This window comes from Hyaena hyaena, unplaced genomic scaffold, assembly GCF_003009895.1.
Source record: "Hyaena hyaena isolate Hyena2069 unplaced genomic scaffold, ASM300989v1 scaffold_704, whole genome shotgun sequence".
Classification (NCBI taxonomy): domain Eukaryota; kingdom Metazoa; phylum Chordata; class Mammalia; order Carnivora; family Hyaenidae; genus Hyaena; species Hyaena hyaena.
This window is the reverse complement of record NW_024081336.1, coordinates 581,184-725,362: the sequence shown is the minus strand read 5'-3', so window position 1 is coordinate 725,362 and position 144,179 is coordinate 581,184. Positions and strand designations below refer to the sequence as shown.

General features: G+C 36.7%; 2 protein-coding genes, 1 non-coding gene and 2 pseudogenes across 4 annotated transcripts in view; 4 read left to right on the top strand and 1 right to left on the bottom strand.

Annotated features, from left to right (window-relative positions):
• The window catches only part of SLC2A13 (solute carrier family 2 member 13), a gene marked incomplete at its 5' end in the record, with an annotated part of 304,099 nt that extends 292,777 nt beyond the window's left edge, over nucleotides 1-11,322 (top strand). The window contains 3 exons of the mRNA XM_039217667.1: nucleotides 4,173-4,294; nucleotides 4,402-4,554; nucleotides 10,479-11,322. Coding sequence (XP_039073598.1) covers nucleotides 4,173-4,294; nucleotides 4,402-4,554; nucleotides 10,479-10,705 — 502 coding nt within the window. The remainder of the gene's footprint in view (nucleotides 1-4,172; nucleotides 4,295-4,401; nucleotides 4,555-10,478) is intronic.
• Nucleotides 11,323-41,888: 30,566 nt separating this feature from the next.
• CUNH12orf40 (chromosome unknown C12orf40 homolog) lies at nucleotides 41,889-141,216 on the bottom strand. 2 transcript variants are annotated; one of them, XM_039217651.1, is made up of 13 exons: nucleotides 141,095-141,216; nucleotides 103,484-103,523; nucleotides 99,693-99,831; nucleotides 93,852-93,984; nucleotides 93,414-93,462; nucleotides 92,335-92,523; nucleotides 89,516-89,631; nucleotides 77,151-77,677; nucleotides 76,845-76,914; nucleotides 75,721-75,781; nucleotides 60,607-60,670; nucleotides 48,111-48,193; nucleotides 41,889-43,739 (listed from the first exon to the last, which is right to left on the bottom strand). In XM_039217651.1, the coding sequence occupies exons 1-13, from the start codon at nucleotides 141,115-141,117 to the stop codon at nucleotides 43,272-43,274; spliced, it is 1,962 nt and encodes a 653-aa protein (XP_039073582.1). In that variant the 5' UTR covers nucleotides 141,118-141,216; the 3' UTR covers nucleotides 41,889-43,271. The 2 variants fall into 2 exon arrangements, with proteins under 2 accessions (XP_039073582.1, XP_039073583.1); XM_039217652.1 differs by lacking the exon at nucleotides 60,607-60,670 and having other exon boundaries at nucleotides 43,553-43,739.
• On the top strand, nucleotides 42,734-42,836 carry LOC120220534. The gene has a single exon (XR_005525603.1). It is a non-coding gene; the product is annotated as a U6 spliceosomal RNA (small nuclear RNA).
• On the top strand, nucleotides 98,300-98,411 carry LOC120220533 (annotated as a pseudogene).
• LOC120220525 lies at nucleotides 101,575-101,813 on the top strand (annotated as a pseudogene).
• Nucleotides 141,217-144,179: the final 2,963 nt, after the last annotated feature.

Sequence of the window (144,179 nt, the reverse complement as noted above, 5' to 3'; positions counted from 1 at the left end):
GAGTTTAACCCATTTCGAGGGATGGTGATATTATTAAAAACAGGCACGTCATAAGAGGCACTAGTGTACACTGCCTGCCATTCAGTGTGCTAAGCACTCGGTATGCATTATCACATTGAATGTTCCAACAGCCTGCGATAATGGTGGCTATTCAGCAGATATCCAAATTCCATCAGTGGAGACAAAAGTCATTGCTAGAATAACTTACCAGGGAGCATCCATGTAGAGATTATAAATCTCTAAAATTAGAGTGTGAGGGTGATCTGGCAGTGACATCTGTCACCCCACTGGTCGCCAGGGTTGATTTGGCTGATCTGCCTGGCTAAATGGATGTCCCCTTCCTCCCTCACTGCTCCATGTGCGTCTCTCCTGTAGCTGTGCACTCAAAGAGGATGACCTTCCTGGATAGAGGAGGGCTGATCTTCCATCAAGGGTATGTGAGAATTGCACACCTATTAGAACCCCCAAACAAGCTGTCAGGATCCGTTTGTAGGAGAACATAGTGTGGTCTAGATTCTAAGACTCCACACACATCCAAGTGAGATACTGCATGTGGCAATCTGTGTTTCTTTTAAAACATAATTAAAATTAGATGAGATGTTTAAGAGACAAACGACAGGCCCCACAAGAGAACCTTTTCTAAGGTTCTAACCTATATTTAGAGGTTGAGAGGAGAAAGATACACTTAAAAAGCAATGAAGACCTATACATCGGAGAGATCAGATGGAGATATAACTGTAAAAGCAAAGGGTAAGGAGAAGAAAAAGGTTGTCATCAATATTAACCACCAGAGAGTAATCAAAGAACCTCATAATCAAGGCAAGTTCAATGAATTTGGAGGTTAGGAGGTCTGACTTTTGGGTGAGCAGATTCAGGAAAACAGAGCCCTGCAAGAGTCCACTGCACAGAGGTAGACAGGCAAGCTGGGCTGTGAATATAAGAGTGGGTAGTGAGGATGTAGAGTTCACCAGTATAAACTTCTCTGTACTTGCAAATGAACTGGTATTAGTAATATGAGAGCATTTGAACAGCTGAGTAGCAGTGATCTTGTGTGTTATAAACAGAAGGGAAGGTTCAAGTCAGAAGCAACTGTAAATGGCAGAAAAAGACAGACTGATGGAATGTGACCTGAGAGGAGACAGAAGGCAAAGGAGAAGGAGGTGCAGGTCCTTAGAAAAGGCAAGAGACCTGTTTACAATGGAGGTAGGAGAAGAACTGAAAGAAACTAAAAGAAAATCTCGAAAAACGGAGGTTCAGTAGGTTCGTTTTTCTTCTTAAAGAAGGACCCAAATTCATCATAGTGAGAAAGCAGAGGAAAAGATGTCAGTACTAGAAGATAGTAATAAATATTTTAATTAATGGAAGGAACAGTTGACCAAAGTTTATTGAATGCCTACTCTGAAATAAGCAGAGAATTCAGTAGAAAAGACCTTACAAGATTGTTTTTTTAAAAAAAATGTTTAACATTTATTTTTGAGAGACAGAGAAAGACAAGGAGACACAGAATCCAAAGCAGGCTCCTGGTCCGAGCTGTCAGCACAGAGCCCAATATGGGGCTTGAACCCACGCACCACGAGATCATGTTCTGAGCCAGTCAGATGCTTAACAGAATGAGCCTCCCAGGTGCCCCTGAAAGAGTTTTAAAAGCACAATTCGGGACCCAATGAGAAGATATGGCATGAACTTTTAATAGAACCAAGCAGCATGGTTCCATAATTTTGCCCGGTGGTGATTGAAGGCAGTTAAATTCCCACTGCACAGGGCTGGAAACTGAAACAGAATGGCAGATAAGCATGGATGAAAGAAAGTTGGATTTTAGAGGCCAACAAAGAGTTTTGGCATGGTCTACACCCACCAATTGATGAAGGTAAATGAATACTGAGAAGAGTTTAAAGTCTAAGGATTGTGACTTAGGTGTGGGGGAAATTACAGGAAATGAGGAAACAAAATGCTTGTTATCAGAAAAGGAATGCTCTAAGTCTGAGACTTTAAAATAGTTCCAAATCAAGCAAACTACAGAGTGCCCTCTCTGCACTTTCAGAGGCTAAATAAAGAACTATGAAGCCAAAGTATTATATGGGCCAGAAGTTAAAAATAAATGATTGTGGCAGAGGATGTGAGGGGTGGAGAATACGACTGACCGTGTCAAATGGTGACGACAAGGTGGAGTGTTTATGGTAGAGGTCATAAACAGCAGCAAGGACAGGGCTTCCATGTTAAGGTTCAAACACAGCGGTCGATAGAAGTAGAATATGAGTCTAAAAATGACAATGGGGGCAAGAATGTTTTGGGGACGGGTTATGGCTTTATGGGCAATTGCAGTTTTAATTAAGGTAAAGAATTGAAAGGTCAACTTGAGAGTCAATCTAAGACCAGAGGACACTTTGCTTTACAATAGAACTAAGAGGCAAAGTTATCAGGGAGTGACTGAGACATAAGTAAGGGCACACAGCAGGAAGGGAAGGTGTTAGTTGGAATCAGATATAGGCATTGTTCCCTGCTTACATCTATGCTATCACGTCTTTACAAATGACCCTTCTAATTCTTAAAATTATCTGTAAGGCATTATCCCCATTTTATTTAAAAAAAAAAAAAAATCTGGTTGGCTTAGTCAGTTAAACATCGACTCTTGATCCTGGCTGAGGTCCTGACCTCATCATCTTGGGATTGAGCCCCACATTGGGCTTTTCCCTGGCAACATGGAACCTGTTTGGGATTCTCCCTCTCTCTCCTCTCCCCCACTCTAACTTATTCTCTCTCTCTCTCTCAAAATAAATAAATAACCACTTAAAAAATAAATATCTAGTTTTAAGATTTGAATCTTGTCCTGACTACAGATTCTAAGGTCTTCCTACCACAACTTAGTGACACTCAATAGTCTCAAAAGTGTTACTATAGCTTTCAAGAACTAACTAGAAATCTTGTCTTCTATGAGGTGGGTATAAAATACAATGTGTTTTTTTAATTGAGGTATAATTGACCTATAACATTAGTTTCAGGTATACAACATGATTTGGTATTAAATATCGTCACCATATATTATTTGCAAATGTCTGTTGTCAAGAGAACCTTTAAGACCTACTCTCTTAGCTTTCACACATGTGATACAGTAATAACTATGTTCACCGTGCTGTACAGTACATCTGATGACTTATTTTGTTACTGTAAATGTGTACCTTTTGACCCATTTCAATCCCCCATACTCTGTGCCCAGCAAGCACAAATCTGTTCTCTGTATCTATGAGCTCTGTTTTTTTGTTTTGATTGCACATATAAGGTCATATGGTATTTGTCTTTCTCTGACTTACTTAGCATAATGCCCTCAAGGTCCATCTGTATGATAACAAATGACAAAAATCCCTTCTTTTTTAAGGCTGAGTCCTGTTCCTCTGTGTATGTGTGGTGTGTTTGCACACACCATGTTTTCTTTATCCATTCATCCATCAGTAGGCGCTTAGGTTGCTTTTGTGTCCTGACTGTTGTAAGTAATGCTGCAGTGAACATGCAGGTGCATGTATCTTTACAAGTTAATGTTTTTGTTTTCTTTAGATAAATACCCAGAAGTTGGATTACCAAATCATATGATAGTTTGGGTTTTAATTTTTTGAGGAACTTCCATCCTGTTGTCCAAAGTGGCTTTGCCAATTTACACCCCCACCAGCAGTACCCAAGTGTTCTCTTTTTTCTCCACATCCCCACCAGCCCTCATTATTTCTTATCTTTTTGATGGTAGCCATTCCGACAGGTGGGAGTTGATATCTCATTATGGCTTCAATTTCCTTGATTATGGATTCGTATTTCCCTGATGATTAGCGATGTTGAACACCTGTTCATGTACCTGTCAGCCATCTATGTGTCTCCCTTAGGGAAATGTCTGTTTAGATCCTCTGACCATTTTTTAATTAGACAATTTTTTTTTTGTTGTTGTTGTTGACCTGTACACACAGCTCTCTTGAATTATATTCAGACCTAAAATATTCTATGTGAGCTTCACAGCTAATCCTGTATATTTAAATCTTAATTTTTTTTCAAGAAAAACATCATGGCTCCTTTTCCTTCATGACATTAAGGAGCTTCCAAATAGCTCCTTAATGCTTCAAGATGAGCACATTGAATTTCTGCGACTCTACCCTAAAACATTAAGTTAATACTTATATTGCATTATTTTTCAGGTGTGAGAATGAAACCAAATTCAAAACAGAAGAAGTATTTTGGGCTTACAATTTCTGCCCTACGCCATACTCCTGGACTGCACTTCTGGGCCTTATTTTATATCTTGTTTTCTTCGCACCTGGTAAACAAAGGCTTTGTGTTTTTGTGTTAAAGTATCTCTTTTTAGAGGACACAAACTACTTTTTTTCAGATTCTTTGTAAAGTACTGAAACTTCCAATTTTTCTCAGGAATGGGACCAATGCCTTGGACTGTGAATTCTGAAATATATCCCCTTTGGGCAAGAAGTACAGGAAATGCATGTTCATCTGGAATAAACTGGATGTTCAACGTGTTGGTTTCACTGACGTTTTTACACACAGCAGAGTATCTTACATATTATGGTAAGAGAATATTTTTTCCATCTATAGTTTCATTTTTATTTTTCCTACTTTTTTAATATGTATTATCATTTGTGTTTGAAAGAGTAGATGGTTATATTTTTGCTATTCTAAGTATCTCTCTGTGGCTTTGTCATTCCCCAAAGGCCTTGAAAATGCATCTGGGGAAAGAGAAGAGGAATTTCTTACTTAGAAAGAAAGCTTGTCTTACTTAGAAAGAAAGCTGCTTGTCTCTCAGTGCTTTATAGCCTTCACCCTGTCCAATCCACACATCTCTTAGCTGTCACCCCAGTGGGAAATCTTCACCAAGGAAGAGACATAACGTAAGATGGTAGAAGAGATGCAGGCAGGGAATCTAAGGGCCAGTGTTGAAGATATCTCATGATGGAGATGGAGTCGTGTCCAAGTAGCTCCCCCAAGTCATGCTGTGATGTATGCCTTCCACTAGATCACCTATGCTGTTCAGGCCACGGCATGGTAATTGCAGTGTCCACCCAGACCAGCACTTGCCAGTGCCAAAAGCATAAACCTGACGGAGGTGTTTATGTGAAAATGTGTGGACCATATTCAAAACAATATTAGGAAGTGGCTTTCAGGAAAAAACTTTAAGAAGCTACTTCAAGTCCATTTTTACTAAAATGAAAAGTTTTTCTCTTTAGCAAGAGAATTTCTTCATTGTCCATGAGCCAGTAGTTTGTAATTGGATTTTAAATGATGGAATATCACAAGATATTCCCATAAGTCGCTGTATGTATATGGAGTGTCTGTTGCTTAGACCATTCTCTGATCCCCTCCCCATCATTCATCCCACCCCATCCCATGCTTTGGGCACTACATTCCTTTTTGCAAGAACACACACCCCATGGTTGGACCATAAATCGATGGAGCTTAGGCCTGGGTTGCCATTGTATTCCCAGTGCCTTCCAGGGCCTCGTCTTCACTTGATACGCACTCAGAAGTGTTTGTCAAATGAATAAATTCACGGATGAATTTTGAATATGAGGAAACATACTAATCTATTCTTCCTTTCTCCTGAACATGATGTATTAGTACTAACTTCTGTTATCTTTATAAAACTCTGGTCTCTCCCAGGGAACATTTAGAAATTTAGAGGTTGCAGGGTTGGTTCAATATTTGCAGATCAATCAATGTGATATATTGCATTAACAGAAATTTAGAAACATTTTATTAAAAAAGGAAATGCACCAGCACTTTAAAATGGATACATATTTAGTATATTCAGTTTTAGCCCATTGGCAATTAAAGTTTGTTATGTAAATTCAGAAACTTCTCTTTTTGATACTGTAAATATTTGTACAATAAGTATTTACCCACATATGCTAGTTCTTGACAATGCTTAATTTTTTGTTTGTTTTAGAGAAATCCCAAGGAAGTATTTTTGTTTGTTTGTTTATTTTTTATTATTTTGAGGGGGTGAGGACAGAATCCGAAGTGGGCTCTGTGTTGACAGCAGAGAGCCCGACCTGGGGCTCAAGCTCACGAGCCTGCAAGATTATGACCTGAGCCAAAGTTGGTCGCTTAACCAGCTGAGCCACCCAGGGAGGTACTCCAAGGTAGTATTTTTTGTTAAGTTGTAGAACAAATGCTAAGAGTCTAGCTGGCAAGACTTTTGTTAGCAAAGCTCCTGTCTTGACTTTATGCTGCCCAGACAACAAGAGGCAACAAAAATAAAATTTAAATCAGGCATAGCGGGGCTTCTTTCAGAAATATTCATTTAGAACAAATTGGCAGCTGCCTGAGGGAAGGAGGGCTTCCCGTTATGGAATGAGTGAGCCACGGGGATGAAACGTACCGCCCAGGGCCCACGGTCAGTGGTTTTGTGATCGTGATACGTGGTGACAGATGGTAGCAACATGTGTGAGCCTGGCAGAACGTACAGAGTTACCACATCACTGTGTCGTGCACTAGAAATGAACGTGAACTGTGTCAGCTGTACTTCCATGTATGTATATATCCAATTAGAAGTCTTGCTTTGCATTAAGGCAGGTTTCTATTATGTCAGCACATTGGTCCATTAGGTCTGCTGCTTGCTAAGTTTTTTCTCTGTTTTTGGATCTAAATTTTAATCACCGTGTTACTGATTTATGTAAGACACATGTTTCTATTCATGATTTAACAAACATACTCCATAACAATGTATTTCTCTTGAAATATCCATGTCTTATTTCCTCCTTTCTTATTTCATAAAACCTCAAATTTTGTTTCCTTCCTAAACTATATTGCTTAGACAAGTCTGCCTAGGACCCCATTCAGTAATGTTTATTACTAAAAATTGTCATTAAAATGTCACTACACATTGTTTGTGGAGCGCTTGTGACTACTAAATACTAAATAGATCCCTTGAAAAGCATTGTGTCAAAGTTCCTATACTGAGGTCCTGAAATTCAGTCAGGCATGGTCTTTGATTCTAATTCAATTAAATATTTGTTTAAATCTGAAACTTGACACAGGATTCTTACTAAGATTTATTTCCTTCAGAATAAAGCTGAGGAGTATCTGCGCTTAACCAATTCTGACAGACTCACTACAGACATTTTTTTTTTCCACTTGCATTCTAAGGAGAAATAAGAAAATGAGTCAAATAATGGACTTGCCCATTATTTGGAGGGCGTCACAGCCTTCCTGGCTGGCCCGTGCCTCCGTGGCTTAATGCAGTTAAGTAGAGCCCTCTTAGTCAGTTTTGGTATTTGCCTGCTTTAGATTTCTTCAGATCCTTATTTTATTTTTTTGATGTTTGTTTATTTTCAAGAAAGAGAGGGAGACTGAGGATCTGAAGCAGGCTTCAGGCTCTGAGCTAGCTGTCAGCACAGTCCGGCCTAGGTCTCGAACCCACAAACTGTGAGATCATGGCCTGAGCCAAAGTCAGACGCTCAACCAACTAAGCCACCCCAAGTGCCCCAAGAGTCATGTATTTTAACAGAATTTCCTTGATGTTATTTGGATGAGGAATCTGGGTCACAAGCAAGAAGCTATACGGCCTTTAAGAATCTTCCTGTTCCACCTCGTTGTTTTTAACCATAAGGGCAGAGCACTGACAGATTTGATTTCTTTCTATTCATGCCACTGTTCCTAAATTGTGAAACATGATGAATGTTTCCTCAACATTATATTTTATAAAGCCAAACCTAGTTTGCTCTGTTAGAGATTTTGGAGTTTAGCAGCCTGATTCAGTCTAAACTGTTTTACCATCTGCACTTATTTTTTCTGTATTGTCATCCTGATTGCCATTCTTTCTCTGTTCCTCCCTGCTAAAGATTCCATTTCTCTTCCACCACAAGCTTTACTTTTCTGTAATCAAACACAGGACCTCATCTGTTTGCATTTTCTTCCCTAAACCCCCATGTTATCCAAGAGCTAGCTTTCCCGTATCAGCCTTTGCATGAAAACATTCCCAGTTTTTCAGTCCTGCTAATCCTGTTCTGTTCTATCTGTAATAGCAACCCTTCTTCCGTAGTCATTTAGCTGCATTTGACAATGCTACCACTTTTTTCTGCAGCTAACCTCCAGAATTCTAATCGGCATATAGCATACATTTCGTTCTATTCTTTGCAGTTGGGCAGGGCAGCAGTTATTTTTTTCCCCATTAGACAGATGAGGAAAATTCTCTTAAATTCAAGAGAATTTAAGAAACTGCCTCAGGAGTTTGCCTGTGTCGCTTTGTAGATCCACATGCCTTCCTCTCACTGTAACGCTCAGCCATGCATCCCAGATGACCTAGTAGTATTTTCTGGTTATTTACCAAGTATAAGACGTAAAAAAATACATATAAGCTGGAGTATTTAACATGATCCAAACAAATGAAATAAAGGGCCCCGGTGTTTGTAAATGGAGCTGTGTTTTTCAACAGAGAACTTGACTGACATAAGTCCAGCTCCTGAGAGTTGTATGGCTTTCAGTGACTTAATCTAGCAAACTAGTCCATGATTTAGTCACCCTTGCGTATTTTTCCTGAATCTGGTACTGTACCTCTTTCCGGGCAGTTCTCCCACGTTTCCTCATTCCACAGAGCACGTTCTTACAGGTGGTCAGCTCAGCACTTTCCCTCCCGTTTTCCTTGTGCCTTGCCAAGAAGTGTTGCCGTGGGTATTCCAGAAACGGTTACATGTAGGCATGTCTTTTCAAAAGTAGTCTTCCTAATGTCTTTCCCGTTCTGTAATGATTCCTCAGAATGGGAAAAGGTTATTCAGTTCTTTAACTGCTTGCTATGCTGTTTTGCTTAAAGCTTGATTTTGAAATATGCCTTTGTCTAGTTTAGCCCTTTATTTCAGATCTGCTTGCAGATTTATTTCTAAATGCTCCAGTGTGTCGGGCACCGTACTAGGCATTGGGAACCCAGATACAAACAAGCCACAGACTCAGCCCTCGGGGAGACCAGTTTTGACATTGAAACAGAAGCGCACATCTCCCTCTCAGGCATCTCATAACCATCTCTCCTATGTCTGCTCCCAATCGGGGTTGTGAAATTGATAGAATTATAAACTAAAACAGGAGCTGCGTGGAGCCTGGATGGCTCAGGTGGTTGAGCTTCTGACTTTGGTTCAGGTAATGATCTCACGGTTTGTGAGTTCAAGCCCCGCTGCTGTCAAGTGCAGAGCCCACTTCGGATCCTCTGTCCCTCTCTCCCATTCATTCTCTCTCTGAAAAATAAATATATAAAATAGGAGCTGAGATACCATCTTTTTTTTACTTGATATGGAAACTGAGGCACAAAGAGGAGGTTAAATCACTGGAAGTCACACAACAAAATTTAAATCTAGATTTTCCAACTCCCAGTCTGGTATCCTTTCTGTCATTTGTCACATTAGTTTGTTATCTTCCTTCACCAGGTTGATCTCTATTAAACACCTTAAACTAGGCAGGAACTACACTATGGTTAGGTTCTTATATTTAAATTGAGAATTATATAAGAAAGGCCATCTTAGAAATATATAGAGAATATACACAAGGCATATATGGCTCATCCATCTAGGCTTGCTGTATTGACACTTAGAATTCTAACACAACCAGGTACTACTTAGGTCTTTGTGTTTACGCTGCATTGGCATGCATAGTCTTAGGGGAAGGCAGAATTCTCTGATCTCATGGAACTTACATTCTAGTCGAGGAACAAAACAAGTTAGTAAGCTTTATAGTATGTCAGATGGTGAGTGCTATGGACCCAAACTAGTAGACCTTGGGGGCCTAAGAGATGGAACAAAGGGACTAGTTAAGAGACTGCTGTAATAGTGCAGGTGAGAAGATTGCCTTTAGACCACAGATACCAGTGGAATGGTAAGAAGTGGTCATATTTGGATGATATTTTGAAGGTAGATCCAACAGAATTTCCTAACAGATTGGATATTGGGTGGGAGGGTAAAGGAGAAGTCAAGGTTGATCTTCTCAACTTTGGGCATGAGACATTGGAAAGCAAAGTTGCCATGTACTCCACTGAGTCAGGAATTCAGAAGCAGCGCCATTGTACGTGGTTCTAGAAATACAGGATAAGTGAGAAAGAAATTTCTCCCTCATAGTGCCTCCATTCTCGTAGACAAGACAGACACAAATGCATGCACATAATACTTCTTGGTTATTATGATGGTGGCTTCAGCAAAGTGCTGTAAAAGTACAAAGGAGAGAAAACCGTGATCTCTAGTCAATGAAGTACGGGAAAACTTCAAAGTGGAAGTTACATCTGAACCCAGTTTATCATTATTCTTGAGTTGGGCATTATATAGCTTGAGTTTAGAAAGGTAAATTGTATTATGTTCATAGAGCTAGAATAGTAGGAGTAAAGCAACCCGGTAGGGTTTTTTTGGCTCCATGTAAGACCACAGTTATGTATGATTGACCAGAAATAAAAGTCACAATCAAGTATACTTTCGAACCCAGGACTATACATATACATACATAATTATTTTCCATTGCAGGGGCCTTCTTTCTGTATGCTGGATTCGCTGCTGTGGGACTCCTTTTCATCTATGGCTGTCTTCCTGAGACCAAAGGGAAGAAATTAGAGGAAATTGAATCACTCTTTGACAACAGGTTATGTACATGTGGCGCCTCAGATTCTGATGAAGGGAGATACATTGAATATATTCGGGTGAAGGGAAGTAACTATCATCTTTCTGACAACGATGCTTCTGATGTGGAATAATTTTCAGCTGCTAATATATTTAGGTATTTAAACAAACTTGGGGAACAAAAACAGCAATTGGTGACCTCACTGCCCTGCTTTTAATCTGGTTCTTTCCACAGTCTAGTTTTGAATGACCTCATATTCTAGAATGTTTGATTAGGAGGAAGATACAACCATGATGACATTTTTTTTTCACAAACAGAAATGTGAAACAATATTTAGAGATTTTAAATTAATAATTATTGAACAAATGTATGTAACTCCTTCCTGAGATAATCTAAAATGAACATTGTATCCAGTGACTTCAGTGGTATCCTTTTTTTCCTAAGACCATATATAATTATTAGTGGCAGTAGAATCAGTGCTAAACTAGCTGAGCCGGATATGTACGATATACTTATGAAGAAGGATTCTGGGACATGATCCAAGGTGTTTTCTGTCAAAACATGGCCTGTTGGCCCTAAATTTTCCTAAGGACAAGTAGCTTATCTGTGATCAGCTGTTAGAAAGTAAATTCCATTTAAGCTTTCAGCAAATTCAAAAGTACCTCTGCAGAGGTACAGTTGTCCTGATCTCCTCTGGACTCCCCATTATTTCTCTCTCCAAGTCACATCGTGAGAGCTCTTCAGAAACTGACTCTGGTCTACGGCCATACCACCCTGAACGCACCCGATCTCGTCTGATCTCGGAAGCTAAGCAGGGTCGGGCCTGGTTAGTACTTGGATGGCAGAAACTGACTCTGCACTGGACCTTTGGAACATTATGAAAAGCAGGTCTTTAAGGCTTTATTTTCATACGTAGTTTTTGCATCAGTGATAAGTATACATTTGCACAGATAAGCTAGCAAGTTTTGATAAGTATATTTTATTGCTAGAAAGAAAGAAAACATTTTTATGGATCCCCGATTGAGTTATTAGGTATGCATCTATAAACACAAAACAGCGCCAGATCTTCAAGTGTATTTCAGGGTTTCTGTTCATGCCAAAATCACCTGATATTCACCACGCCTTCACTCATTGACCCTAGGGCCCTACTATTTGTGCCTTCATTTGTGTTCTATAAATAGCTGCTAGCAGACTATTTTCCCCTTCTTTTAATCAAATAATTTCTGAAACAAAAAAGAAAGGAAGAAAATGACAGAGAATCCTGCTGTTATATTGATGTAAGTAAATAGTGGGACTTATGTTTTCCTTAACTTTTTATTAACTCTTCATAAGGAAATCGTGACATTTCGTTACTTAATAGTACTTGTCTTTTTTTACTTTAAGAGCATAAACTTGTTTTTATTTTGCACACCCTTTTCTCATTTTCCCAGTTTACCCAAAAAAAAAAAAAAATACATAGATTTGTCCCTGGGTGTTTCCTTTTTCTCATACTTGGCTTGGATTTTTTCCTTCTTGTCTAAAAATTGAGATTTTCTATTGGAACAGATTGATGTTTCTAATATAGCCTGCATTTCTGCAGTGTCTCTGCAAAGTGTTCATTGGTTCTTATGCTCATTCATCAATGAAATCTATTTTTGTTCTTAAGAACTTCACAGGATATACAAAATTATTTGCTAGTTCCAGTGAAAATATGAATGAATCTTCTGTAGCCAGTTCAGCATATATAAATTTGATACATTTTAATATGGCTCTAAACATTTAATAAAGACTCTTTGGAGCGAAAAGACGGCTATCTCTAAATTCAGTGTGTTTCTGCCAGTCTCCAAGATGTTTTGTTCTTCGCTCAAAGTCTGGCAAGGAGGTTAATTCTCTTAGCCACCAGGGGTATGATAAGTGCTTTTAAACTGTCACTTTACTGGTCTAAAACTCCTTCAGCCAAAAAAAAAATTTTTTTTAAACACTCTTTGATCATTTCATACAATAAAAAAAATTTTGATTTTTTTTCCCCTGAATTAGGTGCTTTGACAATTGATTTAAGGCATTACTGATGTTGATTTTCCCCCAGAAAAGCAATGTGATTTAATAGAGAAAATTATTGATATTTCTTATCCAACAAGAAATTTCTTATCTGCGTAATACTTCACACAGGTAGTGAAATGGAAAATGAGCTGTTAATGTGGCAAAATCAGAATATGACGAGAAGAAAAAGTGCTCTCTAAAAATGTATTTTTCTGAGTTATCCAAATAGTTGCCTCAATTCTTTATTGTATACTTAGCCTTAACTATATGCTTATATTACTCAGCTGGGCTGAATGCACAGTAACCTTATTATTAGAAGAGCGACTGGACTTTTATTATCTCCTAACACAGAACATGGCCTGTTCTCCCTGACGTGAGCAAATGGCATTTTCAACTTTATATCCATAAATGCACATAATAACAGGGAAAATTAGCCACAGTTCTCCTCCCCTAGTCTCCTCAAACTCTCCTTTAAAGAACTACTTGTTATTTATATAGTGACAAAGACAATATTCCGTATCTTTGAAGTATAAGACAGAATGGCATAGAATAAAGATTATTTCTAATTTTTTTTAAAACAACTACTTAAAAAGAAACCTTATACAATTAGGGTGTTATTTTTAGATTCAGTGAACATTTATAGTATATTAAAAATTAAGTATTTGAATTTTGCAGGTTTTTTTATATTATGTACCTTTTAAGTTCCCAGCATCTTTGGCTACCACTATTAACTTGAAAACATTCCATTTGAAATATCATCAAATATGTATTTTTAGGACAATTTATATATGGTATAATTTGACCTACCATATTAAAACAGATTGAGCATCATGCTTTTAACTGAAATTCTAGGTCTCATTCTAAGCATGTTTCAAATTCAATAGAGATCTGTTCTACGAATACTTGCAAAGAAAGTCATAACTCCTATTTGAGGCTTAGCTTGGTGGCTGGTGAGATCTGCTCTAAAGAGAAGATAATCCTTCATCTGCATCTGAACTCATAGAGCTGAATGTGAAGTCAGATAAATTTTAAAGATCTGGCATTAATAATTTCCTTCAATACAAACATTCTTAACAATTTTGACTGTCACACCTTAGTACTTACCCAAAACATGATTTTTAATGTATTTGTAAAAGATCCGAATTAAAACTAAATTTTAAAGCTAATATTTCCATTTGAAATTTTGTTCCCAGCCATATGCAGCAGTTAGTTCCCTGATGGAAAATACTACAATGGCAATGTTATCAAGTGCTTTTTCATAATTTTATTTTACCAGTGAGCTACATTTTAGTGTAGAAGAATCTAAATATTATTTTTTAGGTTACTCACTCTAAAATGAGAATTCCATTAAAGCAAAGAATTTAGAAGTTGTTTACTGTTATTTCAAAATCCATTATCCAGAGGAAGAATGAACAGGAAAAATGTAATTGACAACCTACCTTTTGCTTTTATATTGGAAAGTAAAATTGAAATGTATTATAATCCTAGATCCTAGGGGAGAATATTCTACAAAATACTACCCATGTGTTCTCGAAGCCTCACAACTTAATGACACTAATATAACTTAGAAGTACTGTAATACAGTAAGGGGGAGTATAATTGCTTTATCTCATCAGCATAGTTGTTCAGAACAATAAAACTAATGAGATGTCTTGTAATCATCAGACTTTTTTTTAACCATTCTCCTGGTTCTCAAATCTCAAAGTAGACTAAGCACCTAACAACCTACATTTACACAGTTGTTGCAACAAGTTTTCAGTTACCAAATTTAGATCTTTTACTAACTAACTACAAATCAGGCCAGTAGCAAAGAATTCATGACAACATGCTTAATTGAAAAATGTATTAAATAGTGAATAAAATTTATAGCTATGCGTAGCTGCCGACAACGAAGAGACTCAGAATTATTCTCTAGATCAATTTTAATGTCCTGTTTTCTGTCACTGTCAGTTTTTTTTAGCCTCACATACAGTAATGTTAAGCTAATTTGATGAAGTGATCAAATGGTAGCAGTATATCAGTTATCAGTACATTCCCGTTCTCTGGGTGAGAAATATTGCTATTTTCTGGAAATAGCAATCACTTTAAAAACAGCTAACCACTACCAACTCTTTTACATTATCTTTTAGAGAAGGAAATATCTGTGTGCCAATAATCGTCAAAGAGATATTTTGTAAGAGTGTTACATGCTGTTCAGAAATACATGAGAGAATTTTATCCTCATAACTTGCTTGTGAGTGTAAAACAATATAATTCCTATAAATCTTTACTTTGGATGTATAAAACAGTCTGTTGCACTGAGTGATTTGGTCTATGGAATGTTCAATAACTACCTTCAGTTAGCAGTAATATTCAGATTTTTATTTCACACAGTTAAGTCCATGTGTTTGATTTTGTCATATCAGTATGAGAAAAAGGAATGCAACTTACAAGTACTTAAAGTTAAAAACCAACTTTTGTAAAGTTTTAAAATTTTAGTAAATTTAACATCATTCCATCTCATTTGAATGTTAAAAAAGATGAGACTTAACTCTAGCCAAAGTAGAAATTTATATTCTACATGTCCAAACTGGTTCCTAGCAGCTTTTGGACTATATCTTATCTGATGTTATAGTATCTTTATTTGTAATAAATGTTCAAATTTCTATTTAGAAGCTCTAATGTACATCTAGATTAAATCAAAAGTTTTATGCTTTTAAAAATATGTATTTCAAAATGTATATTTTAATTTGAGTGCATGTTATATAGTATTTAATACTTCACGTCTTAGAAAATTCAATATAAATATTTATTCTTACATATGTGACATATGAGATATCTCTTAAAAATTATGAATATGTATCATTTCTTTCAAAGTCATTCTAGCCTATAGCTGTATCAAAAGTATTGTATATTTTATGGAAATTTAGTGATGTATATGTAAATTTTTTAAGTTATTTTACTGAAGTTCAATCTTTACATAAAATTAAAATCTTTTTTTAAAAAAAGTGTCAGTGCCAGAACTGTAAATGAATGAAAATAATCAAATAAAAGTTAAGACAATTCATTACTCATTTATCTCCCTTGTACTTTTGTATTTTCTTTAATTATCTTCCTTGGATTTTAGGATCTATACAGGGTAAAGGCATCTACATAGATTACCTACCTCTGCATTTTACTGATTTTTTTAATCTCTTTTGATCATGGGTAAACTCCACAATCTTAAAAAAAAATATTTTATAATACCTAAAATTTGTTCCAAGCAATTATTCTAAGTACTGAATATAAAATGTAAAACGAGTGCATAGGGACCCTTGAAGTATTATTTCCGTTTGTTGCTAAAACCAGTTGTAACATAAACCATTATGGCAGGTTGACAAAAATTGTATTTACTTTGTAAATAAAAACAAAACACCTGCTGGGTGGCCAGATCACAGTTCCTTTTGGAACTGTATTGCTCTCCATTGCCATTCTTTCCCAAAGTGTAGCTTTTAATTTAAAAAAAAAAAAATAGCCAGGATTATCTGTTGTTTGATCTGGGCAGCTGTTAGAATTACCTCCATGGTGAGGGTATGCCATCCTGAGCCCAACTGTAGAAAGAGCCTGAGGAGATGCCCTGAAAACCCTAGATCCACCTATCAATCCAGAGGTTTACAGTGGAGGGTAATCTCATGTCTGTGTGGCTTCTCTACGCACACAAAATTAAATTTGATTTTCTCCTGTTTAAAAAAAGAAAGAAAAAAAGGCTTACAGTGGACTTGCATTTAACCAAGGATTCTGATATCCACAGGTAAGGTAAAAACCCTGCAGTCAAGATGACAAGAAAATCCCCTAAATTATGCATAAAGGGTCTGCTTACCAGAACACCTAAATACGTATCTGTATCCATGGTCCAAGTCCTCATTTAATTGTCCAGTCCTGTGGGGTAAACATTATAGTACTTTTATGGGCAGTAAACATTAAATTCAGAACATTTTGATGACTTAACCCAAGATCACACAGTAAAAAGTGATACCAAACCTCTCTGCATGGATGACACCAGTAGTCTTCCTCTCTTGGTCATTCATCATTTGGAATGTCTTCTAGGCAGACCCAGGCAGAAAGGTTTCCTGTGTCGCAACTTAAAAGGTATGCAGAGAAAGAATCAGATACCTCATTTTCACCTGGACTATAGACACAAATTCTGAAGACCTTTGATTTGGGGATTTTTCTCCCAAACATGAAGCACTATATACTACATTAGTTCAGGAGTCAGAATGAACACAAATTCTCCAGTTTTGAATCCCAGCCTTTTCTACTTACTGCCTGGTAACCTAAATTACTGAGCCACTCTTTGCTTCACTTCTTGACTGTAAGGTGGAGATGTGACTGACTACCTCATATATGTGCTCTGAGGGTTACATGTAGACCCATAGCACACAGAAAGCGCTGGGTAACCACTGGCTGTTCTAATGTCTTCATCCACATGCTATCCCTGATGCTACTGACACCACACTGTCCAAAGCACAAGCAGTATGCATATAATTCCCTTCCGGGGAACTGCTAAGAACAGGGACACGTGAGCTTCTTTGACTTGCATCATAGAGGCTGTGTGGCTGCAGCAACCAAGCTCCTGCCAACCAGAATGGTTTGAGCAGATATGGCTGATTAGCCTGAGGGCCTTCTTTCCTTCTCTGAATGGCACACTTGAAAAACACAACATTCTCATAGTCTCCAGATTAACAGGACTTAATACACAATTTCTATATATGTGATCTCTGAATCAGGAAACAATAATTTTAGAATATCTCTCAGTAACCTATCGTTTAAACCCAGCATTTAAAAAGTAATTTTTGCCCTCAAAATTTTTTTGCCCTGGGTGGTTTAGCCAGTTAAGTGTCCAACTCTTGATCTCATTTCAGTTCTTGATCACCGGGTCATTAGTTCGGGGCCACATTGGGCTCCACGCCGAGACTTAAAACTAATAATTGTTGTTGTTAAGCTTCTCTCCAAATGAGAAATGACATTAAATAATAATAATTTTTTTAAATCCCCTGCAAATGAAAAATGATATTAACCCTATATTGAAATATTGGCTATATTGAAATTAAGCTGTTATACTAAATGCTATGAATTCAATCAAAACATTGATAGTGTTTTTCTACCATTAATATTTCATGCACTTTTCCACTACATTTACAAAAACTAATTTCAGATGATCAGATACAGAGTAATTTTTTACATGAAAGAAAATATTGGCATGCTTTACTTTTAGCAATGGATATTAATGTTTCTTTTGGACAGAGAGACAGACAAGAGCATGACTGGGAAAGGGGCAGAGAGAGAGGGAGACACAGAATCCAACTCAGGCTCCAGGGTCTGAGCTGTCAGCACAGTGTCCGACGTAGGACTCGAACTCACAAACCCCAAGGTCATGAACTGAGCCAAAGTCGGACACTTAACTGACTCAAAGTGTGGCCCTCAAACCAGAAGCACTGGCCTCACCTATGACTTTGTTATAAATGCAAATCTGTGGGCTTCACCTGACATACTGAATCAGAATATCTAGGGATATACATAGTCCAGGAAACTATATATTGTTTAATTGAAATATAATTGATGTAGTACACTGTATAAGGTATACAATGTGTGTGTTGATTTGATGTTCATATTCCTATATGATTACCACCATCGTGTTAACTAACTCCTCTCCCATGTCACATAATTATCATCTCTTTTTTGTGGTGAACAATTAATCCCATCTTCTAGTTACTCTGAAGATTATTAATGCAGTATTGTCTATAATCACTATGCTGTACATTAGCTCTCCAGAACTTGTCTTCTAGTTCCAAGTCTGTACCCTTAAACAACATCCCCTTCTCCAGCCTCTGGTAATCACCGTTCTAGTCTTCACAAGTTCAGCTTTTGATCTAGGAACTCTGTCTTAACCAACTCCCAGATCATTCTTAAGCACAGAATGGTGTGGGAACCACTGCAATAGATTTTTTAAATCATCACTTTAAAAAGGACTCAGCTACTCTTGAATGCTGAGAACAAACTGAGGACTGACGGGTGTGGTGGGGGAGGGGGAAGATGGGCATGAAGGAGGACACTTGTGGGGATGAGCACTGGGTGTTACATGGAAACCAACTTGACAATAAACTATTTGTAAAAAAATAAAAAAGTGAAAAAAAGGAATCAGCTAATAAAAAAATAAATATATAAATAGGAATCAGCTGCATGTTCTTTCAAATGGAAAGCTAATCTAGTGAATAATAAACTGAGTGGATTTGTATGCAAGTTATTTAGGAATTCATCAAACTAAATCATTTCCATCCCAGGGGCTTTGCATGTAGCGTTACCTCTGCCTAGTATGCTTGTTGCCTTATTCTTTGTGTCTGGTTCCTTCTGGCCATTCAGCTTTCCGCTCAAAATCATCTCCTCTGAGAGCTTGTCCTTTCCTCCCTATTACATCATGTAACCTTCCTTTATTTTCTTCCTAGTATATATCACTATTGGAAAAGTATTTTTCCTATTTCTTGTCTGCTTCTCTTACAAGAATATAAACTGCATGAGAGGAGAGCATTTTCACTATTCACTAATGACTCTCCAGCACCTCATACAGTGCCTACCTAGCATATAGTATGTGCTGGGTAAATATTTAAAGAATAAATGGATGCATGCATCTCAGGTGCTCCTGTGGCCCGCAGAGGAGCAGTGGGAAATTTTAACTGGGCTGGAAAAAAATAAAATGATACCAAGGCACCGGGCCAAAATCGAAGAACATGTTTTATAGATCGATCTCTATAGCAATGCTGTTTCAATCCAACAGCAAATTCCATATGGTATGTGAATGCATGTATATTCACATAAACACATTTAGATGATACATTTGGTTTCTTACGATTCCTGTTAAAGGAGGGGGAAATCTGGAGTGCCTGGGTGGCTCAATCAGTTAAGTGTCCAACTCTTGATTTCAGCTCAGGTCATGATCTCACAGTCATAGGATTCAGCCCCACGTCTGGTTACAACTGAGTATGGCGCCTGCTTGTGATTCTCTCTCTGTCCCTCCCTTGCTTATGTGCCCGCTCACTCACTCGCTTGCTCTCTCTTAAAAATAAATAAATATTAAAAACAGAAAAATCTAAAAACAAAAATCATTCATACTAACATAGCAAGATTGGTGAGGGAGTTGCATGTTTTATAATCTGTTCTTATGGTCCCTTTATATAATAGTAACACATGCTATATACTTTATATATATTATTTTATCCCATCCTCACAAAATCCTATGTAAAAAGTACATTACCCTTATTGTTTGGATGAGGAAATAATGGAGTCACAGGAAGTAAAGTGATTTCTATTAAGTAGAACAGACAGGTCAGTTTGTGCCAAGGTCCTTTTTAACAACTTTTTTTTTTTTTTACAATGAACTTTATCATGGAAAATTTTATAACAGCCTCTACCTGAAAATTTTTGTACTTTTTTTTTTCCCCTGCAGGGTCACTGGTTATGGACTTAGAAACTAAAACATAACTACTGGATAAAACTGACAATAACTTGTAGAGGTAAATGTGAAAGGGTTGGAATTTAAAGTCTAAAATGATCAGTAATTTCCGAAAACATGCCCAAATTTACATTTACGAGTTAATCCACAGAATCTTAATAAGCTTCCTTGCTCTGAGGTCTGCTCTGTCTGAAATTAATAGAACTGCTCCAACCTTCTTTTGATTAATATCAGCATGGTACATCTTTCTCCATCCCTTTACTTTTAATCTGCATGTGCCTTTATATTTAAAGCGGTTTTCTTGAAGACAACATATAGTTGGGTCTTCTCTTTGACCCAATGACAACCATGTTTTCATTTGTGCGTTTTGGCCACTAATATTTAAGATGATGAAATATCTACCATATTTGTTACTGTTTTCTATTTGTTGCCTTTGTTCTCCATTCCTATCTTTGGTTTCTACTTTTGCCACCTTTTGTGGTTTTCACTGAGCATATTATATGATTCCATTCCTTTCTTTTCCTTTCTTTTCGTACCGTATCAGTTATACTTTTTTCACCATTTTTAGTGGTTGCCCTAGAGTTTGCAATGTACATATACAACTAATTGAAGTCCACTTTCAATTTTTTTCATGTTTATTTTTGAGAGACAGAGACAAAGCGCAAGCAGGTAATGGGCAGACAGAGATGGAGAATCTGAAACAGGCTCCAGGCTCTGAGCTGTCAGCACAGAGCCCGACGCTGGGCTCGAACCCACGAACTGTGAGATCATGATCTGGGCCAAAGTCAGATGCTTAACAGAATGAGCCACCCAGGCGCCCCAAGTCCACTTTCAAATAAAACTACTCCTTCAAATAAAACTGCAAGTACCATAGAACAGTCAAATATTCCCAATTCTTTCTTCCTGTCCCTGTGTCACTTGTACATAAGCCATACATTGAGTACATTGTTGGTTTTGCTATTATTATTTTGAACAAACTGTTATCTGTTCAATCAGTTAAGAATTGGAAAAATAAGTTTTTCCTATACACTCATTCCTTCTCTACTGCTCTTCTTTTCCTTATGCACATCCAACTTTCTCACCCGTATCCCATTATCTCTGAAAAACTTTTTTTCTTTTAACATTGCTTGCAAAAGGCAGATCTAACTGGCAACAAATTCCCTTAATTTTTGTCTGAGAAGAGTCTTTATTTTTTTTTTATTTAATATGTTTTATTTATTTCTAGGAGAGAGAGAGTGACAGCGTGAGCAGGGGAGGGTCAGAGAGAGAGGGAGTCACAGACTCTGAAACAGGCTCCAGGCTCTGAGCTGGCAGTCAGCACAGAGCCCGACGCGGGGCTCGAACCCACGAACTGCGAGATCATGACCTAAGCAAAAGTCGGACACTTAACCGACTAAACCACCCAGGCGCCCCGAGTCTTTATTTCTCCTTCACTTTAAAAGGATAATTTTGTAGCATCCAGAATTCAAGGTCGGTGGGTTGTTTTTTTTTTTCTTTCAACATTTTAAATATTTCACTCCACTCTTGTCTTGCTTACTTGGCTTCTGAGAAGTTTGATGCAATGCTCATCTTTGCTCTTTTTCTGGGTAAGGTGTTTTTTTCTTCCAGCTTACTACAAGATTTTTCAGCTTTCATTTTCCCCAGTTTGAAAATGACATGCCTGGGTGTATTTTTTTTTTTTTTTACTTTATCTGAGCTTCCTAGATCCTTAGTTTGTTATCTGACATTAATTGGTGAAATTTTCTGTCCTTATGACTTCCAACATTTCCTCTGTTCCTTTCTCTTTCTTATCCTAATATTTCCCTTATCTATTATTCCATTATACAAAAGTGTTTAATTTTGTAGTCGTCCCTCAGTTCCTGGATACTCTTCCATTTCTTATTCTTTTTTCTCCTTCTCAGTTTTGAAAGTTTCTGCTAACATATCGTCAGGTTCAGAGATTATTTCCTGAGCTGTGTCCAGTCTACTAATGAACCCATCAAAGGCACATTTTGTTACTGTTACAATGTTTCTTATCTCTAGCAATTTTAAATTCTTTCATAGAATTTCCATCTCTCTGCTTAATTACCCATCTGTTCTAGCATGTTGTCTACCTTTTCCATTAGAGCCTTTAATATATTAGTCATAGTTGCTTAAAGTCTCAGTCTGAATATTTCAACATTCTTACTATACCTGAGTCTGATTTTGATTCTCCTGTTCTTCAAACTGTTTTTTGCCTTTTAGTATGCTTTGCACTTTTTGTTGAAACCTGGACATGATGTACAGGGAAGAGAAACTCTAGTAAATAGGCCTTCAGTGATGTAGTGGTAAGGTGTGGGAGGAGGGGAATTGTTCCATACTCTTATCAGTAGGTCTCAGTCTGTTAGAGAGTCTGCCCCTGGGATATAATCTCACAAGTGCTTTTCAGTTTTTACTTCCTCTTAGGTGAGACAGGATGACTAGAGAGAGCTGGAGTTGGGTAGTTCCCCTTACCCAGGTATTTTAGGCTCTGATAAAGCCCAGATCAGATTAGGGTCTGGTGACAGTTTCTCTTGAGGGCAGGCCTTGATAAAAAGAACAACCTGCAAGGGGAGCCTGGGAGGCTCAGTTGCTTAAGCAGCCAACTTTCAGGTCATGATCTCTTGGTTCATGAGTTTGAGCCCCTCATGGGGCTCTGTGGTGACAGCTCAGAGTCTGGAGCCTGCTTTGGATCCTGTGTCTCCCTCTCTTTCTCTTCTCTGTCCCTTCCCTGCTCGTGCTCGGTCTCTCTCAAAAATAAAAGCATTAAAAAAAAAAAAAAAAAAAACTTTAAAAGAACAACTTGCTCTGGCCTATTTAGAATTAATTCCTTTTCCCCCCTCCTCCTGCCAGAAGCCTGAGAGGATCTTTCTCCAACCTTCACTGTTGGAAGCTGGTAGAGCTCCTAGAACTAAAACTCAAAAGGGCATAAGGGGATCTCATTATGTCTGCACCCTTCTGGAATTTTCAGCTCTCAGACTTGTCCACATGGAGCCTCTAGCACTCCATCCATTAGTTTAGGTTTCCTACCCTGGCACTGGTTCCCATGGAAGTTTCTAATCTTCACTTCCTGTTTAGCTAAGTTGTGATTCTCTTTGTCTTCCTCTCTGTGTCCAATTTTAGGGGCAGTGATTTGTCCTATGACCTCACTTCTCATGTGGAAGAGTTGTTAGATTTCAGTTTGTTCACCTTTTCACTTGATGTTAGCATAGAGCCCCTTACATACCGAGTGGAAACCTAGTAGGCTTCCTCAACCGTGTAAAATACAATTTTAAAAACTCCAGGTGAGGCAGACACAATACCTTTTTATGTGCTTTCAGAAGTCTTTCTTCCTACCAGAAGGAACAACTGGGAAAGTGACCGGAAGACACTGAAGTCTTGTCAGAAGTCTTGTCTTGACACTGAAGACTGGTTCACCACAGGCGTGAAAATCCTGGAGCTCCAAGACAGCTGTACCCCTAGGAACCAAAAACGAAAGAAAACAAAATAAATTACCTTTATTTCTAAGGTTTACTCAGAAATCTCAGGGAACCTGCAGGAGCCAATAGGAAGCCCTCAAGTATCAACACACTTAAACATATGTACGACTGGCGCTTACCGGACTTCTTCCTCCATCCAAAAAAAAAAAGAAAGAAAGAGAAAAAAAAAAAGATGTTTAACTGGAGAGGAACCTGACAAACTGGCCTTTTTAAAAAAGCCATCCACACTTCAGGAGAAGACAGCAGAGCAGGAAGATCCTGAACTCCCCTCATCCCACAGACACAACTAGATAACACTCACATCAGTGTAAATAACCCAGAAAACCACCTGAAGAATACTGATATAACAAACCCTCCATAGCTAAATGTAGAGAAGGTGCCGCCTCAAAGGCTGTAGGAAGGGCAGAGACATAGCCCAGAGCTAACGGGAAGCACCAGACTCTCTGCTGGAGGGAGGAACACCACAGGCACACAGAGGGGATCCCACAGGGGAACAAAGAATCCCCATAACGTTTGGCTTTGAAAACCAGAGGGACTAAACTGTGTGAGTTCTTAGAACCAAGCAGGACTGAAAACCTAGAATTTTAAAAATTAGTGGGCTCAGGTCAAGGAGAGCTGGGAGGGCCAGAGGAAACTAAGTCCCTGCCCTAAGAGAGACAGCACACAAAACATCCCCAAAGAAAGCACAGAAGCAGCAGTTTGAAAACCCCCAGGGGTCTATAGGAAGGCTATTTGTTTACTGATCTCAGAGCTTGTGCCATAGAGGCAGGGATCCTTGGGTGACTTCTCCAAAAACAAATGAGCCATTTCTGTCCCCCGCTCCCTAACAATCTAGCAACACTCCCTGCCTAACTTGATAACACTGCGCCCCACCCCTGCATTCTCCCGCAGACGTGCTCCCTCCAGCCAGTCCTCTGCTTCAGACCTCCTCCTATAACACACCCACAGAAGCCTTGCTGCCAGCTCGTGTGGGTCTGCCCCCTCCAATACACTCTTGTCCTGATCCATCTAAAGCAGTGCCCCACGCCTGGCAGTGTGCAAGCAGCCCCAACAGGAGTCCGTGCCTTCCCAAAGTGACTCCTGCCCCAGGGAGAGGGAAGGATATCCCCACACACCTGTCAGACTGTGGCTCCAGCAAAGAGCTGGGGACAAATAGCTGGTCTGATGGCAGGCTCAGCTCACTGATGAAAGCCTCTCCGTGGACAAAAAAGGAAGAGCCCTGCAGCTCAGTGCTACTGCATCCCTGGCAAATGCCTGACCTGACAGCTCAAGCACAAGGGGGCCCAGACCGGCCCACGGACAGCACAGCAACCACACACTGCCCACAGCAAGCAAAGAGAGCCATTGCTCATGACTCAACTGAAGGCCACATCAGCTCCGCAACAACAGTGGGACACACACAACACATACGGGAGACACCCCTGAAATGCCAGGCACTGGTGAGCAGGAGACGCTGCACTGCAGGGCACTATGGGACCTCTTCTTCATAAGGCCACTATTGCCAAGAGCAGGAGAGGTAGCTGACTTTCTTAACACAGAGAAAAAAACAAGGAGAGTTAGATAAAATGAGGAGACAGAGGCATATGTCCCAAAGGAAAGAACAGGACAAAACCATGGCAAGAAGCCTAAGCAAAATGTAAATAAATAACATGCCTGATAGAAAATTTAAAATAATGATCATAGAGATACTCACTGGACCCGAGAAAAGAGTGGAGGACCTCAGTGAGACTCTTTACAATGAGACAGAAAATATAACCTATCAGAGATGAAGAAATCAATAACAAATTAAAAGTACACTAAAGGGAATAAACAGAGGAAGCAGAAAGAGATCAACTGACAGCAATGGAAAGCAATCGAGAATGGGAAAAATGACACAAAATGAAAACACGAACTCAGAGATACCATTAAGTGTAATATTCTCATTACAGGGATCTCAGAAGAAGAGGAAGTAAAGGGGGCAGAAAATTTATTTGAAGAAATAATAGTGGAAAACTTTATTTCCTTCCTTCTGGGATGGAAACAGAAATCCAGATCCAGGAAGCACAGAGAGTCCCCAAAAAATCAACCCAAGGAGGTCCACACCAAGATACACAGTAATTAAAATGGCAAAAAGGAGTGATAAGAAGAGAACTTTTAAAAAATTGACATTTATTTATTATTGAGAGACAGAGAGCTAGCATGAGCAGGGGAGGGGCAGAGAGAGGGGTAGACACAGAATCCAAAGCAGGCTCCAGGCTCTGAGCTGTTAGCAAACAGCCCGACATGGGGCTCAAACTCACAAACCGCAAGATCATGACCTGAGCCAAAGTCAGACACTTGAGTCACCCAGGTCCCCAACAGAATTTTAAAAGCAACAAGAGGATGCCTGGGTGGCTCAGTAAGTTAGGCATACTAATCTTGATTTTAGCTCAGGTCATGGTCTCATGCTTCATGAGATGATACCACAGGTCAGGGTCTGAGCTGACAGTGTGGAGCCTGCTTTGGATTCTCTCCCTCTCTTTCTCTGCCCATTCCCCTCCCCAACTCAAAGCAAACTTTTTTTTTTTAATTAAAAAAAATAATAAAGGCAACGAAAGAAAAATGTTGTGTACAAGGAAAATCTCATAAGTTTATCAGCTAATTTTTCAGCAGAAACTTCACAGGCCTGAAGGGAGTAGCATGATGTATTCAAAGTGCTGGAATTAAAAATGCTACAATCAAAAGACATGACGACGGAATGGATGAAAGAGCAAGACCCTTCCATATGCTGCCTTCAAGAGACAGCTAAAATGGCTCAGACCTAAAGACACATGCAGATTGAAAATGAAGGGATGGAGAAGCATTTAACATGAAAATAGATTTGAAGGAAAAAAAGCCATCGTAGCAATACTTATAGCAGATAAAACAGACTTTAAATGAAAGACTGTAACAACAAGACACAAAGAAGGGCACCATACAACCATTCAGGGGACAATCCAATAAGATACAACAATTGTAAATATTCATTCACCAAACTTGGGAGCACCCAAATACATGAAGCAGTTAATAATAAACATAAAGGAAGTAACTGACAGTAAAACAATGCTAGGAAAGGACATTAACACCCCAGTCACATCACTGGAAAAATCATCCAAACAGAAATACAAGGAAACCGTGGCTTTGAATGACACACTAGAGCAGATGTATCTAATATACAAATTCAGAACATTCCATCCTAAAAACAGAGGAATACATATTCTTTTAGACTGCACATGAAACAGTCTCCAAAAGAGATCCCATGTTGGGCCACAAATCAAGTCTTAACAAATTCAAAAAGATCAAAGTCATACTGTGCATCTTATCCAACCACAACAGAATGAAAATAGAAATCAGCCACAAGAAAAAATCTAGAAATGACACAAACACATGGAGGTTAAATAGCAAGTTAGTAAACAATGAATGGGTCAACTAAGAAATCAAAAAGGAAATAAAAAATATACATGGAGACAAATGAAAATGAAAAAGCAATGGTCCAAAATCTTTGGGATGCAGCAAAAGCTATTCTCTGGAAGAGAAGTTTATAACAATACAGGCCTTCAAGAGGAAATATCTCAAATAAAGAATCTAAACAGATACTTTCTTTTCTAGAAAAAGAAGAACAAACAAAACCCAAAAGCAGTAGAAGGAAGGAAATAATATAAAGATTAGATCAGAAATAAACAAAATAAATACTTAAAAAACAGTAAAACACATCAATGAAACCAGGAGCTGGTTCTTTGAGAAGATCAACAAAACTGATAAACCTTTTAGCCAGACTCATCAAAAAATAATTTTTCAACAATGAATTTTTTTTATTTTTTTTAATGTTTACATATTTGTGAGAGAGAGAGAGCACAAGTAGGGGAGGGTCAGAGAAAGGTGGGCAGAGGATCCTAAGCCAGCTCTATGCTGACAGCAGAGAACCTAATGTGGGCCTCAAACTCACAAACCGCAAGATCATGACCCAAACTGAAGTCAGACACTTAACCAACTGAGACCCGCAAGTGCCCCCCAAAATAAAAAAAAAAAAATTTTAAGGAAGAGAAGCTTCAAATAAAATCAGAAATGAAAGAGAAGAAATAAAAACCAACACCACAGAAGTACAAAGATTATAAGAGAATATTTGGAAAAGTTATATGCCAACAAATTGGACAACCTAGACAAAATGAATAAATTTCTAGAAACAAATTACCTCCAACAACTGAGTCAGGAACAAATAGAAACTTTGAATAGACCAGTTACCAGCAATGAAATTGAATCAAATATCACAAAACTCTCAACAAACTATAGTCCAGAACCAGATGGCTTCACAGGTCAAGTCTATCAAACCTTTAAAGAGTTAATACCTATTCTTCTCAAACTATTCCAAAAAATAGAAGAAGGAAAGCTTTCAACTCCATTCTATGACTCCAACATCACCTGTACCAAAACCAGATAAAGACACTACCAAAAAAAGAGAACTATAGGCCAATATCTCTGATGAATTGCAAAAATCCTCAACAAAATATTAGCAAACTGAATCCAACAACACACACACACACACACACACACACACACACACACACACAATCACCTCAACCAAGAGAGATTTATTCCTGGGATGCAAGGGAGGTTCAGTATTCACAAATCAATCAATGTGATAAATCACATCAATAAATGAAAGGACAAAAACCATATGATCATTTCAATAGATGCACAAGAAACATCTATTCAAGTACATAAAGTACAACATCTATTCAAGATAAAAACCCTCAACAAAATGGGTTTAGAGGGGACATATCTCAACATAATAATGTCCATATATAAGAAACTTACAGCTATCATCATACTTCAATGGTGATAAACAGAGCTTTTCCCTAAGGTCAGGAACAAGACCAGGATGTCCACTCTCACCACTTTCATTCAACACAAACTGGAAGCCCAGCCAGCAATCAAAGAAAAGGAATAAAATGTATCCAACCTGGTAAGGATGAAGTAAACCTTCCCCTATTTGCAGATGACATGATACCACGTATAGAAAACCTAAAGACTCCATCAAAAAAGTACTAGAACTGATATGTGAATTCAGTAAGGTCACAGGATACAAAATCAATATACAGGTATCTGTTGCATTTCTACACACTAATAATGAAGCAGAGAAAGAGAAATTATGAAAACAACCACAGTTACACCTGCACCAAAAATAAATAAAATATCTATGAATAAACTTAACCAAGAAGGTGAAAGGCCTGTACTCTGAAAACTATAAAACACTAATAAAATTGAAGATGACACAAACATATGGAAAGATATTCCATATTGATGGATTAGACAAACAAATATTTTATTTTTGTAATTTTTTTTGAGAGAGAGAGAGAGAGACAAATTATGAGCAGGGTAGGAGCAGAGAGGGAGACACAGAATCTAACGCAGGCCTATCTAGGCTCCAACCTGTCAACACAGAGCCTGATGCAAGGCTTGAACCCACAAACCGCAAGATCATGACCTGAGCTGAAGCCGGACGCTTAATTGACTGAGCCACCCAGGTACTCTGAATAAACATTTTTTTACACGTCCATACTACCCAAAGCAATCTATACATTTAATGTAATCCCACCAAAATACCACCAGCATTTTCCCCAGAACTAGAATAATTCTAAAATTTGTATGGAACCACAAAAAAACCCTTAATAGTCAAAGAAATCTTGAAAAAGAAAAATCAAACTGGGGGTATCACAATTCCAGATTTGAAGTTATGCTACAAAACTGTAGTAATCAAAAGAGTATGGTACTGGCACACAGATCAATGAAACAGCCCAGAAATAAATGCCACACTGATAAGGTCGATTAATCTTCGACAAAGGAAGGAAGAATATTCAATGGAGAAAAGAAAGTTTCTTAAAAAATTGTTGGTTAAACTGGACAGCTAGATGCAAAAGAATGAAACTGACCCTTATACCATATGCAAAAATAAATTCAAAATGGATTAAAGACCTGAATGTGAGACCTGAAACCATAAAAACCCTCCCTATAAGAGAGCACAGGCAGTAATCTCTCTGGCCAAAGCAATGTTTTTCTAGATATGTCTCCTAAAACAAGGGAAACAAAAGCAAAATAAACTAGTGGACCTTGTTCCACTTGATCAAAATAAAAAGCTTCTGCACAACAAAGGAATCAATCAACAAACCAAAAGACAACCTACTGAATGGAAGAAGACATTTGCAATGACATATCTGATAAAGAGTTAGTATGCAAATATATAAAGAACTTACACAACTGAACTCCAGAAAAAATAAATAATTCAATTAAAAGTAGGCAGAAGACAGGGGCGCCTGGTGGCTCAGTCAGTTAAGTGTCTGATTTCGGCTCAGGTCATGGTCTCACAGTTTGTGAGTTTGAACTCCATGTCAGGCCCTGTGCTTACAGTGCAGAGACTGGAGCCTGCTTCGGATTCTGTGTCTCCCTCTCTCTCTCTGCCCCTCCCCAGCTCACAATCTGTCTCTCTCTCTCAAAAATAAATAAACGTTAAAAAAATTTTTTTAATGCTCAGAAGACATAAACAGGCATTTCTCCAAAGAATACATAAAGATGCCCAACAGACACATTATATTTTCTGTTGACAGAAAATAATGTCAACATCACACGTCATCAAGGAAATGCAAATCAAAACCACAATAAGGTACCACCTCACACCTATCAGAATGTCTAAAATCAAAAACACAAGACACAACTAGTGTTGGTATGGAGGTTCCTCAAAAAATTAAAATAGAATTCCATATGATCCAGCTATTGCAACACTAGGTATTTACCCCAAAAATACAATAACACTACTTCAAAAAGATGTATACAATCAAATGTTTATTGCAGCATTACTTACAATAGCCAAATTATGGAAGCAACCCAAGTGTCCATAGATGAATGGATAAAGAAGTGGTATATACATACAATGGAATATTATTCAGCCATAAAAAAGAATGAAATCTTGCCATTTGCAACATGGATGGACCTAAAGGGTATAAAGCTAAGTGCAAAAAGTCAGCCAGATAAAGCCAAATACAACAGATGTCACTCATATGTGAAATTTAGGAAACAAAAACAAATGACGACAAGAGAAACCAAAAAAGACTCTTAACTATAGAGAATAAACTGATGGTTACCAGAGAAGAGGTGGAAAGGGAGATAGGTGAAGGGGATTAAATGTATATTTATCTTGATGAACACTGAGTAATGTACAGAATTATTGAATTACTCTATTGTCCTCCTGAAACGTATGTTAACTATATTGACATAAAAAAATTTTTAAGTAAAAATGTGTAAAGCAATATGTCACATCTCAAAAATAGTTTACAGTAATAGAAACTTGCTATCATCATTAATAAGCAATTATAGAATGTGCACTGATACATATAAATTATTAATTAACAATTAAATTATTTTAAACATTTTTTTAATGTTTTATTTATTTCTAGGAGAGAGAGAGAGAGAGAGAGACAGCGTGAGCAGGGGAGGGTCAGAGAGAGAGGGAGATACAGACTCTGAAATTGGCTCCAGGCTCTGAGCTGGCAGTCAGCACAGAGCCCGACGCGGGGCTCGAACCCACGAACCGCGAGATCATGACCTAAGCGAAAGTCGGACGCTTAACCGACTAAGCCACCCAGGCGCCCCAACAATTAAATTATTTTAAAATCCTTTTTAAAAAGCCATCCATCTAGCTCAAGTCAGGAAACATTAATAGTCACTGTCCCGTCGGCCACCTCTACATCCAGCCATACCCAAAGCCCTGTGAAATTAACCATGTAGTGAAAGTCTTCTGTCCTCAGTAATACTGATCTCCTCAGCAAGAAACATTCTCATCATATTCTAAGATGATGACCAGGCTACCTGAATTCTACTGATAGGCTTGCATGTCCCCAGGATTATGGTCGGCCTTATCTAAACTAATTTTTAAAAGGGAAGGTCATTTGACCCATGACAAGTTCAAAGTCCATTTGGAATGACAGAATAAGATTTAAATTTAATAAAAATTCTAAAGGCATAAGAAAATAATTTTTCTAAAGACAAATATATCTCAGTTTTCGGGAAAGCAAGAAATAAGTTGAGATGAAAAACTATAACCTCCTAAAAAAAAATCAAGCAAATTATATTTCCTGAGCAGATATAGTTGTTTGGACTCCAAAGCTCACATTCTTTCTTCCTCACTATATTATTTCTTCAACTACAGGAAAGCAAGGGCCTCACTGATTACCTCTGGTGATTCATATTTCTGACCACATTGTAAGTAATTCCAAGATGTAAACTGAAGAAAATCTTAATATCAGTTTTACTTACCAAAAGAGCCCTCCCCAAATCAGATTACACAAGCAAAGACATTTAAAAAATTATGCCACATTGTTTTAGTGAAAATGTATACCCATTTCCTAGTTATTTGATACAAACTTTTTGGAAAGTAATATAATCCATGCTTACTGTAAATCCTAAATCCATGTCTGCCACAAGATATCTGCCATAGGAGTTCACCACAAAAGTAAAATTGGCTTGCTAAAAAGAATTTCCAAAAGTATGAACACCATATAAATGGTATGAAGGGCTTGGTAATTAAAACATTCTTGCCTACATTCATTTTCACTTACTATATGCTACATCAGTTAATTTTTGCTATGTCAAAACGAAACAAAAACAAAAAAGAAAAAAACACCCAAAATGCAGGAGCTTTAAATCCACAAGTATTTATTTAGCTCACAGGTTGGTGGGCTGACAATTCAGACTGTACTCAGGTGAGTTGTTCCTGGGGTTACTGCTAAGCTCACTAATGCATGAGGTCAGCTGCTGGGTAGGCGGGGTGATAGCTGTTCAAGATGGCCTCCACTGGGAAGGCTCCTCTCTCTTCATGTGGTCTCTTGTTCTTCAGCTGGCTTGTCCAGAATTTTTCATCACAGCTGAGCATCCTTTAAGAAAGAAAGCGTAAGTATGCAGCCCTCCTGAGGCCTAAGGTCAGAACTGACACAAAGTCACATGTGCTAGATTTTATAGGCAAAATCAATTCATGCGCCTACCCAAATTTCAGGGGTAGAGAAATAGATTCCATCTCTTAATTGAAGAACATACAACATCGTATTATGCCAGTTGTGAAGATAGGGAGGGATAAAGAATCATGACCATTTTAGCAATCTTCAATACTACATTTTGTTTTTTCTCCTCTTATACCCATTCTGTTCAAAAATTAAGGTGCTCAGCCTCAGCATGGATTTCATATAGTGACTTGTAATATTAGGAAGTAGGTCTTCCAGAAAGCCTCATCTGAACACCCTAGCCAAAAGTGATATATTTTAACTCTATTTCCATAAATAATTCAGTCATGATATTCTTTATTTTCTTTCATGTAGCTCCCATTAAACCAAGAGTTTTATGTGACTAAGGATCAATCTATTTTGTTTTCTTCTACTGATAGTCATTGCTTTTACAGTGTCTGCACTGAGTAGGTATGAATGAATACAGGTATTAATCCATTATTATATAAAAACTCACTAAGAAAGGGCCTATCTTAATTAATTTGTATCTTCCATAACCTCTCGGTTTTTGCACGTACATATTTAAGTCCTCTAAAAATAACTGTTAACTAGATTTTTATAGGAAGAGCAAAGGGAGGACTTATAGGTTAAAAATTCTGGAAAATATGTATGCTTTCTTTATCCTGCAGGATTTTTTAATGTGTTCAGGCTGCATGTTTAAAAATATGTGTAGCCATTCCAGTGACATTTGAAATTTAACTAGCTGTCTGCAGATGCATCGAACAGGCTGTAAACACTGACCTCACCACCTTGCAGGGGAGAGAAAAAAAGATAAATATGACCTCATAGCTTTAAATACAACATCTTATATATAGTGATTCTGCAATCACCCTGACCCCGACCCCACAGTTAGTTGTAAACAGTGCTGCAACTCTGGGTCTCAGTTCAATACCATTTCATCTGCCATTTTATTTACAATAGTCATCTTTTTATTTCTTGTTATAAAAATATGATGGTTAATGCCCCCAAAGAACCTTTAATAATGGATCTGTTATAGTTTAAAAGGATCTGTTAACTTTAAACAAGCCTAGTTTCTTTATGCTACATTGTGGGTTCCAGTATCATACAATTTAGAGGAATTCAATATTATCTCTCTTAGGCTACAAATACTCACTTCAATCAATAATATTATGGGATGATTAGCCAAAGATGACATGCTGTGTAGAACATACGTGGCTTATTGCTCTTAATGGTAATAAGCTGAGAAGGAAGTAGGCTTGGTGTGATAGCAAAGAAGGAACTGTTGGTGACATGAGGCATTGAATGTTAGATGGCTTGTGAAACTCTAAAAAGCCTAATTCCTGTTCAAGCCAGGCCAAATGGTAAATAAAAACAAGTGAAGCCCATCTGAAAAATATCTCTATTTCTATGTCATTCCAGTGACTGCAGAGTGACCAAATGTACCCTAAAAGAGTATTTCTTCCTTCAACAAAAATTTAACAAGTATCTATTCTAGGCATTGTAAACAACACTATTCTAGGCATTGTAAACAACATGGCAAAAACTATCCTACATATTGCAGTGAAATTCAGAAAAGATTTATATATTAAGATATATACTGAAATATGTTACCTTCGCAGGTATTGAACAAAGAACTTGGAGCCAATATGAAGTAACTTAGAAAATGCCAATTAGCAATTTTGGGAAGAGGGAGGTCGTAGTATAAAAGTCAGATGAAGTTATTTCTAAGTAAAAGCAGATGTGGAAAATACTGACCTTTAGATCTGATCTTATATATATCTTTTTTATTATTTGATCTTATATATATCTTTTTTTATTATTTGAAAGAGAGAGAGAGAAAGCAGGCAAGGAAGGGGCAGAGAGAAAGGAGGACAGAGGTTTCAAAGCAGACTCTGTGCTTGAACTGACGAACTGTGAGATCAAGACCTGAGCTGAAGTCAAGTGTTTAACTGACTAAGCCACCCAGGCTCCCACTTCCTTAGAATTTTCTTAATAACACTTTCTTCTCTAGCTTACTTAAGAACACAGTATATAATGCATATAAATACAAAATATGTTAATTGTTTACATTATTGGTAAGGCTTCCAATCAATAATAGGTTATTAGTAGCTAAGATTTTAAGGAATCAAAAGTTATCTATGGCTTTTCAACTACAAAAGGATTGACACCACTAACACCAGTGTTGTTCAAGAGTCAACTGTAATTAAGTTATGATAGGAAAAGGATATCTTTGCACTTCCTTGTACTTTGATTTTTCAAATGTTGCTAAATATTCTTTTGGTCTACCTTGTTAGTCACTCTCAATCTTTATACTTGACCTTTTCTCTAACTCATAAATAACATTTCAATAAAAATCCTTAAAACAAATAAGTCATATATTGTTCACGTACAACATGTTCATGACACCAAAAGTATTATTGAGAACCAAATAATTTGGCTGAGAACTCAATGGTCAATAGCAGGCAAAAGAATGAACTATTATGCCAATATGCAACACAAAAAATAGACTTTGGAATGTGAGTAAATGTTTTTACATTAATGGAAAAAAAGTCCTGGTATATGAATAAGACTTAAAATGTCTAATTCTACAACCGAAATCTAACATCAGAACTGCCATAAGTCTTACCCCTTCATTCTTAGAAGTCTTATTTTTTTTAAGCATGGAGACAGTTCAATGGCTCCATTTAATATAATGTCTTATGTATCTTCCATGAAAAAAAAAGTTATTTCCCCTATTACTGAAATAGTCTTAGTTCTGATTTTTTGTGTATGTATAATTACATTTTTAATGGTAGATCTTTTCCATGGATCCCCAAATTTGAGCAATAGGATAGACTGTAGCAACATACAAATCAGAGGCAAATGAGACAACTGCAAATCAAATAAAGGGTGTGAGCAAAGTCAATGGTCAACAACTAGAAATCTATGTTAACATCAAAATGAGGTAAAGCACAGTCATTAAAAGCATGGCTTTAGAGTGAGAAAAGTCTTTGAATCTTGTCTCTACTACTGACTGGATGACTTGGGAAAGTCACTTCACCAATTTAAAGTTTAATTTCCTTATCTACAAAATGGAGATAATACTCATAATGTTGTGAGGATTATAAGAGGTAGTCGTGGAAGTCATGCAGCATCACTTCTACCTCATTCTGTTTATTAGACCTAAGTAATCAAGGCTCACCCATATCAAGAAAAAAGCAATTAGGCACCACTGTTTGTGGAAAGAGAAACTGCAAATGTATCCTTTGGCCTCAAATTATTTATAACCTTTCTGCATGTAAAATATACTCCCCACTTCCCAAGACTACCCAACCTCTGCAAAAGTCTCACCTATTATGGCACCAGGCATAGGTTCCAAGTCCAGAATCTCATCCAAATGTGTATGAGACTCTTCAGATGCTATTTATCAAACACAGCTCCTCAAGTGTAGCTATTCTCAATCTGAAGACCTGGTAAACTACAGAGACAAGTTATATGTCCTCTATATACCAACATATAATGGTGTAAAAGCATAAGATAACCAGTATAGATTTTTCCATTGAAAAGGGTGTGAAACAAAGGCAAGCAAGAGTCATCAGTCAAGAACAATTCTGAAATCCAGTTAGGCACATACTGATGGTTCCCTGCTGCCTGGGAATGCAGCACTTCATGTCTATATATCTTAACTCTACCCTTTGGGTTCAACCCCCTTCATCATCCTTTTCCATAAAGAACTGCTTTTGAAGTTTGCAGCTCAGTAATTTTGTCTGCTTCCTGAAAGTAGTACATCAGAAGTCCAAAAGTCTCTTTTTATGTTTTACTGTCTCTGTCCCTTTTAGTTCAAGCCAGCAGTGCTTCTGCAAGTACACTTCTCTTAAAATTTTGTAGATCTCTTATGAATAATACTGGGGTTTACCCCATTAGACAAAAGCTACACCCACAAAATTCATCAAGTCATTCTCTATCTTTGCCTTGCTGTCCTCGATACTTTTTTTTTTCAATATTTTTTATTTATTTTTAGGAGAGAGAGAGAGAGAGAGACAGCGTGAGCAGGGGAGGGTCAGAGAGAGAGGGAGATACAGACTCCGAAACAGGCTCCAGGCTCTGAGCTGGCAGTCAGCACAGACCCCGATGCGGGGCTCAAACCCACGAACCTCGAGATCATGACCTAAGTGAAAGTCAGACGCTTAACCGACTAAGCCACCCAGGCGCCCCGCTGTCCTCAATACTCTTGAAAGCCCTATTGTTGAATAGAGACAGTTTGGAGTTCATGTCCTTTAAGATCCTTACAGATATTTATGTTTGAGATACCACCTCTGACGTCTTTGCAAAGAGTTTTAGAATAACACCTTTCACATCACCTTTATTTCCTATTTCCTGACACTGTCCTGCAACTGACCTTGTTCAAAAGCTTTTTCATATTTTACCATTGTTTGCCATCTGAAGAAACTGGAATGAGAAAGTTTCATTTTTGATTTCAGCAACTCCAAGCTTTATTACATATAAAAGTATTTCTTTTGCTTAATACTCTCGTCTTGCATTTTACTACAGACAGCTAGAAGCCACTTCAGTAATTTGAAATCTCCTTAATTGTGTAGCTCTATTTTCTTGTTAGCTCTATTTTCTGCATTACTGCAGGTTACAGTGTTGCTTAACTTTTTGCCATTACATAATAAATGTCCCCATTCTTCCAACTTTTGATACCATTATCCTCAATTTCCTTTCAATTCTCACTCAGTGGTCACCTTGAGGACTCCAAGGCTCCCACTAACCATCTCTTCAAGGGCTACTATACTTGAATAATTTTCTCAAGGTTCTTCCAGCTTTAGCCTGCCATTCCATCCAAAGCCACGTTTTAGGTTTTTGTTCTGGCAGCACCTCACTTACAGGTACTAAAATGTGTTCCAATTGTCTACTATTGGGTAACAAACCCCAAAACTCAGTGGCTTAAAACAGCAATATATATTTGCTCATGAAGAAGTCTATACAAAAGATGGGTATAAGAAATTAAAAATAAGTGGATGTAAATATTCATTGATTGTAAAACTCAAGATTATTAAGATGTTAATCATCCCCAAATCACTATATACAGATTCAACACAATCCCTATCAAAATCTAACTAGATTTTTTTTTTTGAGGAATTGACAGGCTGAGACCAAATCTTATATGTAAATTCATATGAAGCCAAAGTAATTATTTTAAAAAACAGGTAGTAATACTGATTTCAAAACCTGCTTATTGTGAAGCTACATTAATCAAGACAATGTGTTCTTCACACAAGGAGAGACAGATCAATAGAACATTAATAAAGAGTTCAAAGTCATAGATAATGCTCAAATGGTTTTTGACAAAGGCATAAAGTTAATTCACTGGGTGCAAGAATTGGCTTTTCAACAAATGCTGCTGGAGCAATTAGATATCTATGTTAAAATAATTTTTTTTTACCTTACATGGTACAAAATAAATATAAACTGGGAATAAATCAAAGGCCTAAATGTAACAACTAATAATATAAAACTTCTAGAAGGAAACACAGAAGAGAATTGTAAGCATGTTCGTTAATTTTTCTGAAAAGATAAATTCAATTTTATCAAATTTAGAACTTTTGCTTTTCAAAGACACATTAAAAAACTGAAAAGACACTATGGTCTGGTAAAAAAAAAAAAAACGTTAAGTTTTGCTGTAACAACTGTTAAGGGAAGGCAAATTTAGGGAACAATTTAAGTACAATGTAATTTACAAAGTAAATTTCACAGACTGATATGCAATTGCATTTACAAGAAACCCTAGGTAAATGGACAAAACTGCACCCATTTGAACTGAGTCACATAGGTATACACAGAATGAACACGCACATATTCAAAAACCTACCAGTTATCTAGATGCATTATATTATCATTTATGTTTTGCTATTCTTTCACATTTGTGGAAATTATACATATATAATAAATATATGTGTGTGTGTGTGTGTATTCAACATCTCAAAAAAGTCTGAGCATCCTGATTCAAAAATGCCAAGCAGTGCACATAAAAGGAAAGCTTTACGTATTAAAGAAGCTTGAAATGAAAGAGCATTTAAAATAAATGAGAATGATATCTCCTCAGTGACAGGCATAAAGGAATACATACTGCAGACCAGCAGAGATAACACTGAAAAAGTAAAAGAAATTCCTGTCTTTGAGCCAATGTTGCAAAGGCAGTAAGAAGGCAGCCTAAAGAAATAGAAGCAATGAAAAAATTACTAAGCATATGGGTTGAAGACCAAACAGTGAAAAAAAAATGAGAAACTTTCCCTTAAAGAAAAAGCACTATCTACATACAAAAGCCTTAAGTATAAATCACGAAATCCTGCAGAAATTATTTCTTAATGCTAGTATTGACTAGTTTGGTGGTTTCAAACAGTGCTAGAGCTATAGGGAAAGAAACACAAGTCTAGAATGATAGCTTTTCCCTGTCATGATTTGGAAGGTATAATTACACTATATTTTGTCTTCCATTATTGCTACTAAAAAGTCATCAGTGTAGCTGTTCTTCTAGAAGGTAATCTTTTTCTCTTCAGCTGCTTTCAAGATCTTCTGTCAGGCTCTGCCATTTTATGATCCTGGATCTAGACATGGATTTCATATTATTTTTCCTACTTGGAAATTCTTGGACTTCTTGAATTTGCGAATTAGTAGGACTGATCAATTTTGAAAAATTCTCAGGCATTATTGCTTTAAATTATGCCTCTATCCCATTCTTTCCTCTACTGTTGATACTTCAACCATACTTATACTTCAGTAAGTATATTTTGGAGCTCCTTTATCTTCCTCATCGTTTCACTCATTTTCTTTTTCTCTTGTGCATTTTGGACAATTTATTCTGATGTATATTTCACTTCAAAAATTCTCTCTTCACTTGTGTCTAATATGCTGTTAGATGCACTTATTGAATTTTCAGCAGGTGGCAAAAATGGAAAACTGGAACTGGAACTGTAACACTAGAAAAAGTAGCAGTGTCAATTTGAATCACGCTTTCAAAGAAAATTCAGTCATCAATTTGTCATGGTCTCTGTCAATACGGATACTCCCAGAAGCAAACTAGAAGGTAAAACTCAAAGCAACAATTAAGTGCATGTATTTTTTTTTCTTTCTGTGATTTCAAGAAAAACTAGTAGGGGAGTAGGAAAATGAGATAGGAAAGGAAGGAAGCCAATACAGGGTTTATTATTGGCTACAAGAGTAAGTTACTCTTGTAGGCAACTTAACCCTTCTGAGGAATTCTTGAAGGATAGTGTTTCTCCAACTTCAGGGTACATAAATATCACCTATTTAAGCATATATTCTTGATCCCCACCCCCCAGAGATTCTAATTCACTAATTTGGGGGTGGGTGGTAAGAATTTGCACCTCTAACTCCTGCACAGTGGTAATGTTAATGTTACAGGTCCGTGGATCACACTTTGAGTGGTGCAGAAAATGGTTCTGAGGGAGTTATCCTGCCCAAAAGGAAAGTGAGCTGGAGTATTTACCCACCAACTTCCATCAGTCATTGTTTTAAAAGACTTCTCTCAACCAGCATTAATCCCCTGGCACCTCCTGCCTGCCTGCACATAGTCAACACAGGGGTCTGCAGCCAAGAGAATCCTCGCAGGAAAAAAGTCACAGGTGCTGTCAGTTGGAAATCAGGTTGGCATGTATTTAAATTGAAAGAGCCAAGGAAATATGAGCAAAGAAATGGCAGCATTTGCTACACTGCTATGTGTGGTGTCATGGGGAAAATAAACATTAACCAAGAAATTATACAAATAAATTTAAATTATGATAAGCACTAAAAACAAAATTACATGAGACTATCCCTAAAGATAGCCTCATATTATTACAGATTGCACTTACTAGAGTAGTTAATGCTGACCAAAATAAAGCACTGTTTCATAAATATGTTAGGCTCTAACTCCAGATCATATCCTATACATCAGCCATTACTGACTGTACATTATCTTATTTGGAGTCACTGTGATTGGTAGTTTACATTACAAATGTGTGCACAATCACTGATCTTTCCATTTTGTCTCATTTGGATAAACCTTAGTTAGGATTTGTTTTATAAATCTTAAATTGTGAATATGGAAAGAAAGCTGTTCACTTCTGTTCATTGTTTTTTCATTAAATGGTTTCTTTCACCAAAGGAAAGCCTAAACCATATTGGATTTTGAGAAGTATGCTACAATCTATTCTACTGTGTAAGTTGTGTCTTTTTGATTTTGTAAATCCATATTCACTTTTCTTTCCAAATAGATTTATCTTCTTAAAGCACCAAACCACAAAACTACCCTTACATTAGGAGTTTCAAGAGCACCCTCAAATTTGATAACTTGCTTTACAAAGACTCAGAATTCATTGAAAGATGTTATACTCAGAATTACAGTTTATTAGAGGAAAAGAATATGCATTAAAATCAGCCTAGGGAAGAAACACACAGGACAGACTCTAGAAAACCAATGGAAAGAAAGTAATAGACGAAGACCTTCTAGTAGACCTCTTCTGTGGAGACAGAGACTTTCCTGGGATCACTGAGTGATAGCATATACAATACTACCAACCAGGTAAGCTCAATCAAACCTTAGTATCCAGAGTCTCTCCTGAGGTTACAGCAGAGTGGCATGGTGACCTCAGTTTCTAACCTTAAGAAGTTGAGCTGAGGGGTGGGTGCCTCAGTCAGTTAAGCGGCTGACTTCAGCTCAGGTCATGATCTCACGGTTCATGGGTTCGAGCCCCACATTGGGCTCTGTGCTGACAGCCAGCTCAGAGCCTGGAGCCTGTTTCAGATTCTGTGTCTCCCTCTCTCTCTGACCCTCCCCTGCTCATCATGCTCTCTCTCTCTCTTTCTCTCTCTCTCTCAGAAATAAATAAAAAACATTAAAAGATTAAAAAAAAAAAAAAAAAGAACTTGAGCTGAGACTGCTTGATACAAGGCCTCATTCTAAATCACAGTTACTATATAGCTTGGTCCAAGGTCCCCAGGCTAACAAAGACATTTCTACCAGGCATGCATGACACTCCAAGGGTATAGAGATTACATCCCCAAACCTAAGAGCAAAGGGAAGACCTTCTTTTGGGCAAGTTTACATTCTTTACTACACTGTACCTTACGTCTAGGTGTGGTCACTGCACTAAAAAGCCCTGACATTCCTTTTTACCTTACTGAGCTTAATTGCCACATTATGATATTGTTAAAAATATAATTACATGTAGATTTTTGTAATAAATATGCTTTCAATACTCCTAGACTTTGATTAGCACAGTATTTGGGAAAAAATCCATTTATTTGATATTTGAAACCAACTCAAGAATCGCAGCTCAATCTTATTCTAGTATCACAGGTAGAGGGTCTTCTTTTTCTATATTGGTCTTCATTGCCATGTCATATTTTGCAGAATAATGCTCAGAATAACCAATCCATGATGGAGTACTTTTGTTAATATAACAATGAAAATCTGGCCTTTTGAAATACTATCAATGTGTATCAGATAATTATATTCCCCTTTCATAAGATGATTACTATACCTTAAGAAAATTACTCAGGAGCTCTTTGAGCTTCCTGAGCCTGGAAAAATAACTTTTTAAAACTAGCTGAAAACTGAATATTGCTATATCAGCCATTGGTGTTTCTAAATCATTATACTTTAGATCACCCCTTCAGCACAAAATACTGATTTGATATGTGCACATGTAACAATGGAATATCTCATCATCCTTTTCTTTAAAGCCACAGAAACTCCTATTTTATTTTTGGTTCAGTTACATATCATAATGTCCTGTGCTGTATAAAATGGTTGATTTCAGAGTACAGACATGTAAAATCTTGACACAAAAAATAAATGTTATGTTGGAAACATGACTATACTTTATATATGAGAAATTCTGATATAATATTTTGAAAAGAACCTTAGCAATATTAAAATTAGTAAACATAAATCATTTCTTCTAATGTTGAACACTTCTTTTATAAAAGCAATGACATATTTTTTATCTTGAAAAGAAAAACATTAATACAAGCACCTTTGGATTAATACAAGCACCGAAAACTGTTATCCAAACAAAAATATTTTATCTAAAAATTAATGCCAGAATTTTTAAATTAGGGTATAATTTAATATCAGTAGCTAGAAAATATATTTCATCTAAAAATTAATGTCAGAATTTTTAATAAGGGTATAATAGTATAAGTAGCTAACAGTGCTTGCTTTGGTAGCATATATACTAAAATCAGAACAATACAGAGAAAATTAGCACAGCCCCTACACAAGGATGACACACAAATTTGTAATATAAAACTCTTGAGATTATAAAACATATGTAATTATTTAGCATTATTTTTCAGTCTTAAAATCTTAGAAGAGATTTTTGCTAACAGATGCAACTGCACTAAATTTTAAAATAAAGAAAACATAATAGGAGGCAATTAAACATACTTTATCCATAAATAGCAGTATATAATAATTACCATGAGAATTATAGACAGTAAATTTACATACACATTTTTTCAAAAACTGAAGATATGTATATCTTGAAGATATAGCTACATATATGTTTAAAGAAATATCTACATAAAATTAATGTATACATTACTATTAAAATGTTTTAAAACAAGCCATTAATACATCCTATAAATACTTTTACCTTCTGCCTAGCTACATATTCTCATTCCCTATTATATTAATGAAATTCTGAACATTAAGCAAAATGCTAACTCTCAGGGTGAGATTTTAGATTATTAGTTGTTCTTAAGGATTTCCTGCCCTCCAGTGGTATCTGCCTTAATATTTTCACTGCATCTTTCAACATTACAAAGAGAAGACACATTGCTTCTACATTTACATTCTGAAATTAAATCACACTGTATGGCAACATCTAATTTTTCTTCTATTATAGGTTCACTGTTTGTTTGTACCCATGCATCACATCTTGCAACCTGCAGAATGCAGTTATTATTGGTTTTATTCTGCGAATTGTGTGCTGAATTACACTGAGACTCTGGAAATTGATCTGTATTATTTTTCATTGAGAGGTGGTGAAGCTTCTCATTTTGTTCATAAATTTTGGCACTGTTTTTAATAATCCTATCATATGATAGTCTTGGCATCCTTTCTAGATAAAAATTGCTAGTTGTGTCTTTGATTCTGATGGATCTCCTACTTGATTCTTCAACATGCTGCAATATTTGATCTTCATCTTCAGATGGCTAAAAGAAATTTAGTAATTTTGCTGTAAATTTGTGCTTAAATTTACAAAAATCATTCAATCACTTCAAAGCATTCTAAAATTCACACTATAGAAAATTTAAAATATGTTATTGGTAGTTGCAATTCAAAGTTGGTATATCAACAAATAGTCTTCAAACAATAATACTGCTTCCAGAGATTTCTCCAAAAATTAAAACTAGAACTACCATAGGATTCAGTAGTTGTACTACTGGGCATCTAACCAAACAATATAAAAACACTAATTCAGAAAGATATGTGCACCCCTGTTTACTGCAGCACTACTTACAATAGCCAAATTATGGAAGCAGCCCAAGTGTCCATCAAAAGATGAACAGATAAAGAAGATGTGGTGTACACACACACACACACACACACACAAATATTATTCCACCTTGAAAAAGAACAAAACCTTGCTATTTGCAACAACATGGAGGGACCTAGAGACTATAGAGCTAAGTGAAATAAAGCAACCAGAGAAAGTCAAATGCTGTATGATTTCACTCACATGTGGAATTTAAGAAACAAAACAAATGAACAAAGAAAAAGGAGACAAACCAAAAAAACAGAGTCTTAACTATAAAGATCTGATGGTTATTAGAGGGGAGGTGGGTGGAGGGAATGGGTGAAATAGATGAAGGAGATTAAGAGCACATTTGTCATGGTGAGCACTTAGTACTGTAGAGAACTGTTGAATCACTATTATATACCTGAAACTAATATAACACTACACATTAATTATACTAGTATTAAAAGTTGAAAAAAAATAATAGCGTACTGCTTCCCAGGAGGTTATGGACTTTTAAATTAGCAAGAACAATAATAATAATCCTTGTATTAAAAAATGCAAAAGAGCTAAGAAGGAAAAAGGGAATTTTGTCTGTTCTCAGTCCTCATAATAATAGGCTACATCATCCCCCTACCATTTCACACAAAATAATTGATGAATAAGCAATTCACTCTTTTTTTTAATGCTTTTTTAAATTTATTTCTAGGAGAGAGAGAGACAGCGTGAGCAGGGGAGGGTCAGAGAGGGAGGGAGTCACAGACTCTGAAACAGGCTCCAGGCTCTGAGCTGGCAGTCAGCACAGAGCCCGACGCGGGGCTGGAACCCATGAACCGCGAGATCATGACCTAAGCGAAAGTTGGACGCTCAACCGACTAAGCCACCCAGGCGCCCCATAAGCAATTCACTCTTGATTTATTAAGTTAAAAAATATCTATGTTGTATTGTTTATGGCCCCAGTCTCATGAAAAGTATAATTTAAGGAGAGTATCAGCTGATGGAAAATCAAAAACACAAAACAGAAGTTAAATAAGTACCTGAACTATTATCTAAAAAAGTCAAATTTTAAAAACTTTTAACAGGTTTAGATTTCAATTTGCTAGTTTGAATGTTTCAACTTCGTGAAAAATTTATCTTTTCTTTGACAATGTGTCGCAAGCAGGGGAGGGGCAGAGAGAGAGAGGGAGGCAGAGGATCTGAAGCAGGCTCTGTGCTGACATCATAGAGCGCAATGCAGGGTTCAAATCATGAACCATGAGATCATGACCTGAGCTGAGGTCAGATGTTCAACCATCTGAGCCACCCAAGTGCCCACTGTTTTTGGTTTTGGTTTTGTTTTTAGAAAAATTTATCTTTTAGTTACTGAACCAACAAAAATACTTTTTATTAAAAATCCAATATAAAAGTACTAATTATTCCAGCTTAAAAACAAAAAAGCAGAGTTAACACAGAAACCCTGAAATGAGGTAGAGACCACAGCAGATAGGCACTAAAATAGAAAAAACAAGCCCAAGAAATAACACTGACACTGGCTGGGCACAAATAGAGAAAACGAGCTCAATACATTTATTCAAGAAAATAAATATTCATTTAGCAGCTGCAGTGTGAGTGAAGTAGACATGGTTGCTGCCCTCTTAAAGCATACATTCTCATGTGTGGAAATAATACTAATCAAATAATCATATATATGTACATATAACTATGAATCGAGAAAAGCATTATGAAGAACAAGTATGAAGCACTTTGAAAGCCTAACTGAGGGGCTAATTTAGATTAAGGAGCCAACAAGAGGCTTTCAGAAGAAGTAACATATTTGAACTGAGACTTACAAGATGAATAAGAGTAAGACAAAATCAGTACATGTGAAGTGTGGTATAAAAGTGAGAATATGAGAAGTTGGAGATGGAGCCAGAGGCCAGCTTACACCGTGGCCACTCTAAGTAGTTTAAATTCTGAAGTAAAATATAAGTCCACTGAAGAGTTAAACACATAAATAACAATTCGATTTAGGTTTTCAAAAGATCATGACGACTGCTAATGGAAGAAGGCGAGACAAGAGTGTAAGTAGAGAGAACTCGCAGGAGACTACCCCCATAGTGCAAGAACAATATATTGATATTTACTGGTACCTTAGACTAGCATACTGAAAGCAAAAGTTGAGAGAAATAGGTAAATATGCAATTTACTTTGAACATAGAACTGACTGAAGTGACGGAATCAATGTGGTTAAAAAAAACAAAACTGATGAGTCAGAAAGAAATGGCAAAGGTAACTAAGTTTCTGACATCAGCAACTGAGTACAGAAAAAGTATCTACTAATATGGGAATTATCAAAAAAACTGATCTGGGGCAAAGACCTGGGGGTATTCAGTTTAAGAGAAAGAGAATAAAAGGAGGGTGCCTGGGTGGCTCAGTTGTTTGAACATCTGACTCTCGATTTCAGCTCAGGTCATGATCCCAGGGTTGTGGGACTGAGCCTCACATCAGGCTCCACACCTCTCTCAACCTCCCCTCCCCTCCCCTCCCCTCCCCTCCCCCCTCCCTCCCTCTCTCTCAAATAAAAATCAATCTTTTAAAAAGAAAGGATTTTTGTGAAATATCCAAGAAGCTATATCAAAACAGGAAAATGGACATCTAAATAAGGATCTGGGCTAACATGACAAAGATGAAAACTATCATGAGCCACATATTATATGTTGATGGAATATAGAGCATCATCTAGAGTTTAGAAAATAGGTTAAGAGAATAAAAGTGTCCTGTAGCAAACCTTAAACATAACATTTAGGGGCGCCTGGGTGGCTCAGTCAGTTAAGCGTCCGACTTCAACTCAGGTCATGATCTCACGGTTCGTGGGTTTGAGCTCCACGTCGGGCTCTGTGCTGACAGCTCAGAGCCTGGAGCTGCTTTGGATTCTGTGTCTCGCTCTCTCTCTGCTCTTCCTCCGCTCATGCTCTGTCTCTGTCTCTCAAAAATGAATAAACGTTAAGAATTTAAAAAAAAAAAAACACATAACATTTATATAGGGAGAAGGGTGGAAAAGAAGTCAGCAAAGGCATAAAGTAGAATTCAGAGAGGTTGGAAGGAAACCAAGACATTGTGTTATCACAAAAGCTAAGAGAAGAAAATTTTTCAAAAAAAAAATTTCTACTAATAATTAGTTCCCATAAAATGAAAACTGAAAAGTGCCCAATAAATTTGGCAAGATAGAGGTCATTGGTGCCCAACCATAGAAAAGAGTAGTATGGACAGTAAGCCAGAGAGAAAACAAAAAACAAAAACAAAAACAAACAAAAACCCAGGAGATGAAATGAACATATGAACATGGAAGAATGAGTGAAGTAGAACTCCATTTAACCTGTAATTTGTGAGAAATGCAGCATTCCCACTAAGGACATAACATGAGGACATAACACTCCAATTATTCAGATTACATTCTTCAACATTTTATAGTTTTCTTCATCTAAGCCTTTGGACTTTTTCTATGTATTCTTAGTTGTTTTAGGTTTTCAATTATTGTGAGTGGGTTCTTTTAAAATGTATTAAAATTTTTTTTAATGTTTTTTTGGGGGGGTGGGGGGTGGGAGGAGCAAAGAGAGAGGGAGACACAGAATCTGAAGCAGAGTCCAGAATCTGAACTGTCAGCACAGAGCCTGACATGGGGCTCGAACTCACAGACCACGCACAAGACCATGATCTGATCCAAAGTCAGATGCTCAACTGACTGAGCCACCCAGGTGTCCCTCCTTTAAAAAGCATTTTAAAAGAAATCTAACTTTATCATACACACACACACACACACACACATATCTTGGTAGGAGTGGCTTTTATAAATAACATTGAACACATCATTTTTATAAATGTGAATGAATGGTGTTCACCTATAGTTCAATTTTACATTTCTGTTTATATTTTTCTTACATATGAAATATTTTTAAATTGTTTAAATTTATTTTCACTATTTATTGACAATTATTGTTTTAGAATGTAAAGGTAACCTATGAGAAATACAAGTAATTCTCAATTAGTAGAGCATAAATTAATAAGCAAAAAAAAAAAAGTAACTTACCATCTCTGAACTAGAACTGAAGCAACTATCTGTTGGCCTTGGAGAACAACTGGTAGACTGACTACTCTGTGAAGAATCAAGATCTGAAAACAAAGATTTAATTAATGAGGAATGGTATTTATTAATGCTCTACAAAATATATACACAGACAAAACTATTCACTGGTAAAATAAATTTAGCTAACATTCTATAGTGTGTGTGAAAACCAGTTAAAATTCTGTATACTTGAGCAGCTTGGATTTCTGACAGGGTATTATGGGTTTATTCTACATTTAAAATATTTGTATCTATAAGTAAGAGTATATAGCATAAGGTAAGGAAGGAAAATAAAGAAAATTGGATTGACTTTTTCCCAATATATGAACCTTTTACTATAAACAAATAATTTAAAGTGTCAATTGCAAGAAGGAGGAATAAGTCAAGTTTATTAAGTCCCAAGATGCTAGATATATGCTAATCCAGTAAATGGAGATTATACAATCAAAACTGTAAGAAAAAAATCAATTCAAAGCATCCAGTATGATATTCCTTCATTATCTGCTTCATGCGTTCTCTTATGATTGCAAGTAAAGTTTAAAAATGCACGTAAGAAGAAGGTCATGACTCCCTACAATGCATAAATACTATGGATCAACGGTAGCTGCAACCAGTCCCATCCTTTTGTCTATGAAACTGGGTTTTCCTCAAGAAAAGCCCAAGGCAAGGCGCCAGGGTGGCTCAGTTGGTTATGCATCCAACTCTTGGTTTCAGCTCAGGTCATGATCTCACGGTTTGTGAGTTCGAGCCTCATGTTGGACTCTGTGCTAACCCCTAGCCAGAGTTTTCAAAAAGAAAAGAGGACTGAAGTACATAAAATCAGGAATGAAAATGGATTTATCACAAATGATCCCTCAGAAATACAAGCAATTATCAGAGAATACTATGAAAAATTATATGCCAACAAACTGAACAACCTGGAAGAAATGGACAAATTCCTAGAGACCCACACACTACCAAAACTCAAATGGGGAGAAATAGAAAATTTGAACAGACCCAAAAACTTGTGAAGAAATTGAATCAGGTATCAAAAACCTCCCAACTAAGTCCTGGACCAGATGGCTTCCCTGGGGAATTCTACCAGACATTTAAAGCAGAGTTAATACCTATCCTTCTCAAGCTGTTCCAAAAAATAGAAATTGAAGGAAAACTTATGGACTAATTCTATGAAACCAGCATTACCTTGATTCCCAAACCAGACAGAGACCCCACAAAAAAAGAGAACTATAGGCCAATGCTCCTGATGAACATGGATGCAAAGATTCTCCACAAGACACTAGCAAATAAAATTCAACAACATATAAAAATTCATTCCTGGGGTGCAGGGCTGGTTCAATATTTGCAAATCAATGAGATACACCACAATAATAAAAAAGGATAAGAACCATATGATCCTGTTAACAGATGCAGAAAAAGCATTTGACAAAATACAACATCCTTTCTTAATAAAAACCCTCAAGAAAGTTGGGATAGAAGGAACATAGTTAAACATCATAAAAGCCATATTTGAAAAGCCTACAACTAACATCATCCTCAATGGGGAAAAATTGAGAGCTTTCCCCCTGAGGTCAGGAAAATGACAAGGATGTCCACTCTCACCACTGTTGTTTAACATAGTGCTGGAAGTCCTAGGATCTGCAATCAGACAACAAAATGAAATAAAAGGCATCAAAATTGGCAAAGAAGTAGTCAAATTTTTGCTTTTCAAAGAGTCAAGATACTCTACAGGGAAAACCTGAAAGACTCCATTAAAATCTTCTAGAACTGATACATGGATTCAGCAATGCCACAGAGTACAAAATCGATGTACAGAAATAGGTTGCATTTTTATACACCAATAGTGAAGCAACAGAAAGAGATAAGGAAATTGATCCCATTTATGACTGCATTAAGGACCATAAAATACCTAGGAATAAATCTAACCAAAGATTTTTAAAAGACCTGTGTGCTAAAAACTATAGAAAGCTTATGAAGGAAATTGAAGAAGACACAAAGAAATGGAAAAACATTCCATGCTCATGGATTGGCAGAATAAATAATGTTAAAATATCAATACCACCCAAAGTAATCAATACATTCAATGCAATCCCAATCAAAATTACACCAGCATTCTTCTCAAAGAGAGAACAAACAACTCTACAATTTGTATGAAACCAAAAAAGACCCCGAATAGCCAAAGTAACATTGAAGAAGAAAACCAAAACGGGAGGCATCACTAGCCCAGACTTTAACCTCTCCTACAGAACTGTAATCATCAAGACAGTATGGTATTGGCACAAAAACAGACACATACACCAATGGAAAAGAACAGAGAACTCAGAATTGGACCCACAACTGTATGGCCAACTAATCTTTGACAAAGCAGGAAAGAGTATCCAATGGAAAAAAGACAGCCTCTAACAGATGGTACTGAGAGAACTGGAAAGCAACATGCAGAAGAATGAAACTAGATCACTTTCTCATACCATACACAAAAATAAACTCAAAATGGATAAAGGACCTGAATGTGAGACAGGAAACCATCAAAACCCTAGAGAAGAAAGCAGGAAACAATCTCTTTGAGCTCAGCCACAGCAATTTCTTCCTCAACACATCTCCAAAGGCAAAGGAATTAAAAGCAAAAGTGAACTACTGGCTTTTCAAGATAGAAAGCTTCTGCACAGCAAAGGAAATAATCAACGAAACTAAAAGGTTGCAACCAATAGACTGGGAGAAGATATTTGCAAATGACACATGAGATAAAGGGTTAGTATCTAAGATCTATAAAGAACTTACCACACTCAACACCTAAAAAACAAATAATCCAGTGAAGAAATGGGCAGAAGACATGAATAGACACTTTTCCAAAGAAGACATCCAGATGGCCAATAGATATGTGAAAAGATGCTCAATGTGACTCATCATCAGGGAAATACAAATCAAAGCCAAATGAGATATCACCTCACACTGGTCAGAGTGGCTAAAATGAACAACTCAGGAAACTATAGATACTGGCGAGGATGCGAGAGAAAGGGGCACCCTCCTACACTGTTGGTGGGAATGTAAACTGGTGCAGCCCCTCTGGAAAACAATGTGGAGGTTCCTCAAAAAATTAAAAATAGAACTATCCTATGACCCAACAATAGCACTACGAGGAATTCACCCAAGGGATACAAGAGTGCTGATGCATAGGGGCACATGTACCCCAATGCGTATAGCAGCACTTTCAACAATAGCCAAAATATGGAAAGAGCCTAACTGTCCACCAACTGATGAATGGATAATGAAGATGTGGTTTATATATACAATGACATATTACTTGGCAATGAGAAAGAATGAAATCGTGCCATTTGTAGCAAAGTGGATGGAATTGGAAGGTATTACGCTGAGTGAAATAAGTCAGTCAGAGAACAGATATCATATGTTTTCATTCATTTGTGGATCCTGAGAAACTTAACAGAAGACCACGGGGGAAGGGAAGGGGAAAAAAATAGTTACATACAGAGAGGGAGGGAGGCAAACTACAAGAGACTCTTAAATACAAAGAACAAACTGAGGGTGGATGGGCAGGTGGGGGGGAGGGAGAAAGGAAAAAATGGGTGATGGGCATTGAGGAGGGCACCTGTTGGGATGAGCACTGGGTGTTGTATGCAAGCCAATTTGACAATAAATTATATTTTAAAAAGGCAGTATCACAAATACCTACGAAAAAGATGCATTAAAAAAGCCTGAATAGATACATATCTCACATCTTTTTTAAAATTTTTTCAATGTTTATTTTTAAGAGAGACAGAGAGTGAGCAGGGAAGGGACAGAGACAGAGAGGAGGAGACACAAAACTTGAAGCAGGCTCTGGGCTCCATGCTGTAAGTAGAGAACCTGATGTGGGGCTTGAGCCCATGAACTGTGAGATCATGGCCTGAGCCGAAGTCATATGATTAACCAACTGAGCCCCCTGGGAACCCTTATATATCTCACATCTTAAATCAGGGTAAACTCCAAACGAATTAAAAATCTAAATGTCAAAATGTAAAATCATGCTAATACTAGAAGAAAATATAAGTGAATTCATTTATAATTTGGGAGTGTAGAGAATCTTTCTAATTAAATCCAAAAGTATAAACAAAGAGACTGATAAACTATATAAAAAAATGTTAACCCCCCTGCAAAAGCAGAAAACACCGTATGTAAAAACAAAATAAATTTAAAAACCAATAATAAGGAGAAGAAAATATTTGTGATATATCAACATTTGAAATCTCTTTAATATGTAAAGAGCTCTTCTTAACTGTAAGGAAAAAAATGCCCAAAACTCAGACATGAATGGAGAGAGTTCACAGAAAAGGAAATGCAAAGAGCCATCTTTTAAAAGATGCTCAATTTCGCTCACAGAAAGAAGTGCAAACTCAAATATACATCCATCTTTTTATCTAACATTGTAAGATTCTCGATGAGCATGGCGGAGGACACTTGGTGGCATGAGCACTGGGTGTTATACGTAAACCAACTTCACAATAAACTATTTAAGAAAAAAAAAAGATTCTCAAATAAAATTCCGTTTGACCACAACTCCTGCTGGTGAGGCTGTGGAATAAAAGGCACATTTCTGTAGGATTGCCAAATGGTCCACCAGGCAATTTGGTAATATATATCAAAATTCAAAACAAAACAAAACCTCGAGAGAAAGAGCACAAACATGAGAAGAGTAGTGCAAAGGGGTAAGCGTAAGAAAAACACTTCCCCAAAACTACTAACTGGGAAAACGAGTGGAGCTGATTATCCTGAGTTTTTACAAACGGCAGAGCTCAAAGACTGGAGTTTCAGAAGTGCGCACCATGGCCACAGTGGAGCCCAGCGGGAGAAGCAGTACTACTGTGGAGAAGGGCAGAGGCTCGGGGCCCAATGGCACAATCGGAGGATTACTTGGAGGTACTGGGAGAGAGGGTTCGCCTTCTTAGAGTGTATCCAGGAAAGGTGGCTTTGCCTCAAGGGACAAAGGAGCCAGAAGGGGCCACTGCGCTGCCCCGCTCCTCAGCATCCAATTAGAGACATCTGCTGAAGGCAGCTAATAGGGATGACAGCGTTAGGCTGCCCTTCACTCTAAACTCCAAACTCCTGATCACTGGTGCCACTTTCCTTCCGGGACAAACCAGCATCAGCCACAGCATGGCGAGACCCTCCCTCAGAGGACAAGTGCAGGTCCTCACCATGCCAGGTCCCTAAGTTTGGAGCTCTGAAACTTAGCCAGCATGTCTGAGATAAAACACAGGCGCACTGTGCTGCTAGGCAGGTAGATGGCCTGGACATGGACAGGGTGAAGGCAGGGACCTGAGGAACGCCTGGGACACATGAGAGGAGATTGTTGGCTCTTCTGTGAGAGCTTTTAGAGAGTACTGGGCATAAACTCCCTTCCCCAGAGATGAAGGAGAGGGCTGGTGCCATTTTTACACCGTCCATCAAAACAAACTGACTTCAGTGAGTACACAGCACACATGGTGGAGGCCTGAGCCGCTTATACCAAGCCCCATCACCCTGCAGTCTGCAGATGCTTCTTTACTAGGGTAGGGAAAGTGTACCTGAGAATCAGAGGAACAGGCCTCTAACCCAGAAGACCAGCACAAACCACCCCTGTGTGCACAAAGTCTACTGACCACAGACTGCTGCAAAGTTCCAGCCTAGTGGAAATAAGATCAGGCCTCTTTTTTTTTTTTTTTTTTTTTTTTTTAATGTTTATTTTTGAGAGACAGAGAGAGTGTGTGAGTGGGGAAGGGGCAGAGAGAGGGAGACACAGAATTTGAAGCAGGCTTCAGGCTCTGAGCTGTCAGCACAGCTGATGCTGAGGTGGGGCTCAAACCCAAGAACCACGAGATCATGACCTGAGCCAACATCAGACACTTAGCCAACTAAGCCATTCAGGTACCCTAGGATCAGGCCTCTTTTAATAAGCATACCAGAGTATACCTAGTTAAAACTTGCCACACTCTGGCCAAGGTCTAAACACTCCCCACTGCAGGCAAGAAGAAACTCTGAAGAGTACTGAGCTAAGAGAAAGAGCAGCCAAAACACAGCAGCCGAGTGCGCACAACGTACATCAGAGACACTTCCTGAAGCATCAAGTCTTAGAGAGTATACTATCTCTTCTTAATAAAGCCATTACTCTCAGGAGCAAGAAACATAACAGGCTTTCGTAACACAGAGAAAAAGAAAGAGATCTAGACAAAATGTCAAGACTGAGAACAAAAGAAAGAACAAGAAAAAGTCATGGCTAGGCATCTAATCAAAATAGATACAAGTAATATCCTTGATCCAGAATTTAAAGCAACAATCATAAAGACACTAGCTGGGCTTGATAAGAGCATAGAAGACACCAGAGAGCTCCTTAACACAGAGATAAAAGACCTAAAAACTAGCCAGGCTGAAATTTAAAATGCTATTACCCAGGTACAAAACCAACTATATGTAATGACTAAAATGATGGAAGAAGTAGAGGAATGAATAAGTGATAGAGAAGATAAAATATTGAAAAATAATGAAGCTGAAGAGTGAAAGAAAAATATTAGACCATGAATATAGACTCAGAGAACTCAGCAACCATCTATTGGTATCATAGATCTTAGAAGAAGAGAAGGAAAAAGGGCAGAAGGTTTATGCGAGCAAATTATAACAGAAAACTTCTATATTCTGGGAAAGGAAACAAATATCCAAATTCAGGAAGCACAGAGATCTCCCATCAAGATCAACAAAAGCAGGTCAACACCAAAACATATTGTGGTAAAATCTGCAAAATACAGAGATAAAGAAAAATCCTAAAAGCAGCAAGGGAAAAGAAATCCCTAACTTAACAAGGGAAAACAAGTAAGATTAGCAGCAGATCTGTCCACAGTAACATCGTAGGCAAGAAGGTAATGACATGATATATTCAATGTGCTGAATGGGTAAAATATGCAGCCAAGAATACTTTATTCAGTAAGGTAGTCATTCAGGGTAGGAGAGAGAGAGTTTCCCAGGCAAACAGAAAGTAAAGGAGTTCATGACTAATAAACCAGCCCTGCAAGAAATATTATAGGGGACTCCTTGAGTGGAAAAGAAAGACCAAAAGCAACAAAGACTAGAAGAAAACAGAAAGTCTCCAGAAAAACCAACTTTATAGGTAATACAATGGCACTAAATTCGTATCTACCAGTAATCACCCTGAATATAAATGGGCAAAATGTTCCAATCAAAAGACACAGGGTGTCAAATGGGTAAAAAACATAAGACCTATCTATAAGCTGCCTATAAGAGACTCATTTTAGACCTACAGACACCTGCAGATTGAAAGTGAGGGGATGGAGAACCATATATTATGCTAATGGACATCAAAAGAAAGCAAGAGTAGCCATACTTACATCAGACAAACTAGATTTTAAACCAGACTGTAAGAAGAGATGAAAAAGGGCACTATATCATAATAAAGGGGTCTAACAAGAGGATCTAAGAATTGTGAATATTTATGCCCCCAACTTGAAAGAACCCAAATATATAAAACAATAACAAACATAAAGAAACTCATTGATAATATACAATAATAGTGGGGAGGGAGGCCTTTAACATCCCACTTACAGCAACTGACAGATCATCTAAGCAGAAGATCAAAAGAAAACAATGGCTTTCAATGACACACTGGACCAGATGGACCTAAGAGATATAATCAGAACATTTTATCCTAAAGCACCAAAATACATATTGTTCTTATGTGCATATGGTGCATTCTCCAAAATAGGTAAAATACTGGGTCACAAATCAGGCCTTGATGAGTACAAAAAGATTGAGAACATACCACACATAGTTTCCAACCACAGTATTATGAAACTTGAAGTCAAACACAAGGAAAAATTTGGACAACATATGGAGGTTAAAGACCATCTACTATAAAATGAATGGGTTTACGAAGTAATTAAAGAAATTTTTTAAAAATACATAGATATAAGCGAAAATGAAAACACGATGGTCCATAACCTTTGGGATGCAGCAAAAGTGGTCATAAGAGGAAAGTATATAGCAATAAAAGCCTGTATCAAGAAGCAAAAATAGGAGTGCCTGGGTGGTTCAGTTGGTTAAGAGGCCGACTTCAGCTCAGGTCATGATCTCACAGTTCGTGAGTTCAAGCCCCATGTCAGGCTCTGTGTTGACAGCGCAGAGCCTGGAGCCTGCTTCAGATTCTGTGTCTCCCCCTCTCTGTCCTTCCCTTGCTCAGACTGTGTCTCTCTGTCTCTCAAAAAATGAATAAATGTTAAAAAATTTTTTTTAAAGCAACAGTAATCTCAGATACACAACCTAATCTTATACCTAAGGAAGCTAGAAACATAGCAAATGAAGCCTAAAGCCAGCAGCAGTGGGGAAATAATAAAGATTAGAACAGAAATACATGATGTAGAAACAACAAAAATAAGCAAAACTAATAGAACAGATCAGTAAAACTAGGAGCTGGTTCTTTGGAATATTTAATAAAATTTATAAACCACTAGCTAGATTTCTTAAAAAGAAAGAAAAGAGAAAGGACCCCAATCCTTAAAATCATAAATCATGAATAAGAGGAGAGAGATCACCACCAAGGCAACAGAAATCTGAACAATTATAAGAAAATATTATGAAAGATTATATGCCAACAAACTGGGTAATCTGGAAGAAATGCATAAATACTCAGAAATATATAAACTACCATAACTGAATAAGGAAGAAAAAGAAAATTTGAACAGACTCATAGTCAGCAAAGAAATTGAATCAGTAATGAAAAAACTCCCAACAAACAAAAATCCAGGGCTAGATAGCTTCCCAGAGGAATTCAACCAAACATGTAAAGAAGAGGAAATATCCATTCTTTTCAAACTGTTCCAAAAAACAGAAATGAAAGGAAAACTTCCAAACTCATTTGATGAAGTCAGCAGTACCTTGATTCCAAAACCAGAAATTTACCCCAATAAAAAGGAGAATTACAGGAATATTGATTCCTGAAGAACATGGATGCAAAAATTCTCAAGATACTAGCAAATCAAATCCAAAAGTAAATTAAAAGGATTATTCACCATGAGTCGGATTTATTCCTGGGGTGCAAGGGTAGTTCAATATTGACAATTAAATAACATGATATACCACATTAATAAAAGAAAGTATAAGAACTACACAATCCTTTAAATAGATGTAGAAGTATATGACAAAGAACGGCATCCATGCTTAATAAAAACCCTCAACAAAGTATGGATAGAGGAAAAACGTTCAACATCATAAAGACCGTATATGAAAGACTCACAGCTAATATCATCTTCAATGGGGAAAAACTGCAAGCTTTTACTCTACAGTCAAGAACAAGACAGGGATATCCACTCTCACAACTGTTGTTTAACATATACTGGAGTCCTATTCTAAGCAATCAGAAAATAAAAAGAAATAAAAGGCAGCTAAATCGTCAAGGAAGAAGTCAAATTTTCACTATTTGCAGAAGGCATGATATTCTCTGTAGAATACCCAAAAGACTTCCCTCAAAATTGCTAGAACTGATATACGAATTCAGTAAAGTTGAAAGATACAAAATAAGCATACAGAAATCGGTTGCATTTCTATATACCAATAATGAAGCAGCAGAAAGAGAAATTAAGGAATCAATCCCATTTATAATTGCACCAAAATCCGTAAGAATCCTAGGAATAAACCTAAACAAAGAGGTAACATATCTATACTCTGAAAACTGTAGAACATTTATGAAAGTAATTGAAGAGGCCATGAAGAAATGGAAAAACATTCCATGCTCATGGATTGGAAGAACAAATATTGCTAAAACGTCTATACTACCCAAAACAATCTACACATTTAATCCAATCCCTTTCAAAATACCAACAGCATTTTTCACAGAACTAGAACAAACAATCCTAAAATTTGTATGGAACCACAAAAAAACCAAATAGCCAAAGCAATCCTGAAAAAGCAAAGCAAAGCTGGAGGCATCACAATTCCAGAGGTCAAGCTACATCACAAAGCTGTAGTCATCAGTCATTACCAAGACAGTATGGTACTGGCAGAAAAATAGACATATAGATCAATAGAATATAATAACCCCAAAATGGACCCAGAACACTACAGTTAACCAATCGCTGACAAAGCAGAAAAGAATATCCAAAGGAAAAAAGACAGTCTCTTCAACAAATGGTGCTGGGTAAACTAGACATCTAGATGAAGAAGAATAAAACTGGACCACTTTCTTATATCATACACAAAAACAAATTCAAAATGGATTAAATACCTAAATGTGAGAAAGAAAACCACCAAAATTCTAAAGGAGAATGCAGGTAGGAACCTTTTTAAAAAATTTATTGATTTCAGCTCAGCTCATGATCTCATGGGCATGAGATTGAGCCCCTCATTGGGCTCCACACTGAAAGCAGCAATCCAACTTGGGATTCTCTCTCTCCTTCTCTCTCTGGCCCTCCCCTGGTTGCACTCTTTCTCTCCCTCAAACAAATGTTAAAAAGAAAAAGAAAAAAAATTCTGTGAGAATCAATTAACTATACACAATGTATATGAATATTAAATCATGTTGTATACCCTAAATATATACAATTTTTTAAATTTATTAACTTACTTACATACTTAATTTCTACACTCATGTGCAACTTAAACTCATGATCCCAAGATCAAGAGTCAAACGCTCTACCAACTGAGCCAGCCAGGTGCTCCAATACATACAATTTTCATTTGCCAATTATACCTCAATAAAGCCAGAAAAAATGTATCTCTCCTTTGACTCAGCCATCTCACTCCTAGAAATTACCCTAAAAATACACCTCCACAACTCAGCAACATATGCACAGAGTTGCTCACTGCAACATTATTGGTAAGAACAAGATCCTGGAAATAGCCCAAATGCCCATCAACAGACATCGGCTGAATAAACTATAATCCATTCATATTATGGATTACCACATGGTCATAAATAAAGGATGAAGAATACCATAGAGAACACTTCGGGATATTTTATTAAATAAATTAACCTATTCAATTAATTTATGACATATCCTATATTACATAAAATATCTACTATTAAATTTAGAATGAGAAAGGCAAGAACTAAGCTTCATTTGTATATGTGTTTATATATTTTTAGGCTATATTTGGGGGGAAAAAACCTGGGATGGTAAACCGTAAACCAACAAAAAGCAGCTACTCATCTGATGCAGAAGGAAACAGGGCAGCAGAGATGAGGACTGCAACCAAACTAATGTGTTACATATTCAAAAGATCAAATTAATTCCAAAAGAAAAAAAGTCCATAAAGATTTGTAGGTATCCTAGTAGACCTAGGTATCCTGAAGAATCATTCTATCACAGAATATATAAAAAGTGCTAGAAACTTTTATCTGTAAAAAGATAGCAGAAAATAAAAAGACCACGCAAATATGCAGTATTTGCTATACACAGGCTTACAAGCAATTAATATCTAGGATCTATAAACGATATATAGGATATACACATATAGATGTATAACACACACATCCCATAAAGAAGGCCCAACTTAAAAGAAACACGAGCAGCAAACATGAAAGGCATTTCACAGATGAAACATGGATGGTCAATCAACCTAATTAATTAATTAGAGAAATAGAAATTAAAACTACAATGCAATACCAGATTGCCAACGAGATACCAGACCCAATGTTACAATATATAACAACTAAGACTCCTACCACTTGCTAGTTGAAGTTTAAAATGGCACAATTACTTTGGAAAACAATTCTGTATTACCCGGAAGAGGTAAAGATGTTCACACCATATGACTACTCAGTTCTGCTTCCAGAACTGTATCACAGAGGAATTTTATATATGTGTGCCAGGAGAAATGTCAAGAATTGCCAAAGGAACACTGCTTGTCATATCAAAATATTCAAGATAATCACTGCCAGAGGATGTAAAAATAAGTTGTAGTAAACAACTTATTACAACTTATAGTTGTAAACAAATAATGAAATGTACTATAGTCAAGCTATCAAAGTGAACAAACCTCAAAACACATTAGTGGGTGAACAAAAAAAAAAAGCAAATAGCAGAAAAATATGTAGAGTTTCCTCAATTTGTATAAAGTTCAAAACCAAGCAATGGAAAAGTCTATGTGTGATATCGCAAAAAAGAAATTCAGGATAATGGTTACCTCTAGGGGGCAGCATAGGAAATACAATTGAGAAGAGCTTCAAAAGTTCTGATATACATTTCTTAAGCTACAAAGTACATACAAGGGTATTAGTTTTATTATTCATTAAGCACTACATATACATTATATATACTCATGTATAATATATTTAATAAAAAACAAGAGTGATTACTAGTATATTCTAAGATATCTATGAAATATTTGCTGGCATAAATCTGAAAAAAAAACACTTAAAAGTTAACTGAATTTCATTTAAATGCTAGTTTATTTTAAAGAATAAAATTCACTTAATAGTTATACTGACAGATTTTCTTAGTAGGTGTTGGCCTGTCTTTTAAAGAACAGGTTCCTCCTTCTTCCGTCAGAATCTAGAAGAAAAACAAAATTTTAACAACTCCCAAGTATAAACAGTAATAGCACTCCTATTTCCCTTTTAATCCCACCAATTCATATTACAGTACTTTTCCTTAACATTAGTTCAACAAATTATATTTTAATACTACAAAGAAATATTTGCCTGTGATGAATAATAAATAAAGTTTAATAGGTTGTGAAACAATAAGCAGCAGTATAGGCACTTGCTAAGAAACAATTGATAAAAAGTCTTGAAGTATTCATAGTAAATGCAGTTCAAGAGATAAAACTATGAACTTAATTTGGAAATTTATTCTGTTATTCTCTAAATTTCTTAAGTTGGATATCAGTTTATTTATTTTCAGGTTTTTTTAAATAATAAAGACTCTCAGAAGTATAAATTTTTGTATAGAACAAACCACTGGTTCTGATTTTCATCAATTTCAATGTAATTTATTTTTACTTTTTTTTTTCTTTTAGTCTTTTTCTCATTAAAAACCAGAGTGTTTCTTAATTTCCAAGAAAGGGAGGTTAGGCATCTTCTGTTGTTGTTATTGATTTCTAACCTAATGAATTATTAGAAAATGTGACTATCTCTCCTTAGGCAAATCTCTTAAACTTTCTTTATGGCTTACTACATGAATTATATTGGCAAGCGTATCATGGACTTATAAAAAGTATAAATTCTCTGTTGGTAGGACAAAGTGTTTTAAATAAGATAAAGGAGATTGGATAAAGGAGAAAGCTGTTTACCAAATGTTTTCCCTCTCCTCTTAGGCACACAGCTAGAGTACATTTCCTAGCCTCCCTTGAAGTCAGTTTGGACATGTGATTTAAATTCTGGTCGTAAGCAAAAGTGGTGGGTCTATGCCACTGCTACTCCTGATCCATAAAAATTTTCCCCACAATCCTTCACTTTTCTTTCCCTTCTGCTATCTGATGTCGACATACATGATAAGCATGGAAACCACCAGTTAATGATAGCAAAGTCCCCACCAGCTACCAGCTTGGGGTTCTGAATAACTTTATGCAGTAGAGCCTTTTCTCTAATCCCACTACTCAATCATTTAAAGTATTATACGTTAGGGGCGCCTGGGTGGCTTAGTCAGTTAAGCGTCCGACTTTCGCTTAGGTCATGATCTCGCGGTTTGTGGGTTCGAGCCCCGCGTCGGGCTCTGTGCTGACTGCCAGCTCAGAGCCTGGAGCCTGTTTCAGTCTGTGACTCTCTCTCTCTCTGACCCTCCCCTGCTCACGCTGTCTCTCTCTCTCTCTCCTAGAAATAAATAAAAATATTTAAAAAAATAAAATAAAATAAAAATAATAAAGTATTATATGTTCAACTCTTAAATAACATACAAGCCCCAGACCCGTACCACAAACACACAAGCTGAGAAAGTTACATAGACACCAAGGCAAGCACACACACCAATAGCCACCTCAGATCTGTTTATAGAGGATAAATGACAGAAAAGATCATTCCAAAGAGAAAACACTAAATTGTTCAAAGAATCTCCCCCATAATCCAGGGGAGCAAGCCTTCACAATGCCTGCCAAGCTGGATTTCATAATTGGTAGGGATCGGTAACTCAGTATTTCCTCTTCTTCTGTTTTAGAATGAGTTTTCTATTGCATTTATATTGTCTTTACTCTGACACTATGTATTTTATGTATATCTTCTGCTATCTTTATTTTCAAAATTTATGATAGTATTCTACAGGTTTCAAAAAATATATTTTTCTGTCCAATTTAATATTGTTGAATCTTAATTTTTAAGAAATCAACTTCTTGGGGAACCTGGGTGGCTCAGTTGGTTAAGCACCCAACTCTTGATTTCGACTCAGGCCATGATCTCACATCATGAGATGGGGCCTTCCTTAGGCTCTGTGCAGGGTGTGGAGCCTGCTTAAGTTTCTCTCTTCCTCTCTCTGCCCTTCCCCTGCTTGTGTGTGCTCTTTCTCAAAACAAACAATTAAAAAGAAAAATAACAAAAATCTTGAAAACCAGCCTCTTCCTATTTATCAATTGCTAAACAGGGTTCATTTCTTACATTTTGTTAACCATTTATGTAGAAGTTTTCATTTTATTTTTTTCCCACCTCATTAGGTTTTCTAGTGTGACATTCCAAATTCTTTGAATTCTGAAGTTCTTCCATGTGTCTCCATTTCTCTAGTGATTACCTTCCTATTTTTAACAATCATATTTAAACCTTACTCTTTTAGAATTAAATTGGTACTAGTTCAAGGTGGCAGTTGAGAAGGATGCTTAACTCACTTCCTCCAACAAATACACCATATCTACAGCTACATACAGAACAATTTCCTCTGAAAGAAACCCAAAAACTAGTTAAAAGACTCTTTCACAATGGGTGAATGTGAAAAAACCCACATCAAAACAAGTTGTGCGGTGCCTGGTTGGTTCAGTAAGAGCGTGTGACTCTTGATCTCGCCCCATACTGGGTATAGAGAGTATTAAAAAATAAATAAACTTAAAAAAAAAAACTTTAAAAAAAGTTAAAAAAAAAAAAGTTGGAGAGGCTGAGGCACAATTTCACCACAAACCCTGTTAAGGGCTAATAGCAATTCACAATTGAGAGAACCTACAACTCTAAAATTCTCCCTGAAGAGCAAGTGGTTTGAGTCCTACAACTGATACCTTACCTTCTAAGACCTGCACCTGACAGACACCAATGGGACTTGTGTCTATGAGACCAACAAGGCTATGGCAAACTGCACAACAGTTCTTAAGGGGCTCACACAGGCTCCCTGTAGCTAAAACTCAGGGTCTAGAGGTGAGGCAGCCCACTGAAATAGCAGGTGAAAGAAACCTATGATCATTTATATCTGCAGCCTGAGGGACAGGCCTCTAATTAAACTCATATTAAAGAACCAACTTTAATCCTCTCCAGAGACCTCAGAAGCTGGGTCCTATCTTTGTGCTCACCCTCTGACCTGCTCCAGGTCACTAGTAACTCCCATTAAAGAGACTGTGTGCATGTTTGGTGCCCTGGGTTTTGTGGCTGCTGCCCAGGAGACACTTATGATTATTTAGCTCTGGCAGCCAACAGGCTGCAGACTCAGACCTTGCATTTGCAGGTCCCATAGGATTGTTACAAACAGAAAAAGAGTTCTGAAACAGCTATCCCAGCAGGGGACAGCGGAGCGAGAGCGAGCAAGTGCAGAATGAAATGCAGCCCCAATCTTTCCATGAAAGAAGCCTATTTGATTATCTTAAATCTTCAGGCTGAGGGGCAGGATTCTAAGTAACACACATTTACAGGCCTACTGAAATAGTCTCCAAAGACTGCAGAGCCCAGTAGACACCACCTTCATACTCTCCTTCTGCCATTTTTCAGGCCATAGGTACTGCCCCAAAACAATGCCAACGTACACATCTAGAGCCTCAGTTTTTGCAGCTGCCACCCAGGGGTAGTGAAGTCTCTTGATCATCAGCTCTGGTAACCCCCAGAGCTCTCATAGGTCCCACAGGACTGTAACAAAGGGTTCTTAACCAGCTACCTATCCAGGGACTAATGATGGGCAGCAGACTAAAACACCTATTCTTGGGGCGCCTGGGTGGCTCAGTCGATTAAGCGTCTGACTTTCGCTCAGGTCATGATCTCACCATTCGTGGGTTCGAGCCCCGTGTCGGGCTCTGTGCTGACAGCTAGCTCAGAGCCTGGAGCCTGCTTCAGATTCTGTACCTCCTTCTTTCTCTGACCCTCCCCTCCTCACGCTGTCTCACTCTCTCTCTCAGAAATAAATAAAAAACATTAAAAAAAAAAAAACACCTATTCTTTCTGTGAAAGAGGCCTATTAGCTTATATTAATACCTGTAACGAGAGGGACAAGCTTCTAATTAAACACACATCGAGGGGCCACCTGCAATCCTCTCCAGATACTGTAGAAGTCAGCAGGTACCATCTTCACACTCTCCCTCTGCCCTGCCCCAGATTGCTGGTGTCTCCAAGAAAGGAACTTGTATAAACACCCAGCATCCTGGCTTTGTGGCTGCTGCCTAGAGGACACATCCTTTGATAGGCTGTCTCTGGTAGCCAGCAGGGCTTAGGTTCACGGATCCAACAGGATTACAGCAAACAGAGAAACACTTCCTAACTGGCTATCACATCAGGGCTCAGAGCAGAGGGAAAAGACAGAGGCCCACCTCAAAGTCTTACCATGAGAGAGGTAAATTTGCATACTTTAGAAGCTCCCACCTGAGGGTGTGGCTTCCAATCAAACTGAATCTGGTTGCTGACCAAGATCCTTCCCATTGGGACACACACCGGCAGGTTTTGGCATACCTTCACCTCCTGAAAGCTACTAAAAAAAATAAAGCAGACTACTTGGAAAATCACAAAGGTTTAAGAGACAACCAAGAACTAGGGCAGGACTGAAACAGGTTGAAACAGGCCCTACCTTCAAGACTAGGAGAAGGGTCTGTTTTATCCAACACAGAAACCAACACAGAATCAAAGCATTTGAAGACACAGAACAGTAGGTTCCAAACAAAAGAAAGACAAAAAGCTTCAGCAAAACACCTCAGTGAAATGAAGGTAAGTGATTTATCTGATAGGAGTTCAAAATAACAATCACAAAAATGCTCTCCCTGAGGTCAGCAGCACAATGCAAGAACAAATAATTTCAACAAAGACATAGGAAATATAAGAAATTACCAAAGAGAAACCACAGAGCTAAGGAATACAACAACTGAACTAAAAAATATAGTAAAAGGACTGAACAGAAAACTTGATGAAGCCAAAGAAAGGATGAGGAACTCAAAGATACGGCAGTGGAATTTATCAAATCAGAGAAGCACAACAAAAAGAAATTAAAAATGTGTAAATAGTATAAAGGACTTTTGGGACAATATCAAATAAACCAATATTTATATAATATGAGCTCCAAAAGGAAAATAAGGACAAAATGACAGAAGACTTATTTGAAGAAATTATGGCCAAAAACTTCACTAACTTGAGGAATAAAACAGGCATCCAGAGCCAGGAAGAACTTGGAGTTTCAAATAAGCTGAACCCAAAGAGAACCACACCAAGACACATAATTAAACCATCAAAAGATAAAGACAAGAAGAGAATTTTAAAAGCAGCAAGAGAAAAACAACTTGTTACATACAGAAAACCCCATAAAACGATGATCAGAGTTTTCAGTAGAAACTTTGCAGGCCAGAAGGGAGTGGCACAACATATTCAAAGTGCTAAAAGAAAAAAACACTACCAACCAAGAATATTCTACCCACTAAAGGTGTTTGTCAGAATAAACGAGATAAAATTTTCTAGATAAGCAAAAGCTAAAGGAGTTCATCACCACTAGACTTGGTTTTATAAGAAATGTTGAAGGGATTTCTTTAAGCTGAAATAAAAGTTATCAGTTAGTAACAGGAAGACATATGAAAGTATAAATCTTACTGGTAAAGGTAAATATTAAAATTCAAAACCTATTATAAAAGCTAATATTGAAAAGTTAATAAAGCTAGTATGAAGGTTAAAAACAAAAGTAGTAAAAACAACAACTACAATAATTTGTTAATGAATACATAAGATGAAAAGAAGTTGTGATATCAAAATCATAGAATGCTGGGAGGGTATAAAATTATAGAGCTTGAGAATGCATTTGCACTTAAGTTTTTATCAACTTAAAATGGACCATTATCAACAGAAGTTGTTTTATATAATCTTCATGTTAAACACAAAGCAAAAGCTTATAGTATATAAACAAGACATAAGAAAAAAAAAAAGAATCTAAGCATAAAACTATAGAAAAATCATTAAACTACAAAGGAACAGAGCAAGAGAAGAAATAAAGGAATTACAAAACAACCAAAACATGATGAGCAAAATGGCAATAAACCCATATCTATCAATAATTACTTTAAATATAAATGGACTAAATAAACTAAATTTCTCCAATCAAAAGATACAGAGTGACCAAATGGATTAAAAAAAAAAGATGCAAGTACATGCTGTGTTTGAGAGACTCATTTCACACATAAGGACACATACATACTGAAAGTGAAAGAATAGAAAAAAGGTATTTCATGAAAATGGAAACTAAAAGAAACCTTGAACAGATACACATATATCTGACAAAACAGACTTTAAAACAAGACTATAGTAAGAAGCAAAGAAGGTTATTGTATAATGAAACAGGGTAATCCAAGAAGAAAGTATGACTTTTGAAAATATGCATGTACCCAACAAAGGAGTACCTAAATACATAACTGTAGGGGGCTTTAACACTCCACGTTCATCAGATCCTCCAGACAGAAAATCAATAAGGAAACATTGGTCTTAAATGACACTTTACACCAGATGTACTAAACAGACATACACAAAGCATTTCATCTAAAAGCAACAGCATAATATACATTCTTCTCAAGCACATACTAAATATTTTCCATGACAGATCATACATTAGGCCACACAACAAGTCTTAATAAATTTAATAAGACTGAAATCACATCAAGCATGTTTTCAAACCACAATGATATAAAAATAAAAATTACAAGAAGGAAACTGGGAAATTCACAAATATATGGAGATTAGACAACTTGCTCCCAATGGATGGATGAAAAAATAATTTTTAGAAACTGCTTAAGTATCATGACACAAACAAAGATGGAAATATAAAATACCAAAACTTTGGGATGCAGTAAAAACTGTTCTAATTGGGAAGTTTACAGTGATAAACTACTACATTAAGAAACAAGAAAGATATCAAACAACCTAACTTTATATCTCAAGGAACAAACTACTATAGTTTGTAAAAGAAAATAAATAACAAAGATTAGAGTGGAAATAAATGAATTAGAAACTAAAAAAACAATAGAAAAGATTAATGAAACTGAGAGCTGATTGTTTGAAAAGATAAAAGAGAGTTAACAAATTATTAGCTAGACTCGACAGGGGAAAAAAGAGAAAGGACTCAAAATCAGAAATGAGAGAGGAGATGTTATAACTGATAACAGAGAAATACAAAAGATCATAAAAGACTACTAAAAGCAATGATAAACCAACAAACTGAATGACCTTGACGAAATTAATAAAATTCCTAAAACATACAACCTACAAAAATTGATTCATTAGGAAATCAAAAATATGAATACAACAATTATTAGTAAAGAGACTGAATCAGTAATCAAAAACTCCCCAAAAACAAGAGTCTAAGACTAATGGCTTCACTGGTGAATTCTACCAAACTACCAAACATTTAAAAAAGAATTACTACCAATCCTTCTTAAACTCTTCCAAAAAAAAAAAAAAAAAAAAAATAGAGGAGATAGGAACACTTCCAAACTAATTTTAGTATATGTGCTGCCGAAGCGAGCACCCAAACTAATTTTATGAGGTAAGCATTACCCTGATTCCGAAAACAGAGAAGGACACCAGAAGAAAGAAACTGCAGGACAATATCCCTAATGCAACATATATTTAAAAACCCTGAAAAAAATTAGCAAACTGAATTTAACAATACATTAAAAGCATTATACACAATGATCAAGTGATATTCATTCCAGGAATGTAAAAATGCTTCAACACTGAAGTATAAATATCATTTGATCATCTCAAAATATGCACAAAAAGCATTTGACAATAATTAACATTCACTCATGATTAAAACATGCAACAAATGAATATAGAAGGAATGCACCTCAGTAGAATAAAAGTCATATATGTTAAGCCTGTAGCTAACATCCTACTCAACAGTGCTTAAAGTTTTTCCTCTACTATCAGGAACAATACAAGGATGTTTACCCTCATGACTTTTATTCAACATAACACTAGAAGTCCTAGTTAGAGCAATCAGGCAAGGAAAAGAGATAAAAGATATGCAAAACAGAAAAGGACAATTAAAATTATCTTCATTTGCAGATAAAATGATACTACATGTAGAACACCGGAAACATTCCACCAAAAAAAATGTTAGAAATAATAAATTTAGTAAAGCTGTAGGATACATAATCAATATATAAAATCAATTGTATTTCTATACACTAATAATGAACTATCAGAAAAACAATCTCATTTACAACTGCACCAAAAAGGATAAGATACCTAGAAATAAATTTAATCAAAGAGGTAAAAGATATGTACACAGAAAACTATAAGACATTGGTGAAAGAAACAGCACACACACACACACACACACACACACACACACACAAAACACAAATAAATGGAAAGATAATCCATGTTCATGACTGAAAAAAATTTATCTTGTTAAAATGTCCATATTATCCAAAGCAGATCCAATGTAATCTCTATCCAAATTCCAAGGGAGGTACTTTTCATAGAAGTAGAACAAGTAATTCTAAAATTTGTATGGAACCACAAAAGACGCTAAATAACCAAGGCAATCTTGAGAAAGAAGAACAAAGCTGGAAGCATCATACTTCCTAATTTCAAACACTATTAAAAAGCTACAGTAATCAAAACAGTATGGTACTGGCATAAAAATAGGCATAGACCAACAGAACATAAGAGAAAGCAGAGAAGGAAATACATATATAATGGTCAACTAATTTATGACAAAGGAGCCACGGAAGTAAAGTAGGGAAAGGACAGTCACAGTCTCTTCAATAAATGGTAGTGGGAAAACTAGATAGCTACACGCAAAAGAATGAAAATGGATTCCTATATCACACCATACACAAAAATTCACATAAAATGGAATAAAGACCTGAACATAAGACCTGAAACTATAAAGTTGCTAGAAGAAAACACAGGACATAAGCTCCTTGACATTGATCTTGACAATGATTTTTTGGATTTGACACCAAAAACAAACGTAATTAAAGCAAAACTAAACAAATGAGACTACATCAAACGAAAAAGCTTCTGCACAGCAAAGAAAACCAACAACAAAATGAAAAGGCAACCTACACAATGGAAGAAAGTATTTGTAAACCATTTACCTGAAAAGAGGTTAATATCCAAAATATGTAAATAACTCATACAACTCAAAGCAAAAAACCAACAATGTAATTAAACAATGGGCACAGGAACTGAACAGACTTTTTTTTCCAAAGACATACAGATGGTCAATAGGTATATGAAAAGAATGCTCAATATCATGCATCATCAGGAAAATGCAAATCAAAACCAAAATAAGACAGCACCTCACATTTGTTAAAATGTCTAATACCAAAACAAAACAAAAAAACCAAGAACAAGTTTGGCAAGGAGGTGGAGAAAAGGAAACCCTTGTGTACTGTTGGTGGGAACGTAGATTAGTTAGCCACTATGTCAGAGAGTATAGAGTATCCTCAAAAAATGAAAAACAGAACTACCATATGACCCAGCAAATCCTCTTCTAGTAATTTTTCTAAAGGAAATACAAACACTAAAACACTAACTCAAAGTGATTGCCCTTACTCCCTTGCTCATTGCCAATATTTATCATAGCTAAGACATGGAAATGAACTAAGTGTCCATAGATGGGAGAATGGATAAAGAAAATGTGGTATACATATGCAAAGGAATATTATTCAGCCATTAAAGAAGAAAATTCTGCCATTTGCTACAGGGATGAAACTTGAGGGCAGCACATTAAATAAGTTAGAGAAAAATAAATACCATATGGTCTCACTTATATGTGCAACCTAAAGGAAAGTTAAAATACAAACTCAAAGAGGGGTGCCTGGGTTGCTTGCCAGTTAAGTATCCAACTCTTGATCTCAGCTCAGGTCTTGATCTTAAGGCTGTGAGTTCAAGCCCCAGATCAGTCTCCATGCTGAGCACGGAGCCTACTTAAAAAAATGAAACAAAGTACAGATTCAAGAACAGACTGGTGGTTTCAGAGGTGGGGCTGGTTATGGGCATAAAGGATGAATGAAGGCTGTCAAAAGATACAATTCCAGTTATAAAAATAAATAAACCCTAGGGATGTAATGTACAGCATGGTGATTATAATTAGTAAAAATGTATTGTATCTTTAAAAGATGCTAAGAGATCTTAAAATTTCTCATAAGAAAAAACAATTTTTTAAAAAATGTTCATTTTGGAGAGGGGGAGGGGTGGGGGTCAGAGAGAGAAGGAGATAGAGAATCTGAAGCAGGCTCCACACTGTTAGTGCAGAACCTGATGCAGGGCTTGGACTCATGAACTGTGAGATCATGACCTGAGCTGAAGCCAGAACTTTTAACTGACTGAGCCATCCTGGTGCCCCAGAAAAAACAAAATTTTAACTGTAGTGTGGTAATGGATATTAACTAGACCTATTGTGGTGATCATTTCACATTTTATACATTAAATCATGTACACCTGAAAATGACAAATCGTTGTATGTAATGAAATCTTAATTTAAAAACTATTATTATACTCCTCCAAGACCTTGTTTTCTCCTATTCCCTTCCACATCCAACAAAAGGATCTTGGGAACACCCCTGCTTCCCCGTTCCCTACTAGGTGCCATCCAATGGATTTTTGTTTGCTCCTCTCCCCTCATTAACTCTGCCTCAGTAAGAACTACCTGTTTTGATTTTACCCAGCCAGAGGGAAGGCACAGCCCTGTCTTTCTTCTGCTCCTCCTGCTTCCCTCTTCCTTTCCTGTGTGGATTCAAGTCTTGGTCGCTCTTGTAGAATTTAAGATTTTAGCCAAAGTTCCACTACACTTTAGCCTTATTCATGAATCACAAATTATAAACCTCATGCCTAGTCTACCCAAAGAACTCCTAATAACACCTGATTCCCTTCAGGCTCTACCTCAATGGGCTTATTTTCTTTTCCAACTTGCTGTAACCACATTTAAGCTATCATAGATATAGGCAAAAAGAGGGTTGTTTTTTTTTAAGTATTCTAAACTGCTGACAATTCCTTCTTTGAGCGAATATATCTATATTATTCTTTTTTAAATATTTATTTTGAGAGAGAGAGAGAAGCAGAGAGAGAGGGAGACACAAAACCTAAAGCAGGCTCCAGGCTCTGAGCTGTCAGCACAAGAGCTTGACACAAGACTTGAACCCACAAACTGCGAGATCATGACCTGAGCTGAAGTTGGACACTCAATCAACTGAGTCACCCAGGAGCCCCTATATCTATATTATTCTTTTCAGTAAAATACAAGTTCTTCAAAGGAGTAACAGGACAGCATCTGATATTATTGGTCATATTCTCATCCTTGAAAATTGCCCATTTCTCTTTTCTACAATTCTTCTAGTAAAACTCCACAAACCTGTCTAGCAACTCATTCTCAGTCTTTTCTCACTTCTCTGGACAGAAGTGAATAGATTTCTCCATTACTTCAGTTTTTAAAATGTTTATTTATTTATTTTTAAGAACAAAAGCTAGAGAATTAGCAGGAAAGGGGCAGAGAGAGAGAGGGAAATAGAAAATCCCAAGCAGGCTCCACGCTGTCAGTGCACAGACCAATGCAGGGCTTGAACTCATGAACTGGGAAAGGGACAGAGAGAGACACAGAATCCAAAAAGGCTCCAGGCTCTGAGCTATCAGCACAGAGCACAATGCGGGGCTCAAACCTACGAACTGTAAAATCATGACCCGAGCCAAAGCTGGATGCTCATCCAACTGAGCCACAGGTGCCCCACAATTATTTCATTCTTAATTAATAATGTAAAATGAGTTTTCTTAGTCAGTACTTTTCCTCCAACTACTCATTTAGAGACTCAGTCCTTCCCATCTTGTGGCTGCAAACATCCCTTAGGACTTCACTACCATCTAGCTATCACATGAGGGGTAACATGAAGAAAGAATCCCCACCTTTTACAGTGCATGAAAATGATGCACATCACTGCTGATAACATTCCGTCTTGAGATCTAACCACATGGCCAAACTTAGTTGACTGGAAGATTAGAAAATGTGCTCCTTGGCTGGGTAGCCCTTTCACAGTAGCAGTTCTATTCCATAAAAGAGGATACATAAAATTTGGTGGTGAGTTAACCTTTTCTGCAACCATCTCCCATGTTTTCAGACTTGGTGAATGGCATCATCCCATCAACTACCCCTTTACCCAAATCATAAATACAGGATTTATTTTCAATTTTTTCCTTCTCACTTAGCTAATCACCAAGTTCTATCAACTAGATCTTCTAAATCTTTGTAATACCCCTTGTTTCCATCCTCACTGCCACTCCTCAACTTTTTAATACTCTGATGTATATAATATTCCCCTGCTAAAAGGTTTTTAGTGGCTGTTTGATGATAGGAAATTAAACTGTTATATGTCATACAAGGTCTTTTATGACCTTGCCCTTTAAAATGTCAAGTGATATCTCTTGCCATTCCTCCACCCCTTGTAATTTATGCTACAGTAGAAGCAATAACTGTAACTACAATGAAACAATTTACTTACAGTTTCTAAAACAACCTATATTCCCTCACCTCTTAGTTGCTATCTATTATTGTTCCTTCTTCATAGGATGAAGGCAGTTTGTCCATTTGGTAAACTTAACACTCAAATCAGAAATTCTCCTCTATCACATCTTCCTCTGACTAACCATGAAACTTAGAACAGTCTTCTTTATTTTTATTATTGAAGTATAACTGACATAAAAGGTTATATTAGTTGCCGATGTACAACATACTGATTTGACAATCCTATATATTACTCAGTGCTCACCATATGTGTAGTTACCATCTATTATCATACATTATTACAGTATTATTAACTACATTCCCTATACTGTACTTTCCATTTCTGTGACTTATTTATAAGTGGGAAGGTAATACCTCCTAATCCCCTTCACCTATTTTGCTGATCCCTCACCAACCTCCCCACTGGCAACCACCAGTTTATTCCCTGTATTTAAAAGTCCGGGTTTTTTGTTTGTTCATTTATTTATTTATTTTTTAATTACACATATAAATGAAATCATATAGTATGTCTTTCTCTGATTTATTTCACTTAGTATATTATACTCTCTAGTTCCAATCATGTTACAGATGGCAAGATCTTTCATTTTTATGGCTGAGTAATATTCTACTGTGTGTGTGTATATATGTATGTACTAACACACATACACACATACCACAATTTTTTATTCATTCATCTATTGATGGACACTTGGGTTGTTTCCATATCTTGGCTACAATAAACATTGGGGTGCATATATCTGCATATGGTGCATAAATTGGCTGCACCAATTTACATTCCTACCAGCAATGCAAGAGGGGCTTCCTTTTCTCCATATCCTCATCAACACTTGTTATTTCTTATCTTTTTGATTCTGGCCATTCTGACTGGTGTGAAGTCACATCTCATTGTGGTTCTGTTTTGCATTTCCCTGATGATTAATGATACTGAGCATCTTTTCATGTGTTTGTTAGGTTATCTGTTTGTCTTCCCTGGAAAAATGTCTGTTTAGGTCCTCATCTCATTTTTAAATCAGACTGTTTACTTTCCTGGTGCTGACCTGTATGAGCCCTTTATATGTTTTGGATAGTAACTCCTTATTGGATATATCATTTGCAAATATCTTCCCCCATTCAGAAGGTTGCAGTTTTGTTTTGTCAGTTGTTTCCTTTGCTGTACAAAAGCCTTTTATTTGGGTGTATTTTGGTTCATTTTTGCTTTTAATTAGAAATATGTTGCTCGCTAATGAGAAATATGTTGCTAAGGCCAAGAACAAAGCTGAAGGTATCACAATCCCAGATTTCAAGCTGTACTACAAAGCTACAGTATCCAAAACAGTATGGTATTGGAACAAAAGCTGACACAAATCAATGGAATAGCATAGAGAGACCAGAAATAACCCCCATCTATCTGCTCAATTAATGTATAATAAAGGAAGAAGGAGTAACAATGGGGAAGAGTCTTTTCAATAAATGACATCTGGAAAACTGGACAGCTACATGCCAAAGAAAAACTTGCCCACTTTATGTATACCATACATAAAAATGAACTCAAAATGGATTAAAGATCTAAATGTGTGAAATAAAACCATAAAATTCCTAAAAGAAAGTTTAGAAGAAGTGTCTTTTACGAAGTTCCTACTAACCTTGTAAAGATCCCAAGTGGAGCAATGTATCTAAGTGCACTAGGTCCTTTTTTTTCTGTTTCAGGCTAGCTACTATACCTTCCTAAATATAGGTTCCATGTTCTTTCATCTCTGTACTTTTCAGAGTCTGGTGCATAAAAGAATGTAAGCTTCAGAAGAACAAAAACTTTTTTTCAACACTGTCGTAACAGTGTCTAGCATATAGGAGACCCTCAATAAATTCTATTATATGAATACATGATATATATTCAATGTATATTTATCAGAGAGAAAAAGAGAAAAACAATTAGTATATATGAAAATATAGTGTCAATTAAAATCTGAATCCTGGTTTGAGTGTGTTACCTTGGACAAGTTCTTTAATCTCTCTGAACTTGAGTCTCTTTTGCATTGAAGACGTTATAGACTCAAGCTCTTACAGATTAGAAAGTACATAAAGCTCCTAGCACAATAAAGCTCCTGTTGAAACAATCACACCATTATTATGAGTAGTTACAGCTTACATAACCAGTGCTTATAAATCTTCTAGTATTCTTAAACATATAACTATGCTGATCATAGGATATTGAAACCTAAATGTTTTCATCTTGGAAAAAAATTTTATAGGACTTATAAAAAGAATTTTTTTAAGTATCTAGACTGCTTTATCTTAAAGCATGTTATAGTCTAAAAGGGTACTAATTTTATTTCTAAATCTAAGCTATAATTTCCCCAAAGTAAAAAAATAAAACAAAGAAAACGTATTAACCTAAAAAGATATTTTTGATGAAAACTAAATTTAAATTTTTTTTAATGTTTATTTCTTTTTGAGAGAGAGAGAGAGAGAGAGAGAGAGAGCGAGCGAGCATGAGTGGGGGGAGGGGCAAAGAGAGAGGAAGACACAGAATCTGAAGCAGGCTCCAGGCTCTGAGATGTCAGCACAAATGTCAGCTTGAACCCACGAACCATGACATCACGACCTAAGCCGAAGTCAGACCCTTAACCAACTGAGCCATCCAGGCGGCCTGATTAACTTTCAATCAAAGTAAACTGCCAATACTAAAATGACACAATACAACTGACTTAATTGGAAACATAATGTAAGATGTGCTTTACCTCACCAAATGCCAAGTCCCACGATGGCTTAGGATGCAATTCTTCCAAAGAGATATTACCCCTAAAGATCATAAAGAAGATGCTTTTAAAGTGTGCCTTAATCCTACTGGAATCTATTGTTCTAAATTATTGTTCCCAAAGTTGGTTTCAGATCAGAATTACAAGGGAACCTTTTCAAAAAACAAAGATTCATAAGCTCCAACCTAAAGAGCTTATTATATGTGAATCAAACTTGGTAGTTTTAATTTAAAAGAAAAAATCACCCCTTCAAGTGATGTGGACCTGCAGCCAGATTTGGGAACCATGTTCTAAATCACTTCCATAAAGTACATTCTATGATTCAAGGCCTACCATATTGTTTTTTTTTTCACAAGTTGCTGAAAATTTGGGTATCTGACAACAAAGTAACTAGTTTGTTGACTTTATTAAGTTGTGAATCTATGTTTTGATTAATTTGTCATGTTGATCCCATAAAAATAGTATCTATGTACTCTTTTTATAAACTTTTTAAATGTTTCCATAAGAAAGTACTTTCAGAATACAAATATATTCTACTTCATGATTTTCAATTACCAAAATTTGACTAGATCATAACTACTACAAAGAAAAGTTTGGGCTATTCTGAAACGAAAACTTTTGTTTAAGTACCTATAATAACAGTCCCATAAACTGTTAATATTCTTGCTTTCACTATTAATATTTAAATTATATCACTCTCTTGTTATGATTTTATACTAACAAGCAACTTTCCCATTAAGAGCTGCCAAAAGTTAGAAAATATGCTTACCACACAAGTAAGCATTGCAATACATGTGACTCTTCTATTTCTTACTATAAATTAATAAACTGACATTATGGTGGGTATATAAGTTTCTTATATATGTAAGTCAGTTTTCCCAAATCTAATTAAGACTATGATTCCAGATAGTTTTGCACTGCAAATACTAGCACCATACTCTCCAATGGGGTGATATTACCAAGATTCTGAGGGTAAGCCATCATTGAGGCTGGTCTACACACCCTCAGACAGCTATCTGCCTACCTCATTTTGCATCAGTTCAAACCTTCAACATGCATTATACTAGATACTGATCTGTATTCTCCAGATTTACCTAAAAACTTACATATGATTCACTGGATGTTTCTGGATTTCATTCTGTGGTTTCTTCTCTTGATAATCACTTTCAAATTTTCCTTTAAAAATAAAAGTACGCATTGAACGAAAACCTTAACATGAACTTCTCTGTTTAAATTTGAAGCTTATGACCCATAGAGAGGTAAATTACTGATGCAAAAAGTCATATAGAAATGTTATTCTATTTTTAATTTCATAAGGCTCCCTACACACACACACACACACACACACACGCACACACACCTAAAACTGAAAACAGAAAAAAAATATTATGTTTTCCATGGATAACACTCACCTTTGTTTTCAGAGCTGGCTATATAAGAATCCTTCTCAAAAGATGTAGTAAAAGTATTTCTTTCATTTTTATTGTACTCTTTCTGATATTTCTCATTTGGCTGACACCTTTCTGGATAATTTGTTTCATTGAAAGAATTATTAAAAGTCAACGCTGGATCTGTAAAAATACTTCTAATGCATCTATCAGTTGAATAATTTTTATCAGAACTTTTGTTTGTGCAATTATCTCCCATATTGTCATAACCACACTTGTCAAAGGCTTTCTTTATCCTCTGTTGATCTATGTTTAATAAATTGATCATATTTTCATTAATAAAAGAGTTACAATTCTCTGATATAAGGCTGGCTGTTGGCTGGTTCACATCTTCAAGAAAATTTGAAAACTCGCTTCTATTTTCTCTCCAAATATGTTGTACTGATTGTTTTTCAGTAATAAAATATGACTGTCTTTGCTCATCCATGCTTCCACAATCTTCATCCATAACTCTAACAGGTCTTCCAGCAAGGAAATTCATATTTCTTGGACTTTGGGATAAATAAAAACATATTTAGCAAGAAAAATGAGGGCATTTTTATTTTGAAGCACTTAAATTCTTAGAAAACATCTAGTAACATTTGCCTAGACTATGTTTTAATTTTTTAAATCAAAAAAATAATATTGTTTTGGGTGGAAATTTGTCTAATGTACACTTCTAGTACCTTAGTAAATATAAAAATAATCTATACTTAGTTCAGTATTTCAACATGAAAAATTAGTATGGGTTCAATTTCCTGTTATATTAACAAAACAAAATATGCCCAACCTATATAGTTTGTCTTCTGTAATAAGATATGGTGAATAACCCAGACACTGTGTGTAGCTGCTGCTTCACTTAACCAGAGAAAGATATTTAAAGACTGTGCAGAGAAAAGTTATCCTGTGTTAAAACATAAAATCAAATGTTTTATAAAATCAAATGGAATATTATAACAGATTTTTCTCAATCTAACAGCTCTGATGTTCTCAAGGCAGAAAAACATAGATGCAAGTGTGTATATAAGTAATAAATCTAAGACATGATAAATTAGATGAAAGGGTAAGACTAGGTAACTTTTTAGTTCCTTCTAATAAAGAAATCATAATCCTAACATGTCCAGTTTGCATCAAATCAAAGCTATCATAGGACACAATTAGAAATCAAGATATTCCAGATTTTGTTGCCACTATCAACAAATTTACTTGGGGTTGAGTTGTTCCAAAGATTGGAGGTAACAAAGAAATTTAGAAAAGATATATAGACCACTAAAACTATGATTTCCAATTTTTTAAAGTCATTTATTAAATACTTAATAAGCATGTACACCTGCTGTGTCTCCAGATACTATGCCATCTGTTGGGGACAGAGAGATACAGACTTAAGTTTACTCTTAAGCAGAATGAGATGATTTACTCATGTATGTTCATAGATCACGATCCTATACTGTTTCTCAATATAGATCCCATTGATGTTATAGACAGAGTAATGCTATTATGTTATATCAAAAGGCATAACCTATACTATGCGATAAAATACATCATTAATATCAGAGAAATTTTATTACTGTAAATAAAAAATAAATGTAAAGGAAGGCTTATTTCTGTATATTAAACAGATATTTAATGTATTCCTACTATGTTGCAGGGAGAAAACACAACTTATATTCTAGATAAGGGAAATTATAAATATGTAACCATAAGGGCATCTGGGTGAGTCAGTGTGCTAAGCTTCCGACTCTTGATTTTGGCTCAGGTCACAATCTCACAGTTTGTAAGATCAAGCCCCATGTCAGGTTCTGTACTGACATCACAGAGCCAGCTTGGACTTCTCTCTCTCCCTCTCTCTGACTACCACCCCCCACTCCAGCTCGTGCTCACTCTAAATAAACAAACAAATAAATAAACAAACTTTGGGGGAAAAGGGAGAATTTTAAGAGTAATTAAATACTTAACCATCAATAAGGACAAAGGATAAAAGAAATAAAAAAGACAATTACAACACTTTCATAGGTGCTACAAGATCACATGATGGAATAACTTGTATTAGAAGTCCTGTAACAGATAGTTGGGTCAGGAAAGTCCCTAATAAGGAAGTGGTAAGTAAGAAAAAGATACAGAATGCTTAGACATGTGAAGAGAGAAGTAAGCATACTCCAAGGAAATAGAATAATAACTACAAATGCAAGACTGGCAATACATTTGAGGAACAAAAAGAAAGGAGTAAAGCTTGAATAGAATCAGTGAAACAACACGTATGCTATAAGGCTTAAAAAGGCCTAGATTATCCAAAACTTTAGTTTTTTATTCAAGTATAATTAACATACAGTGTTATATTAGTTTCAAGTATAAAATAGGATTCAGTAATTCTATGCATTACTCAGTGCTCATCACGGTAAGTGTACTCTTAATCTTCCTCACCTATTTCACTCATTCCCCCACCCATCCTTCTCTGGTAAACACCAATTTGTTCTCTAAATTTAAGTGGCTGGTGTTTTGTCCCCTTTTTCTTTGTTTCTTAAATTCCATATGAGTGAAATCATATGGTATTTGCCCTTCTCTGACTGACTTGTTTCACTTAGCATTATAGTATCTACATCCATTCATGTTGTTGCAAATAGCAAGATTTCTTTCTTTTTTATGACTGGGCAATATTCTATTATATATATACACATATCTTCTTTATCCAGTCATCTATGGATATACACTTGAGTTGATTCCATAATTTACTAATGGAAATAAAACTCCAAGAAATATAGGGTTGCATATATCTTTTTGCATTAGTGTTTTAATTTTATTTGGGTAAATATCCAGTCGTGGAATTACTGGATCATATGGATAGAGCTTTATTTGTTAAAAGAATAAGAAATGCTGAAAGGTTCTAAATATAAAAGTAAACCAGACTTGCATTTTGCCTTGAAAAATGTGAATTTGATTGCTAGATGAATATAAATTTCAAAACTTCCAATTGGCCAATATGAAGTAAAAGGAACTAGATTTACCATCTTGACTGACATAATTTAAAAAACTGGACAAAATGTATGAGACAAAAGTTTCCAAACACTAACCATTAGGTAGATAATGATCCGAGAGACAGGGAGGGGGTGAGGGGAGAGGGAGGGGAAGAGAGTAGGGGGGGCAGAGAGACAATGCAAATGAGGTGAACCCTATGATAGCTCCTAGCTTACTGCCTGGAGAGTATAAAAGCCACAAAATAGGGGCACCTGAGTGGCTCAGTTGTTAAACATCTGACTTTGGTTCAGGTCTCAGTTTGTGAGTTCAAGTCTCACATTAGGTGAGCACAAGCCCCACTTGAGGTAAAACACAAGCCCCAGTGAGCCCCACTTCCTCTCCCTCTCCCTGCCCCACACTCACTTGCACTCTTTCTCAAAAACAAAACAAAACAAAATGGACAACCCAGCCAGAGCTCACTGATTCCCTTTGTTGATAAAACAGAGCTGGAGGTCCAGAAAGCATACAGAGGATAGAGTTCACAGGACAGAGTATCATGAAGGAGAGTGCTTCAAAGAAACAGAACAGAGAGTTCTCATATCTTCAGCTAAGTACTGATCAGCATATGCAAATGAAGTAATACCCAAAGCTGGAGGCGGGGGAAGGGGAATAAAACATCTAAAAGGAGAAGATGGAACAAGTCCTGGAACTCACACACAGAGGGAAAAACGTTGTGTTGCCATCAGTCAGAGGGGAAAATCTCATAATTCGAAAGGAATCAGAGTACTCAGAAGGGTATTACCTCAGCAGGGGGCAAAATTAACCATAGACTAAAGACATATCTGGTCCCACTTAAAATGTTAAAGCAAGCCTCAAGGTACCTGCATGGCTCAGTTGGTTAAGCAGCAGACTTAGGCTCAGATCATGATCTCAAGGTTCCTATATTCGAGCACCCCATTGAGCTCTGTGCTGACAGCTCAGAGCCTGAAGCCTGCTTCAGATTCTGTATCTTCCTCCCTCTCTGCCTCTCCCCTGCTTGCACTCTGTCTCTGTCTCTCAAAAAGTGAATAAAAATGTTAAAAATATAAAAAGAAAAAGAAATCAAAGGGAAAATTAGGAAGACTTTTAACTGAATGAAAATTAAAACAAAATATATCAAAATTTGGAGAATACACCAAAAGGACCAGTTAGTGGACAATTTATAGCACTAAAACACCTATATAGGAAAAGAAAAATGATCTCCAATCAATGACCTCAGCTTTCACCCCAAGTAAACATCCTTAAATCAGAATAATCAGGGGTGGGGGGAGCAAAAAGATATATGCATTCCAATGTTCACTCCAGCAGTATTATTTATAATAGCCAAGATATGGAAATAACCTAGTGTCCATCAATGATAGATGAATAGATAAAGAAGATGGGGAATATACATATATATACATATATGTATATGTATGTAATGGAATACTACTAGCTATAAAAAAAATGAAATCTTGCCATTAGCAACAACACAGATAGAACCTGAGGGTATTATGGTAAATGAAATAAGCCAGAGAAATAAGGAAAAATAACATATAATTGTACTTATATGTAAAACCTAAAAAATAAAACAAGCAAACAAAATAAAACTCATGTATACAAAGAACAGACTGGTGGTTGCCAGAGGGGAGAAGGAGCTGGGGAGTGGGTGAAATGGGTCAAGTGGATCAAGAGGTAAAAAAGTCCAATTATAAAATAAGTAAGTCATCGGAATGTAACATATAGCATGGTGACTACTGTCAGTAATATTATATTGTATACTTGAAAGTTGTTAAATCTTAGAAATTCTCAACATAAAGAATTTTATAACTGTGTATCATGACAGATGATAACTAGACTTATTCTGATTATTTTACAATGTATACAAACATTTAAGTACACTGTACCTGAAACTAGTATAATGTTACAGGGCAATTATACTTCAATTTAAAACAAGAAAAAGAAGAGAAAGGCACTATTTTACATATTACTAAGGTGAGAAAAGACATCACTACAAATGTTAAAAATTTTAAATACATAATAAGAGATTATGAATAACTTTAAGTCAATAAATTCTACAACACAGACAACAGATACAACCCTTGTATGACAAACAACCAAATTTCACTCAAAGAAAAAAATATGCAGACTAGCCCTGTATTTAGTAAAAAGTGGAAATTCTAGTTTTTAAAAAACTTTCCCACAAAAAAATACTCCATACCAAGTGGCTTCATTGATGAACTCTATCAGACATTTAAGAAAGAAATTGTATCAATTCTACATAAATCTTCAAAAAATTACACATTAGGGAATACGTACCAAGTCACTCGATGACATCAACATTAATAGGATGATTTTAAAACCAGACAAAGATATCACAAGGAAAGAAACATAGAAAATAATAACCCTCATAAAGATTAATGCAAAAATTCCTAATAAAATTTCAGCAAACCAAAAACAAGAACACGTAACAAAGATAGCACACGGTAACTAAGTGCAGTTTATCTCCAGAATACAAGGCTTCAAAAATTAATCTATACGGGGCAGTACTCTAGGAATGACAAGTGAAAAGTCTGGCAAATCATGTCCTCCCTAAGCAATGACAGAACCAGATAACACTTGCAGAAACAACCATTTCAGAATCTGGAGAATAATAAAAGCATACAATAAACCAAGAAGCAGTACTTCAAGAAAAAATACTAAACCTTAACACTTAGGAGTCTGTGGAGCCCCAGGAAGTTACCTTCCTTCCACCCCCGGCAACATGGTTGATAACTCTACCAAGGCTTAGTAGTCTAGAAGTGAAGACAGGGGAGCCCCATGCCCAGGGAGTTTGTCAAAAGTAATTATTACCTTGGTGGCAAGCCATCAGGAAAGTCCAACAATGCAGATAACAGGGGCTGCTATATTTGGAGCAAGCAAAAAACCATCCAGAAATTTCATAGAGAGATTCAGAAAACAAACAGGCATAATGAGCTCTAATAAACTCCTAAATACCCCAGTGGTCTGACAGGCTACACACATGTGTAAAGCCGTATACTCACTCAGGAGAGGGCCTCAGGTATCTACTGATCCCATACTGAATGCAGTTCTTGCACATAGAAAAAAGCCTTATTGGGGCACCTGGGTGGCTCAGTCGGTTAAACGTACGACTTTGGCTCAGGTCATGGTCTCACGGTTCATGGGTTTGAGCCCCGCATCAGGTTATGTGCTGACAGCCAGCTCAGAGCCTGAAGCCTGTTTCAGATTCTGTGTCTCCCTCTCTCTCTCTGACCCTCCCCTGCTCTCTCTCGCTCTCGCTCTCTCTCTCTCAGAAATAAATAAAACATTAAAAAAAATTTTTTTTAAAGAAAAAAGCCTTATTATTAGCTCAATATGTTTAAACACAACCTCCAAGTAATCATTGGTTGACTTCTAAGCATTGGTTAGAGGCAAGTTTACAGTTTTAAATGGTTATATTAAAACAAAAGAAAATATCAAATCAGTAAAATTACACTTTAAGAATCTACTATATATATATACATATATACATGTATATATATATAAACTAATTTACTATATATACACACACACATATATATACACACATACTATATATATATACATATATACATGTATATATGTATATATATAAACTAATTTACTATATATACACACACACATATATATATATAGTAAATATATAAATATATTTATATATATAGTAAATTAGTTTAGGACAACTAAACCCAGAGCAAGCAGAAAAAGGAAATTATAACCATTAAGACAGAATGTGTGTGTGTATATATAGTAAATTAGTTTAGGACAACTAAACCCAGAGCAAGCAGAAAAAGGAAATTATAACCATTAAGACAGAAATCAATGGAATAGAAAACAAGAAAAATCACAGAGAATGCAAATGAAATCCAAAATTTAGTTCTTTAAAAATATCAATAAGAATATCAAATCCTTAACTACATTGACCAAGAGGGGAAAAAAATAGACACAGATCTAGAATTAAAGAAGGGGCACCATTACCAACTTTACAAAAATTAAAAGATTTTCAAGGAAATACTAATAAACAACGTTATGCTATCACACAACTTAAATGAAATGGATAAATTCTTAGAAAAACACACATTACAACAACTGACTCAAGAAGAAATTAGAAAACCTGAAGACAAAAAAAAAAGTAGTAGTTAAAAGTCATCCCATTAAGAAAAGCAGGTGCAAAAACATTTGGAAAAATAATGCCAATCCTCCACAGATTCCTTCATTAAATAGAGGACATATTTTCCAACTTACTCTGTAAAGTCAGTATTAACTCTAGTACTGAAGCCAAAGACATTATAAGAAAAAAAAAATCCAACCAATTTCTTCATGAATAGAGATGTAAAAATTATCAACAAAATAACAGCAAACCAAATCCCACAAGATATGGAGAGGATTATATACCAAGATCAAGCAGCTTTTATCCCAGGAAACTTAGGTGGTTTAACATTTGAAAATAAAGTAATATACAATATATTAATAGAATAAAAGGAAAAAACTACAAGATAATCTCAAGAGACACAGAAAGAACATCTGACAAAATCTATAATAAAAACTTTCAAAGAACAAGGGATAGAAGGGAATTCCTGAACCCTGATAAAGGGCACCTACTAAACACCTACAGCTAATGTCATAATAGCATAAGGCTAAATGCTTTTCTCTAAGACTGGGAATAATACAAGCATGCCCATTCTTGCTTTGCTTGCTTGCTTGCTATTCAACAGTATACTAGAGGTTCTAGTCACTGCAGTCAGCAAGAAAAAGAAGTAAAAGGCATCCAGACTGAAAAAAAGTGGTAAAAATATCTCTATATATAGGAAACATAATCCAGGATAGTGAAAAACCTAAAGAATCTACAAAACCACTAGGAGAACAAATAATGATTTCAGCAAGGTCACGGGAGACAAGATCAATATAAAAAAATTAATGGTATTCCTATATACTAGTTATAAACAATTCAAAAATGAAACTAAGAAAATAATACCACTCACAACAGCATAAAAAGAAGAAAATGCTTAGGAATAAATTTTGCAAAGGAAGCACAAGTCTTATTTATTGAAAGCACAATACATTACACTAAGAGAAATTAAAGAAGATTAAATACACTGGAATATTGTTCAGCCATAAAAAAAAAAATAAGGAAATCCTGACGTTTGTGACAATATGGATGAACATGAATGACATTTTGCTAAGTGAAATAAGCCAGACACAGAAAGCTAAATACCCTATGACCTCACTTATATGTGGACTCTAAAAAATCACATTCCAAGAAGCAAAGAGCAGAAGTGCCAGGGGCTAGGGAAGGGGGATGGAGGGTAAGTGGGGAGATACTAGTCAAAGGGTACAAACTTCAGTTAAAAAACAGGTAAGTTATATTTGTCACTAATGTACAACATAGTGACTAGAATTAATACTACATTACATATTTGGAATCTACGGATAAAGCATCTCTTAGGTAGACTTAACACACACACACACAGTTAACTATGTAAGGTGATGAATATACTAGTTAGCTTGATTGTGGTAATAATCATTTCACAACATGTATGTATATCAAATCATGTTGAACACCTTAAATATATATGATTTATTTGTATTTATTTTTGTTAGTTATGTCTCAAATAAAACTGTAGGGGCTGGGGGGAGAGAACATTTCAAGCATACTGGAAAATTTCTTATAAGTCCCAACAGTAACCACCATTTTGTTTGCTGTCACCATACATTAATCAAGCCTGTCTCTGAACTTCATATACATGGAATTATACAATGGTCCTCTTTTGGTATGAAGATTCATCCATGTTGTTGCTTGCTAGTGCATGTTACCAGTAGTTCATTCTTTTCCATTTCTGTGTATCATTCCATTATATGAATATTATATAATACTCTATTCTTTTTTATTGGAGTTGATATACAATGTTTCACTAGTTGCAAGCGTACATATTCTTTTTTTTAATGTTTATTTTTGAGAGAGAGAGACAGAGCATGCACAGGGAAGGAGCAGAGAGAGGAAAAACACAAAATCTGAAGAAGGCTTCAGGCTTTGAGCTGTCAGCACAGAGCCTTATGTGGGACTTGAACCCATGAACCATGAGATCATGATCCAAGCTGAAGTTGGATGCTTAACCAACTGAGCCACCCAGGAGCCGCTATAATATTATCTTCTTAATGGACATCTACAATAGTTCAAATTTAGGATTACTATGAAGAAAGATGCTATGACATTAAAAAAAATTAACAGGAGAAACAATTCATGCTTGTGGATTGGAAAGAATCACTAATTTTAAGATGGCAATTGTCCCCAAATTGATTTAAAGACTCAATACAATCCCCTATCAAATTCCAAGTGGGCTTTCTCGCTCTCTCTTTTTTTTTTTAGAAACTGACAGGCTGATCCTATAACTTAGATGGAAATACAAAAGCCTAGGAGCCACAATATTTTGGAAAAAGAAGAACAAATTCAAGGACTAATATAGTTCCCAATTTCAAAACTTACAATAGAACTATAGTAATCAAGACAGTGCGGCACTAATATAAATGTAGACATGACTGATCAGTGGAATAGAATTGAGATTCCAAGGGGAAAATAAATTACATTTTTGGTCAACTGATTTTCAACAAAGGTGCCAAAGCAATTCAGCAGGGAAAAGATAATCTTTCCTTTCCCCAAATGCAAATCATGAATTTTGAAGCTCACTTCACACCATACATAAAAATTAACCCAAAATGCGGCGCCTGGGTGGCTCAGTCGGTTAAGCATCCAACTTTGGCTCAGGTCATGATCTCACGGTTCGTGGGTTCGAGCCCCACATCGTGCTCTGTGCTGACAGCCAGCTCAGAGCCTGAAGTCTGTTTCACATTCTGTGTCTCCCTCTCTCTCTGACCCTCTCCTGCGCACGCTGTCTCTCCCTCTCTCTCAAAAATAAAAACATTAAGAAAAATTAAAATGGATCATGGATTTAAATGTGAGATCTAAAGCTACAAGATAGGAGAAAATCTTCATGACCCTGGTTCAGGCAAAGATTTGTTAGCTATGACACTATATGCATGATTCATGATTCAAATGAATTCAAATGAAAATGTTTAACGAAATGATTAATGAGTCATTCAAATGAAAAAATTAATAAACTGGATATTAATCAAAATCAAAACCTGTTTTTTAATTCAAAAAGAAAATTACAAAAATAAAAATGGTAAGCATTTCACCAAAGATATACAAAGAGCCGATAAGTACATGAAAAGATGCTGACATCATTAGTTGTTAGGGAAATGCAAAAATAAAACCACAATGAGATACATATATCCAGCCTTTTCAAAAGTTCACATTATGCCACTTTGCTTTTATGAAAAGACCTATGTCAGTACCTGTTTTTACTAAGCAAAGGAAATCTGAAAAGGATTTTCACTTTTACAAAAAAAGGTGAAAAGTGAAAATAGCTGTCAGTGTTCATTCTGCAGCCAACTGTCGGAGACACCGCATGACACCGCACCCTGAGCAGCAAGAGTGGCTCTGCCAGGCTCTTTCCGTGGGACTGTCCTCAGCATCTCAGCTTCAAGCTACTGCAGCTCTGAAATGTGTCTGTGCACATCTATACCTTATCCCCATGTATTCTGTGCATCCATTAGCAAGATGTGTCCTAAGGTATTAGAAAAACCTAGCGTAGATTATTTTGGGGGTCTGGGAAAGCTCCAAAAATTTTCCATCTAAGTTAACTGTAATTGCTTCTTTGCTTTACAACTTATGAAAGGTCTCATAAGAATGCTCTACTTTCAGACAGAGGGAGAAACCTGTACTATTACTGACTAAATCAGAAGACAGGCTGTACCAACTGCATAAAGAATGTATTGCAACTGGAACTCTCATACTTTTATAGGTAGGAATGTAAAATGATTCAAATCACTCTGGGAAAGTCTGTCAGTTCCTTAAAAAGTTACACATACACCTATCATATGGCCCAGCCATTCCACTTGTAAGTATTTACCCAAAAGAAATGAAAGTGTATGTTCAAACAAAGACTTCTATATGAACTTTCATAGCAGTTTTGTTTGGAATAGCCAAAACCGGAGGAAAAACTACCAAATGTCCATCAACAGATGAGTAAGTTGTGCTATGTCCATACAACGCAATACTACTCAGCAATAAAAAGGACTGAACTATCAAAACACACAACAAACAACATACAAGAATCTCAAACTAATTATGCTGAGTCAAAGAAGCTAGGACCAAAAGTCAACATACCATATGATGCCACTTACATAACATTCTAGAATATACAGACTAATCGAGTGACAGGAAACAGATCAGCAGTTGCCTTGGGCTGAGTAAAGGATGTGAAGTGGCTAGAGGAAGAGATTACAAAGATGCTCAAAGAAACTACCAATGATGATGAATATGTTCATTATATTTGATACAGGTCAAAATTTATCAAAGTCCACATTAGAGATAAATTCAGTTTGTTGCATGTTGATTATACATTAGTAGAGCTGAAAAAGAAATGGATCTCAGGACAAAGAGAAAACAAAAAGAACTGTTATGTGGTTATTATAATTCTCCAGGCAAGAGGCAGTAGTGGCTTGGACTGGGATGGAACCTATTGAGGTAGAAATGCGAGTAGATAACTTTAAAGTTTATTAGAATACAAAATTGGCAATACTTTGTTGATCTAATGGACATTGGCAATTGAAGGAAAGGAAGCAATCAAGGACAACTTTTATTTTGGTGTAAGCAGCTGAGTGAACAGTAATGTCATTTACTAAAATGAGGAATACTGGGATAGGATTACAAAGTCAAGGTTTCTCACCACGATTACCGAGAGTGATTCAAACTGGTTTTACAAGTTTAATGGATTTTAAAACAATGAACCAGGATTTATATACAAACACCTAGAAAATAAAAGTGGGGCACTGATTAACTACCAGAAATATGAAAAATAAATTAATGTGTTTATGATACAGAAAAAGAACTAGTAATTCATGGATGTTATAAAACAAATGCAAACACCTTGGCTCAGAATATATTTTTTTAAATAAATGAAAGGTAGATGTGCACATTAGAAAATAAGTACTTAAAACTATTTTAATTAGATGATCATTTAACTTCCAGCATTTTTTTCCTAGAAGTATTACTTAGGTTTGTCTACATTTCTAAAAATATGTGTCCATTAAAATTGAATTGATAACTCAAAGAAAGAATGCTGTAGCTTCTTTATTTCCTTCAAAACACTTTGCTTACTGGGATGCCTGGCTGGCTCAGTTGTTAGAGAATGAGACTCTTGATCTCGGGGTTATAAGTTTAAGCCCCATGTTTTGTGTAGAGATTATGTAAAAACTTTAGAAAAAAATTCTTTGCTTACCTGTTTAATCTGTCAAATAATGACCCAAATTGTGCTGTTTTATATGATGGACTGAGAACATCTTGACTTTCATTTAATTTGGAAACCAAAGTATTAGAATAATTTACTTTACTGAGCTGAAAAAAGAAAGAAGAACTTGCCAACATGGTAAACATACGTATATATATACAGTTTAAATTATTTACCATAAAATACATCTAAGTGGATATCTATATGCAAAAAAAATGTCTTTTCTGGTTTAAAAGAAAGTAATTGTGTCCTTATTGAAAACAAACGTGTGCTAACAATGAAAGCCAATACCACTATTTAAACAACTGTTAAAACAACAAAACTTAGGGGCGCCTGGGTGGCTCAGTTGGTTGAGTGTCCAGCTTCGGCTCAGGTCATGATCTCACGGTTCATGGGTTTGAGCCCCGCGTCGGGCTCTGTGCTGACAGCTAGTTCAGAGCCTGGAGTCTGTCTTCGGATTCTGTGTCTCCCTCTCTCTGAACCTCTCCTGCTCACACTGTCTCTCTCTCTCCAAAGCTAACCGTTTTTTCAGAGGTTAAAAAATATATATCTTATATACCCAGGATACCAGGATCTTGAGCAAATTATCTCTGACAGAAAACAATTTTTCCCAAAAAATAATAGCTGTACTTATCTCAGTTTTTTCCATTTACTGAGTAATTTTAGAATGCTACTTTAATCTTTCTGAGTATCAGTATGATTGAGTACAAAATGGGGAAGGTATGGAAAAACTTGTGGAAACCAGAGGAGGTAATCAAAGTGTTAATATGGATGGTACCATATAATGTATATTACAGTGACCCAACAGAATCTATACAGTAATAATAATTTGTATTTGTAGCATATTTTATTTATTAGCCATGAAACAAAGAAATGAGAAGTCCAAAGACAACCAATGACAGAAAGTCAGGGAAAGAAAAAAGAGAAAACAAAAGAGATACTCAAAGTCTTATAAAAAGTAGAAGTCTAAAGTCAGGGAGAGCTAGAGGTAAAGTCTGGAAATACATTTCACATCTCAGTTTCAGAGAAACACTGACAGAAATGCAGAGACAAAGTCATCTCATGAAGTGAGAAACACACAAACAGACCAAAAGAGAAGAGAATACTATATGTTGGCCCTATACTACTTCTCTACGGACCAGAGAGCCAAAGCCTGCTTTTTCTTCTAATCTGTTTTTTCAACTTTTTTGTGTTTTATAGTTTCATTTTAATTCTTCTCATTTTTTTTGAAACCTCTCCAAAGAAGCAATTAAAGACTTCTCTACTACTTCACAATGTGACACTACATCTTGGACAGGAACATTAGCCTCTCTTTTTAATTTTCTCTTCTGGGTATTAAGTATAACATTATTTACCCCTCTGGAGATAATCACTAACCTGGAGCCTAAAAATAGAAGATTATTTAAGTAGAGATTACAGAGAGTTTTATTCTCTATCCCATAATCTATCTAGAATGTAAATTTTAGTCTTATAAAATATAGACTGAATAACTAAATGGTTTTTATTGTATCATTCCAAAGTTAATGGGTCCTTAAATTAGTAAGGCTAACATATATCACTGGAATATAGAACTTCATTTTCTCTTCTCTGAAAAACAGAAAACATACTTTAATAAATACTTAAATAAAACTGAATATCATTATAGATTATATATAACAAATATATAACTATAATATATAAAATTGCAATTACAAATTTATAAATTATAAATTCATTTATAAGTGACAGGGACAGAAATATAGCATAAATCCAGTGCATGCTATAAATGAGAGAAAGTAAAAACTAAATATTCCCATTAACAAGACATCATGTTTATATATCCATTTTCCCCACTACCACTATACATTAGTATAATAATAATTTTATATTTTTTAAACTCTGTATGATCTAACAAAATAACTCCTCCTATGGCCTATGGCAGATATATTTCATAATTTTAAAATCTGGATGTGTTTAGATTTTAATTTTGGAGAATTCAATGACTGAACATTTTAGCACTATACATTTAGCTATACAAAAAGATTTGTATAGTTTAAATTCAAGTGCACATAAACAGCTGTCATCTGCCAAATCATAAAAAGAATCAAGCCATCACAACTTGTACTTTAATGGATTACCATGACACTACTGAGATTATGTACTGGTCTTCATACAGCCCTTTCCATATCATACATACTGGGCCACCATTACATCACCAATGAGCCATTCACTGTGATTACAATCAACTATTATATATCCATACTGAACTATTTTCAATTTCCATCAATAATTCTATAAAAGGATGATGATTTCAAATATTTTTAAAGAACATTCCAGTTTTTGTTTTTTTTGTTGTTGTTGTTTTTTTGTTGTTTTTTTTTTTTAATGTTTTATTTATTTCTAGGAGAGAGAGAGACAGCGTGAACAGGGGAGTGTCAGAGAGAGAGGGAGTCACAGACTGAAACAGGCTCCAGGCTCCGAGCTGGCAGTCAGCACAGAGCCTGACACGGGGCTCGAACCCACGAACCGCGAGATCATGACCTAAGCGAAAGTCGGACGCTTAACGGACTAAGCCACCCAGGCGCCCCAGAACATTCCAGTTTTTGGATTCATAATCTTCTACAGTGCAGACAATTAAATTTTGACCAAAGAGGAATTATCATACCTAACTGACATCTACTTTGGCTATATCAATAGCAATTCACAAAAATAAATTAATGTGTTTATGACACAGAAAAATCCATTATTTTTTATATCCATTAGAACAGAAAAAAAGAGAGTATCAAAGAATACAATCATATAAAATGCTAAGACTAGTGATTCAAATGTACCTTCTCATTCTGCTTTTCTTCATAGGCAACTTTCTGAAGACTAGGTGATGTTCTGGGAATGAAATTTTGGTTTGTAAGATTTCTGTTAGAAGATAATTCTGCTGCAAAGGATGATGGAGTGAAACTGCAATTTTCTGTTCTGTTGAACTGAGGTTCGAGCATACTTTGTGAGTCCATGACTTGTGACAACTATAGGAAAAGAAGATACAACCATTTGATTTGCCAAAATATATAAACTAGAAAAGAGGAAAGTCAAATAGAAGTGGAAAAGGTCATGGACTGCAGAAAAAGTTCCAAGGAAAAGCAAGTCATCAGTAGTTAACAGGACTTATTAAGACAAGAGAGGTTAAGACATGATAGGTTATCAACTAAAATTATACTTAAGAGTTCCTTTCCATCTGCCTTTCTTACTACTGATCCCCTCCACCTCAAATTTCATGCCGTCTCCAAATGACAGGAAATTTGAGTTTCACTGACCCACAATTCAGGTAAAAAATATTTCCAAAAGATCTTGGCATCACTGCCATTCTCCTATGTAGTTTAATCTTGGCAATCCAAAGCAAAGAAAGGATAATAATGTAGCATTGGTTCTTAAAATTTCAAGCTTTAATCACAATCTATACATTTTCTAATTGACTAAAATTTTATTTGCTACAAAAAATAATTTGCAACACACCGAAAGAAAAATAATCTTGGGATCAGTGTAAACACTGAGAATAATTTGATATAAAATAATCCAGTCCCTATACTAGAAGAGATGAGTTTCTCAGTTTATCACATTAACCCAAAGCAGGAATTAGCAAATGAGTTAACCTTTGCAGCTCATCAGTAACAAGCAGAATCAAATATTATATACACACAGGCCCAATCTACATTACTAGGACGCCAAAGGGTTCCTCATAAGCGATCAGTTAAAATATTCTTAAGGTATAATTTCCTTACATTAAAAACTTTAAAAATAATTTCAAAGACTATAAAAAAATTTTTTAAGGATAATTTTCCCTGATATTTAAAAAATTTATATCATTTGGTGATATGTCACAATTGTTAAACTTAAAAATTTCTGTTTTAAATCTCACCTGAACTGGGGCAAGTTCTACTGGGGCAAGTTCTTTCTTGTTGCCTAGTCTTTGACAGTATATGCAAATGAAAAGATAATGTTAAAGTTAAAACAACTGGCAATAAAGTTGACTATCACTTTTTCTATATATTTAAAATTCATACAGTTGTATACAAATACACAAAAACATATAGAACTCTAAATCATTCTCTAATTTTATAAAAATTGTATTATTAGTTGATAAACATTTTCAGATAAGGAAAGTCAAACTACACATATAAAATACTTAGTATAAACACAAGCTCATTTGATACACTGTTAACAGCCAAAACAAAAAAAAAAAAAACAAAAAAACAAGTAGAAGAATAAATCCTTTGTACATTTTCCAATGAATCAAAGAGTACTGATGATGACCTGTTTAAATAACTAAATAATATACAACCTAGATAACACCTACTTGTTTTCTAGATCATCAATGCAGAGCTTAGATGGTACACAGTGAGGTGACATTGGAAGTTCTAAATCATGCTTTCTTATGGGCATTTTTATATCTCTATGCATATTCACATGGATTGGTTTTCTCACAGTTTCTGTAATGAAAAAAATTATAATTATAATAAGAAATAAGAAGAAAATCTTTTAAAAACAATGTTTGATATACAATGTCATTAAATAAATGTATATTTTAGAAATCTACTAAGACCACCTATATTCTATATATGCTACAAGTCATTACAGCACTAAAAACTTTCACAAGTAATTCACATCATCGCTTTTTCTTCATTATCTTACATAGTCCTCACAAAAAGGGCAATAATTCAGTTCTATTGTTTTCTTCTTCCAAAAATTCCTTGACCCCCAAACTATATCAGATGCTTTATAATACATGCCCATACGACTACATATGTTGTCTATTATAGCCCTTACAACAGTTTATTATACTTCATTAACTCTCTCTCAATAGACTTTTTTTAAAGTGCACTGCAGGGCTCGATCTCACAACTGTGGGATCATCACCTGACCCAAAACCAAGAGTCAGGCACTCTTAGGGCACCTGGGTGGCTCAGTTGGTTAAGCATGCTCAACTAACTGAGCCATTCAGGTGCCCCTAGATTTTTGAACTCTATAGAAACATAAGCCTTTCCTCTCCTTATACAAGATACTACTATTTGGTCTGCTCAGTACTTTTAACTACTTTCCTTTTCTGAAAAATGCTTTTTTTACACATCCAACAACTATATAGTTTTCATAGGGAACTTCCATATTCTTATAAAACCCTGTCTCCAGAAAAAAAATAACTGATTTAGGAGCATCCACCTGACCCAAGATGAATCAATAATAGGATCATATCCCTGTGTTTACAAATAATTGTTCCAGTGCTAGGACCTGGCAGCAGCAGGTCAAGGTAATATCCTTCCAGTAAAATTTAAAAACTCAGAACCAAGAAACAACTCTCAGTGTTTCCCTTGTGGCATAACAGGAGAGATGAACAATATTAGTTTTTTAACGTCAAGTTTTAAGCCTAAATTAAAAAGACAATCTGAGAGAATTAAGTTAATATCTAAAATGAGAAAAAAAATCTTGATGATATTCAAGTCCCTGATTCTAGCAGGCTCTTAGGCCCAGCAGCACTATTGCCCTTCCCTTTAGTAAACTGTCTTAGTCCATTCAGCCTGCACTACCATAATACCATAGACTGGGTGGCTATAAACAACAGAAATTAATTTCTCAGTCTGGAAGCTGGGCAGTCCAAAATCAAAGTGTTCTCAGATTCAGGGTCTGGTGAGAGCCCGAATCCTGGTTCACAAACAGCTGTCTCCTCACTATATCCTCACACAGTAGAAAAAGCAGAGAGCTCTCTGGAGAATCCTTATAAAAGCACTAATTCCATTCATGAGGGCTCCACCATCATGACCTAATCACCTTCTAAAGGCCCCACCTCCTAATACCATCACTAATAAATTTTTGTTTTTGTATGGAAGGGAAAGTATCTTTTTCCTCTATTCTTCTAAATTCTCAGCTAGGGACTCTATAACAGAAGACAAATAAAACTCTTCACTTGTAAATAAATTTTAAATGGAAACCTTCATAAAGAAATGGAGACCCAAAGAAGTGGTTAGACCTGAGCATTTATATGCTAGGTTTGATGAAGAGTGGAAAGTAGTAGGAAAATGTGATTGAACAAAAAAGGGTGTGAACTAAGTGAAGCATAAAATACGTTCCTCAGAAACAGCAAGGCTTGTTTGTTCAGATTGCTCTCTGTGTCCTTCTGTCTTGGAGATAAAGATGTTCCTTTCCTCAAGGTACAGGGAGGATAGTTCTCACATGAGAATCCTTCCTGTGTCCATGCTTCTTGTCAAATTCCTTCTGCTTAGAATAGTCAGTATGCCAAGGTGCCTTATTTTGGGGCAGTGTGTCCTGACTCCATCGCTTTTTACTGTATTCCCAGCATCCAATACACTACTTATGGTAAGTACTCAATAAATGTGTTGAATGTATAAATGAAAAGAAAGTGAAGGAGAAAGGGAATATATGAAGGTAAATACATCGTTGAACAGCCCCATGAAAAAGAAACTGGTCCCCTATCTTACACCATACACAAATTTAACTCAAAATGGATTAAAAAGTTGAACATAAGACCTAAAACCATAAAACTCCTAGAAGAAAACCTAAGAGGTAAGTTCCTTTACATCAGTATTGGTAGTGATTTTTTTTGGATTTGACACCAAAGCAAAGGCAACAAAAGCAAAACAAACATGAGCAACTATAACTAAAAAGCATGGAGCTAAAATGTATTATGTTAAGTGAAATAAAGTCGATCAGAGAAAGACAAATACCATATGATTTCACTCATATGTGGAATATAAGAAATAAAACAGATGAACATATGAGGGGGGGAAGAAGAAGAGAGAGGGAAACAAACTACAAGAGACTCTTAACAACAGAGAACAAACTGAGGGTTGATGGAGGGATGTGGGTGAACAATGGGTATTAAGAAGGGCTCTTGTTTGGTGTTGGGAGAACTGGACAGCAACATGCAGAAGAATGAAACTAGATCATTTTCTCACACCATACACAAAAATCAACTCAAAATGGATAAAGGACCTGAACGTGAGACAGGAAACTATCAACACCCTAGAGGAGAAAGCAGGAAACAACCTCCTTGACCTCCACCGCAGCAACTTCTTACTTGACACATCCCCAAAAGCAAGGGAATCAAGAGCAAAAATAAACTGTTGGGACCTCATCAAGATTAAAAGCTTCTGCACAGCCAAGGAAACAACCCAGAAAATTAATAGGCAACCAACGGAATGGGAAAAGATAGTTGCAAATGACATATCAGATAAAGGGTTAATATCCAGAATCTATAAGGAACTCACCAAACTACACGCCCGAAAAACAAACAACCCAGTGAAGAAATGGGCAGAAGACATGAACAGACACTTCTCCAAAGAGGACATCCAGATGGCCAACAGACACATGAAACGATGCTCAGCATCCCTCCTCATCAGGGAAATACAAATCAAAACCACACTGAGATACCACCTCACGCCAGTCAGAGTGGCTAAAATGAGCAAATCAGAGAACTCTAGATGCTGGCGAGGATGTGGAGAAACGGGCACCCTCCTACACTGTTGGTGGGAATGTAAACTGGTACAGCCCCTCTGGAAAACAGTGTGGAGGTTCCTCAGGAAACTAACAATAGAACTCCCTTATGACCCAGCAATAGCACTGCTAGGAATTTACCCAAGGGATACAGAAATGCTGAGGCATAGGAGCACATGTACCCCAATGTTCATAGCAGCACTCTCCACAATAGCTAAAACATGGAAAGAGCCTAAGTGTCCATCAACAGATGAATGGATCAAGAAGATGTGGTTTATCTATACCATGGAATACTACATGGCAATGAGAAACAATGAAATCTGGCCATGTGTAGCAACATGGATGGACCTTGAGGGTGTTATGCTGAGCGAAATAAGTCAGGCAGAGAAGGACAAATATCATATGTTTGCACGTATAGGAGGATTAGGAGGAACTTGACGGAGGAACAAGCGGGAGAAGAAGGGCGGAAATGGTGGGGGAAAGGGAGAGAGGCAAACCATGAGAGACTCTTGAATGCTGACAAAAACTGAGGACTGATGGATGTGGGGGGGAGGGGGGGATGGGCATGGAGGAGGGCACTTTGGGGATGAGCACTGAGTGTTATGTAGAAACTAATTTGACAATAAACTATTTGTAAAAAAAAAAAAAAAAAGTATAGGGGTGGAGAGGAAGAATATTAAACACCAGTTATAAAAGGAAAATAAAAAAAAAAAAAAAAAAGAAGGGCTCTTGTTGTGATGAGCACTGGGTAGCATATGCAAGTGATGAATCACTGAATTCTACTCCAGGAACCAATATTGCACTGTATGTTAACTAAAATTTAAATTAAAACAAATAAACATCACCAAAAAAATGAAGAAGCTTCTGCGAGGCAAAGAAAATCTTTCCCAAAATGAAAAAACAAACTATGGAATGGGAGAACATATTTGCAAATCATATATCTGATACGGGTTCAGTATGCAAACTATATAATGAACTCATACAACTCTTAGCAAAAAATGAACAATCTAATTTTGTAAATGGGCAGTGAAACTGAATAGACATTTTTCCAGAGAAGACATACAAAAGGCCAACATCTACATGAAAAGGTTCTCAACATCAGGTAACTTCAGGAAGATGCATATCAAAACCACAATGAGATTATCACCTCACAAAATGATTAGGCAAGAGATTAACAAGTGCTGGCAAGGATGTGGAAAAAGGGAACTTTTGCACACTGTTGGTAGGAATGTAAATGGATGGAGCTACTATGGTGAACATAATATATGTTCCTCAAAAAATTAAAAGTAGAACTACCACAAGACTATACTTTCAGAGATCATTTCTATAGTTCGTTACTAGAGAAGTTTCTCTGAACGTGTAGAGTAACCAAAAGTAGAACTACCATATGACTCAGCAATCCCACCTCTGAGTATATGTCTAAAGGAAATGAAAGGAGAATCAGATGATGATACCTGCAATCCCATGTTCAAAGAAACATTATTCACAATGGCCAAGATATGGAAACATGCTCAATGTGTGTCAATGGATGAATGGATAAAGATGTGGTATACACATATGACAAAATATTCTTCAGCCGTAAAAATGAAGGAAATCCAGCCATTTGTGACAACTTGGATGGACCTTAAAGGCATTATGTTAACGGAAATAAGTTAAGAGAAAGACAAACAATGCATGGTATCACCTACATATGGAATCTTTAAAAAAAAAAAAAAAAAAGTCAAGTTCATAGAAACGGGGAATAGAAAGGTGATTGCTGGGGGCTGGGGACTGCGGAGTAGGGGAAATACAGGTTTGCAGAGGGTGTAAACTTCCAGCTATAAGATGAATAAGCTCTGAGGATCTAATATAAAAGGTGACTGTGGCTCATAACACTGTACTATATTAAGCGAAGAAAAAGAAGGTAAATACATCAAACAGATTTACAACAAAAACTTTTATTGCTAAAGTGCATAAATAACATGTTTGCTTCTAAAGTATAACTAAATTTCCTTATATAAACTGTCATCTGCAGGGTAAGAAACAAGAAAGGAAAAGAAGAGATATTAACAGGATTTATGATCAATTTCTATCCTCCTTTATGAACAGTCTTATTTCGTAAGCTCTCATTTTAGCACTTATTTTGAAGATTAAATATTACACACAAATTCCCTTGAGAGAAAAATATGCCCTAAACTTTTTATTTACTTGAAGGCTCTAAATACGGGCAAAAATGAACTTTATTTTGAAGTATTAGACTACTTACAGTTAACACTCCAAGAATGCCTAAGACATTATTCAAGTTGTGATATAGGAAACTAATCATTAAGGCAAAAATCTTTTTCAGTGTCTCTTTTCAAACAAATCTCTAAATACTTTAAGATAGTAAAGACGTGTAGTTCCCGCTCTTAAGCTAAACTTTGGTAACTATCTGCCTAGGCAGACTAATGAAGTAACTAAAACAACTGCAATATAATAAGTTTGACCATATCTTATAAAATTAATTTTATAGAACACACAACTTAAAAATGAAAAGATTAAGCCACAAAAGATTTTAAGCAAAAATTAACAAAAGTACTAGTTTAAGAAGGCAACCAAGTTTTAAAATTAGTTTACTTTCCATATCTTTGAGTCCCAAAATTAGAAATTTATTAGAAAACTGAATGCTTTGATTACATTAGAGTCAAAACAAAATGCTAATGGAAAGACTTACCAGGTGTTTTCTTCTGGCAAGATATGTGATTTACCATATATAAGTTAAGGAGGTCTAAACTGACAGTGGAATTTTTGACAGGGGATAAAACCCCTAGTAATTTCATCTTTGATTTTAGCCTTTTCTTTTCAAAATATTCCTACAACAATTAAAAATAAAAGTTATTACAACATCCATATGGTTTTAGGCACAGTCATAAAAATAAAAAAGCAATAATGCTATTTAATAATTGACTTGACATTTTCATATTTTGATAATCCCTTTATATGTCTACATGTAAACTGAAATCAATCATGATGACTTACAATTTGCCCAAAAACTCTTAAATTTCACAGCCTCTTAAAATCTTTCTTTTTTAAACATAATGACTTTAAAACAGAACTTTATAAAGCCATTCCCTAGTATCAAAAGATTAAAAATTATCTGAAATACAGAAAAGTTGCCAATTTAATTCCCTTTGTTATCCTTCCATCACTTCTACTTTGCCATTAGCAAGAGTTGTCCTGTGGGGTGGACTGAGAGGTAAACAGGAGTTAAGAGTAAAGGGGGTAGCAGGAAAGGGAAAGGATCCAGAAAGGGAGCAAAATTTGTTTTAAAAGGAAAATTAAGTATGTTTTTTCAAATTTTTTCTTAATGTTTTATTTATTTCTGAGACACAGACAGACAGACAGACAGACAGCATGAGCAGGGAAGAGTCAGAGAGAGAGGGAGATACAGAATCTGAAACAGGCTCCGGGCTCTGAGCCACCTGTCAGCACAGAGCCCGATGCAGGGCTCGAACCCACGAACCATGAGATCATGACCTAAGCCAAAGTCAGACACTCAACCGACTGAGCCACCAAGGTGCCCCAGGTATGTCTGAATATCAATGTAAAGCCTCCAGCTGACAGTGACTGGTTGAGGATACAAGGAGAAAAATTAATTGATGTCATGAAGTCCCTGAGAAAGATTCCAGATGGCAGATTCTTTTGACTAGAGGAAACTATAATACTTCCATAGTCACAGAAGGGAAAGGGAAGATTAGTGAAGATACAAGATAGTTTACAGAACTGGTAGTAGAAATCTGAGATAATTCTCATCTGATACCTTCTATTTCCTCTGAAATATAAGACAAAGTCATCTAATGAGTATGAAGGGATTTAAAAATAAGGTTGGGGAAAAGTGCTTTAGGGAAGCATGACTTGTAAAGGGAAGATATTACATTATCAAAGAACAGAAAAGAAGCATAACTAGAGATCAACACTTTGGGGGAGAGCCATAGGTCTTCCCCTTTCTTATAAATATTCACAAGAATGATCCAGAGTTAGAATATTAAAAAAAAAAAAAAAAACTGAGGAGAGACTGTATATTCATGGTTTTATTACTGAGTGCCTACATTACTGCTTGTCACAATTTTAGGCAAAGGTGATATAAAACAAACAAAAGTAATAAAATCCCTCTCCTGATGAACATATGCTAATGAAGGTGAGGGACAATAGAATGAATAAACTTGAAAGAAAATACCAGATTATGAAAGAAAAGAGGGATGACAAAAAAGGGTCCTGGGGAGAAAGTAGTGAGTGGGGAACTACTGCTGTGATCAGAGAAAGCCTCTGTTAACAGGAGATACTTTGGCTGAAACACAAATGTTGATAAGCCAGGCATACAAATATCTTGAGGAGGAGTATTCCAGGTAAAGAGAAGAATGGCAGAAAGAAGGCCAGTCTAGCTAAACTACAATGAATACCAAGATTAGTAGTAAGAAAATCAGAGAAGTAGGCAAGATATAGATCCTTTAGATCCTTTGAGGCTATGGTTAAATCAGTATTGTTCTAAAAGCAGTGGCATGCCTTTTGTCCGGAGGCTGGCGGCACGGAGCTGATGGTCCTCAGGCAGAGCGATCATGTAGCACAAACAGATTTACTATTCGGACAAATACAACGAGGAGGAGTTTGAGTACCACACATCACGGTCCCCAAGGGCATAGCCAAGAGGGTCTCTAAAACCCATTTGATATCTGAACGTGAATGGAGGAATCTTGGCGTTCAGCAGAGTCAGGGATGGATCTATTACATGATGCACGAACCAGAACCTCACATCTTGTTGTTCCAGCAGCCGCTGCCCAAGAAGCCAAAGAAATGAAGCTGGCAGCCAACTTTCAGCCTCAGGCTTTCCACAGCTGTCCTCACTTGCTAACATCTTTCTGATAACATTTTTATGTTGCCTTCTTGTTTCTCACTTTGATACTGAAAGGATATTCAGACTCTTTGAATATGCTGGAGACTACTTCACTTGAGCAGAGCCAACAGCACCAGTCAGATGAGTGCTAGTTGAGCTGCAGCCTTGGGTGAGTGTGACCCCAGAAGCCACACGGAGCTCTACACGCAGAACACATTTGGTAGATGGAGGAAGCATCTAATCTAAGAATAAGGCCATGGCTGCTACAGGGATTGTGTAAACTTGCTCTGTTGTTTTTTCCTGCCAGGTATTATATGTATGGTGGCTTATGTGTCATTGTATTGAAAACTTTCCATTTTATTCAAGAAATCTATTCCATGTTTATAAGGCTTGATTAAAGAGGAAGCTTTTATAATCTAAAAAAGAAAATAATAAAATAAAAGCAGTGAAAAACAACTGAGGCTTTTAATCAGGGCAATGACAGATTCTGATTTGTGCTTTTAAAAGATCATACTAACTGCTACATGAAGAACAGACTACAAAGGAATAAAAGATAAAACAGAAAAAACATAAATTCAATTACATTAAAATTAAGAACTTTCCTTCAAAGACAGCATTAAGAAAGTAAAAATAAAAGCTACAGAGTACACATATAACCAATAAAAAATTCTAAATATATAAAGACAATAAGGAAAACACAACACAAATAAAAAAATGGAAAAACAAAAAACTTCAAAAAGTACTTCACAAAAGAGGAAACATGGATGAAAAGACAACCTCATTAGTAGTCAAGAAAATACGAATTAAATTTACAGTGAGACCATCTTACTAAGTTAATAACTATCCTGTTTTTATTATAATCAGTTCCTTGCTCTTCTTTAAATTTAGGAGCTTTGAATGTGTGTATGTGTGTGTGTGTGTGTGTGTGTGTGTGTGTATTTTGTTTTGGAACTTCTTGCAAACAGAATTTTACTGCTTACATTCTGTGACTTGCTTCATTTAATATTATGTTTTGGGGATTAATCTACATTAATTATACGTGGTTGATACATTTTCACTGCTATACCATTATTTGGGTATCCCACAATTTGTTTACTCACTCTATGGCTCATGGACATTTGGATGGTCTCCTTCCCACCCCATGCCTCTGCCCTTCTCTTCTTTTGCCTTCTCCTCTTTCTTTTTGCTACTTAACAATGATCCAAACAAGTCTGTACAGGTCTCAAAGTACACATGTGAAGAGTTTCTCTTGAATATATACTGCTCAGTTGTAAGACATATACATGTTCAACTTCATAAAATAAAATCAATGTAAGGAAAAAAACTAATAAAAAAGATAGGAAACAGGTTATAAGGTCATCGTTATACTCTAGGCAATAAATTATTTGAATTGGGGTACTCCTAGCACAGGTAGTGAGATGTGATCAGACCTGGGATATTTGCTGGAACTAGAATCAACAATGATCTTTAGGTATCTGCCTGAGCAAAACGGTTGGCTATTCAAGCTATCTACAAGAACAGAGAAAACTAGACAGTCTTCCAGTTACGTAGGTGAATTTATTAACCTTTGCAAAATATTTCAGGAGATCGCTGTTCTCATAGGGCTAATATAAATAAATATATATTTTCTTTACCTTTTGCTTTCTCTTTTCCTGCTTGATCAGAACCCTGGTACTGAAAAAGGAAGTAAAACAAAAAACATAATGGTTAAAAAATAGTTTCTTAAATGATTGCGATTTTAGTTGAAGACTTAAAATTAAATATTTTCTGAAAAGAAAACTATGAAAATGTTATTTATAGCATATACTGTTTCACAAAATTTTCTTAGAAAATCCAAGAAATCATAAAATAGACTAACTTCTAACAAAAAGCATTTTAAAAATCTGAATTATAGAATCAATATAAGTAAAGAGAAAGCAATGCCTTGGAAAAGATGTATCCCTGAAACATTCAAATCTGATAGCAATATTCTTGGTCAAAATTGCTATTTTCTTGCCTTTCCTTGTATTTCAATATTCTACTAAAATCAAGAGGTATTAAAGAAAAGATCAAAAAATATATATGACCTAAGGAAATGTTAAGTTTATTGTTCGAGCAACTTGAGTTATAATGTATCAGCTAATTGTTTCTGAAATCAACTTCTTTAAAAAAAAAAAAATAGCTAGTAATTATAGATGCACCTTATACCTATGATCTTTTTGTTAAACACTGCACTAAATCCCAGTGACAGTACAGTATTTAACTGTTACTAAAATATTTGTTCTTTTAGTAATACTGTAATGCTATAAAACATTCATGACAAAACAGGCAGATCTGCACAATATAGCTTTTGGATATACATGAAACTAGGGTCTCAAACTCAAGACTTGTGCAAGAATTATAAGTAAAATAGTCAAAGATTTCCTAGCTATATGAAATTATAATAACATGAAAATAATACCTGCTAATAACAAATACCATATATCTTGTACCACTCTAAATACTGTGGATACTTTACATGTATAAACTCATCTTATCTTCACAGCAATTCCATAAAGTAATATCTATTTTTATCCCCACTTTACTGATAGAGAAACTAAGACAAAGAGGTTAAGTAATTTGTCCAACGTCACACTGCTAATAAGTGGTAGAACCAGGATTCAAACACAAGAATTCTGATTTTCAAGTGTTTTTTTTATTAATCTTTATTTATTTTCAGAGAGAGAGAGAGAGAGAGAGAGACAGAACACGAGTAAGGGAGGGGCAGAAAGGGAGACACAGAATCTGAAGCAGGCTCCAGGCTCTGAGCTGTCAACACAGAGCCTGACACAGGGCTCAAACACAGAATCTGAAGCAGGCTCCAGGCTCTGAGCTGTCAACACAGAGCCTGACACAGGGCTCAAACTCACAGACCATGGCCTGAGCCGAAGCTGGACACTTAACCAACTGAGCCACCTAGGTGCCCCCTGATTTTGAAGTTTTTAACCAGTTCACTACACTACTTTCCAAGTACGTCAACTGTGAATACATACACAAAGCTGTTCATTTTTCCAAAGAACATTTTTCCAAATTTTAATAAACTACATGAATGACAGTTACTGAATACCCTCATACTTTGCCACTTATTGAACTTGTTCTTTCGCATATTTTTCAATAGCTATGTGTTAACTGACCATTTTAAACTCATTGATCAAAGAATCTATTCTATTCTGTTCTATGCAGCATAAGTGCACTGCTGGCATTCAAATTTTAGAGAAAAAAAAGGAAAATAAATTACATTTCATTGGCATCTCAAATGTTAAGTTTGGAGAGGACCATAGAGATTAGTTTATTCTCCATCATTCTAAAATTTACAAAAATTTGCGCAGAGCAAAAGAGACTTTTCAAAGTCCAGAAATATAAAAAGTATGACAGAGCCAGCAATAATATTAAGCATTTCAGATTATAAACAGATAATAAAAAGAAATATCAATTCTATCAGCAGTTCTCACATTATGAAAATCAGCAGAATTAGGAACAAGTTCAAAATCTAAATACAGTCTTTATATATGTATAGATCGAGTGCTTTTATTCCAGGCTGATTTTCTGTTATCCAGGACACTTATGGCTCTCACTGAATCCTTTGTACTACATAATCCCCATCACTATGTGCCTAAGAAAAGTCCATTAGGAACTCAAGACCAGCTCCTAGATCAGCCTACTAATCACTAGACCATAGTGAAAGTGAAAAAGGATCCTGATGTAGAAGTCAAAGGTAATTTCTTAAATAGGACATTTTAGATTGTTATGAAGGAAACCTATGCTACTAAACAGTATCTAAATGTTTTACTGAATATAATCACTCTCAATTAGCTGCACTAAAGAAAAACATTGCATCAATTAGGATTCTTAGTTACAAGAAACTGAAAGCCCCTTTGGTTAATTTAAACAAAATAAATGTATTAAAAGGAAACTGGGTAGCCAACAGACCTAGCAAGAAGGCTGAGAAAGCAGATTTGGCAACCAGTAGGAACAAGAAATCGAGGCTGCTGTGAGGTCACAGTCAAAATCATGCCATAATTAGTTTCATAAGGACACCACTGCTGACACTGGTCAACACTGGACACCACTGACTATACTGTTACCAAAAACCCAAGTTTGGCTGCCTGTCACTTGAAAAGCCAATACTTAAAAGAGTTTTGATTGGAAAGGAATTTGAGCTTTATTCAGGAGTCTGGCCACCAGGGAAGAAGGTAGACTCCTGCACAAAAAGCAACTCCAAGATTTCTGCCTGACGTAAAGATTTTTAAAGGACTTCAGGGGGGGCACCTGGGTGGCTCAGTCGGTTAAGTGTCCCACTTTGGCTCAGGTCACGATCTCACAGTTCGTGGGTTCAAGCCCCGCATCAGGCTCTGTGCTGACAGCTAACTCAGAGCCTGGATTCTGCTTCGGATTCTGTGTCTCCCTCTCTCTCTGACCCTCTCCTGCACACACGTGTGCTCTCTCTCTCTCTCTCTCTCTCTCTCTCTCTCTCTCTCTCTCTCTCAGAAATAAATAAAACATTAAAAAAATTTTTTTAAATAAAGGACTTCAGGGCAGTTAATGAGTAAAAGAAGAAATCTGCAAATATCTGGTCAATTAATCTTTGACAAAGCAGGAAAGAATATGCAATGGAAAAAAGTCTCTTCAGCAAATAGTGTTGGAAAACTGGACAGCAACCTATAAAAGAACAAAACTAGAGGTGCCTGGCTGGCTCAATCAGTATACCATGTGACTTTCCATCTCACAGTCATGAGTTTAAGCTCTATTTAGGCATGGAGCAAAAAAAAAAAAAAAAGAGAGCTAAAAGTTTTTTTTTTTTTTAAATATGAAACTGGACCACTTTCTTACACTGTACACAAAAATAAATTCAAAATGGATTAAAGACCTAAATGTGAGAAAGGAAACCATCAAAATCCTAGAGTAGAACAAAGGCAGCAACCTCTTTGACATCAGCTATAGCAACTTTTTACTAGATATGTCCCCTGAGGCAAGAGAAACCAAAGCAAAAATAAACTATTGGGACTTCATCAAAATAAACAGCTTCTACACAGCATAGGAAACAAACAACAAAACTAAAAGGCAACCTACAGAATGGGAAAAATATTTGCAAATGACATATCTGATAAAACATTAGTATCCAAAGCCTATAAAGAACCTATCAAATTCAACACCCAAAAAACAAACAATCCAGTTAAAAAATGGACAGAAGACATGAACAGACATTTTTCTAAAGAAGACATGCAGATGTCCAACAGACACATGAAAAGATGGTCAACATCACTCATCATCAGGGAAATACAAATCAATATACAAGGAGATATCATCTCACACCTGTGAAATGGCTAAAATTAAGAACATAAAAAACAACAGGTATTGGTGAGGATGTGGAAAAAGGGGACCCTCCCCTACACTGTTGGTGGAAATGCAAACTGGTACTGTGGAATATGATATGAAGGTTCCTCAAAAAGTTAAAAATAGAACTACCCTACAACCCAACATTTGCACTACTAGGTATTTACCCAAAGACTACAAAAATACTAATTTGAAGGGATACATGTACCCCAATGTTTATAGCAGCATTATCAACAATAGCCAAATTATGTAAACAGTCCAAGTGTCCACCAATTGATGAATGGATAAAGAAGAGATTGTATACACACACACACACACACACAAATGGAGTATTACTCAGCCATAAAAAAAGAGAATAAAATCTTGCTATTTGCAATATGTGGATGGAGCTAGAGAGTATTACACTAAGCAAATAGAGAAAGACAAATAACCAATGATTTCACTCATACATGGAATTTAAGGAACAAATGATCAAAGAGAGAAAAAAAGAAAGAGGAAAACTGAGAAACAGACTCTTAATTATAGAAAACAAACTGATGGTTACCAGAGTGGAGGTGGGTGGGGGGATGGGTTAAATAGGTGATGGGGATTCCAGAAAGAACTTGTGAGGAGCACCAGGTATTTTACAGAACTGTGGACTACTATATTGTACACCTGAAAATAATAGTATGCTTTATATTAAGCGACTGGAATTTAAATAAAAACTTTAAAAAATTAAATTTAAAAATTTTAATTTTTTTAAAAAATCAGTAAAAGAGGACACAGTGGTAACACTTCTTGAATGCTTGCAGATTCAATGGTGCTAGCTACAAATATTATTGTGGTGGTTGGAGGTTGTGCAAGAGGGTTTGGTTCTGAGTCTTTCTAGGAAACCATGAATGATCTATAATAGGCAAAGAAAGGTTTAGTTAATCATGCAGGCTACTAGGTTGGCCAGGAGGCCAAAGTGGCTTCATCCCCTCCACTCATGAACAGTAAATAGAACCTCCTTCTGGCATCACTGACATTACTGCCTCTGAAAATTCAATCCTGCTGCAGCGCCTACAGCTGCCTGCAACTACAATAGACGCTCTGTGTTCCTTTAGGTCAGTAACTGCTAATTCAAAGTACAGGACAAGTGCATCAGAGTCTGAGCTCAGATCATGTGCCCATTCCCTAGCTGCAAAACAGACTGAAACAAGTATCTGGGTTTGTTTTGCTCTGTTTTGGTTTCCTCTATAGAGGAAGGTGGCCTATGCCTAGCACCAAAATTCATAAGGTGGGAAAATATCCCACATGCAGACAAGTGGCTCAGATGCTGGGCTGTCAAAGACTGCAAACATCTACTTAAAAATGTTAATACAATAGGGCCGCCTGGGTGGCTTAGTCGGTTAAGCGTCCGACTCTCGCTTAGGTCATGATCTCGCGGTTTGTGGGTTCGAGCCCCGCGTCGGGCTCTGCGCTGACTGCCAGCTCGGAGCCTGGAGCCTATTTCAGAGTCTGTATCTCCCTCTCTCTCTGACCCTCCCCTGCTCACGCTGTCTCTCTCTCTCTCACCTAGAAATAAATAAAAATATTTTTTAAAAAATGTTATACAATAAATAAAATTAAAAAGTTGATAAATCAAAAATAATTTTTTATTTGGCAGATGTCTGTGTGTATGTGTGCGTGTGTGTGTGTACGTATTCCTAATAGTTGCATCTAATGTTCTAATGGTTTTACTTAGGTGAATATAAACATAAGACAACAATGCTATTTTGCTTTTTTGTTGTTGTTGTTGTTCCTCAAGGGTTGAGCAAAATGGCAATAAAGAAGGCTCCTGAGCTCCCCTCTTCCCACAGAAACAACAAATGTAGCACATTCTCTCTGAAAGAGATCCAGAAACTAGCTGAGTGACTCCTACACACTAGATAAATGAGAAAATACCCACACTGAACAGCAGGAAAGGCGGAGACATACTTGTACCATAAACACCCCTCCCCTCGGTCCTTCCCCCAACCACAGCACAGTGCCATATACTCAGGAGGAAACCTCCACTCCTAGTTTTGACCTGAGGAGCAAATGGTTTGTACTCTGTATCCAGCACTCCAACTTTCAGGACTCTCACTGGAGAGTCAGGCTCCTAAAAATGTAGTTCTGAAAGCCAACAGGGCCTATGTCCAAGAGACCCACAATATGACAGCAAACAAAATAAGCAATTCTTAATGGGTACGCAGCACTCACCACAGCTAGCCCTCAAGGTTCAGCATGGAGTGAGCAGGTAAATTATCTACCTCCCAGCCTTTCCCTAAGAAAGGTCTATCTGCATACTTTAAAAGAGGCGCAACATCCTCTTCTGCTGTTTTCCAAACCACTCCAGCTTACCAGTATCTTCCTAGAAGAGGATGTTGCGCCCCAGCTAGTATAGCTGTCACCCAAAGAACATGTCACTGGATGCCCTGGCACTGACAGCCAAAGGGGCTGCCACTCAAGAAACCAATAGGACTTTAGTAAACAAAGAAACAATTCTTTTGTTGTTGTTGTTGTTTAATGTTTATTTCTGAGAGACAGACAGAGACAGAACTGAGCAGGGGAGGGGTAGAGAGAGAGGGAGACAGAATCAGAAGCAGACTCCAGGCTGTCAGCATAGAGCCTGATGTGGAGCTTGAACCCCCAAACCTTGAGATCATGACCTGAGTCAGAGGCCCAACTTACTGAGCCACTTAGGCACCCCCGGAAGAAACAATTCTTAAGAGCCTATCACCTCAGTGCTAAGCAAGGAATAACCAGGCAAAATCTCTTAAATCCATTTTTTCTCTGAAAAAGGTTTATCTGCTTACCTTAAAAGATGCTGCCTGGGGGCAAGGATCCTAATCTAGCAGGCATCAACAAACTGTGGCGGTGATCTTCAGAGACCTTGGAAGACTGCAAACCTCTATCATGCCTTCTCCCTCCAACCCACTCCAATAAAACCAAATCTCCAGTATCTCTCAGGAAATAGCTTGTACAGCATATTTAGCACCACAACTTTTGTGACAGCCACCTCAAGGATAGGTCTCCAGATTGCCTGGTTCTAATAGCCAATGGGGCTTGCATTCACCAGTCCTACAGAAATGTAGCAAACAATGAAAGAGTTCTTTGGGCACAGAACAGAACCCAGAGGCTATACAAGGAGCCCAGCACAGAGTGAGAAAGAAAAAAAAGCTCATCTCTCAGCTTTTTTTCTGGAAGAAGCTTAAATACATGCATACCCCAAGGCAGTTAGCAACCAGGTCCTAACTGCCACCTTACCTACTAGGACAATGATGGGTCTTGGAACACCACCTACTACTAAGAAACAGAACAAAGGAGGCTTGAACAATAATAAATCTGAGAGACAACTAGGAAGTAGGGCCTGGCTAATCAAGGAGATTCAATTCCTTCATAAGACCATTCTGTCAAAACTGGGTGAAAGAGGAAGATTTAGGGAGGATCAAGGAGTAGGAAGACCCTGAGCCTACCTCTTCAAACAGACACAGCAAGGAAACAATTGTATATAACACAACTCACTATGAAAATGACTTGAAGACTGGCAGAACAGATCTTCCACAGCTAATGCCACACTGAGAAGGGTAGCAAGGACAGAGTTAGAGTCAGAAAAAAAAAAACCCTTTGGTAAGACAACCTACAAACAGGAAGGATATCACAGGGATGGAGGTCCTGGTGAGGAGTGAGGGAATCAATCCCCTTATCAGGCGCCCCTAGCCCTGGGATCCTGCACCAGAAGACAAACCCTCACAATGTCAGGATTTCAGAGTCCGTGGGGCTGTACTCCAGGAGAGCCTGAGAGAGTCGGACGGATACAGGAAACTGATACTCTACTCTTAAAGAGCCAGCAAGCTATATCACCCAGTCCAAGACCCAGCATAAAAATAGCATGTTGAAAAGTACAGGGGTTATAAATAAAAGGAGATTTATTGACTAATTTTAGCGAATGTACCAAAAGGGCAGGGATCTGTAAAAGCTTTCTCTGGGATCTGTAAAAGCTTTCTCTGGGAATGGAAATGCTGATACAATTTTACTTGCCCTCCTTCAACCTAGCTGGCTAGATACTTGCAAGAGCCAGTTCCAACACTCTCTACGTGCTCTCTATGTACTTTGTATGTCCTTCGCTAGCACTGCCAGTCTCACCCTGGCATTCCCTTGCAATTATGCACTACCTAACTCACCTGCCTCAACAGGCACACCTCCAAAGCAGTTCCCACCTCATCACATGCAACCAGAAAGCCCCAGTGGAGACCAGCACTACTATAAAGCAGTTCCTGCCCCAGAGAAGGGGAAGTCAGGCCAAGTCACTAGCAAGGGCCGTTGCAGGTGGGGCTCTCAGCCAGCCATTCCATGGCCCAGTCCTGACCAGCAGTGCACCTTCAGCAGTCAGGCCCAATCACTGCAGACAGTAGGCCTAAGGGCCAGTCCAAACTACCAGGGAACTCACAGAAGTCACAGACCAGGGGAACCTGGGTGGCTCAGTCAGTTAAGTGGTTCAGTCCGTTAAGTCAGTCCGACTTAGGCTCAGGTCACGATTGCACGGTCCATGAGTTCAAGCCCAGCGTTGGGCTCTGTGCTAACAGCTCAGAGCCTAGAGCTGCTTCGGATTCTGTGTCTCCCTCTCTCTCTACCCCTCCACTGCTCACACTCTGTCTCTTTTTTTAAAAAATAATAAACAAAAAAAATTAAGTCATAGCCCAATCACAACAGGAAGGTACATGCAGCCCATAGAGGGGACATCCCTAGAGTGCCTGGTTCTTGTAACCAGGGCCAATTGCACTACTGGGTGCCACAGGATGCCTTCAACAGAAGACCGCTGCTTTCAAAACCAGGAGTTGACCTCTCTAACATATAGAAACAAACACAGAGAATCAGAAAAAAATAAAGAGACAAAGAAATATGTTCAAAACAAAAGAACAAAACCACAGAAAACTAAAAAAGAAAAACAGAGATAAGTCATCTACCTGATAAAGAGTTCAAATAGTCATAAAGATGCTCACTGAAGTTGAGAGAAGAGTGGATGAACTCAGAACTTCAACAAAGAGATAGAAAATATAAAAAGGAATCAACAGAACTAAAAATTAAAGGAAAAATACATCAGAGGGAATAACAGCAGATTAAGATAATGCTGAAAAATAGATAACAATCTGGAAGATAGGATAGTGTAGAGCACCCAAGAACAACAACAAGAACAAAGAAACAAAAAGGAAAAAAAGAAAAAAAATTAATGAGGATAGCGTAAGGAATCTCTGGAATAAATTCAAGCATAATAGCACTGATATAAATTATAAGGGTCCGAGAGAAGAAGAGAGATAGAATGGGGCAGAAAACTTATTTGAAGACCTAATAGCTAAAAACTTCCCTAACTTGGGGAAAGAGATAGACATCCAGGTCCAGGAGGCAAAGAAAGCCCAAATAAGATGAACCCAAAGAGGTCCACATAAATATATACAATAATTAAAATGTCAAAAGTTACAGATAAGAATCTTAAATGAAGCAAGAAAAAAGTACATAGTTTCATACAAGAGAAACCACATAAGACTATTAGCTGATTTTTCAGGATAAGCTTTGCACACCAGAAGTAAGTACATGATATATTCAAAACATTAAAAGGAGAAAACTTACAACTAAGAATACTTTACCCTGTAAGGTTATCTTTCAGAATTAAAAGAGAGAGTTTCCCAGATTAAAAAAAAAAAAAAAAGAGTCTATCACCATAAGTCAGCCTTACAAGAAATATTAAATATTAAATATTTTCAAGGAAAAAGCAAAAAGTCAAACAAAGATAAAGAAAATAATGAAAGGAAAAAATTTCACTGGCAAAAGCAAATATATAGAAAAAACACTACATCAGTATAAAGCTAGTATGAAAGTCAAAAGACAAAAGCAATAAAATCAATTATATCTACAAATTAGGAGATACACAAAATAAAGCATCTAAAATATGAAAAATATATTTTAGAAATAAAATCTTTAAAAAAAAACCTCTAAAATATATATAAAATGTGCAAAGGGCAATAAATGTGTTTTACAAATGTGTTCTAACTTAAGTCATATCCAAATCAATACAGACTGCTATATACAAAGGATATTATATATACACCTCATGGTAATGAGAAACTAGAAACCTCTATGAAATTCACAAAGAACAAAGATAAACAACACAAACACCCCTAGGGAAAATCAGCAAATCACAAGGGAAGAGAGCAAGAATAGAGAAGAACTACAAAAACAACCAAAAACAATGAATAAAAGGGCATAAGTTCACAACAACCGATAATTACTTTTTTAAGAATTTTTAAATGTTTATTTATCTTTGTGAGAGAGAAACAGAGCATGAGCAAGGGAGGGGCAGAGAGAGAGGAAAACACAGAATCCAAAGCAGGCTCCAGGCTCTGCTCTGTCAGCACAGAGCCCCATGCGGGGCTCAAACTGATGAACCATGGGATCACGACCTGAGCCGAAGTCGGATATTCAACTGACTGAGCCACCCAGGCACCCCCTAACAATAACTTTAAATGTAAACGGAATAAGCTCTCTATCAAAAGACATAGGCTGACTGTATGGATTTGCAAAAAAAAAAAAAAGGAAACCTCTATACACTGCCTACAAAAAACCTTCAGAACTAAAGACACATATAGACTGAAAAAGAAGAGAAAGAAAAAGATATTTCATGCAAATGGAAGCAAGCAAACTAACAAACAAAAATCTGGGGCTATAACACTTATACAAAATAGATTTTAAAAGACACAAAGAAGGGCATTACATGATGATATACAGATGAATCCAAAAACACAATATAACAATTGTAAGAATCTGTACACCCAACACAGGAACATCTGAATACATAAAGCAAATACTAACAGACACAAAGGGAAAAATTAACAGTAGTGAATTAATATAATAGTAGTGGATTTTAACACGCCACATCAATGGAAGATCACCCAGACAGAAAATCATTAAGGAAACAGTGAATCTGAACAACACATTAGATCACATGAACTTAACAGATATATATACAAACACATTTCAAAAACAGCAGACTATAATACTTTTCATAAATTTAAGTCTATTTATTTTGAGAGAGACAGATAGTGGGAATGGGGGAGAAGCAGACAGAGAGGGAGACACAGAATCCCAAGCAACTCTGCACTGTTACCTCTGAGATCAATGAGGGAATTAAATCCACAAAACCGTGAGATCATGACCTGTGCCAAAACCAAGAGTCAGTCACTTAACCAACCGAGCCACCCAAGTACCCCTACATTCTGTTCAAGTGCACAGAGAATGTTCCCCAGACAGGGTACACAACACCAGTCTCAGTAAGTTTTAAAAGGCTGAAATCATATCAAGCATCTTTCCTGATCACAGCAGTATGAAATAAGAAAAAAACCTGGAAAAAACACAAGTATGTAGAGGCTAACTATCATGCTACTAAACAACCAATGGGTCAATGAAGAAATCAAAGAAAAAAAAACAAAAAATCTCTGGAAACAAATGAAAATGCAAACATAACAGTTCAAATTCTATGGGGCACAGAAAAATCAGTTCTAAAAGGGAATTTTATACCAATACAGGTCTACCTCAAGAAACAAGAAAAATCTCAAATAAATAATATAACCTTATACATAAAGGAACCAGAAAAAAAAAAAGAACAAAGCCCAAAGTTAGAAAAGAATAATAAAGCTTAAAATGGAAATAAATAAAATAGTATAAAAAAGGGGGGGAAATCAATGAACTAAGAGTTGGTTCTTTGAAAAGTTAAAAATTTTTAAAACCGTAAACTTAGATTCAAAAAGAAAAATATAGAAAGGGGCTCAAAAAAATTAAACCAGAAATGAGGCAGTAACAACTGATACCACAGAAATTCACAGGATTGTAGGGGACCACTACAAAAGTTATATGGCAACAAATTAAAAAACCAGAAGTAATAAGTAAATTCCTAGAAACATACAACAATCTTTCAAGATTGACCAGAAAGAGAGGGAGGGGGCAAGACGGTGGAAAAGTAGGAAACTTCCTACACTGCACTTGCCCCCATATCTCGCACGAGAAGTCCTGAAGCCATAGGAACCCTAAAGAATCCAGGGGTTTGGGAGGAAAAGGAGACAGAGTCCATTAAGAAAACCTTGTAACGTGAGTGCGAACTGGGGAAGATAAAATCGGGCCGGGACCAGAGACACAGAGAGACGGGGGTGATTCCCCTCTGCGGGGAGTTTAGAGGGGAAAGAGAGTGGCCAAAACTGCTCAAGACACGGTCCCTGTCGCTGGGGAACAGAAAAAACCCCGCCTAGGACACAGAGGGACCCGGTTTCCTGCTCTCCAGCGGACCCTAGGCCGGCGCACTTGCCCCAGGCTATCCCCGGGACAAACAACTCCCTACGCGCCAGCTCCACCTGGAGGGGCGGCTCGACGACTGTGCCTTTGTGGTCCTGGCTCAGCTGGATCCCTAGAGGGGAGGCGAAGGGCTTAAAACTGGGAGATCTGCCCACAAGTTCGTGTTTCGGGTGACGAGACCCAGAGGGACCCGGTTGCCCGCTCTCCAGCTGACCCTGGGCAGGACGCACTCGTCCCAGGAGACCCCCAGATGAAACTGCTCCTCGCTCGCCACCGGACCTGGAGGAGACGGGAGCTGCGGCTTCTGGCTCAGTCCCCAGGGGGATGGCAAGAGGCTTGGAATTGCCCTGAGGGGATCGCCTGTGAGTTTGTGTCTAAGGAAATTTCAGTGGGGCGCAGGGACTGAGATCTGGAAAAGAGGCCTGGTCTGGGATATAGAGCACAGCCCACCTTGGCTGCGCCCCCGGCACAGGGAGTTTACACACCCAAAAAAGTGAGTTGCAGCACTTGGTTCAAGAAGGGACTGGAGATGGGGCGCCTGGGTGGCTTAGTCGGTTGAGCGTCCGACTTTCGCTTAGGTCATGATCTCGCAGTTCGTGGGTTCGAGCCCCGCGTCGGGCTCTGTGCTGACTGCCAGCTCAGAGCCTGGAGCCTTTTTCAGTCTGTGACTCCCTCTCTCTCTGACCCTCCCCTGCTCACGCTGCTCTCTCTCTCTCTCCTAGAAATAAATAAAAAATATTAAAAAAAAAAAAAAAAAAAAAAGAAGGGACTGGAGAGCCTCAGCTCTTCTCCCCACAACCGCCAAGGCAGGACTCCCCCCTGACGCATTTGATCAAACCACGCCCATCCCTGCTAGAGGGCTGCCTTCTTCCTTTTTTTTTTTTTTTTTTTTTTTTTTTACTGGAGCACTGCCCTGATTAATCCTAGTAATCCTATGTAAATTCAACACCTACCTACCTTTTCATCTCTTTCTCTCTGGAGTAATCTGACTATACTTTCTCTGGATAACACCACCGTCATTTCTCTCAGCTCTTCAACCACTCTTTCGCTCCTTGAAAAAAGCCTGGACAGCAACATGCAGAAGAATGAAACTAGATCATCTTTCTCACACCATACACAAAAATAAACTCAAAATGGATAAAGGACCTGACCATGAGACAGGAGACCATCAAAACCCTAGAGGAGAAAGCAGGAAACAACCTCCTTGACACAACCTCCTTGACCTCTATTGCAGCAATTTCTTACTTGACACATCCCCAAAGGCAAGGGAAACAAGAGCAAAAATAAACTATTGGGGCCTCATCAAGATAAAAAGCTCCTGCACGGCAAAGGAAACAATCCATAAAACTAATAGGCAACCAACAGAATGGGAAAAGATAGTTGCAAATGACATATCAGATAAAGGGTTAATATCCAAAATCTATAAGGAACTCACCAAACTCCACATCCAAAAAAAAAATAATAATAATAATCCAGTGAAGAAATGGGCAGAAGATAGGAACAGACACTTCTCCAAAGAGCACATCCAGATGGCCAACAGACACATGAAACGATGCTCAGCATCCCTCCTCAACAGGGAAATACACATCAAAACCACACTGAGATACCACCTCACACCAGTCAGAGTGGCTAAAATGAGCAAATCAGAGGACTCTAGATGCTGGTGAGGATGTGGAGAAACGGGCACCCTCCTACACTGTCGGTGGGAATGTAAACTGGTGCAGCTCCTCTGGAAAACGGCGTGGAGGTTCCTCAAAAAATTAACAATAGAACTCCCCTATGACCCAGCAGTAGCACTGCTAGGAATTTACCCAAGGGATACAGGAGTGCTGATGCACAGGAGCACATGTACCCCAATGTTCATAGTGACACTCTCAACAATAGCCAAAACATGGAAAGAGCCTAAGTGTCCATCAACAGATGAATGGATCAAGAAGATGTGGTTTATCTATACAATGGAATACTACATGGCAAAGAGAAAGAATGACATCTGGCCATGTGTAGCAACATGGATGGACCTTGAGGGTGTTACGCTGAGCGAAATAAGTCAGGCAGAGAAGGACAGATACTGTATATCTGCACGTATAGGAGGAACTTAACGGAGGACCATGGGGGAGAAGAAGGGGAAAATAGTGGGGGAGAGGGAGAGAGGCAAACCATGAGAGACTCTTGAATGCTGAGAACAAACTGAGGACTGCTGGATGTGGGGGGAGAGGGGGTAATGGACATGGAGGAGGGCACTTGTTGGGATGAGCACTGGGTGTTATATGGAAACCAACTTGACAATAAACTGTTTGTAAAAAAAAAAATTAATTGTGGTAGACCAAAAAAAAAAAAAAAAAAGATTCAACAGGAAGAAACGAATTCTGAACAAACCATTATTGGTAATGAAATCAAGTCAGTAATCAAAAAACTCAACAAAAGGCCAGGACAAGGTGGCTTTCCAGGTGAATTCTACTAAATAAGAGTTAATACCTATCCTTCTCAAACTGTTCCAAAACATAGAGGAAGGAACGCCTCCAAACTTATTTTATGAGGCAAGGATTACCTTGGCACCACAACACAACAAAAATAAAATGAAAAAAATACATTAAAAGGATCATTCACCAAGATCAACTGCATTTTATCTCAGGGCTGCACAGATAGTTCAATATGCACGTATCAACATGATACAGCATATTAACACAATGAAATATAAAAATCAGTGATCATCTCAACACAGGCAGAGAAAACATTTGACAAAATTCAATCTCCTTTCATTATGAAAAGTCACAGCAAAGTGGGTTTACAGGAAACATACCTCAACATAATAAAGGCCATATATGACAAACCCATAGCTAACAACATAGTCAATGGTAAAAATCCAAAAGCTATTCTCTAAAATGAAGAAAAAGACAAGGATATCCACTCTCGCCACTTTTATTTGACACAATATTGCAAGTCCTGGCTGTGATGTTCAGACATAAAAAAAGACATCCAATTTGTTAAGGAAGAAATCAAAAATCACTATTTGTAGATGACATGATACCTAACACAGAAAATTCTAAAGGCACCACCAGAAACTATCAGAATTAATGAATGAATTCAGTAAAGTTGCAGGATTAAAATTAACAGGCAGAAACCTGTTGTGTTTCCATATGCTAATAGTGAAGTAGCAAAAAAGAAATTAACAATTTCATTTATAATTGTATCAAAGAGAATATAATACCTAGGAATAAATTTAACCAAAGAGGTAAAAGACCTATACTCTGAAAACTTTTAAGACTTTGATGAAAGAAATTGAAGAGGACACAAATAAATGGAAAAATACTCTGTTCGTGGATTGGAAAAATCTTATTGTAAAAATGTCCTTACTACCCAAACCAATCAACAGACTCAATGCATACTCTACCAAAATATCAATTATATTTTTCAGAGAACTAAAACCAATAATTGTAAAATTTGTATAGGGCTACAAAAGACACTGAATAGCCAAAAAGCAATGTTGAGAAAGAAGAACAAAGCTGAAGGCTTCACAATCCCAGGTTTCAAAGTATACTACAAAGCTATGGTAATCAAGACAATAAGGTATTGATATAAAAATAGATCACCAAAAACAAAGAGTCCAGAAATAAACCCACAATACTATAGTCAACTAATCTATGACAAGGGACGCAAAAATACACATTAGAAAAGACAGTCTTTGGGGTGCCTGGGTGGCTCAGTCGGTTATGCGTCTGACTTCGGCTCAGGTCATGATCACACGGTTCATGGGTTTGAGCCTCACGCTGGTTTCTGCTGACAGCTAGCTCATAGCCTGGAGACCTGGAGCCTGCTTCAGATTCTGTGTCTCCCTCTCTCTCTGACCCTCCCCTACTCATGCTGTCTCTCTCTCTCTCTCTCAGAAATAAATAAAACATTAAAAAAAAAAAAAAGACAGTCTTTTCAATAAATAGTACTGGGAAAACCAGACAGCTACATGCAAAAAAACAAAAGAAACTGGACCACTTTCTTATAACATACACAAAAATAAACTCAAAATTAATTATTGACAGAGATGTAAAACCTGAAACCATAAAACTCCTAGAAGAAAACATGGGCAGTAAACTCTTGAACATCGACCTTAGCAGTATTTTTTTGCATCTGTCTTCTTAGAAATGGAAACAAAAGCAAAAATGAACTGGGACTACCATCCCACTAAGAAGCTTTTGCACAGTGAAATATACCATCAACAAAGCAAAACAGCAACCCTGTTAATGGGAGAAATATTTGCAATATCCAATAAGGGGTTCATATCCAAAATGTATAAAGAACTCATATAACACCAAAAAAAAAAAAAAGAAAGAAAGAAAAGAAAGAATCCAATCAAAACATGAGCAGAGGACATGAAAAGATATTTTACCAAAGAAGACATACAGATGCCCAAAAGATACATGAAAAGATACTTAAAATCAATAATCATCAGGGAAATGCAAGTCAAAACCACAATAAGATATCACCTTACACCAGACATAATAGCTAATTTCAAAAATACACAAAAAACATGGTTGGTGAGGATGTGGAGACAAGGGAACCATCAGGCACTGCTGGTGAGCATGTAAATTAGTGCAACAACCATAGAAAACTACTGTATGGAGTTCCTCAAAAAATTAAAACTGAAAAAAAAACTATATGATCCAGTAATTCTACTATGTGAATTCGGGCATTCACATAAAGAAAATAAGAACACTGACTCAAAAAGAGATATACACTCCTATGTTTATTCCAGCATTATTTACAACTACCAAGATATGAAAACAACCTTGGGGTTCCACAGTAGAGAATGGATTAAAAAAAGATACAGTGTGTATACACACACACACACACACACACACACACACAATGGAATATTACTCAAGCATAAAAAATGAAATCTTGCCATTTACAACAACATGGTTAGCCTAGAGAGTATTATGCTAAGCTAAATAGTCATAGAAAAGCAAATACCATTTAATTTCACTTATATCTGAAATCTTAAACAAATGAACAAACAATATCAACAGAAAGAAAACAGAAACAAACTTCTAAATACATACGACTGGTAACTGCCAGAAGGACAGGGGATGGAAATATAGACAAAATACGTGAAGAGGATTAACAAGTACAAATTTCCAGTTATAAAATAAATAAGACATGGGAATGAAAAGCATAGGATAATATAGTCAATACTATAATAACTTTGTATGGTAATAGACAGTAACTACATTTAAAATGGTGAGCATTTCATAACCTATATAATTGCCAAATCACTATGTTGCATACCTGAAACTAATACTGTATGTCAACTAAACTTCAATAACATTTTTTTAAATAAGTGAAATAACTATATATTTTTTAACTCAGAGAGCTCATTATTTTAACTTATACTGCACATTATTTTAACTTATACTATACCGAAGCCAAAATAGAGAGTGAAAAAACATGAAGAATCAGAGGAATATATGCCAAGCAAATGAACATGATAAAATCCGAAAGAGGTCTTCATGAAATGGAGATAATTGAGTTGAATGATAGAGAGTTCAAAATAATGGTCATAACAATGCTCACTGAGGTCAACAGAGAAACGCATAAGCAAAGCATGACCTGAGCAGAAATAGAGTCGGACCCCTAACTGACTGAGCCACACAGGCATCCTAATCAATAATTACTTATATATAAATAGTCTCATTTTCTAATCAAAAGATATAGAGTGGCTGATTAGATTTTTTAAATGCCCCAACTATATGTTGCCTGCAAAAGACACACCTCAGCTTTAAGGACATGCATGGACTGAAAGTAAGCATGCAAGTTGAAACCAAAAGAAAGCTGGGATAGCGTATCTATATGAAACAAAACAGACTCTAAGCCAAAAACTACAAGAGACAAAGAAGATAATTACATAATGATAAAACGGTCAATTGATCTCAAAAATAAAATAACTGTAAACATATATGCCCCCAACATTGAAATCCCTAAATATATAAAGCAAATATAAACAGAGCTGAAGCAAGAAACAGCAATGTGATGATAGCAGGAGACTTAAATACCCCGCATTCAACAACAGATTGATCGTTATGATATTCTGATATATCATTAAAAATATTCTTGGTCTTCATCCCCAATCCTGGCACAGAACTCCTAAAACCCTTAGATTCTTAAGTAATGAGAGAAAGAAACAAAAAGAGAAAGGGAAAAAAAAAAAGGTGTCTTTTGTTATGTTCATGAAGTGGCTTTTCGAACACATCTGAGGATGGGGACTAGCTGCCAGGAGAAACAACAATGTGATTAGAAGGTTGAAACTTTCATTCCTACCCCCTGACCTTCTGAGCGGGGAGAGTAACTGGAGGTAGAATCACTAATAGCTGATGATTTAGTCAATCACACCTGCATAATAAAGCCTCCATAAAAACCCAAAAGGACTGGGTTTGGAGAGCTTTCAGGTTGATAAACACATGGACATGGAGATTTGGGAGAGTGGCACTCTTGCCCAGAGCATGGAAATTCCATGTTCTTGCTCCATATCTTGCCCTACATATTTCTTCTATCTGGCTACTCCTGAAATATACCTACCTACCTACCTACCTACTTATAATGTTCTAATCCATTTCCGAGAGAGAGAGGGAGAGAGAGACAGACAGACAGACAGACAGACAGACACAGCGTGAGCAGGGGAGGGTCAGAGAGAGAAGGAGACACAGAATCTGAAACCCAGCTCCAGGCTCTGAGCTAGCTGTCAGCACACAGCCCGATGTGGGGCTCGAACCCACCTGAGCCGAAGTCGGATGCTTAACCGATTGAGCCACCCAGGCGCCCCTAAAATATATCCTTTTAAAATAAACCTGTAATTAACTAGGTAAAATGTTTCTCTGAGTTCAGTGAGCTCCTCTAACAAGTTAATTGAACCCAAGAAAGGCCTTAATGGAATCTACGATCTATACCTCATTGGTCAGAAGCACAGGTGACAACCAAGACTTGCTGTTGGTGACTGAAGTAGGGGACAGGAACAGTTTTGTAGAATCCTTAACGTGTGGAATTTAACATTATCTCCAACTAGATACTCTCAAAATTGAGTTTAATCATATGACACCAATTGTAGGACACCACACTAGTGCTGGAGAATTATCTGATGTGAAGGGGGAAAAAGTTACATCAAAATTAGAATCAGATATAAAATCAAAAAGAAAATATTGGTCTTAAACTATACGTTAGACAAAATAGGCTTAACTGGCAGAATATGTTACAAACATTCAATCCAGCAGCAACAAAATACACAGCACATATAGATCATTCTCCAAGACAGATCATATGTTAATCCATAAAATAAATCCTAAATTTAATAAGACTGAAATCCTATCAAGGACACCTTCCAACAACAATGACAAAAAACTAGAAATCACTTACAAAAACAAATCTGGAAAATATATATTTGTGTGAAGATTAAACAACATCCTCCTGAATAACCTATAGATCAAAGAACAAATTAAAAGGTAAATGAAAATATATCTTGAGACAAATGACAATGCAAACACAACACATAAAAACTTATGGGATGCAGCAAAAGCAGTTCTAAGTAGCAATCAATGCCTATATTAAGAAAAAGAGAAAGATTTCAAATAAACAACCAAACTTTACATCTCAAGGAACCTAAAAAACAAACTACAACAAATAAAAGACAAAAAACAAAAACAAGGCCCAAAGTTAGAAGGCAAGAGCACATAAAGTGAAAATAAATGAAATAGATACTAATAAGACAATCAAGAAGAACTATGAAAACAGGAGTTTTTTGGAAAAGATAAAATAAACCATTAGCTACGTTTATCAAGGAAAAGGCATGACTCGAATGAAATGAAAAATGAAAAAAAAAAGACATTACAACTGACTTACAAATAAAAAGCATGAGATTATTATGAATATTATAGACCACAAACTAGACAACCTAGAAGAAATGGATAATTTCTTAAAACACACAATCTACCAGAACTGAATCATGAAAAAATAGAAATTCTGAACAGACTAATACTAAAAAGATTGATTCAGTATTCAAAAACCACCCAACAGAGAACAAAGATTAGATGGCTTTCATAGTGAATTCTACCAAGCATTCAAAAAATAACTAGTATCAATCCTTCTCAAGCTCTTCCAAAACTAGAAAGGGAGAGAACACTTCCAAACTCATTTTACCAGACCAGTATAACACTAATACAAAAATCAGACAAGGACACTACAAGAAAATTACAGGCCAATAAACCTGTTGGACATGAATGCAAAAATCTTCAACATAATATTAGTAAACCAAATTTAACATAATGACAAAAAGATCCTTCAGCATGATCAAGCTGATTTATTGCAGGGATGTAATGATGGCTCACCATATGCAAATCAATGTGATAAACCACATTAATAAAATGAAACTTAAAAATCATACGATCATGTCAATAGTACAGAAAGCATTTGACAAATTCAACATATTTTCATCATATAAACTCCCAAAAAAGTGAGCACATGCCTAAAAAAGAGAGAATATGCCTAACAAAGGCCATAAATGGCAAGACCACAGCTAATCTCACATTCAGTAGTGAAACACTGAAACCTTTTCTTCTATCATCAGAAACAAGATGCCACTGCCACCACTTTCATTCAATATAGTAAGGAATTCCTAGCCAGAGCAATCAAGAAAGAAAAAGAAATAAAGGAAATCCAAAATGAAAAAGAACAAGTACAACTGAATTATTTGCAGATAACATGATATAGACAGAAAGTGCTAGAGACTGTAACAAAAAAACTGTTAGAATTCAGTAAAGTTGCAGGAAATAATATCAATGTACAAAAATCAGCTATATATTAAAAAGAGACCTATAGAGAATTAAGAGAATAATCCCACTTACAATAGCAGAAAAAAAAATACTTAGAATAAATTTAACCAAGGAGATGAAACATCTGTATGCTGAAAACTATAATACACTGATGAAAGAAATTATACACCAATAATGGTGAGACGTTTCATGCTCATGGATTGGAATAATCAATACTGATAAAATGACCATATATTTAAAACAATCTACAGATTCAATGCAATCTGTGTCAAAATTCCAATGGAATATTTCACAGAAATAAAACAAACAATCCTACAATGTGTATGGAATCATAAAAGACTCCAAATAGCCAAGCCAATTTTAGGGGGGTTGGGAGAAACCCATACCTGGGGACATCACACTTGATTTCAAACTATACAGATCTTCCTTGACTTACAATGGGGCTAAATTCTGACAAATCCATTGTAAATTGAAAATACTGTAGTTAAAAATGCATTTAATACACATAATCAAATTTCACAGCTTAGCCTAGCCTACCTGAAACATGCTCAGAACACTTTATATTAGCCTACCGTTGGGGGAAAAAACCTAACACAAAGCCTGTTTTATAATAAAGTGTTGAATATCTCACGTAATTTATTATATGCTATACTGAACGTAAACAACAAAATGATTGTATGGGTACAGAATGATAGTTAAGTGTATCACTCTTCTCCATCTGAATGCATAGCTGACTGGGGGCTACAAAACACTGTCACTGCCCAGAGTTCTGAAAGAGTATGATAGTGCAAATCAGTAGCCCAGGAAAAAACCAAATATCAAAATTCAAAGTATGGTTTCTACTGAATGCACACTGCTTTTGCAAAAAATTCTTTTTTTTTTTTTAAATATTTTTATTTATTTCTAGGAGAGAGAGAGAGACAGCATGAGCAGGGGAGGGTCACAGAGAGAGGGAGACACAGACTCCGAAACAGGCTCCAGGCTCTGAGCTGGCAGTCAGCACAGAGCCCGACGCGGGGCCCGAACCCACGAACCGTGAGATCATGACCTGAGCAAAAGTCAGACGCTCAACCGACTAAGCCACCCAGGCGCCCCTATGAGGTCAAAAAATTCTTAAGGCAAATCATCATCAGTCAGGGACAATCTACATTACAAACCTATAGTAATCAAACAGTATGGTCTTTGCATAAATGTAAATACATATACTGAGACCCCAGGAAAAAATAGCCTAGTATGCACGTACGGTCAATTTATGACAAAACTGCCAAAAACTATAATGGTGAAAGGACAGTCTTTAATAAATTTTTGGGGAAACCGGACAGCCACAGGTAAATGAATGAAAGTGGACCCCTATCTTATACTATACACAAAAATCCACTCAAAATTAAGTAAAAACTTGAACACCAGACCTGAAAACATAAAAGTGTTAGAAGGAAACACAGGGCGTTAAGTTAACTGACAATGGTCTTGGCCATAATTCTTTTAGATTAACCCAAAAACAAAGACAACAAAAGGAAAAATAAATAGGTAGGACTCCATCAAACTAAAAAGCTTCCGCACAGCAAAAGAAATCATCAACAAAATGAAAAGGCAACCTAAGGAATGGGAGTAAATGTTTACAAACGTTATGTCTGATAAAGGGTAAATATACACAGTATGTAAGGAACTCATATTACTCAAAAACACCCAAAACAAAAACAACCCATTTACAAATGAGGCAAAAAGGCAGTCCTTCCTGCCTGCCTTAATAAAAACTTTGGCACCAAAGGAAAAAGGAGAGAGAGGGAGGCAAAGATGTTCTGGGGAAGATGGCAAGGTAGAAGGACCCTAAGCTGACTTCATCCCACAGATACAACTAGATAACACCCATATCAGTGTAAATAACCAAGAAAGTGACCCCATGACTGGCAGAACAGACTGTATCTCCACAGCTAAATGTAGAAAGGAGGCAACAGTGAAGAGGGTAGGAAGGGCAGAGACGCAGTCCAGAGCTAAAAGGACCCGTGGGACTGTGTGTAGGAGAGAGGGATGGCTGCCCACAAGAAGAGGGGAGAGGACCCTGAGCCAGGCATCTCAGGCATGGGGGACTCACACAGGGAAGACAAATCTCCACAATATTTGGCTTTGAAAACCAGAGGAGCATAATTTCATAAGTTCTTACAATCAGAGGGGCTTAACATCTGGAACAACAAAATGATTTGGCTTGGCTCTGGGATACCAGGAGGACAAGAGGAAACGGAGTCCCCACCCTTAGAGACACAGCACAGCAAACAGCATAATGGTAGCAGTTTGGGGGAAAAAAATGCCTGGAGAGATTTGTTTACTAAAATCAGAGTATGTGATGGAGGGGTGGGGATCGTTGGAAGATTTCTCTGGGAACAATATATCTGGCAGGTACCATTCTTCTCTCCGACGCTGCAGCCTAGACCCTAGGATGGCTGCAGGAAGCAGCACAGTGCCACCACTACCTAACAGCATACCTGCCCCTGCATTCTCCTGTGGAACTGCCCCCTCCAATACACCTTTGGCTAGATCCATCCAAAGTGGTGCCACAAGCCTGGCAGTGGGCAAGCAGCCTTAGCAGGGGCCAATACCACTCAAAAGTGACTCCTGTTCCAGGGAGAGGGAAAGGAAACCACACACACCAGTCAGACTGTGGCTCCAGCAGTAGGTTGCGGGCAGGCATCTGGCCTGACAGCAGGACCGATTACCAAAATAAAAGCTTCTCAGGTAACAACACAGGGAAAGTACCTTGCAGTTCAGTCCTACTGCATCTCTGGCAAAGGCCTAGTCTATGCAACTCAAGCCCAAGAAAGCCCCAGACAGGTGCACTAACACAGGGACCTAACCCTGTCCACAAGAGGCAAAGGGAGCCATTGCGAATGACTGGACTGAAGGAAACACTGGCTCAACGACAGCAGCAGGGCGCATGTGTGGTGTACTCACTCACACTCACACACACACACACACACACACACACACACACACCCTTGAAGCACCAGGTTCTGCTAAACAGGGGACGCTGTACTGCAGGGCACTACAGAACCACTTCTTCATAAGGCTACTACTTTCAAGAGCAGAAGATGTAGCTTCCTAATAAAGAAAAACAGACACAAAGAATCAGACAAAATGAGGAAACAGAGGACTATGTCCCAAATGAAAGAACAGGAGAAAATCATAAGAAAGCTAAGTGAAAGAGAAAATATACCTGATAGAGAATTTAGAATAATAGTCATAAAGATACTCACTGGACTTGAGAAGAGTGGAGGACCTCAGTGAGACACTTAACAAAGAGACAGAAAACATGAAAAAGAACCAATCAGAGATGAAGAGTCAGTAACTAAAACTTAAAAATACACAAAAAGAATAAATGGTAGACAAGAGGAAATAGAAGAACAGATCAGCAAGTGGGAGGACAGAGTAATGGACAGCAATCAAGCTGAACAGAAGAGAGGAAACAACAATAAAAATTAAAATAGACTTAAGGAACTTAGCAACACTGTCAAGTATAGTAACATTTTCATTACAAAGATACCAGAAAGAAAAGAGGGAGAAGAGAGGCCAGAGAATTTATTTCAAGAAATGATAGTTGAAAACTTTCTGAATTTAGGGAACAAAACAAATCCAGATCCAGGAGGCACAGAGAAGCTTCAACAAAATCAACCCAAGGAAGTCCAACTAAGACACACAGTAATTAAAATGGCAAAAAAAAAAAAAAAAAAAAAGTAGTGACATAGAATTTTTAAAGAAGAGAAAACAGTTGCATACAAGGAAAATCCCATGAGATTATCAACTATTTTCACCAGAAACTCCACAGGCCTGAAGGAAGTAGCATGCATGATATATTCAAAGTGTTGAAGGAAAAAATCTTCAGCCAAGAATATTCTAGCCAGCAAGACTATCATCCAGAACAGAGGGAGAAATAAAAAGTTTCCCAGAAAAACAAGTTAAAGAATTCATGACCACTAAACCAGACCTATGAGAAATGTTAAAGGAGATTCTTTCAGTGAAAAGACCATGAGTAGGACTAAGAAAAGTAGAAAACACAAAAGTAGTAAAATTAAGCCTATCTATACAAACCAGTCAAAGAGTTCACAAAATAAAAGGATGTAAAGTAATACACCAAGTACCTAAAATGTGAGGGGGAGAAGAGTAAAGAATGGGTTTAAGCTTAAGTGACCATCAACTTAATATAGACTGCAATATAAAGAGTATGCCATATAGAAATCTAACAGTAATCATAAATCGAAAACCAGAAGTAGATACTACTAAAGCAAAAACTAAAGCAAATGGAACCCAAAGATATCACTAAAGAAAGCCAGCACACTGTGAGAAAAGAGAGCAAAAAAGGAATAGAAAAGAACTATAAAAACAACAATAAAACAAGTAACAAAATGGCAGCAAGTACATACCTATCAATAATTACTTTGAGTGTAATACATTAAATGCTCCAATCAAAAGACGGAGGATGACAAAATGATTTAAAAAGCAAGACACATTTATATGCTGCCTATAAGAGACTCTGAAATGAGTCTTAGGTCTGAAATGACCTAAAGACACATGTAGATTGAAAGTGAAGGGACTGAGAAGGATTTATCATCCAAATGGAAGGAACAACAAAACCGGGTTAGCAGTACTTACATCAGAAAAAAAGAGACTTAAAAATTATACTATAACAAGACACAAAGAAGGACACTATATAAAGAGAACAATTCATGAAGACAGTATAACTGTAAATATTTATGCACCCAATGTGGAGGCACCTAGATACGTAAAGCAGTTAATAACAAACACAAAGGAAATAAGTGATAATAATACAATAAAGGTAAGGGATTTTAACACCCCAGTTACATCAATGGACAGATCATCCAAACAGGAAATCAACATGGAAACCACGGCTTTGAATGACACACTGGACCAGATGGATCTAACAGATGTACTCAGAACACTGCCTCCAAAAACAGCAGAATGCACATTCTTTCCAAGTGCACTTAGAATATTCTCCAGAAGAGATCACATATTAGGCCACATACAAGTCTCAACAAATTCAAAAAAATGAAGCCAATCCATGCATCTTTTTTTGACTATAACACTACGAAACTAGAATCAAACACAAGAAAAACAGTGGAGAGAATACAAATTCATGGAGGTTAAATAGCACACTACTAAACAATGGGTCAACCAGGAAATCAAAGAAGAAATCCAAAAATACACGGAGACAATTAAATGAAAACACAATAGTCCAATATCTTGAGATACAGCAAAAGCTGTTCTATGAGACAAGTTTATCGCAATATAGGCCTACCTCAGGAAGCAAGAAAAATCTCAAATAAACAATCTAACTTAAAGAAGCTAAAAAAAAAAAAAAAGAATAAAACCCAAAGCCAGCAGAAGGAAATAATAAAAATTACAGCAGAAATAAAAGAAATAGAAACTAAAAAAAGCAAAAAAAAAAAAAAGTAGATCAATGAAACCAGGAATTGCTTCTTAGAAAAGATCAAAAAAATTGATAAACCTTTAGTCAGACTCATCAAAAAAAATTTTTTTAAAAAAAGAGAAGACTCAAAATCAGAAAGAAAAGAGAAATAAACACCAACACCACATAAATATGAAGATCTAGGAAAACTAGGGTGGCTCAATCAGTTAACAACTGACACTTGGTTTGGCTCAGGTCACAATCTGATGGTTGGTGAGTTCAAGCCCCACATTGGGCTACACACTATGATAGTGTGGAACCTGCTTGGGATTTCTCTCTCTCTCTCTCTTTCTCTCCCCCTATCTCTTGGCTCCTCCTGTGTGCTGTCTCTAAATGATAAACAATCATACTTACCAACAATGAAATTAAATCAGTAATCAAAAAAATTCCAACAGACACAGTCCAGGACTAGACGGCTTCACAGGTCAATTCTACCAAACATTTAAAGAAGAGTTAATACCTATTCTTTTCAAACTATTCCAAAAAAATAGAAGAGGAAGGAAAGCTTTCAGATCCATTATTTGACTCCAACATTACCCTGTACCAAAACCAGATAAACACACTACCGAAAAAAGGGACCTAAAGGCCAATATCTCTGATGAACATAACTGCAAAAATCCTCAATGAAATATTAGCAAACTGAATCCAACACTATACTAAAGCAAACAAGCAAACAAAACAAACAAAAAACCAATCAAGTAAGATTTATTCCTGGGATGCAAGGGTGGTTCAATATTCACAAACCAATCAATGTGATAAATCACATCAATAAGTGAAAGGATAAAAACCATAAGGTCATTTCAACAGATGCAGAAAAAACACTGGAAAAACTACAACATCCATTCAGTACAAAAACCCTCAACAAAGTAGGTTTAGAGGGAACATACCTCAACATATAAAGGTCGTATATAAAAAGCACACAGCTAACGTACTTCAATGGTGAAAAACAGAGCATTTCCCCTAAAGTCAGGAACAAGACAAGGATGTCCACTATCACTGCTTTCATTCAACCTAATACCGGAAGTCCTTGCCAGTAATAATTTGTCAATTATACCTCAATAAAGCTAGGGAAAAAATCTAACAGAACAAAGGGAGAATACAGCCCCTAAATAAAGGGGGAACTAAAATTTTATACTTGACAAAAAAGTGTACATAATTAAAACAGCTTGCCAGAAGGGAATCAAGAGCAAAAATGAACTACTGGGACCTCATCAAGATAAAAAGCTTCTGCACGGCAAAGGAAACAATCAATAAAATAGGCAACTGATGGAATGGGAAAAGATAGTTGCAAATGACATATCAGATAAAGGGCTAGTACCCAATATCTATAAGGAACTCATCAAACTCCACACCCGAAAAACAAACAACCCAGTGAAGAAATGGGCAGAAGATAGGAACAGACACTTCTCCAAAGAGGACATCCAGATGGCCAACACACACATGAAACGATGCTCAGCATCCCTCCTCATCAGGGAAATACACATCAAAACCACACTGAGATACCACCTCACACCAGTCAGAGAGGCTAAAATGAACAAATCAGGAGTCTATAGATGCTGGTGAGGATGTGAAGAAATGGGCACCCCCCTACACTGTTGGTGGGAATGTAAACNATCAGGAGTCTATAGATGCTGGTGAGGATGTGAAGAAATGGGCACCCCCCTACACTGTTGGTGGGAATGTAAACTGGTACAGCCCCTCTGGAAAACAGTGTGGAGGTTCCTCAGGAAACTAACAATAGAACTCCCCTAGGACCCAGCAGTAGCACTGCTAGGAATTTACCCAAGGGATACAGGAGTGCTGATGCATAGGGGCACATGGACCCCAATGTTCATTGCAGCACTCTCAACAACAGCCAAAACGTGGAAAGAGCCTAAGTGTCCATCAACTGATGAATGGATCAAGATGTGGTTTACCTATACCATGGAATACTACATGGCAATGAGAAAGAATGAAATCTGGCCACGTGTAGCAACATGGAGGGAACTAGAGGGTGTTATGCTGAGTGAAATAAGTCAGGCAGAGAAAGATAAATACCATATATGTTTGCACATATAGGTGGATTAGGAGGAAGTTAACAGGGGACGATGCAGGAGAAGAAGGGGAAAAATAGTTGGGGAGAGGGAGGGAGGCAAACCATGAGACTCTTGAATGTTGAGAACAAACTGAGGGCTGATGGGGGTGGGAGATAAGGGAAGGGGGGTGATGGGCATGGGGGAGGGCACTCGTGGGGATGAGCACTGGGTGTTATATGGAAACCAACTTGACAATAAACTATTTAAGAAAAAAAAACAGCTTGCCAGATATAAACTATGAATCCTAAGAAGTCATTTGCTGCTTTGACAACTGCAATATTATGTAGCTAACTACTATAATTATATTTCAAATAGTTTCCTGGATTTTATCCAAATATTCTCCAATACATTTCACCACACTGGTACGCAATAAGCCCAGCTCTGATTATCATTTAGGGACACGACTTCCATAGTCTGTCCCCAGCTCAGATTTCAAACATGTTTCTGTTCTACTTCATGTATTCCAACACCCAACCAAATTAAAATACACAATTTTCTCCTCCGTATGGACACTTCTCTCATTACATATATTTTTTTTCCCTACTACACTTTTGTATTCAAAACTTTCAAAACCTTTAAGGCCCTAATCATATGCAAGTTTCGTCATGAAATTTATATGTATTTTATTTAAAAATTATTTTAAGAGTTTCTCTAGTTTTTGCCTTCAATTTTAAATTACCAAGTTATTAGAAGTGGGGAAGTGAAAATGAGACTCATCTTTTTAATAGTAATTACTACTTTATTCAGGAAAATAGGTTTTTAAAGAAAGATCTTGTAATCACCTCTTTCAATAAAAGGATGAACAATATTAGTTGCCTTTATAGCTACATAGTAAAAGAAATCCAGTAGTGAGTCATAACATGTTCACAGAACACTCTACAAGTTACCAATTCTGGGAAGCAGGAATATAGATATTTGTTACATTACTCTTTGTAAGAAAGAATAAAGTAAAATGGAGAGGTGCAAAAAGATTAAGGGAGGGAAAGAAGGTAAGATAGGAGAGGAGGGGAAGGTGGAAAAAAGATAAGGGGGAGAGAAGAGAGACACAGAACACACAAAGAAATAAAAGCATGCTTTTATCATCTGTATCCTGCCCCCTGCTATTCCTTCTGGTAAGAAAAGATTTAAAGGAAAAGGCTAAAGAAATGCTTCCTTAAAAAAAAAAAAAAAAAAGAAAAGAAAAGAAACAATAAGGTTGACAAAGAAAGAAAAAAAAACACTAACACATTTTACATGGGAGGATGTAGGAGATACTGAAACTACATTATGAATTAAATACTATGGGTGTCATATGTCTTGTCAGTATTGAATTGCTTTTGTTTCTTTTGTTTTGCTTTTTAGTTTGCTGCTTAGTTTATTTTTTAGTGGCATGGTGCCATGCAAAAGAAACTGTTTCCAGATAAGATCTTATATTAAGTGTGATTAAAAGTGGAAAATGTAAATAAAATAAACAGAGCAGTAACCAGCAAATGAAAAACAATAGTTTATGGCTTGTGTTACACTGATACTAATTTAATCTAAAACATCATAATCCAACATTGTTAGCTAGCAAACTTATTAAGATTCAGGACAGTAAGTAGCCTAGAAAAAGTACTTACATTGGCTTTCCACAAAACTAAAACAGGTCTACCTGATGTGTTAGGAATAGTAATGATATATGTTAGAACATTACGGCTTTTACACAGATTTTTTTCTTATAATACAAGAAAAGAGTTCTGAGATGTATGAGTTATAAAAGGTAAGGTATTAAAAAAATTGTCAAATCAATAAGACAGAAATCTAATACCTAAAATACACAGCCTAATTTAAATAAGTTCTTGCAGACTGAATTTTTATAGTACTTTCACAAAGAAAACATTGTTTCATGGTTACAGGCTGTAATGATAAACATGAGCAGCCACCTCCTGAGTCACATAGTGGAAGAAATTTTGGCAAGTGAACAATATCCCAATTTAAATGTATTTCAGTCTACCCACAATTAAATCATAAAAATTTTATTTTCAATAATTTTAATTCACTAAAGCCTCTGAAGTTGAAGTTTTTCCACTCTATTTATGCAATAAAGATTTATTTATTTTGGGTAAAGATGTTTCTGAACAAAATGTCACCAAAATTTAGAGGACTTGTTTACAAAAATGTTCAAAACAATGTAGGACACATATTGACTTACAAAGTCATTCAAAAACTCAAATGTTTATGAAATTCAATTAATGAAAGGCAGCAAAGACAGAAAGCTTATAATGACATGCCAAAGTATATTTTCAACATTAGTACTGTCTTAGAAACAGTGTAATTCAGTTATACTAATTGTGCATATATAAAATTGTTCAAAATTCCAACAACTGCAGCTTCTGTTTGGTAAAATATCAAGCTTCTTTCGATGTATCTGTGACATATATGTAAACCACAATCAGTCCAAGTGTATCTTGGTCACACAGGTTATAATATTTAATAAGAACCCTATTTCACACATGATGCTATATAACCCATCAGATGTGTATTCATATTAGCACTGCAGATAAAATTTTATCTTCAATGTTCTGCAGTTACATGCGTCCAATTATTTGCCACTATAACCTCCCTAAAATAACTAAATCTGAAAGGAAATCCTTATGCTTCTTCAGATTTGTTTATTCGGATTATTATGTGTTTGATTACATAAATATGAGAGATGCTAGATGTTGGCAAAAATTTTGTGCCCAACTCATAAGGGTTCATCATCAACTCAATTTAAAAACAAAATAAAAGTATTTAATTTATTATTAAGCATTAATTTTCCTTTATTTGAGTTCCTTGCTCTAAAAATATTACAAAATCAATACCAAACAATATTTTTTTAATGTTTTACTTATTTCTGAGAGAGAGAGTAGGGGAGGGCCAGAGAGAGTGGGAGAATCAGAAACAGGCTTCAGGCTCTGAGCTGTCAACAAAGAGCCCGATGGAGGGCTCGAACCCACGAACCATGAGATCATGACCTGAGCCAAAGTCAGACACTTAACCGACTGAGCCACCCAGGTGCCCCTCAAACAATATTTTTTAAGAAGTTTACAAAAACCATTGCACCAACAGCATTCCTATTACTCTTTATATGCTCTTTGACAGGACTGATTAGTCTTGTACTTCTCTTACACCTAACGTTAGCGTGCAATAGCACAACCAGCTGCTACAAGTGGCCAGCAGGGACAGAAGCATTTAATACTGTAGCGACACCAAACAGCAAGTTAATTGTCACTAGCTGCACATGTCGCAGCACATGTTATCAGCCAGTGCCCTCCACACTATCTTTAAAAAGAGAGGTTAGTTATTTTTCAACTTGGGAAGTGTCTTTCCTGGGTTATCATTGTGTATCTTTAAATTTAACCACCTATTAAAGTGAGAACTCTCTTCAAGGCACACGTGACTCATGCACTAATTCAGACCATGGCAGAAGTTAAAAAAATAGACCATTTCCTTGAATCTATCTGGGCTCATTTTAATGAAACAATAATGGTAGTTTTTTTAGTTAAAAAACAAAACCTCCAAGAGAATGCTAAACTGGACATGCCACTAGGACACAATATAAATCATGACTCTGCCGGGCAATGGAAATGACAGTCACTGTGCATTTAAGTATTATCCCCCTTTAACAGATAAATAAAAAGTTGCTCAGAGACTAATTTACTATAAAGAGAGTTTATTGTAAAGCTAGTTAAGTTTCAGGTCCCTTAACATAAAGATGCCCCTTCCAAGCCCTGTATCTAATTGTGTAGTCAGGATTTTGCATTATTTTTCCATACAGAAGGTTCCTCACAACTTGGATCTGCCCTTGTATAGAGAGGCCTAATACTTAACCCAAATTCACATGGCCCATGAAATGTACAAAGTGAGTTAGGATTGGTGTTGATCTGGAGAATATATAGTGATACCAGAAAATGGAAAAATAGTATTAACTTTTTCCCCCCAGCAGAATCCTAACCAGGATCACTATCTGAGTTTTTCCCCCACTACATTCCAAACTACAAAACACTAATACCACAGTCATAAAAATACCATTTTGATTATGTTACTTCCAAATCTGCATGAGTCGGTAATCAGCTAACAGATCAAATTTCAACTTCTCAGTCTGGCTTTCAACCTCACCATCAAGCAGACACATATACACATTTGAAAATATTTAAATATTATAATTTTATCTCCAACTACTTATGTAATGTTTATTTGCTTCATTGCTTTCTCCATCTAAACTTGTTTCTGATTGTCAAAGCTTCAGCTAAAACTATATTATACTACTGTTCAGATATCTATTTTTTAAATCAGGTATTTTGGCCCCTTATCTTAAAAATTTTCAAACTTAAAGGCAGGTCATATCCCCACCCCCATAAAATATAAATCTCTCAGAAAACAATTAAATTTTGTTACTTTGCACGCCCACTTGGCACAATGCTTGGTACACAGAACTCAACAGATATTCTGCACATTCTAGACCTACATTTACAAATGCAAACCTCTCCCTCACCTAAATTTAAACAGGGTTTTATCTATGTCCCTCTTATGACACTGGTTGCATTACTGAATCTAAGTTACAAATATAAATTTCCCTAGGGGCACCTGGGTGGCTCAGTCAGTTAAATGTCTCATTCTTGATTTTGGCTGAGGTCATGATCTCACAGTTGGTGGGATTGAGCCCTGCGTCAGGTTCTGTGCTGACAGTGCAGAGCTTGCTTGGGAGTCTCTCTCTCCCCCTTCCTCCTGCTCACTTTCACTCCCTCTCAAAATAAACAAACATTTTAAAAAATGTTTTAGTAAATAAACTTCCCCTAATCAAAAATACTTTTTCTTTATACTTCATATATACCGCTATATAGTCCATCTATACTCAAACTCATTCTAAAAAGCATGCTGTGGCCCAAAGACTGGTTACATCTTAATATTCTCCTTCCTCTCCCATCTTCCTAACACCTTGATGTCTAAGGGGCTATGAATTTCGTGAAACAAGTCACTGATGAATAAACTGGAAAACAGAATCACTTCTAAATTTAAAAATATCAGTAGTTATACCTGTCCTGTCTCAAATTTACACCTCAATCTGACTAGGAAAATATAGGCTCTTAGTGGTGACTTATAAAATGTACAAAACAAGAGAGTTGTAGGTCAGTGATTTCCACACAAGTAAAAAAAAAAATCTTATTTAATTGGCAAGATAGACAAATGACTGATATTTTAACTCTGTCAAGAAAGGACATGGGGGTGGGGGGCATTTTAAAATAAAAAAATACTAATATAATTTTGGAACAAAAGAAAGAACAGACCATTAATTTGAAAAACCTGACATTATCACTGATTAGCAAGTTTCAGACAGTTGATTGGGAATTGCGATCATAGACATGTAAATTACTTTCAGTTTAGACCAAATCTCTACCCCAAAATGAGACTGTTTGAAATGAAATGTTATATCTTGCAAAAATGTCCACAAACCATAACACTAAAGCGAAACCAAGTAATTTTAGTAATTTTAAAAAGGAAAATAAGGGGCACCTGGGTGACTCGGTTAAGTGTCTGACTCTTGATCTCAGCTCAGGTCATGATCTCACAGTTTCATGATATCAAATACTTCATCAGGCTCTGCGTTGACAGTGAGGGAGCCTGCTTGGGATTCTCTCTCTCCCTCCTTTCTCTCTGCCTCTCATCCTACTCTCTCTCTCTCAAAAATAAATAATAAACTTTTTTTAAAAAGGAAAACAAGGGAATCTTACTTCTTCCATAGCGACCAGCTCTTTCCCTTTTTTATTTCACATAAAAAAGCATTTTATGTATGACCAGTAGAGTCCCTAAACAGAAGAGTAGCAAAAAAATCAAATGCCAAGTTTGCTTTATGCCAAGAAAACCTGTAAAGACCTTTGCAATCATAAGATTTTGCTGTGAAATGATTCTGCAATTAAACTTAACATATATCAGGTTCCTATAATATACAAGAATACTCTGCTTCTATTTTGTGTATACAATCAGATTGCTATGAAAAAAACATAAACGTGGTATAGCCTGCTTCTTTAATTCCCTTAACAAAAATGTGTAAAGCTCCTTCCTGTTTTCCTGTGTTAATGCAGACCCACCCTGTCTAATGAATAATCTTTTCAATTTCTTTAATACCTCCGCTCTCAACCCATCTCTTCTAAGCCTTGCTAAAAACTAGGTCTCTAATTTGATCAATTATTTATCTCACCTACTTTTCAACTTTTAAGAATCTGTGCTTCACTGCTTCTCTGTGATGCCTGTTCTCTGCAATATTACTACCCTTCAAGGCTTAATGTAATTTTGTTTCTCCCTGTTCTCTTAAGTATCCACAGCCCTTTGTGTGTGCCACTTTTACAATACTCACATCCCTACACAGCATAGCATCGTGGTTAAGCACTTTGTTCTCAAATCCTAACTGCCACTGATTAGCTGGGTGACCTTGGGCAGGTCACTTAATGTTTAACAGTGTATAAATTTTCCCATCAGTAAAATGGGGATAATATTTGTATATACCTCATTAGGTTCTTGTTAAGAGCAAATGAGCTAATATCTAAAAAGCACTGAGAACAGTGCTTATTTTAGGGCACCTGGGTGGCTCAATCAGTTGGGCATCTGGCTCTTGGTTTCAACTAGGGTCAGGATATCTAGTTCTTGGGATTCACCCCTGGGTCTTCACAACATAAGCTCAGAGCCTACTTAGGATTCTCTCCCCCTCTCTTTTCTCCTCCCCTGCTCGCTTGCTCTATCAAAATAAATAAATAACCTTAAAAAAAAAAAAAAGACAGTGCTTGTTTTAATATTAAGTACTATTTAACTATTCTTTTCAGTATAATAGTCATTTACCTAATTCCATTTTCATCATTCTACCACTGATTATTTTTGTGGCTCAAAATTACCTCCTTTTCTTTTCTGAACTTCCCTCTCCCACATAGGGCTTAACAATGCCCTAAGTAGGTAGGCATGTGAAAACTCTGTTTAATTAATGTTGAATGCTCTTTGGGAGCAGTTCTAATGGAGTTTTGTTAAGTGTTCTCCAATCATTTCATTTATCTATGTCATAAGTTCTTAACAATTCTCAAAATTTTCAACCAAAAACAATTCTAGTAACAGAAGGTAATAAACAAGTACTCCAGGATGGACTGGGGTATGGACTAAAATGTCTATTCTATAATAGCTCTAATTAAGCTAGTAGTGGTTACTGAGTACTATCTTGGATTCTGAGATCCCTCAGGCCTCATGATCATAATACCACGATCAACTAATCTTGTCCACCTTTGTCTACTCTGATAGTAGAAAGTAGAGATACTCATTGTTTCATTACCAATATGGGATTTGACCTAAGGAGCCCATTTGCCCAAGAAAATTATCTAAAATTGCACGTTATTTTAATATTGAAGGGTTTTGCACTTTACTCCATAACGTATCCATGGTTGTTTAAAATTAAAAATATATTTTCAGGGCATCTAGGTAGCTCAGTCAGTTAAGCATCTGATTCTTGATTTCAGCTCAGATCTCACAGTTGGTAAGTTCAAGTCCTGAGTCAGGCTCTGTGTTGACAGCATGGGGCCTGCTTGGGATTCTCTCTCTCTCCCTTCTCTGCTCCTCCCCTGCTCATGGGCGGGTTCACTCTCTCTCAAAATAAATAAATAAAACTTAAAAAAATTTATATATCTTTTTTTCTCTCTAATCCCTGATTAAGCTGATGTTCCAGGAAGATATGTAATATTTTTTCTGTGGTGTTTTAAAGCCCCAGTGGTACCTAAGACCTCCAGGCACAGCACTACCTCATTTTGAGAAACACTACTATTTTCCTGTAGTATTTTGCTTTTGTGTCCTCCTAATAGAAACTAAAATATTGTTCCCTGAATAGCCAGAAGTTTTAAATACATGGCAAAATGGCACCTACATTGTAACAGTACTTAAGCATTTATAAAATGATTTCATCTCATTTATTATTCACATTTTAAAGAATTTCAAATTCAAAAACATCAAATTAAATAAAATGGGAGCTCGGTCATCCTCATCAGGGAAACATGCTATAGTTAAGGTATGGCTTCGTTTTGTGACACAATGCTATATTGGTGTACTAGGCTATTAGTTGTACTAGTCGCTTCCAATTTTTTTGGTCACTATAAATGACCATTTTTAATAAAAACTGTTATATAGAAATTTTAAAAAATCAAATTATAATCATATATCAACTAAATCTTGTGAAACCTGTAAGTGAATTTTCAGCTTTCTCCCAAGTGCAAGTGTGATGCTAGAACACCAGCCAGAAATAATTCAGATAAATTTCTAAAATACAATGCTAACATATTCTTCAACAGGATAAATGCTCCTTCTAAAATTACCGGGCATAGTTACAATACTTGAACACAAAAGCTGTCTTCCTCCTTACGAAATTCCTTAGAATGTAAATATGTTACATTCTAACCACATCACCTGGGTCTGTGACAAAAAACTGTATTCAATAGCTTGGTGTTTCAATCAAAACAATTCTTCTCATGAAGGAATTTCATCAAGTGAAATTACAGGCCCACATTATTTCCATCCTAGTGGACTTTAGGTCAATAGTAATGAACACGTTATATAAAAATAATTATCAACCCACCACGCTTTATATGATTAAAGCTACAAACAAAATAAATCGCAAATTCTCTAGTAAGTTACTGCAATTAAAAACTGTTCGCTTTAGCTCGCTTTAAAAAACAAACTAAATATCCCATGGATACTGCCACCCCACTCGCCACCGATGGACTCAAGGGCAGCAGGAATGGTCTTTTCCACAATACGTTCCAAGTTCATGCAAAAAATATATACAGTCCGAGAAGAAACAAAACAAAACACCCCTTCCAATTGCGAGGGGAGGGGCAGGAGCGGGAAGAAGGCAGAAGAAGGCTCAGGGGGTGAGAAGCCTCGTTAGAAAAGGAAAACGTGAGGCACCGGGAAGGGAGAGCAGAGAACCTCACCCACTGTGGGCCTCACACGTGAAGCCTTTGAAGAGCCAGGCAAGGGAAGCCGACTGGCTTTGGTTTCAGAACAGAGACAGGCTGGCTAGGGTCTCCCTTCCCGGCTACCAATGAAATGACCCACTCTTACAAGTTCTCTCCAGCTGAAACTATGCCCGCCCCTCCACGGCCTAGGCAAAGGGCGCCATTATGGGAATGAACGTCCAGGGACTCAAGGTCTACGGTCTCACGCTCCAGCAACACAACTCACCGGGATCCCCCGACCCAGTTCATCTCCCAGAAAGGTCTGAGGCCCCAGACGCTGCAGCTCAGACGTCTGGGTTCCGTGCCGAGCCACAGCTTCTTCGACCTCGGCCACCCTCTTCAGCCTCAGCCGACTCCTTCCGCCCCGCCCCCGCCCAAGGCCGCTGGCCCAGCCTCCCGACAGCCTCTGCGCCCAGGCAGGCTTCTTCCTAGCCTCCCAAAAGCCTCTGCGGTTTCTGCGGAGACAGTGGCCTGATAGGGCGGCAAGGGACCCGGTGGGAAAGCACCCAGTCCGCCTAAGGGAAGAGGAATCAGCAGTTTTAACCGCTCAGGCAAGGGAAGCCTAAGTAAATGAAGTTTCGGCCTGTGGCCACAGGGTAGTGTTTCAAGCCACCGCCACCATAATTTCATTTAGTTCTATATTGGTCTCAGCCTTATTTTTCAGATCAAAGACCAGACTTGGGGGAGAAAAAGAAGGCAAAGACAAAGTTCTAAGATCCCTAATCCTAAAGATAAATGTTTGCATTCCCACTTACCACTCCGTATTCAGAGATCTTTCACATACAGTTTTACTATTCGGTAAACGGTTGTTTATTAGGAACATTGTACGGTAGTGATTTACTCTTCGGTACATTTTATAAGTTTCTGAGAGTAATCAAAATTTTGTTTTAAGTTGTAAAGGCCCAAAGCCTCACAACTTCTTACCGGGAAAAAAAAAAATCTCAAAATAAAAATTGGATTTTGCTGTTCATTTCTGTTATGTTTGTATATCCTCACAAAACATTTATCTTACAAACTGCTCTATGATATTTTGGCTGGAAACTAGAAATCTTTTGCCCCCCAAAAATGCACAAAGTGCTTCCATCCCCTCCTCAATTGTCAAGATTATTTTCCAGAATTTAACCTAGGGAATATCTCATAATTTCAAATACAATATATTTCTATTAAGTCATTGGGAATAAGTACTTAAATAGGATTACCTCCCAGGGTAGATATCTTGTTTAATCATATAAATACTAATTTTTATAATAAAAATTCACCAAAGTATATCTATTATTGGTTTGAATTAGACCAGGTGAATATGGCATTTCAGAACAAATTGATCTTCCACATGGTAAGGCTGGTCGTTTTTCAGTAGCTAAACCATATACTCAAGGCAGAATATTATTAACCTTTTTTACTTTCAACAATTTTTGAACAGGTACAAATTGACTAGCTTAACTAAAAGGGAAAATAGCTTGCTAAAAGATTAACTGACTTTTGGTATGTATGTGAAAGGAAATAAAGGAGAGGCTGACCAGTTTATTGAAAAATCAAGAACTGGGAGCTGGATATAGCCATTTCTTCTCCCTGACTAAAGTCACTGCTTTCCTTCCAATCAGTCACAGGGAGGCAGTAGAAGTGGTGAATTACACTAAGGAAAAATTAATCTAGGAGACACATCTTCAGACAAGAAGATGGTTTGCTGGTTTTTCGTTCACAGCAAAAGACATTTCCTTATGAACTAGTTATTAGGTGGTTATTTATAACAGCTGAAATGTTGACCTAAGATCTCATCTTCAGTGTTGTTTTATGCCTCACATGAATAAGACTAGTATGATCAATAGATAATGAGTCAAACACAGTGCTATTTTAGGGCCAGTAGAGCAATTAGGTAATCTCTTGGGTCAGGAAACCATTCAAGAAAGGAATACAGCACAGATGAAACACTACTTAGCATTTGTTGAAAGGAAATCAATCTAAAATTTTAAACCTTAATTTATCTTTATTACAAAAAATTATTTACTTGCTGGTGATTTACTCTATAAACATACAACATATACATTATCTATAATATATGTTGTTATTTGTATGCAGATCTCTTTATTATAAAAATCATTTCTGATGTTTTATATTTTATTATAAAGCATATAGTTTTATATGTTTTGTATGTATTCTTGAATATATACAAGCGTGGGAGTAGAATTTAAACGGTTTTCACTAGATCTGTACTTAAAGCCCTCAACATCAAGTCAAATCCCACATTGACCTTTTCCCCAGTTCTAGTAACTGGCTTTCAACCTTCCTTATACCACAATTCTAGCAACCAAATTTCTATCTTATCTTCCTCATACCTAGTCTTTCACTCCAGACATTAAAAACTTGTTCCTGTACCTAGCCTCAATATCATTGGGTAAACTTATCTACCTACAATTAAGTGTGGACCTATTTGGATCTCTAATGTTCTATGCTTCTAGATTCCCCCTGCACTACTCCTTCTATACAATGGCTTGGCCTCCAGTGATGTAGGTCACTTACCTCAACTGCCAGCTGCTCTCTGACCTACACATCACTCTGTGTAGCATTCTGCCTCGCTGAACATCCCCTGTCACACCCCTGGCCCTTCACTTCTGACATAAAGAATTAAAATTTATAAATGTAAGACAGCCTTATTCTGACACATGAAAAGCATGAGACTAGAAATAAAAGATGTTGAAAATAACCACTGTAACACTACAATCTCTGCATGCAGACTTAGAAAGTCTTAACGAAATGATCATGCAGCCAATATGGCCAGCTTATCAAATAGACTTGCATGACTTTGCCTCTCACGTGTTAGTAAATTTGCTGAATTGAATGCAAACAAATGAAAAGAGACCTGTAATGACTCTTGGAATTAATATAGGTGTGGGGGAAAGTTTAAGAATACTGTTACTTATAAAAGTCAGAATAGTTCTTTACTCATAGTAAAATGAATAATGAAGTTCAGTCAACACTGAGACAGGCTTTATATTCTATCACAAAGGTTAGGAAACTTCTGAAGGAGGCCAGATAGTAAATATTTAGGCTCTGTTTCATCTACCCAATTCGGTCACTGTAGCTTGAAAACCATAAACAATAAATAAATGGGTGTGACTGTATTCCAATAAAACTTTATTTCTGGATGCTGAAATAAACACTTCATAAAAGTCTCACATCACAAAATGTTAATCTTCTTTTGATGTATTTTGACCACTTTAAAATGTGAAAACTATGCTTGGCTCAGGGGCCAAATTTGGCTCAGTGCTTGGGTTGTAATTTGCCAACCGCTGTTTTAATTTAATGCATATTTT

Excerpts from the sequence above, each read along its gene's own strand:
- CUNH12orf40 (XM_039217651.1), bottom strand. The coding sequence starts at position 141,117 with ATGAACTGGGTCGGGGGATCCCG. Across the intron at positions 103,524-141,094 it reads AACTGGGTCGGGGGATCCCG|TACCAGGGTTCTGATCAAGC; the intron begins GTGAGTTGTGTT and ends TTCCTTTTTCAG. Across the intron at positions 75,782-76,844 it reads AAACATCCAGTGAATCATAT|GGGTAATATCTCTTTGGAAG; the intron begins GTAAGTTTTTAG and ends TATGATCTTTAG.